Source organism: Aquarana catesbeiana, linkage group LG01 (assembly GCF_042186555.1).
Source record: "Aquarana catesbeiana isolate 2022-GZ linkage group LG01, ASM4218655v1, whole genome shotgun sequence".
Taxonomy (NCBI): domain Eukaryota; kingdom Metazoa; phylum Chordata; class Amphibia; order Anura; family Ranidae; genus Aquarana; species Aquarana catesbeiana.
The window spans coordinates 193,677,460-193,804,525 of record NC_133324.1 but is presented as its reverse complement, the minus strand read 5'-3'; the positions used below and the strand labels follow the sequence as shown (position 1 = coordinate 193,804,525).

Here is a 127,066-nt window from a genome sequence, read left to right as displayed (position 1 = left end):
GCTGCTCCAAAAATAGTTCTGGAGCTTCTCTGGGGCGATTGTTGTGTGTAGGGCAGTCTATTCGAGTGAATGGGCTGCCCTATGCGTGACGAGTGAAAACACTCCAAAACGCACAAAACAAAAGCATGCGGGAATGTGAGTTTTTGTTAGGTGGAGATGTGAATGAGGCCTCATGACTGAGTGTCTCAGTCCACTCCCTCCTATGTATAAAGATGCCATACACTATGCAATCTGATTGTACAACCTCTGTACAATTTCCTTTAGATTTACCAGAACTATGGAGGACACACCTGAATAGTCCATTCAATTTGTAGCAAATCGGGTAGGCCCGTGTACTACATAGCTGATGGGAGATCTAAAGGAGATTGTATAATCAGATTGTATAGGAAGTGAGTGGAAGGTGGTATTGTAATGAGGGAGGTGTGGTCCAGAGTGGTGAACACACCCTATCACGTCCTCTTCTGTGATGCAACAAGGAAGTAATGGCTTCTGGGAGATGACCTAACAGGAAGCGAATGCTGATACAAGCTACAGGAAGTGATGTAATCTGAAAATCCATTCAAAGATACAAGACTGATAAGATTCTAAATACATACCTCCCAACATTTTGAGATGAGAATGAGGGACAACTACTAACAAACGTATGTAGGCATAGGACACGCCCCCCTGCCACACCCTCTTAAAAGGAGAATTAACCAAAAAAAGATTAATTAAATCCACAAGAGCTTTTTTTTACCACTACTATTCCTTTATATTGGCTTTTAAAATGTACAAATGCAGCAATATAGAAATTGGATGAAAGGTTTAGCACTGGAAAACACCTTTTTGAAAGATAAAAAGTGCATTTTATATACAACTATATGGATCAGACCAAAATGATTGGGAAAGAGGGACATTGCTCCAAATCGGGGACAGTCCCTCGAAATCAGGGACAGTTGGGAGGTATGTAAATATCGTGTGAATGAGGTAAGTGAGAGAAAAGCACATTGAGAGGGCTGGGTCAGGAATGGCATTGGAAAACGCTTCTATTTATTATGAAAAGTGATATTCTGCCCAAAAGGTGAACTTATCCTTTAACACTACCCTCCCTCCAGACTAACAGTGCTGCTGTCTGCTGTGCCATGCTCATTCATCCAGAGTGGGGGCACTAATACAGGAGGTGTGTTACTGGCCAGATCAGCAGGAAAAAACAGTGGGAAAAAAGCCTAACAAAATAAAACGAATGCAGCCACCACATCTAATGATTGGGTATAATACCATTTTAAACATGATTTGTTTTGCCATTCTTCTATCCAGCAACATTTGAAAGAGAAAAAAAATAGAATGAAATATGATGTTATGAAAATGTTTTATTTCATCATTTCATTTCTGTATAATGTTTTAATTTCTGGGAATTGTCCTGTGTGGTATATTATTAAGGCCCCTTTCACACTTGTGCGACTTGTCCTGCAACTTGGGGCTGCAAAGTTGCATGACAAGTCGTACTACATGATTTCCAGGGCTGGACTGGGACAAAAATTTGGCCCTGGACTTCATCCAGACCGGCCCACTTTAATTTTTCAAACACACACAAAAACAGTATATAAACTGTTGTATTGCACAGCATTGCAGAGTATTGTGGGGGCATTGCAGAGTATTGCACAGCATTGCAGAGTATTGCACAGCATTGCAGAGTATTGCACAGCATTGCAGAATATTGTGGGGGCATTGCAGAGTATTGCACAGCATTGCAGAGTATTGTGGGGGCATTGCAGAGTATTGCACAGCATTGCAGAGTATTGTGGGGGCATTGCAGAGTATTGCACAGCATTGCAGAGTATTGTGGGGGCATTGCAGAGTATTGCACAGCATTGCAGAGTATTGTGGGGGCATTACAGAGTATTGCACAGCATTGCAGAGTATTGTGGGGGTATTGCAGAGTATTGCACAGCATTGCAGAGTATTGTGGGGGTATTGCAGAGTATTGCACAGCATTGCAGAGTATTGTGGGGGCATTGCAGAGTATTGCACAGCATTGCAGAGTATTGTGGTGGCATTGCAGAGTATTGCAGAGTAGTGTGGGGGTATTGCAGAGTATTGCACAGCATTGCATAGTAGTGAGGGATGGCTGAGCATGGATGGATGGATGTCTCTGTGCAGCGCTGTGGGCACTACACATACAGCCCACAGCGCTGCAGACATCCATCCATCCCCCTCCCCGCTCACTGTGTACCGATCAGTACACAGGAGGGGAGGAGAGGAACCGGCGTCATCAGACGGCGTCATTTGACGGCGAGATCACATGGTAAACGGCCGCGATCAGCGGTCATTTACCAGGATCCGTGATGCGTGGTCACGGATGTGTTCGGGTGTGCGCCCCAGGGGGCGCGCGAGAGGGGAATTCTGGGAGGACGTCATAGTACGTCCTCCCAGAGTTATCCAACCGCCCTGCAGCCGTCATTCGGCTATGGGCTGGTTGGTAAGTGGTTAATATTAATTTAATGCCACTGATCAATTATTAATTTAATGCCACTGGCCATGGTAACTGATGGATGAATAATTTAACCATGTCCAGTGGCAGTACATTTACAGTACAGATTAACCCCTCCCCCCCTCCCCCCATCATGCTGCATATTCAGTTACTTTATAATTTAACCATCACCAATGGCAGTACATTTACAATACAGATTTACCCCCCCCCTCCCCCCGCCATGCTGCATATTCAGTTACTTTTAGTAACTGAATATGCAGCATGGCGGGGGGAGGGGGGGAGGGGGGGAGGGGTAAATCTGTACTGTATAAATGTACTGCCACTGGTCATGGTTAAATTATTCATCAGTTACCATGGCCAGTGGCATTAAATTAATAATTGACCAGTGGCATTAAATTAATATTAATGCCTGGCATTAATATTAATTTAATGCCACTGGTCAATTATTAATTTAATGCCACTGGCCATGGTAACTGATGAATAATTTAACCATGACCAGAGGCAGTACATTTATACAGTACAGATTTACCCCTCCCCCCCTCCATGCTGTATATTCAGTTACTTACTAGTAATTACTATTATTATTAGAAAAGTTATTATTACTATAGTGCTGCACTGCTGCTTACTTGAATGATGACAGACTCAGTGACACTATAGCCTTGGTCTCTCTGTACTTGTTGCTGGTGGTGGTTCAGAACTTCTGATCCGATTCCGAATTCTCCTCCTTGGCTTCGGCTCCTCTAGGTTGCAGACTTGCAGCCAGGCTTGCTTTGCTACGCCCTGGCTCCGCCTCCTCCTATGTCCCCGGGCCGCCTCCCCCCTCCGTCCGTGAGTGACGTCACGGCGCCGGGACAAAGAGGCCGCCCAAATAGCTATATTGATAGCTGTTAGGGGGAGTGCCTGGGGGAGTGTCAATGCCTGCCTGTTCTTTTGTGACGCCGGCGGCCGGCCCGCCCGCCCGCCGAGTGCAGGAGCGGAGCCGCCCGGCGCCAGGCGACGCTCAGACGGAGAGAGACAGTGACACAGTCACTGTCTGACATCTGAGTCATTGTAGTGGCCCGCTGCCAATCGGCCCACCGGGAATCTCCCGGTAGTCCCGATGGCCAGCACAGGCCTGATGATTTCCAATGAGTACCATTCATATCTGTGTGACTTCAAGTCGCACCGACTTTAAAGTAGTCCCTGTACTACTTCGGTCCAACTTTGATGTGAGTTGAGGTCCATAGACCACAAGTTTACACAGGCATTCCCTAAAATTGTGGCAAAATCACACAACTTTCAAATCGCAGCATTGAGAAAGGGGCTTAACATGCAGCAATAGTTGTTAGGAACATTCTTTTTCTACAGTAGCTTAATGCTTTGTGTTTTTTCAGACAAAATGAATTACATTTATTCTCTGTAGCAGAATATTAGTATCACTTGCAGGGAACAAAAGTTCTAAAATGTAAGGAAATGGGGACAAGCTTGTTTCAAGGCCCCCTTCTGCATAAATGCTAGTGGAAGCTTAAGATAGGTCAATAGAGATCATATGACCCCCAGGAATCTTCTAGAATCAAGGTAGGTAATTTAAGGTCATCTGACCTCCATGAATATTCTGGAATTGCTGGGGGTTCCTAGTTAAAGGGTCTGTTTTGCAGGTCTATCACTATTCGCCTGAAGAGGGATCACCAGTGGAGCTTGACCTTTAATACTGACTCTGGAGCTATAAAATGGGAGCCCACTGGTAGTTTCCTCTTCAGTGACACGACACTCCTGCAGAAGCTGTTCGAGCAGGCCGAAGCCAAGAAGGGAGACTCCTGGCTGAAGTGCCTCGGCTTACCGTCAGACCAAGAAGTCCCTGGCATCGCCAAGGAAGAAGCTGGCTCAATGGTCTGCAAGAAATGAAAAGGAGCTGCCAGCAGAAGTCTTCAATCAAGTGGCGGATGCAGGAACTCGCTGAAGAGGATCTGGGTCAGAGCAGCACTGTCACTGAGGAGGGCAGAGCAAAGGCTTCCAGAGGAGCCGCCTTCAGTGCCGAAAACTCAGCCCATCAACTCCCAGAGCTGGACTGACCTCTCCTAGGAGATGGTGACCAGAAAATGTAGAGGCGGTGGGTGGAGAGTGTGTGAAGCAGAGCTCGTGGCAGCTGGCTTCTCAGGTAAGAACTGGCCGAGATTCAAACCATGTATGGGCAGCCTGATTGTACCCAAATCGATCAATCAAATCAACTTTGTTACAACCAACCTGTCTGATTTTTCATGAGATTTGTGACTACAGCCTCTAGCCATACTGGCTATATGTTCTCCTGGCCGAGACGGCTTCTCCTGTCCCCCCGTCGGGAGAACACAATAGCTCAGTGGGAAGGATTCCCCCATCAGCACTGACTATGTTGTGGGAATTAAGCGATTTTCTTTCCTGCAACAAATCGCACCATCTATGGCTGACTTAACAATTTTGGGTTTGGCTTAACCTTTTTATTCCGCAAAACTATCAGCAGCAATTTGGTTACAAAACGAAGAGCCTTTTCTTAAAGGCAGCCTCACCTGTGAGGCTGTCAAAAATGCTCCCATGGTTTAATGGCTTACCCAAAGCAGCAGACATCTCTTCTAATTGACAGGACTGCAGAAGGTTTCTTTCTCCCTGCCTTTCAGGGTTCTGGTTGTGGTGGTATTTAATCACCACTGAGTTTTTTTATTTTTTGCTAAACAAATGAAAAAAGACTGAAAAATAAAGTTATTGTTAGTTTCTGTTACAAAAATGTATAATTATTTAACCTTTTCGCTGCCAGAGCCGTTTTTGCACACGTTTAAAAAATAATTTTAGCCCTAAAGATGATGTAAAACCTCCAAATGTATTTTCTGAAAGCAGACACCCTAGAGAATAAAATAGTGGTAGTTACAACTTTTTATGTCACACGATATTACCACAAAGGTCTAGGAAATGCAAAATTTCAGTTAAAAACACACCAAAGTGAATTTTGGGGCAAACCAATCCAAATTTTTGGTAAAATATAAAAAATGAGATTGCGCCGAGTAAATAGATACCCAACATGCCAAACCTTAAATTTGTATTTGCCCGTGCAATTGCGACAAACTTCAGTACCCTTTCTCTAGGCAACGCTTCAAAAGCCCCATATAGGTATCGGTTTAGTGTTACGGAGGAGGTCTTGTGCTAGACTTATTGCTCTCACTCCAGTGTGCGCGGCAATATGTAATGTGTATTGCAATCAACGTTTTGAAGCATAGGTGCCCCCAACACATGCGTTTAAGTTCGTATATGTGGAGGGGCCTCAACATTTTTTTTTTGGGGGGGGGGGGGATTTTATGTGCTTGGGTGTAACTATTTTTTTGCAAAAATATATGTATTTAATTTTTTTTCAGCACATAGGGGACAAAAAGTGCCCTATGTGATGATTTTTAGGTGACACAAGCCAACAGATTTTGTGTTTAAACCCCCCCCAGCTATCATATCCATACGACATACGGACCTGGCAGCAAAAGGGTTGAAATTAACATTTCTAAGTCATTTTTCAACTTCACTGATGTGCACTGATGAGGCTGTGCTGAGGAGGCTGCACTAACGGGCACCAGTGAGGAGGCACTAATATGCAGCACTGATAGGAGGAATGATAGGCATCAATGATGGTCACTAATTGAAACTACTGGTGAGCATAGGTGGGCATCACTGGGAGGCACTGGCAGGCATCGCTGATAGGCCTGCACTGATAATTAATGCACTGATTATCAGCGCAGACCCTCCCTGTCAGGAGAGCCGCTTATTGGCTCTCCTCTACTCATGCCCTGTCAGCGGGAGTAGAGGAATGCCGATAACCAGCATTCCTATTTACATTGATCAACTGTGGTTGGACACAGCTGATCACGTCGTAGAGAGTCTACGTCATAGGTTCTTTACCTGGGCCCGAGCAACACATCACACCACTGATCGCTGCATGCCCCGGGGGGCACGCACAGTGGCTTGTTCCATAGGACATCATATGACGTCCAGGCAGGACAATGGAGCCCCCGCCCAGCCGTCACTCTGCTATAGGCCGGAAGTGAAGGTGTTACGTTTTGGGATTGGCTGACAGCACACCGGAAGTGATGCAGGAACAAGCTCAGCGCTCGTGGATGATACATTGCGTTTTCACCTTTCTTTGAGTGTTTTAGTGTTAGTGTAGTATGTAATAAAATATTTATTGAATAAAAACTATCTGGGCATTCCCCTTCTTACCTATACATATCCCTCCCCCTCCGGGCGAGAGTGAGATTACACTATAGAGTAATCGCTGTCCACTACCCAGCATTGATTCTTGGGACAACGAGAGGAGGACCCCCAAATGAAATTGAGATTTTTATAAACCACCAGCCACCTATGTAAGGACCCCCAGAGGATATTGGAACCGCTGGTTTTCCTATGCTGTTACCTTACAGCAGTAAGGTGAGAGGCCACTTCACACAGAGGTGTCATTGCATGAAAGAGACACCCGTTTTATATTTATCAGTTTGCACGGTTAAGACTGTAGCACTATACTGTACGGTTTGACAGAGACTTGTTACTTGTCACATCTTCACTACACCGCTCAGTACTATGTTGATCATCTTAATGAGCACTGATTGATTAGTCACCCACTTTTGTTATATATGTCATTTGGATTGTCATGAAAATCATTCGTTATTTACTTTATTGTAAGGAATCTAATTGAAGACTTTATTTGCACGTTTGGTTCACACTGCCACCTTGTGCACATTTCTATTATTGCTTTTATTATTTTCATTATTAGTACTTGCGTCAGTTTGTGACACATTGGTTACACTGTTCAACAACAGTGCAGCATCACTCATTATACACATACACCTATTGGTTATGGATTCATCTATCGGTGCTTGCAGCAGTTGGTGTTGCATAGTTTTTTGGGGTTTCTTTCCACTTCCAGTGATAGCGCGGGAGTATTCCTTTATCAGTCAAGGTGTTAAATCAAACTTCTGGACTCTTACCAATTCACCCTAGTTTTAATTCCCTGAGTTTTCCTTTCAATAGTACAATGTATCTTGAACGCTGCCTACCCATGAGCTGCTCCCTGTCCTGGTTTTATTTTTAAGCTTTCTTTTATTGAGTGGGTTGCTATTCAAGTGTCAGGTTCTTCCTTTTTAATCCATTATCTGGGCATTTTTTTTGTTTATGGGTTCAGCTGACTCTTCTCAATACCTGTCTTTTATTGCACACCTTTTTTAATGTGTGTGACTTTTTGGCATTCCTTTGGCTCTGAAAAAAAAAGTGTGGCCTACCACATGTCTTGACTTCCTAGTCATTGCTATTGACATGGTTCAAATGGAATTTAGACTCCCCATTAAAAAGTTGACCATACTTAAATCGCACCTTTTGTCTTTTATCCGGAGGAAAAAGGTGATATTAAAAGGGATGCGATAGTTGCTTGGCCTTTTAGCATTAGCTATTACATGTTAGACTTACAGCCAATATTTAAGAAGATATGCTAGTCTGGCTTCAATTTTTATAAAATTGTAATGGTAAAACTATTTGGCAAGCCAATCTTATTTTAGATAGAGACTTTTGTCTTTTTACAGAATCAGTGGGCTGTGCCATTATTTGGGGTGCGCATTAGTGTAGAGGCCTCTGTAAAAATATTGTTTTAATGGAATTAAATCCCCTCGTATTGTTGTCTGTTTATAAAAAAACAGACTTGTTTAGTACTAATAACCAAGGTGTTCTATTTGCCATCAACTGCTTGTCTTCTAGATTGCCTCCAGTCATTGTTCTCTTCAGGTACCTGGTCTTTGAGTGGCTTAGTCTAAACATTTATGAAGAGGTTTATTGATACACAAGGTTTCTTCAGTGTTGCATCGTGTATTTTGAAAGGTCATCAAAGAAGGAAAAACTTGAATATTGTTGAGGGTATTCCGCAGTATTTCTAACAGCTTTTGTGAATTTCTCTTTTATATGGAAGAAATTAATGTGGGCTATAGTGTCCCGTGGTGTAGTTTCAGGTAAATGTGACAATTTTGGCAGGCGGTGAATGCGGTCTATGATCACCTCTCCCGGTGGAGCATCAGGGATGAATGTTAGTAACAGATGTGTGAAGTAATCTCTTAGGTCAAATTGTTGAATGGATTCTGGAATGCCTCTAATTTTGACATTGTTCCTTCTGGAACGATCCTCTAAATCTGCTATTTTTGCTTTCATCCAGTCAGTGTCTTCTATCTCTTCTCCCTGGGTATCCACCATGTCATTAAAGGAGGATGTGATTTCCCCCATCTTAGTTTCTATATTGGTCACTCTATTCCCCATATAAGATATATCAGAATGAAAGTGCTGCATCATATTTGCTATCTCAGAGTGAATGGTGCTCTGCACAGTCAGCATCATGTCTCTCAGTGTGGTATCCAGCACTGGTTGATTCATTGTGGGGAATGCTGCTATGGTCCTGTGCTCACAGGAGGGGGCTTACCTCATTGCTATGATCTTCTGCCTGTGACAACTTCAGCTTTGACTTAGCTGGGCTTGTGGACGGTGTAGAGGTGGCTGAGCTGCTCTCCGCCCTATGTGTAGTGCCTGCTGCAGTGTGGTTATACTGCGCCCGTGTCATGGATACTGACAGGCCACCTCGTGATGGAGCCACGGGTCTGATGATGCCATCTTGGAAGAACTGCTTGCCCGGCGGCGGGTACAATTCTGTCAATTTGCGGGGTGTATGGCGGTCCTTCCTTTGTTTGGACATTGTCCTCTGGATGCTGGTGCTGGGAAGCTCTGCGTCGATCCAGTGATCACCCGTGTAGATTAGCCCTGGAAAGCCGCCGAGGATCAGAGTAGCGTTATTGTGCAGCCATCATGCATGGGATCTGGCCATGCCCCCTTAGTCTAAACATTTGGATCAAGGCAAAATACAGTCATGACCAAAAATATTGGCACCCCTGCATTTCTGTCAGATAATGCAGCACTTTGTCCAGAAAATTGTTGCAATTACAAATGTTTAGGCATTCTCTTGTTTATTGCTTTTGTTTGTATTGGTATGACACAAAAGTGGAGAAACAAAAAGCCAAATCTGACACATTCCAGGCAAAACTCCAAAAATGGACTGGACAAAATGATTGGCACCTTCTCAAAATTGTAAGAAAAAATTGCATTCCAAGTTTGTGATGCTCCTGTAATTTGTAATTAAACTCACCTGTATCAATTAACAGGTGCTGACAATATATTAATCACACTGGCACCCTGTTAAAATGGTGAAAAATTGACTCAAGCTTTCTGTTGTGTGTGTGTGTGTGTGTGTCTGTGTGCCACACGGAGCATGAAGAAGAGAGAGAGCAGCAAGGAATTGTCTGAGGATTTGAGAACAACAATTGTGGAAAAGCATGGGCAACATCAAGGTAACAAGTCCATCTACAGAGATTTTAATGTTCCTGTGTCCACTGTTCTCAACATTGTCAAGAAATTTACAGCCCCTGGGACTGTAGCTAATCCCCCTGGATGTGGACGAAAGAGAAAAATTTATCAAAGATTGCAACATAGGATTGTTTGGTGGATAAAGAACCTCGATCAACTTCCAGACAAATTCAAGCTGACTTTCAGGCACAGGGTACAACTGTGTCAGCTCGCACTATGCGTCACCATCTGACTGAAAATGGACACTATGGTAGGAGACCCAGGAGGACCCTACTGCTGACACAGAGACATTAAAAAAAAGCCAGATTGGAGGTTGCCAAAACTTACCTGAGGAAGCCAAAATTATTTTGGGAGAATGTGCTGTGAACAGACCAAACAAAAAAAATCAGCTTTTTGGTAAAGCCCATCATTCTACTGTTTTCAGAAGAGAAATTGGGCATTTAAAGAAAAGAATACAGTCCCTAGTCAAACATTGTGCAGGTTCACTGATGTTTTGGGGTTTCTTTGCTGCTTCAGGCGCTGGATGTCTTGACTGTTTGCATGGCATTATGAAATCCTGAAGACTACCGAAGAATTCTGGGGTGCAATGTAGGGCCCAGTGCCAGAAAGTTGGGTCTCCATCAGAGAACAGGACCCAAAATCGCACGTCCAAAAGCACCCAGAAATTGTATAAGACAACGCACTGGAGAGTACTGAACTGGGCAGCAATGAGTCCAGATCTAAATCCTATAGAGCACCTGTGGAGAGATCTCAAAACAGCAGTTGGGAAAAGGAACCCTTCCAATCTGAGAGACCTGGAGCAGTTGGCGAAAGAAGAGTGGTCCAAAATTCCAGTAGAGAAGTGTAAGAAACTCATTGATGGTTACAGAAAGAGATTGATTTCAGTTATTTTTTCCAAGGGGTGTGCTACTAAATATTAAATTGAGGGTGCCATTTGCGTGGAATGTGTCAGATTTGGCTTTTGTTTCTCCACTTTTTGTGGCATACCAATACAAACAAAAGAAATAAACACAAGAATGCCTAAACATTTGTAATTGCAACAATTTTGTGGGTGAAGTGGTGTACAGAACTGTAGGGGTGCCAATATTTTTGGCCATGGCTACGTCTTGGGTATTGATAATGACTTGGCGGGTGCTTTTTCTTGTTCATAGATGGACCGTTCTTTTTCACTGATGCCCGGAGCATATGCATCAGGGATACCCTGCCCTCCTCATGGGAAGAGCTATTAGCTCCCATAAATATTTGGAAGCTAATAATGTCTGATAGCATTGGGAATCCCTGGCTAACTCTATTTGGGCTGGATATACAGTTTGTGATTGGTGATTGTGGTTGCAAGTTTTAAATTATAATTTAAGTACCAGTATTTTTTCTTTTTCTGAAAATATAGTTTTGCTATTTTTTATCTGATTTCAGAAAAATACTTCTGGTACCATATTAACAGAATTCTCTCCGGTGTCTCCTTTTTTCTTAAACTGTATGGCCTGCCTGCATGTTTAAAAATTTTCTCAGTAAAACCGGTCATTAAAGATTCTAAAAAAGTAATTTTTTCATTGGATACTAGGTGTTAGAAAAGTTTTAAATAGACATATGCCCAAATAACAAACAGAATTAATATGCAGGCAGGCCTCCCTGGGGACAGGGACAGGTGGGCGGCAGATGTGGGGGAGATAACGGACGACCAGTGGAAAAGGATACTGGAACTCGGGCCAGAGGTGTCGGTTTCTCCCTCACAGACAGCCTCCCACCTGCTGCTGTTGCACAGAGCCTACTACACCCCCAAAAAGCTGTTTATGTTTGGCCGTAGAGCCGATGGCGAGTGCCCTAGATGCCGAAGAACAGGCGATCTAATACACATGTTATGGAGGTGCCCAAAATTGGTCAGGTATTGGTCTGAGATCTTAAAAAAAAATTAATACCACGTTCAGAGTTGAATTAGAGCTTGATCCTATAACTTGCGTTCTGGGCCATGTAAACAAAGAGTTGGGCGATAGGAGTACCACCATAGTCGTAGCAAGATGCTTGTATCAAGCAAGAAAACTAATTGCTCAATCTTGGCAATCAAGAACACCCCCGACTCCGGAGGACTGGGTTGGTACTGTCAACTCCTTAGTGTGGAAAGAAAGGACATTTTACACCAGGTCAGGCAATCATAAAAAGTTTGTCAAGCTATGGAACCTATGGGTTCAAGCGATGGCATGCCCCTTACCCGTGCTATATTAGAGCCCGCGAGCAACTGCCATTTTACATACGAAGAGGTGCTACGCTATGCATAGTTTGTAGGTTGGTCTCTGCGAGAGTACATGAGAAGGAAAGTAGTTAGATATTGGGTGTGCTTGGTAATTACTCGGCTCCAAAAAGGGAAGGGGGTGGGGGGGGGAAGGGTATACTAGACAGAAAAGTAACAATAATAGCTAAGAGTATCAATAGCAAGCGATTATGTGGCCGATTGGCCCTGCTGTCTATTAAGTGTGTTTTATTTTTTGTATTGCTGCAAATAATTTAAATAAAGAATATTTAAAAAAGAAGAAAGAGGAAAAAGAAAAGTTTTTTAAATGTTTATTGTGTGACTATTAGAAAAACTATTAGAAAAACAATAACCCTGAGACTGATTTTTAAGATGACTTCTGAGCACGATATTGTATTAACTTGCTATATCGTTTGCTTTAACTAACTCCATAGTAAGTTGTAGGATGATTAGGCTTAACCATATATGGTAGAACAAGACTGTACAGGAAACACTAATTAGCCAAATAAAGTACCATTTTGTACCAGGCACGCTATCTGTGTTTCCTCAGCCAATAGAAGCGTTATAGCTATATTATTGTAGATATTAGGAGGGGGGATGTACATCTTTTGTGTGATTCTTACTGCATCTTTTGGCTTGTAAGCATCATCCTTTTGTGTGACACATCTGAAATAAATTGTCTGCTTTTTAATACATCTGGAGTTCGACTGATCACAAGAGAAGAGTAAACCTAACATTTTTTGGTCCTTCTATAGCCGGAACCAACAAGTGCATTTTGGGTCAGATGGTCCCGACAAAAACTTCGGTGAGTATTGGACTTCAAAGCTCACTGAGAATTAAAAGTCCCCCCAGTCAACGTTAGTGGTGAAATAGCGGCGGGGGCCTGAGACCCAGATCCACTGTCTGGTTTCGAACTTCGTGATCCAGTCCTCCTGGTGTTTGAGAGGTAAGATCATTTAAATTATTCTTAATTCTTTCTAAGAGTCTCTTCTTCTCTTTCTTTTTGATTCTGGTTTAACTACTTCAGGACCGCCGCACGACGATGTACATCCAAACTTTGAACGGGGATATCGTTGATATGGCAGCAGCTAGCTACCATAACCCCGGTATCCCCGTATTCGTGCGGCGGTCAGCTGTCATATAAAAGTGGTCCCTGCGGCAAGTTCGCAGCGAGATCACTTTTATCGGTGGCGGGAGAGGGGCCCCCCCTCCTGCCGCGATCCGTTGCCCTCCGCCGCTTACCGGAGGCGTCGGTAGCGGCGGAGGCGATCGCGTCCTTCTGTGTCTGGAGACGAGTGAGGCTAAGATGGCGCTCACTCGTCTCCAATACACTGCTGGGCGGAAGCGACGTCAATACGTCACTTCCGTCCACGCCTCTTAAAGGCACATTTTTTCAAATGTCATTTTTCTAAATTACTTTTTTTTTTCTTTTTTTATTGCATTTTAGTGTAAATATGAGATCTGAGGTCTTTTTGACCCCAGATCTCATATTTAAGAGGTCCTACCATGCTTTTTTTCTATTACAAGGGATGTTTACATGCCTTGTAATAGGAATAAAAGTGACACCATTTTCTTTTTAAAAACAGTGTAAAAATAAATAAAATATTGTAAAATAAATAATACAAATAAAAAAAAAAATTTTAAAACCCCCCTGTCCCGACGAGCTCGCGCGCATACGCGAGTAGGGCCCGCATATGAAAATGGTGGTCAAACCACACATGTGAGGTATCGCCGCGACCGGTAGAGCGAGAGCAATAATTCTAGCCCTAGACCTCCTCTGTACCGCAAAATATGCAACCTGTAGAATTTTTTAAACGTCGCCTATGGAGATTTTTGAGGGTAAAAGTTTGACGCCATTCCACAAGCAGGCGCAATTTTCAAGGGTGACATGTTGGTTATCAATTTACTTGGCGTAACATTATATTTCACAATATAAAAAAAAAATTGGGCTAACTTTACTGTTGTCTTATTTTTTTATTCAAAAAAGTGAATTTTTTCCAAAAAAGTGCGCTTTTAAGACCGCTGCGCAAATACGGTGCAAAAAAAAGTATTGCAATGACCGCCATTTTATTCTCTAGGGTGTTAGAAGAAAAACCATATATAATGTTTGGGGGTTCTAAGTAATTTTCTAACAGAAAAACCTGTTTTAAACATGTAAACACCTAAAATCCAAAACGAGGCTGGTCCTTAAGTGGTTAATGTGTTGTAATTGCCGACACTGGGATTGATCGTATAATATCTTGATAATCCGGTGTTCGAAGACAGAGACATTTGGGGACATTGTCTAAGGTAAAAAATTACGTCACCTGCTGTCCCAGACAGATAAAAAAAAAAAGATTTGAGGTATACCAAACGTCAGAGATTGATTGCCTGATGTCGTCGGAGGTTGATTGCTTGATGATTTAAGTGCTATTTAGTTAAGTGATCTAGAAAGATCGCAAGGCTAACTTTCTTCTGCATTTAGTTTCTCCTTTCTCATGTTTAACCTTTCTGTTGCTGCTGTAACCTTATTGAAAAAACAACAGTACTGCAGAGACAAGTTGTTATTTTTTTTATTCTCCTTATAGTGTGGGGGGTGATGATATTTTTACTCTTCTTGTATTCCTATTGCTACCGTGGGTCGAGGGTCACTATCCCAGTGTTTGATAGGTAAATGAGAGATCCGACTGGCGCTGACAATGGGGAATAGTCTCTGTAAAAGAATGTTTTGTGCCTGCTTATGAGGCTGCTGTGTTCCTAATGTGCTAAGTGGGAGGGGAAGTTTGGATGCAATAGTAAACTAACTGTAAAAGTGTCAGGATTTGGTGGATAAACTTAAATTGTTAGGACCCAAAGATCAAAAAAGGTATGGGTTGATAATAGGAGTTTAAATAACCAGCAAAAAATCATTCTTCACACCTCATGTTCTGTGTGCCTGGAAAACTTGTGTTGTAGCCTGCTTGCCTATCAGTGACAGATTGGGAGCTGGCAGAGAAGCAGGAAACAGGAAAAGCTTAAAGAGATACTCGGTTTAATTGTCTTATGGCTTCGCTCTGTAAGGCAGCCAACACCCTGCTAGCTGATGTGTTAAGCAGATAAATATGTAAAATACCAGGTGACATTGCACTATATGGCCCATGGGGATTGGACCGGAGCCGGCGTCTTGGATTACTGCACCGTCTCAGGTACCAAACAGGGATTTGAATGGGCTTTGCTAAGAGAAGCGTGCAGCAGTATTGAAGCCCAGAGAGAGGAGAGAAGGGAATACAACAGACTTGATGCTTTTATAGCACAAAAATGATGGTCAAGAAGCTGTTTCTCAGAAACAAGAAAATGCAGATTGCCTGACAGACATAGCAGAAGAGAGAGGGGGATGATGATGGATGACTAGTAGGGCAGCATTAACCCTTTGAGCACACAGAGGTTAATTTGTACATCTGTGAAAATATTAGGACTTTCGGTGGGAAAGAGTCTGAATAATAGTCTTAAAGTAAATATTTCTTGGACATGTTACTTTTAGAATTCCCATTTTTTCAACTGTAAAGTGTTAATGATGCAATGCTGTTTATATTTGGGTACATTTATAAAGTTAAAAGACTAAGTTCTGAATCAGAATATGTGTTTGGGTTAAATAAAAAAAAAAAATGTTTTTTGACCCTGTGGATTTCACTTGGGACCAGAGAATAAGGGGAACAATACAAAAGGGGATTCATGTCTTATTTAATTCTGCTAAAATATCGGGGTCTGAGAAAAAAAATAAAAAAAATAATATATATATATATATATATATATATATATATATATATGTCAAATAATGTAAATGTTGCTAGGAAACATTTTATGTCTGCATACTTGGTGGACTTATGGACTTATATTTGAATAAATAAAAGAAAATTGTTTTTAACAACTCCAAAGTAAGAAAGGCTTTCTTTGGTAGTTTGACCTGTGATCCTGCGCTCATTCATGTTAGATAAAGAGTATCCATTTTTCCCAGCCCCAATTCAAGTGCAGATATGACACCCCCCCTCCTTCTACACAACTGAAGAATGAGGCGAGTTCCTTTTTATGGGGTGGGTGTCTAGTGATTACATGAATGGGTACAAAATTGAACCTTTAGAGGTATTTTAGAGTTTAGAACATTAAATTAAGGTATGAAATAATGTAGACTACGCAGTCCTTAGAGACAAAGAAACAAATTATGGCCCCCCAGGATGCTATAAAATGGAGTGGGGAAACAGACAGCCTTTACTGACCTAAAACAAGTCCTTTCTAGTTCATCAGTGCTAGCCTTACCAAACTATGGCAAACCTTTCGAACAAACAGTAGACTCAAGGGAAGGTCACATGACATCAGTACTTACACAGTCACATGGCGGGCGCCAGAGGCCGATTGCCTATGTCAAACGCTGATACTTAAAGTACCACATGCAGTATCTGTCGTCCTTTTACAACAAAAGATATCACATTTGAGCCCAGCAAGACACATTTCCTGTATGACAATACTCTTGACACAACCTCACTTAACAATACAGAGATGTACTACATTAAACCCATCCACACTAATACCACTTCCTACTGATGGTCATAAACATGACTGTACTGGTGTCATCGCTGAAAAGGTACTGCTACGGAGTGATTTGAAACATGTACCATTATCTAACCCTGACATGACACTTTTTGTTTATGGCTCCAGTAACAAAAATCCAGATGGCACACATACAACTGGATATGCATTAGTGACACAGGATGAAATTTTGGAAGCCAGGCCATTACCAAAACATTATTCAGCACAAGTAGCAGAACTTGTAGCACTGACAAGAGCATGCATACTATCAAAAGGAAATCCATAGCGATAGATCATACGGTCCTTACTGATATGCAGCAGAATGCACCCCACCCCTCCCAGGGAGAAACACAAAAAACAAAAGGTTGCACAAGTATAGATAACATCTACATGTCACCTGACTGAAAACCAGTATTGCCAAAATCCTTATTTAGGTATGCAGCAGTATTGACACACGGAGTAACACATGTGTCAAACAGGGGGATGACTGAGATGTTAAATAAGGTATGTACAGCCTATGGCTTCACTAACTACTAAAAAAAACTTTTTGCTCTCAATGGATTATATGTGCAAGATACAATGCTCAGGGAGGCATAAGACCACGGAAAGGGAAGTTCCCCACGCCGCAAAATCCATTCCAACACATTTGCATGGATTTGTATTGAATTAGACAAATGTGAAAGGAAGAAATATTGTTTGGTAATCATAGACACCCTGACCAAATGGGTGGAGATATTCCCAACAGGAAGTGCAGATGCACAGACAGTGATAATGGACCCCATTTTGTAAATAAAACTATACATTTGACAGAAGTGATGGGAATTCAAGTGAAATACCATTGTGCCTATCATTCCCAATCAGCTGGATTGGTGGAAAGACATAATGGCATTCTAAAAAGCAAACTGAGGAAAGCTATGGAAGAAACAGGTAAAAATTGGATGTACTGCCTACTAGTAGCTGTGACCAGTATGCATATCACAACCACATAAGAAGGTTTAAGCACATTTGAAATGATACATGGAAGGCCATATAAGATACCCTTACAACCAAATGAAACACATACTGAGGAGTCTGAGCTCACACTAGCAGAATACATGTCTAGGCTGTTAAGACAAAGACGTACTAATGATTTTTGTTCTGTCCTAGAAGGTTCAATTCAAGAAGATGAAAAGGTGCATGTGGGAGATTGGGTCTTAACAAAAAGTAATAAGAAAAAGCAGTGGTACTCCCCAAGGTGGGATGGTCCTTTCAAAGTCCTCCTAACTACCTCTACTGCGATAAGGATTGCAGAGAGGTCTACCTGGATTCACCAGTCCCATTGCAAAAAGGTTTTACAGGAAGAATAGGGCCAGTTGGCTGCAAGAGGTTCAGAAAATCTGACTACAAAGGGAGGTCTCACACAAGGTGGGACTTGTCTCAAACCGGTGAAGTCTCCCTCCCCTTCCAACTCCCCTACCCTATCCGCTGGAACTCTGTAGCTGGTTAGGATAAAAGGGACAGTAATTATCCTTGGGTTACTGGTGATTCTAGGAGAGGCATCCATAAGAGGGGGTATACGTTATGGAAAAGCATTGAATCTAACCTTTATAGAGAGAATAACTAGCACTATACTGGTAGACTTCTGTCAGATTGCAAATTGTGGGGATACAACTGGGGCTAGAGGACTTCTATGGGCAGATAAATACATTTGCTGGCTCTGGAATAGGTTAGGATGTCAAGCATGGAATCGGGCCCTGTGGACCAGTGTATTAAGATTGGGGATATAATCTACCAGGGCATAAAAAGAGTGGAATAAAGGAAAGACTCATAATTACAGAAGTGGCCAACTCCCCCTGCACACATAGTAAGAACTGTAAACAATTATTGATAATATCAAAGGATTCGAGAAAGGAAGATCAGCGGTTGTACTTTATGGGAGCATGAGTGTCAGGAACTGACCCCTCAGGCAAATTTTTCCTCAAGGTATTACCACCTAATAAAACCAGACAACAGGAAAAGGTCGACAAGGGAAAGAAGAAGGCCATACTAGAATAGAAGTTCTGAGTAAAACTATAAGATTTACTAACCTAACAGTAGAAGATGCCATAGCTTTGGAGACAGGATACCAAGAAAAAAAATGAGTGGTTAGAATGGTTGAGGTACACAGTTAAAACTTTAAAAAAGGAAAACTGTTTAGTTTGCCTGAGCCAGACTACATTTAGCAACTATTCCTTTTCCTCTAGATCACAATACAGATCCAGAAAGTTTAAAATGTATGTTACGATTGTATAAGAGCTATAAACAAATTCTACCTGTCACACGTTGAGTTTGTTGTTTCCCCTAGTACAGAGACCTCAGATACCTCCAGCGGTTACTGCTTATCCGGGCAACTTTACTTGTTTTTCACTCCCAGGGAACCATAGCAGGGTGGATCTTGGGTCACTACCCGATGACTACTGTGTGGAGAGGATTAACATGGGCAATGGTGACTGGGTTGAAAATGACATTCAGAGAGCTGATGTCTGGTGAATGTGTGGGGATAAGAAACTGTGAGCTAGGATACTGGCCAATGCCTGAGGGAATTGCGCTATGGTCCAGCTGGCTATGCCCCTGAGGATCCTGTCAGAACACCCGTGGACAAAGAGTTACCAACAGTATCGGAGGGACATCTCTCCCATAGGGTCATTTGACTCTGGGATCTACATAGATGAGCGCGGGCTGCTGGATGAGTTTAGGGCCAGGAATCAGGTGACAGCTGGGTTTGAGTCTCTTCTCTGGTGGGTGACTATAGATAAAAATTTTGACTGGATTAACTATATATACTATAACCAACGATTTGTAAACTATACTAGGGATGCTGTGACGGGCCTAGCAGAACAGTTGGCCACCACATCTCTAATGGCATGGCAGAACCGAATGGCCTTAGATCTGGTCCTAGTTGAACGAGGAGGGGTATGCAAAATGTTTGGTAGCATGTGTTGCACCTTTATCTCTAACAATACAGCTCCTGGAGGGACCGCGACCAGAGCCTTGGAAGGACTGACTGCTCTATTGAATTAATTAGCGGAAGACTCAGGTATTAATGATCCATTTACAAACTGGCTTGAAGGATGGTTCGGTAAGTGGACTGGACTTATCACATCATGTTTGATCTCAATTGCTGTGGCTTTGGCCATTTTGGTCACTTGCGGATGCTGCTGCATTCCCTGTATTCGAGTACTTTCACAAAAACTGATTGAAACCGCAGTCTCAAGAACGATGTATCAAGCCCTTCCTACCTCTGAGGAGACCTATGTGGACATTGAAGCTCAACTTAAAGACATACAGACCGAAAGTGCATAAGACAGGGACTATCATCGAAATGTGTTGAGATAAAATAGTCACACAAGAGGAGGGAATGTTAGAAAAGTTTTAAATGTTTATTGTGTGACTATTAGAAAAACAATAACCCTGAGACTGATTTTTAAGATGACTTCTGAGCACATTGTTGTATTAACTTGCTATATTGTTTGCTTTAACTAACTCCATAGTAAGTTGTAGGATGATTAGGCTTAACCATATATGGTAGAACAAGACTGTACAGGAAACACTAATTAGCCAAATAAAGTACCATTTTGTACCAGGCACACTATCTGTGTTTCCTCAGCCAATAGAAGCGTTATAGCTATATTATTGTAGATATTAGGAGGGGGGATGTACATCTCTTTGTGTGATTCTTACTGCATCTTTTGGCTTGTAAGCATCATCCTTTTGTGTGACACATCTGAAATAAATTGTCTGCTTTTCAATACATCTGGAGTTCCACTGATCACAAGAGAAGAGTAATCCTAACACTAGGAGTCCCATAACCCTGGATATTCTTAAATTATGTACTGTTACTGTTCCTTTCTGCTCTTCTACTTGTGAAGTTACACATTTTTAATGCAGTTTTTCTCCTTGGCCTTTTTTGTAACTTTACGTATTTCTGAAATCGTATCAGCCAAGAAACAAAATTGATCTGGCATTAAATTTAGTCAGTTTGAAATAGATCAGATAAGAGTAAAGAAGTTTCTCTTTTCACTCCATTAAAATTGGTGCGGCCAACAAAGCTGCCAGGATTGGTTTTGAAGCTAGTGGTATAAAAAAAAAAAAAATTAGGCAGATGGAAATTTTATACATATAAATTGTATATTGGCCCTAATTTTTCTATCTTAATATTTTAAGTCGTCCTTGTGTGGTCTGGATACTTTTGTTTTCAGTTCCCACAAGAGAGCTTGGCATTCTTTCATTTTCAGCTGTTGGCTGTGTCCCCTGCAGAGCTTCCGCCGCTGGAGATCAGGTCGGATCGGCTTCAGAAAAGGTATATCTATACCGATTTTTTTCTTTACAGGGCTAGATAGGTTAGTGTTAGAATATGCATGTCTGTAGATGCAGGGATTTAGCTCTAGTGGTAGTGGCTGAGCTGCTATTAAGTTGGTTAGATTATTAAGCTTCCTGGCGGTATGAATATGTCTGATTTTTGAAGCTCAAAGCGATACATTGTTGCGCATGGATATTTGCCGTTTTATATTGTAGGCCTGTAACTCTTAGGGATAACTCATGTAAATCTGTCCACACAAGAGTCTAGTAGACATCCTGGGTGTGATAAAGTTTGAAACACGAAATTATAATATAATAAATAACTATAAATAATATTATAATAATACATTTTATTCAATAATGTAATTAAATCAAAAACACAAAAATTTCCTCAGTCGCAGAATCGTCGCTGTCGTCACTTTCAGTGTCTGATGACAAATTTCCCTACAAAACATGATCGCTTCATTCTGCAAGTGATTCTAATTCACTATCGCTGTTTTCTAGCTGGTCTGAAACCACTTTTGACGTAAAGGGACACTTTTTGGATGCCATGGATGTTCTCAAGTTTCCAGGCAGAAAAAATAATATATATAATATAAAACTGCATGCAGGGCACTGGACAAAGCACTGGGGACAAAAGGGAGGTTAAATGATTTGATACAGTAATGTAATCTTACAGATTACAGTGTATTGAGTGTTCTGTATTTTTCACTTTTTTGAATTTGCCGCCGGTCTCCGCCCCCAATGCGTCACGAGGCTCGCAGGGAACGGAGCCCGGCACAGTGATGAATCAGGCGGAGGACACAGTCTGCGTACACAGCGGGAGGACATCGCAGGATCCTGGGGACAAGGTAAATAACTTTACCAGGATACTACGGTAACTGGTACCGATTTTTGTAATCAAAATTCACCCCAAGCCACACTCGGGAATACCGCGTGGGAGGTTAATAAAATGTATTGTTTGTTACATCTAAGAGTGTAAATTGTATTCTGTAAAACCAATTATAAAGGCCCCAATAATTTTTATCCAACAATAGCTATTTTATGCATTTGTTTGGTTTATGTTATGCTGTCTACAATCCCATGAAGAACTACACATCTACACATGAAGAACAATTATTTATCATTTGACAAATAATTCAAATGACAGAAAGACAGGAGAGTGGGATTCAAGTTAGAATAAAAGCAATTTTTTTTATTAACAAAAATATATAGCACGCTTATGCCGGCGTACACACGATCGGAAATTCGTCCAGCAAAAGACCGATGAGAGCTTTTGGTTGGAAAATGCGACCGTGTGTATGCTCCATTGGACTTTTGCTGGTGGAATTCCAGGCAGCAAAAGATTGAGAGCAGGTTCTCAATTTTGCGGTTGGAAAAAGTTTGTATCCGAAAATGCGTTTGTGTGTATGCAATTCCGACGCGCACAAACACACATGCTCAGATTCAAGTATGAGAACGGAAGCGTTCGGTCTGGTAAAACTACCGTTCGTAATGGAGATGGCACATTCATCATGCTGAAATTTTTTAAATAGTTTAATGCAGCGCATTCTCTTCTTCCTTATAATTCTAGAAGAAGGAAGTTGTTTTGCTGCTCATATTCACACAAACTTATTTCTTTATTATTTCTCGTGATCTCATGAATATTCTTTTTTGTTTTTAAAGCCAGATCTCCATAATAAGGTTTGGAATTATTTGTTATTGTCATTTTCTTTTAGTCAAGAACTCCTTTTTGGAATATTTTGAAATTATTTTCTAGTCATCTCCATAATTTTTTTTTTTTTTTTTTGTCAAGTTTCCACAACAACATTATTTTCTTGTATTTTTAAAGCTCAAGGAGGTTTGTTGGTGTCCCTTGTTAATTTGACCTTGTATTTTTGAAATATACCTGCCTACTCACAAACAAACTGTTGTATTTGAAGAAAAACACATAGGCAAGTATTTTCATATAAAAAATCTCCATTTATTCTGGCTCATAACAAAATAAAGAGGAAGGCAACACTGGAGAAGCTGCTGGAATTTGCGACTCCTTTGTACCCCAGGGCACACACAAACTCTTTTGAAATCAAATTTGTTAGCTTGAGAAGTCCATATAATAGTGAGCACAATCTGGTCCAGGACTCCCAGAGATCAGGAACAGCAGCATATATGTCCCCAACATATATATGTCCCCTGGCTGTGGTACTACACAGCCTGCGTCTTCTGTTAGATCAGACTGAACCCAGGCCATCACTTTCTTGTCTTCCCTGCAGCCTTCCTTGGAGGCTGTGGCTCTGGAGGTGAACTTGTGGCAGGAGGAGGAGGAGGATGGGCGAGCGCACATAAGTGCATGTTATCACTCATTTAGCCCCTAAACCCCTTATGACTGGCCTCCACAAAAATGTTCTCACACACGAGGCGTTCTCCCTCCTCCATTTTATGCAAATTAGCAGCTATAGAGCAGCCATAAGCCTCTTCAGCGTCGGGGGGGGTGTTTTCAAGGCTGCATTAGCCTCCTTAATGAGGCTCAGTGCTGCCTCCTCCACGTTACTCCCCCTCCTGGCCCTTTTTGTTGTAAGGCAGAGGGGAGGCAACTGGGATTGGGTGAGGCTACAGGGCCCCGCCAACTCCTGGCTGACACTTACCCCCACCTCCTCCTGTCTGCCACATTCCAGAGCCTCGTCCTGGCTGAGGTCTTCCTGTGTATGAAAAAGGGACATAGTTTTAGTTTTTGGTTCATCAATCACACACAATTTTCAGCTCATGACTGTTGCAAATTGAATGTTAATAAATAGAAAAGACTATCATTCTGAGCCCAGCATTTTTCATTCTTGTCACAATCATATTTGGCCCCTACTGTCTATTGATATGTCAAACACTTTTTGGTAAATCTTTCATTTGTTATCAATAATAACATCTAGTTAACAACAATAATTTTTGGACAAGAAATATGTTAAAAAATACTATACCTGGCTCCAGCTGGGCTCCTCAACTTCTTCCAGGATGGAAAGCCCAGGTTGGTCCGCGGAAGCCTCAGCTTGGGTTGAGGGAAGGGTAGATGGAAGGGGAGCCGGGAGTGTAGAAAGTGATTCCCTGACTTCAATCTGGTCTTCCAGAAACAGCATCCTGTTGTAGTACCACAGACTGGGTACATACACATCCCCTGCTGCTGCTCCTGATCTCATGGAAGCCTGGACCTTATTAAGCTCCTTCCTATACGTGCTTCTCAAGCTACCAATTTTCTTCTCCACAAACTCGATGTCTGCGTCGGGGACCTGTGTCTTCACAAATTGCAGCATTTTCTCCAGCGATGCCTTCCTAGCTGCTTTATTTCGATATAAGCGTTTTTTAACCTCCCACAAATTTCGCATATCCCTGTATCTGTCTATGAACCGGCCCATGAATTCAGGGTCTTTGAATTGTTTCATATTTGCTGCAAGACAAAAACACTAATATCGGGCTAAACTCTCCTAATCTTATCAATCTCGAATCAGTATAGGCCACTGATGTACCAAAGTTAAAATGTTACCTTCATTAGAACGTTCGTCCTCCTTCCTCAGCACACTGAACGTATGTAAGACATGCGCGTGTTAACTTTATATACATTGCGCATATGTGAAACTCCGCCCGTGTCGGCCGCCCCTGACGTTCTTTCTAGAATATTCCCAGCCCCTTCTCTTTCGTCGCAGTGGGAGAGGAATATGGCGGAGACCCAACAGGTGCTTAACAGCAGTAAAGAGGAGGAAAGCCCGGAGCCCGAAACGTCCCGATCCAGGAGGAGATTTAAGGCCTCCAATATGTCCTTTGGTGAGATGATGGAGATGGTCGACATACTGAAGAGGGCCAACTATGATGGGAAGCATGGACCGTACCTAAACCCAAATGTGAGAAAGGCCAAAATCATGACAAAAGTTCTGAAGAGTCTGTGCCGGAATTTTGGGGTACGACGATCCAAGGAGCAATTGAGGAAACGCCGGTCAGACCTAAAATTGAGGGAGCAGGATCAGTACTGAAGGATCAAGAAAGCGCTTCTAAAAAGTATTTGTCGTGTGTTCCTATTATGATTATTACTTGCATGCTGCTCCATGTGCTTTTCTTTACTGTTGTACAGTTTAAAATGGCTACTGTCATGTTCGTGGGCACAGTGATCGTTCATAGGAAACATCGTTTGCCAACTAAATACAATGTTTTTGGCAGATACAGGGTTAACTACATTTGGTCATGCTAATTTGTATTAAACTAAGTTTAGGACATTGTTGTCTAGATGTCTTTTGAAACTAGAATGAATTGCAAACTTGATTCAGTGTAATGTAAGGAGAGGAAACTCAGCAGCTGTTTACACATCTGGACTCAGGAGCACTAGTGTGGGACACCAGAGCACATTTTTTAGGGTGTCCCACACAGGTGCTCCAGTGGATACTTGGGGTGTCTCCATGTGTGAAACTTGTCCAAAAAAGGTAAGTATTCCAGCTTGGTTAAGGGAATTGATCATGTCTTCAACTTGGAACTCTGCCCAGACAATTGTACCCCACTTCCAAGCATTGTTTCACATACATATTTCTGGCTACAAATATCTGTGTGCTAAGTATACCTTTTTGTTTCATTCTCATAGGGGAGAAAAGACTTGGTCCATCTAAGGACACCAGCAACACCACACCTCAGGAAGATGGGGAGCAGAGGACACCAAACCTCAGGTTGTGGAGGGAGGAGAGGTGGAAGAAGTGGTTGAAATTGGCACCACAACAGGTCAGTGTCTGACACCACACATTCAGGTAATAGATGTATGCCTGCATATTTATAATACATGGTGTGTATTTTTATTTTAGGTGATGTGCAGATTGTGGAAGTACAATCTACTCATTTCACCAGTGACAGTGCACAACGGCTTATCCAGGACATAATGTGGTGTTGTCGGGATTTAGACCTTATCAAAGAAAAAACCAAGGAGATTGAACAAAGACTGAAGAACATGATTGATGTACTAGGGAGAATCTAAATCCAAAAAAGATTACAGCTTTTTTTTTTTTTTATTTATCTAAAGTTTTAATACAGTTTAAAAGCCAAATTTGGAAGATGCACACAGTGTGTCAACATGTGCTATCTGCCATCAGGGGATTTCAATGTACGCGTTTTGTGGGTGCAACCCCTTCCTCCCAACTCTAGTAGGTGAGAGGAAGTGGTTGCACCCCCAAAACACGTCCATTGATCGCCCATGATGGGAGATAGCACATGTTGACATTAGGTATGGGATCAGAAAGGAAATCCCCATTTTGACTCACAATTTGTGTGCATCTTCTAAATTTGGCTTTTACAGGGCTTCACCCCATCTGAAGGCAAGATCAAGACATTTTTCACACTATAATGTCTGATATTGCCTTAATTTTTGCAATGTTGAACTTTGTAAGTTCCAGAGTTGTGTATGTTATGTTTGGAAACATGGCTGTTTCTGTACTTTTTAAAAAATTTCAATGTAAAACTTTTACACAAAAGATGTTTTTTTTTAACCACAAAATGTTTTATAATGCACATGTGAATGTGCACGGAGTAAAAGGCTTTATACTCAACAATGTGTGGCTTCTTCTTTCAATACTCAATAACACTTTTTGTGTTAAGTTGGTGTTTACAGTGACAATGGGTGTTATTTAAATAATGTTAAAACCACTTGGCACTATAAGTGCACTAGGAGAACCTAGGAGACAGATAAAAGAAACACAACAGTAAATCCAAATCAAGATTGTATCATATCAATATTTTTGTTATTTAGAAAATATTTAAAAATTTAGCTGACATAGCAATGGCCCCCCTACCCGTAGGATATTCCACATATTTTTCACGCACTTCACAGGTGCTATGGGGGGGTAAGCCAGGACGGACAGCTTCCAGGGCCGTCATTGGATTCTCATGAAGTCCGGCCTCAGGCCTAACTGTGGCAGCATAACCAGGTGCATTTCGCTTTAAAAAGTTGTGCAGTATGCAGCAGGATAAAACGATGTGGTTAATTTTGTACTCCGCCATGTTAATTGCTGTTAGAAATAAGTGGTAATTAAAAACCCTCTTCTCTGGGGTGAGGGTCCTCTGGGGGAATGGACTCATCATGTGATCACCCAGACCAAATGCTTCATCAGCGATAAAAACAAATGGGAGTCCTCCGACATTCTCTTCCGCAGGTAGCAATCCCAAGCCACCACATTTGGCTGGGCTTCTCCTATGGATCACAGGAGTGATGTGACGTCACAGAAATCAGTCAAGGCACCGCGTCATCCCGACAATGAAAGTCTGGATCCACCAGGTGCCTGGACTGATGCCCGTCTCAGTGAGCCGCTGAGAGCCTGAGATGGCCGCGCCACTCCCCACCCTTCCACAGCTCAGCACTCCAGTGAGCGTGGAGGAGCAGAGCGGAGAGCTGCTGACTGACAGTCAGCAGCTCTCTGCTCGGGGAGCTGTGAGAATCAAGCCATCGGGCGATGTTCGATCACTCGGTTCTCAGTGTAGAGGCGCCGGGGAACAGATGCAGCATGGGACCGATGCTGCATTCACCTAGGTAAGTATGATGGGGGAAAAAAAACAAACAAACCCATACTTCCCTTTTAATACTTTGTGGGTTCACTCAATACTGTTACATAGTGTAACCTGCCTCAGTATGTCTAGTGACTTTTTGTGTTAAGAGCTAGGACTGGTTTGGAGCTTTCTGCTCAGATCTTTGCATAGATCAGAAGTATTACCCAGCAAAGCAAAGTATGCATTTGAATAAGTTACTTAACCACTTGGCCTCCGGAAGATTTACTCCCCTTCATGACCAGGCCATTTTTTGTGAAACAGCACTGCTTTACTTTACCCAAATAAAATGTGTGTAATTTTTTTCCCACAAATAGAGCTTTTTTTTTTTGTGGTATTTGATCACTACTGCATTTTTTTATTTTTCATGCTATTAAAAAAAAAATTAAATTATATATATATATAAAATAATTTTTGTTCTTTCTGCCATAAAACATATCCAATTAAAAAATGTAAACAACCAAATGTCTTCATAAATTTAGGCCAATATGTATTCTACTACATATTTTTGGTACAATAAATACCCAATACGTGTGTATTGATTGGTTTGCACAAAAGTTATAGCGTCTACAAACTATGGTGTATATATACTGGAATATTTACTTATTTTTTTTATATACTAGTAATGGAGGTGATCAGCGACTTATAGTGGGACTGCAATATTGCGGCTGACATTCTGACACTGACACTTTGTGGAAACCAGCGACACTAATACAGTGATCAGTGCTAAAAACTTGCACTGTCACTGTACTGTGATTCTGCACAGCGCGGCCGCTCTGTAGCAGTAAATATGCTATAGGGTAGTCGGCAAGTGGTTAAAAGTTAGGGGCTAGTTTATTGTTATGTTTTAGGGGTTTATGATTGAGGGGTCCATTTATAAAGCAGCAATATGCCATATTGCTACATTAGAAATACAGTATATTGTTTTTTTTTTTTTTTTTACAGCACAGCAGTGTGTATTAAAAAAATAAAAAAAAAATAAAAAACAACCACTGGAGAGGAGAGATGCAGGCCACAGTGTGGAATATCAGTGCTGAGTATTGTGGATAACAATATCTGCTCTCTATTATATATGTGGTCCCAAGTGTTAACTTTAACTACTGTTAAAGCCCAACTCCAGGCAAATAAAATTTAATTCCTTGCAGTGGGGCTTTGCCCGCACTACAGGGGTTCATTGCTCATTTTTGGTAAGGGAAATAACAAAAAAAATGTACTTACCTGATACTCCACTGGTCCCTGCATTGTCTGCACTCCCACACTCCACCAGTCTAGGGTCATGACAGCATCAAGACCAGAGCAGGGTCCATAACCCTACTGTGGACATGATGACGCCGAGGGGATAGTCCACTGCCAGATCGAGGGGTAGTGCCTCCTGCCAGGAAAGCGGAAGATCAGGCAAGTAAAACTGTTTCTCCTCTCCCCTAGACAAAGTGAGCTATTAACCTTTGCCCACACTGCAAGGGTTAAAATAGAAGTATGTTTTGTATTTTTTTTAACCATCATACTTACCTAGGTGGATGCAGCATCCGTCCCACGCCGCCTCTGCACTGAAAACCAAGCCAGCGAACACTGCCGGTCGCTTGGTTCTCACAGCTCCATGAGCAGAGAGCTGCTGCCTGTCAGTCAGCAGCTCTCCTCTCTGCCCCCTCCCCACTCACTGGAGCGCTGAACTGTGGAGGGGCGGGGAACGGCCGACTTGCCGAGAGGCTGAAACAGGCATCAGTCCAGGCACCTGGCGGAGACTTTATTGTCATGATAACGCGGTGCCTGGACTGATTCCAGTGACATCAGCAGAGAGCGGACTTCAGACGGGGTCACAACAGTGCAAAACGAATTGCACTCCTGTGACCCGTAGGAGAAGCCCAGCCAAATGAGCTCAGGCTGGACTTCTCCTTTTAATAGCTGGTTTTGTCCCCATTAGAAGATTTCCCCTCTCTTCCCATTCTGATGTGAACCCAGAATTAGGGATTTCCTTTCTCTTTCAATGATAAAACAGAGAGGGTGAATCTCCTTAATGGGGGCAGAGACAGCAATAAAACCTGACGGGTGTTCTAATGCTTCCCCCCTCCATCCCAAAAAATGCCTTTGATGACACTTGAAGGCAAGGGACTGGGGTGTGCAAGATGGGGAACACTAGTGTATTTTATTTTTCGCTTGCTTTTGGTGCAGAAAGCACTGCAACATGTACTACCAGCCCCAGGTTCTTCAAAGTAAAGATACTTGATTCCAGTGACTGACTGTAGCTACACAGCATTGTAGCTTTCAAACGTAAGGCCTGTGATATTCTTTGATCTGTAAGCTCTAAAACTGTATGTAGGGATATCAACCCTATTACACACCTTTGTATCATCAGCAAAAAGACTTACCCTGCCCAACAAACCTTTAATCATATCACTTGCATAGAGATTAAATAGGTACAGAGCCTTGTGGGGCAACACTAGTGACTGCTCTCTGTTCTGAGAGAACCCCATTTGCAACCACACTCTGCCATCTATCCTTTATCTAACTACATATCCACTGAACCACCCAAGGGTTAAGTTCTAGTGTGTACAACTTTTGTATTAGATCATTATGTGGAACTGTATCAAATTATTTGCTGAAATCAAGATATGCTATGTCCACAGCACCACCCTGGTACAAAACATATACCATTGTACTATTGTGAAAAAATTCAGCCAGATTAGTCCGACATGACCTGCCCTCATTAAAGCTATGCTACTTTGGGTCCAGCAAGTTGTGTGTTACTTTTCAGGAGAGATTCCATTAACTTGACAACAACTGATGCTAAACTCACTGGCCTGTAATTGCCGGCTTCTATCTTGCTGCCCTTTTGTGAATAGGTACAATATTAGCTGTCCGCAAGTCATGGGGAACTTCTACTGTTAGAAGAGATTGATTTAAAATATCTGTTAATGGTCCAACAATTATGTCTTGAAGTTCTCTTAGAACTCTGGGATGAATACCATCAGGGCCCATTGCTTTATTTAGCTTTAACCAAGCCAGTTCCTCTGCTACCTCTATCTCCAGAAATCCTAAAAATGAACCCTCATTACTAGAAACAATATGATCCCCCAACTTATTATTGTTAGTGCAATTTATTTCTGAGAAGACTGAATAGAAGTAACTGTTTAAATGGTTTGCTACTTTCAGGTCTCCCTCAACATAAGTAAGTATTGTGCCCAGTTTTCATTTTAGTGAGCCCATTGTATTTTTTCCTTCTATCACTAATGTACCTAAAAAGGTTTTATCTCCTTTCTTAATAGGTTTAGCAATTCCCTCCTCTTTCTGTGCTTTGGCAGCACTCATAATGTGTTTGGCCTCCTTTTGTCTATTTTTATACTCTTTTCTCTCACCTCCTATTGGCTGTTTTTTTTCTCCTTTACTATCCTACTTACATATTGTTTTTTTTTTCTTCTGTTTACTTCTTATAAATCTGCCTGACATACAATCTAGTTGCCTCCAGGATGGTAGACTTTAACAGTGCCCACTGATTACTTACTCCTGTTGTTTCATGCCAACCTTTCAATTCATTTTTTTAGAAATTGTCCCATTTCATGTCTAATGGGGACAATAAATGGGGTTTTCTCTGAAACCGCTGGTAAAAAGCCCAACCTGATGTGATCATATTCTAGGCCTAGTACTGACAAATGGGGATTGATTGTCGTTAATAGAGGTCGACCGATATGGGTTTTTCTCTGGCCGATGCCGATATTTAGAAATCGCGGTGGCCGATGGCCGATATGTGATGCCGATTTTTTTGGGCCGATATATTTGGCCGATTTTTTTTTTTTTTTTTTCCCCTTCATCTCATAAAATCTAACAGTTAGACCCCTTTCACACTGGGGCATTTTTCAGGCGCTTTTGGGCTAAAAATAGCGCCTGTAAAACGGCTCCCCTGCAGTCTCAGTGTGATATCCCGAGTGCTTTCACACTGAGGCGATGCACTGGCAGGATGTAAAAAAAGTCCTGCAAACGGCATCTTTGGAGCGGTGTATACCACTCCTCCACCACTCCTGCCCATTGAAATTAATGCGCACCGCTGCCGAAGCGCCTGCAAAGCGTTTTGGCAGCGGCGCTTCAGGGGCGCATTTAACCCCTTCCTCGGCCGCTAGCTGGGTTATAAGCGCCCCGCTAGCAGCCGAATAGCGCCTCTAAAATGACGGTAAAGCGCCGCTAAAACTAGCAGCGTTTTACCATCAACGCATGCCCGCTCCAGTGTGAAAGCAGCCTTAAGTAATACAGAATTTTTTTTCATTTAAACATTAAACAAAACAAACCTCCAATCAGTTCACTTGTATGTATAATTTAGAAAAAAAAAAAAAAAAAAAAAAAAACTATCTTAAATATTAAATACACAAAAACAGGTAATCAAAACTTTTGGATGAAAAAAAATGGGCTAACTTTACTGCTTAGGTTTTTTTTTAATTCATTACTGTATTTTTTTTTTTTTAAATTGCGTTTGAAAGACCGCTGCGCAAATACCGTGTGACATAAAATATTGCAACAACCACCATTTTATTCCCTAGGGTCTCTGCTAAAAAAATATATATAATGTTTGGGGGTTCTAAAGGATTTTCTAGCAGAAAATACAGGATTTTTACTTGTAAGCAACAAGTGTCAGAAAAGATTTAGTCTTTAAATGGTTAAACTGAGAGCTTCTACACGCGGAGTTCAGTCTATTGATAAAAAGAACCTGAAAGATACAATGTATCTTCTTATCAGACTTGGTAGGCTGCCCAGAGGAGGAGAGAATCCTCTCCACAGATAACCTCAGGAAACTTGCATTAACTTCTATTACAGAAGTCATTTGCAAGTCACGGCTGAAGTTACAATCGGCCTTTTTTATCAGCACAATCGGCCGATGCCGATTAAGTAAAAAACGCCAAATATCGGCCGATATATCGGCCGACCTCTAGTCGTTAATATAGGAGAAAATTTGGGTTCTAGTGATCACCAGTGTCTTTGGTTTGATATTAAAACAAGAACTGAAAAGAAACAAAAGTTTTAGACTTCAAAAGGACACATTTTTGCTAAAATGAGGCGATTGTGCAGTCCATTTAGTTCCGAATCGAAATTTCGGACATATTTTTCATTATTCAGATGTATCTGAATTTCCAAATTACAACAGTAATGAATTTTAAAAAAATTAAATCTTGTCCGAAATTCGAATCAAATTCGAAAACAAGAATAGAATAGAATAAAATAGAAAATAAGGGAATAGAAAAAACAATAGAATAGAATAAAATAGAATATAACCATCTTCAGAAATTCGAATAGAATAAATAATAGCATAAAATGGAATATAACCGCGTTCCGAAATTCAAATTTCAAATAGAATAAGTTTGAATTCCAATTGAATAGATTGGATTAGAATAGAATAGAACCATTCTTCGTATTTTAAATAGAAAAAAAACAATATAATAGAACAGGGCTTGACAAACCCCAGGCGGCAGGTCGCCATGGTGACAAGTTTTGTCCTGGCGCCTGGGCTGCCACCTAGTGGTCCATCATTTTGGGTAAGGGGCCCGGTGTGTTGGTGTTCGGATCTATTATTCATCTGTAGTCTATCTAGTTATACATCTTTGGTGTACTCTAGACTTATGGATTCTTTATGAACTCATGTGCTGCTTTATACACAAGTGTTTGTGAACACTTAGGCTCAGTTCACACTGCAGAGATGTGGGAACCCTGCAAATCCACTTCAGGTTTCCGCATTGCATGTCTCCCGGCTGCAGTTCACACTGCCCTATGCGAACTGCTGAGAGTGTCAATTGAATGCTTATGACACCCCCAAATCAGTTCGCATATCGCAGTGCGAACTGCAAATTCAGGCAGGAATCGGACTGCATGGGTGTGAACACCCATGCGATCCGATTCTGCTGTGGACCAAAAAAATGGTCCTGTGCAAGTTTGGTCCGAATGCGATGCAGCTCCCTCACTTGGTGGCGCTAACTGTCATTTTTGGCTTTTTAATGTAAGTGATGACATTTTTTTTCCTTGGTTTGGAGGTTTTGGAGCTGTCATTTGGGGGGGGCAGCAGTGTGTGCAAGGAGAGGGGCAAGAGAGGAGAAGAACAGTATACAAAGTGAGGGGGCAGTCTAGACCTCATCTTCCAACAGAATGTGGACATCAACATATTCGACAACACACCACTACCATGGACGGACCACCACGCTATCAAATTTAAAATCACCTTTAACACCACCCTCCAAAAACAGAAACACGCAACAACAACACACTGGAACAGATCTCAGAAGAGGCTGCACTCTGAACTCTTCAAAACCACATTATCAAACAAAATACAATCACTAAACTCAAACCTCTCAACGGAACAAACACTCAACTCCCTAAACAAGGTACTACTACAAACAGCAGACTCAGTAGCGCCAAAACGCAGAACACTCATCCGCAAAAAAAACTCAAGATGCTTTAATGGCACCCTCACCCTACTCAAGCAGGAACGTAGAAGAGCTGAAAGAGCGTGGAGAAGGAATCCTACCAAGGAAAACCACACAAACTATAAAGTACTCACGGTGAAATACCACAAAGCAATCTTCATAGCCAAAAAAGAACATTTTTCGAATATCATCTCAACTGCCATAAACCGGCTGCGGGAACTCTTCAAAATAGTCGCCCAGTCAATGAACCCGTCCTGCTTAGAGCCCCCAGCAAACGATACTCAAGAATTCTGCAACGAGTTATCAAATTTCTTCATCGACAAAATCGACAACATCAGAAAATCTATCCAACAGAAAAAAACAACAAACCTCACCCAACCAAAGCAAAAAGAAGACATCAACACGAACATCACACAACCGCCGGACTTCTTCTTGACCCCGATCACCACTAAAACCATTATGAGAAGCCTTCGAGACAGCACATCACCAAATGACATAATTCCCACGAAACTCCTGAAAGAATGCTCCGACATCCTGGCTCCCACCATAACACACCTCATAAATCAGTCGTTCAAAGAAGGGATTGTGCCAACCTCCCTCAAGCAAGGCACTGTCAAACCCCTGCTAAAGAAACCCAATCTCGACCCCAAGGACCCTAACCACCGCAGACCGATAACAAGCCTTAGACACCATCTCCAAGATCATGGAGAAAGCGGTAGTACAACAGTTACAACACCACCTGGACACACATCAACTTCTGGACACTCTACAATCAGGCTTCCGCCCAGGCCATGGCACAGAAACGGTACTTCTAAAAATATGGGATGATGCCCTCGAAGCTGCAGATGTCATAGAATCATGTCTCCTGATACTGCTAGACCTTAGTGCAGCATTTGATACAGTGGACCACAATACTCTACTTGTCCGCCTCATAGAAGTTGCAGGAGCCACAGATTTAAGTCTAAAATGGTTTGCATCCTTCCTAGAGAATCGCTCTCAGACAGTGAAACTTGGAGCATTCACCTCCGACACCCAGACATTTTCCTGTGGAGTCCCCCAGGGTTCACCTTTGTCGCCATTGCTATTCAACATCTACATCCGCCCACTCCTCAAAATCATCAAAAAATCAGACCTCTGCTTCCACTCATACGCTGACGATACCCAAATCTACTTTCGCATCACCGGACAAAAAGACCACCATCATCAACTAGAGCAATGTCTCACTTTGATAGATGACTGGATGACCATCAGTTCCCTCAAACCCAACGGGTCAAAACCAGAACTTCTCCTCATAAACGCTAACCAAAATCCCAAAACCAAGTCGCCATGGATACCTCCCACCATCTTTGGACAGACCATCTCCCCGAGCACCAAAGCCAAGCGTCTTGGAGTTATCTTTGACTCAGAAATGACAATGGATGCACAAATAGGATCAGCAGTCAGCGGATCTCACCATCTCCTCCGCCTGCTACGCAGACTCATTCCCTTTATCCCAGAAAAGGACAAAGCAGAGTAGTTGGAACAATCATCAATTCCCGTCTTGACTACGCAAACTCACTCTACATAGGCTTACCCCAATATCAGCTTGCGCGCCTACAGGCCATTCAAAACGTGGCGGCAAGACTGCTAACAGGAAAAAAACCCTGGGATTCCATCTCCCCATCACTGAGGAGCTTACACTGGCTAACGATAAAGAATCGGATCACATTCAAGACCCTCTGCCTCACCCACAAATGCATACAAGGAAACGCCCCTCAATACCTCCGAGAGAAAATAAAACACTACACACCCAATCGCAATCTGCGATCATCCAACCAAAACCTCCTCCTCATTCCCAAATACTGCTACAAAGCAAGGGGAGAACGCAGATTCGCAGTCCAGGGACCTCGGCTATGGAATACTCTTCCGACTCACATCCGCATGGAAGAAAACCATCTGGCCTTTAGGAAAAAACTAAAAACCTTCCTCTTCTAACAAGCTGCTCAGACACAAAACGCATTAGCGCCTTGAGGCGATTCAGTTCGCATTTGCAGCGCTTTACAAATCATTCATTCATTCATTCAGTCTGTACAGACAGGTTCCCTCACTTGCTGACACTATCACCTTTTAAATGTAATTGTCAGCTTTTACGGACTTCTGTTTGTAAATGAGGACAGTTTAACCACTTGCTGACCGGCTCACGCAAATATACATCAGCAAAGTGGCACGGGTGCGCAAAACTACGTAACCGTACGTCACTCCGTCATCGGCAGGCTAGCGGGCGTGCGGACTCTATGTCCGCCGGTGGCCCGTGGTGGTGACACGGGAGCAGTGATCTCTGTCATGTTCTAGTGAGCCCATCCCCCCTACAGTTAGAACACGATGAGGGGACACACTTAACCCTTTGATCGCCCCCTAGTGTTTAGCCCCTTCCCTGCCAGTGACAGTTACACAGTAATCAGTGCATTTTTATAGCACTGATCACTATATAAATGGCAATGGTCCCAAAATAGTGTCCGATCTGTCCGCCGCAAGGTTGCAGTCACGATAAAAATCGCAGATCGCCACCATTGCTGATAAAAAAGAATGAATAATAAAAATGCCATAAATCTATCCCTTATTTTGTAGACGCGATAACTTTTGCGCAAACCAATCAATATACGCTTATTGCGATTTTTGTTTTCCAAAAATATGTAGAAGAATACATATTTGCCTAAACTGAGGAAGAAATTCTTTTTTTGTATTTTTGGGGGGATATTTATTATAGCAAAAAGTAAAGAAATTGCTTTTTTTAAAATAAATTGTGTCTCTTTTTTTGTTTAGAACTTAAAAAATAAAAACTGCAGATGTGATCAAATACCACCAAAAGAAAGCTCTATTTGTGGGAAAAAAGGACGCCAATTTTGTTTGGGTACAACGCCGAATGACTGAGCAACTGTCAGTTAAAGCGACGCAATGCCCTTTCGCAAAAAAGGGCTTGGTCAGGGAGGGGGTAAATCCTTCTGGGCTGCTGTGGTTAACCACTTAAAGACTAAACCTTTTTCTGACACTTGTTGGTTACAAGTTAAAATCAGTATTTTTTGCTAGAAAATTACTTAGAACCCCCGAACATTATATATATATATATATATATATATATATATATATATTAGCAGAGACCCTAGAGAATAAAAGGGCAGTTGTTGCAATATTTTATGACATTGTATTTGCGCAGCGGTCTTTCAAACACAATTTTTTGGGAAAAAATACACTTCCATGAATTAAAAAAAGGAAACAGTAAAGTTAGCCAAATTTTTTTGTATAATGTGAAAGATGATGTTACGCTGCGAGAATCGTGATCTTTATTCTAAGCAAAAAAAATTGTGATTCTCATTTTATCCAAAATCGTGCAGCTCTAATGTAAACCGAAAACTTGACTCAAGTGGTTAACCTCTTCCCGCCCGCCGGCCGTCAAATGACGGCTGCGCGGCTCTCGTTCTGGATGGACGTTATGTGTGACTGCTCTCGCGTGGCAAGACCCCAATCTGTGTAAAGAGCCGCGGCTCTTTAACCATGTGATCAGCTGTGTCCGAACACAGCCGGTCACATGTAAACACGGAGATGCCGGTAATCGGCGCTCCTCGCCTCACACTGACAGAGTGTGAGGAGAGGAGAGCCAATCAGCGGCATCTCCTCACAGAGGACATCTAGGGATGTAATCAGGGCACTGATCATCAGTGCCCTGATTACAATTAAGTGCCAAACAGTGCCAGAAATGCCACTGCCAGCAATCAGTACCCACAATTGGTACCAATCTGTGCCCAAAAGTTGCCTGCAATAATCGGCCATCAGTGATGCCAGTCAATGCTATCAGTGCTGCCCATCAATGCCCATCACTGCTGCCCATCAATGCCACCTATCTGTGCCCACCAGTACTGCCTATCTGTGCCCAGTGCCCACCACTGCCACACATCAGAGCCACATAAGTGCGGCATATTCGTGCCTCCTCATCAGTACCACCTCATCAGTGCCCATCAGTACTGCCTTTTTTTTTTTTCAAAATTTTTGGCCTTTTTTTTTTTTTTTTTTTAGGGAAAAAATAAAAAACCCAGGAATGATTAAATATCCAAAAGAAATCTCTATTTGTGTGAAGAAAATGATAAAAATTTCACATGGTTACAGTATAGCATGACCGCGCAATTGTCATTCAAAGTGTGACAGCGCTGAAAGCTGAAAAATGGCCTGGGCAGGAAGCAGGTGAAAGTGCCCAGTATTGAGGTGGTTAAATAGATGTAAAGAACTGATGTTAACTGATCTGTTTTTTCAAAGAAAAAACATCACTGAACTGATGAAACAAACTGAAGGCATGTGTGAAAAGGGGCCTCTTGTGTACTTTCAGTACAGCAGAAATTTTCTTGTAGCCTTCCCCAGATCTGTGCCTTGCAATAATCCTGTCTCTGAGCTCTGCAGGCAGTTCCTTTAGCCTCATGGCTTTTGCTCTGATACAGTATGCACGGTCATCTGTGAGGCCTTTTAGAGAGGTGTGTGCCTTTCCAAATCATGTCCAATCAGTTTAATTCACCTCAGGTGGACTCCAATCAGGATGTAGAAACATTTCAGCATCGGTCAAGTAAAATAGGCAGCTGAGATAAATTTCAAGTGTTGTTGCAAAGGGTCTGAATATGTATGCCTATGAGTCCTTTCACACGGGCTTGTCCGTGTACGGACTCAGCTTTGCTCAGCAGAGATTGATCCGCTTAGGAGGTGGATGACAGGTCCGTCTCTGCTCACTGTGCTGAGATGGACCCGTCAAAGCCCCGCTGTCCTCTACGGAGATTGGATGAATAGACCGCCTGTCCTTTTTCATCCGATCCTATCCGATTCTCCAGACAGATGGATAATAGGGTCTCCATCCATCTGGATTTCACAGACAGGATCTGATATCGGCAGATGTCACTGCTGACATCCGCCGCTCCATAGGGCTGAATGGAGAAAAAACTGACAGGTGGACCTGAACGGAGTGCCCATGTGAAAGGGGCCTTATGAATGTGTATATATTTTTTTTTTAGCGCTGCGCATATATAATTTTTTTTTTTTTTTGTGCATGCAGTCATGCAACTGTTCTGTGAGGAATGAAATAACATAAAATAACCCCCCACTAAGCTGCTATGTGGTATACAAGACTCAGCTAGTGAGTGGCCAGCGAAGCCATGACACAGGAATAAAAAGGAGGAACCATCAGCAGTCTTCATAGACCAGCACACAGCTCCTGCTCTGTATATACAGCATCCCCTCATGCTGTATCCCAGTGTCAGGCATAGTAACCCGCTTCCATTGGCACACCGAGCGGAGAGGAGTATAGAAGAGACAGGCTTCGCTGGGATCACACAGACTTCCTCCTCCTTAGTTACTGCTCGTCATGTGACAGACGCCGGCCGGATGGTTTCTATGGCGCTGAGTGTGATTTCCGCCTGTCCCGGAAGTGCTGAGGGACAAGGCAGGAGGGGAGATGGCGGAGGAGGAAGATGAGTTGCTCGGGGAGCGGTTACTTTTCCTGCCGGATCGACATGTGCGCTATTTCAAGCGGAGCCTGCAGGCTCTCCCCGAGCAGTGTGCCTCCCTGGAGACCAGCAGGTAATGGGGAGCATTGTAGCTGCCAGGCTGGTTTGTATACAGTGCTGTCTGTACAGGGCCGACTGGTGGGGCTTATTTGTGTGAGAAGACTCGGAATATCTATCCGTAATGTGATAGTACAGCTTTTTATTGATGAAGTGGAGGGCAGCCCCACTCTCCTGTCTCAGGGTGGCTCCTCTCCTTCAGGGTTCTATGGGGTCACCCTCCAGGATCAGGCTACAGGCAGGGCTGGTGCTACCACTAGGCAGCTACCTAGGGCGCCCGGCCACTGGTGTTCCTACTCTCTTCTCTCTGCAGCAAGCAACTAAGTTTCAGCATCAGCAGGCAGCCGCTGCTCCGTTCGCACATAGTGTCAGAGGCGGCGAATGACTGTGTCTGTGTCTCAAATGAATGGAAGCAAGCAAACATTCATTAATGGGCGCTGGTGAGGCTGCATTTGATGGGCGCTGGTGAGGCTGCATTTGATGGGCGCTGGTGAGGCTGCATTTGATGGGCGCTGGTGAGGCTGCAGTTGATGGGCGCTTTATTAAAAAGGTGGGGTATACATGGACAGGGCAAAGTGGGTGGAGCCAAGGGTTGTGGCAAAATGAGGTTTTTCCTAGGGTATCAAAAATCCTTGCACCAGCCCTGGCTACAGGGCAGTCTGAAGGGACACTGAGACCCTGCTCACATATAGTGTGATGACCTGCCTTGTACTGCAATGGATGAACGTAGGTCGTCGCTAGGATGCACATTAAACCATTGTTTTCTGTATGTCCTATTCACACAGCAGTACCCCTCAGAGGTGCGGTCCAGTGATCTGCAATAAAACACACACATGCGTCATACAGGACAGGATCGCATGTAATTGTACAGCAGCACAATGCATCACACAGGGGAGCTGTGTTATGTGGTGAAACCTATTTCAGGTTACAACCTGCTGCATCAAGAACAGACACTAAACTGCTGCAGTTTTGTGTGGAGCAGCTGCCCAGGGCAGGGTGAGCATCCAGCTCCCCACTGCACAAGTTCCTGGAACATGTGACTTATCCCAGGAGGCTGAGCAAAGGACACCATCCTAGCATAGGGGGAAGGAATCAAATCAGCTTGACTTCGCTTTTTGCCTGACATTCTGCTTTAAAACTGCGCTCTACCCAAAAGGCCCCCTTGCAGGCGGCCCATTCACAGAGTGCAGCGTGTTAGAAAACCGGCTGCCAGTTTCCCTCACACATGGGAGTAAGTCACATATGGGCAAGTCACAAGTAAGTCCCAAGTTACTGTGGCGAAAAGCAAGCAAGTCAAGTCGAGTCCCTGCTAGAAGTCAAGCAAGTCAAGTCATTTATTTTGGTCAAGTCACAAATTAAGTTAAAATACTGATCTACCCCATTTCCACCTTTTAAATGAGTTAAAAGTCAGTTTTCAGGAAAGGTTTTGTTTTATTTTCAACATTAACAAAACTGCTTAGTGCTTTTTTTTCTTGGCATATTAAAGAATCACTTTGAATGCCCAAACAGCAGACAAGGAGCAGAACACTCAGCAATTAAATGGCCAACAATCCTGAAAAAATGTAGTCCTTGCTGAGGGGGAAACTAACTAAGCTCAAAGTTTGAACTTGACACAATGCCAACATCTGGGCACTTGAATGGTGATGAGAATAGCCACTTCAAATGCATTGCATTTGCAAAAAATTAAATTGGAAAGTACTTTCTCGCTCAGTTGTGAGCGATGGGGTCGCATTATCACCCCACCATGGCTGAACACACGTTCAACAGGTGCGCTTGATGCAGGGACTGACATAACTCTTACCGCTACCCTGAACAGCTCCAATGGCATTTGGCAAATGCTGATTGACTCAGAGGCGGTGGTGGGCGGAGTGTGTGGGTAATATTTTCGGGGGGGGGGGGGGGGGGGGGTGCCAAGTCATTGCAAGTCAAATAGTCAAAGTCAAAAAGTCAAGTTGCAAGCTATTAGTGACAAGTCAAAGTCAGGTTGAGTCATTTTTTTAATGTTGTCAAGCAAGTCGCAAGTCCTCAAACAGGTGACTCAAGTCTGACTTGAGTCAAGTCATGTGATTCAAGTCCCCCACCTCTGGTTTCCCTTAGTCAAGATAGGGGCGCCAGCACCTGTGAGCCGATTCAAGAATTGGCTCGAGTGAAGACGCCGCTGAATGCCTCGACAGGTAAGTTGCCTAATAGTAAAAGTCAGCAGCTGCAATATTTGTAGCTGCTGACTTTTAATTTTTAGAGGTGGGGGATGAAACTCCTCTTTGACCACTTCCAGAGCAGGCCTTTTCTGGAACTTTTTTGTTTACATGTAACTATTATTATTATTATTATACAGGATTTATATAGCACCGACAGTTTACACAGCTCTTTACAACATTAGGGCAGACAAGTACAATACAATACAGGAGTCAATACAAGAATCAGAGGGTCCTGCTCGTTAGAGCTTACAATCTGTAAAAATCAATATTTCTTGCTAGAAAATTGCTTAGACCCCCAAACATATATTTTTTAAAGCTGAGGCCCTAGAGAATAAATTGGTGGGGTTTTTTTTATGTCACATGGTATTTGCGCAGCAGTTTTTCAAATGCAATTTTTTTTGGGGGGGAAAAATACTTTTTTTGAATGTTAATGTAAAAAAACCACAATACTTAACCTGTTTGTTTGTAAAATATAAAAAATTATTACTTTATTTTTTTAAATTATTTTTTAATTGTTTTACACTGTTGCTTTTTTAAAAAAAAAAAAATTGTATTGCTTTTAATGCTGTCACCAGGAATGTAAACATCCTTGTGACAGCAATAGGCATGTGACAGGTCCTCTTCATGGAGAGATCTGGGTCTATAAAACTCCAAATTCCTCCTCTGCCCTTAACCCTTTCATGACTAAGCCTATTTTTGAAATTTGGTGTTTACAAGTTAAAATCCGTATTTTTTGCTAGAAAATTACTTAGAACCCCCAAACATTATATATATATTTTTTAGCAGAGAATCTAGAGAATAAAATGGCGATTGTTGCAATATTTTTTATCACACGGTATTTGTGCAGCGGTGTTTTAAACACAAATTTTTGGAAAAGTGACACTTTCATGAATTTTAAAAAATCCAAACAGTAAAGTTACCCCAATTTTTTTGTATAATGTGAAAGATGATGTTACGCCGAGTAAATAGATACCAAACATGTCACCCTTTATAATTGCACGCACTCGTGGAATGGCGACGAACTACGGTACCTTTGAATTTCCATAGGCGACGCTTTAAAAATTTTTTACGGTTACCAGGTTTGAGCTACAGAGGAGGTCTAGGGCTAGAATTATTGCTCTCGCTCTGACGATCGCGGCAATACCTCACATGTGTGGTTTGAACACCGTTTACATATGCGGGCGCGACTTCCGTATGCGTTTTCTTCGCTGCGCGAGCTCACGGGGCCAGGGGCACTTTAAAAAAAATTTTTTTTTTTTTTTATTTATTTTTGTACTTTATAAATTGTGTTTAAAATTTTTTTTTTTTTTTTTTTTTTTTTACTTTTATTGCTGTCACAAGCAATGTAAACATCCCTTGTGACAGTAATATGTGGTGACAGGTACTCTTTATGGAGGTATGGGGGGTCTAAAAGACCCCCCATCCCTCCTTTACACTTCAAAGTATTCAGATCGCCGAAAACGGCGATTCTGAATACTGTGTACTTTTTTAAATTCGGCGCCATTGGCAGCCGAGTAAACGGGAAGTGACGTCATGACGTCGCTTCCGCGTTTACAACAAGAAGGCTGGAACGAAGCCGCTCGCAGCTTCGTTCCAGTCCGCCCCCAGCCGCCGAAGGCAGCCGAACGGACACCGGGCCTCCCGATCGCACGGGAGGCCCGGTAACAGCGGCGGGAGGGGGGGGGATGTCCCCTCCCGCTCCTCCGGTATAACAGCCGAGCGGCTTTTAGCCGCATCGGTTGTTATACGCGGGTAGCCGATCGCCTGCTGTAAACAACGGTACCGGGATGATGCCCGCAGCTGCGGGCATCATCCCGGTATAACCCCGGAAAGCCGAGTACGCATATCTGCGTACGGTCGGCGGGAAGGGGTTAAAAACATTTGATCACACCAAGATCAGTGTTTTCAAATACTTTTGACTTTTAAAAATGCTGCCATTGACATCCGTGTAAACCGAAAGTGACGTCAGGTCATCACCTCCGGGTTACCACAGCGGAGAGCCAATGAAAGCCAATCTTGGGTTGTTTGGCTTTCCTACCAGCCGGCGGACGCTCAGGTTTCCCGGTAGAATGGATGAGCCTGAGCAAGCCACCAAAGGTGGTGGGAGGGGGCCGGGGGACGTCTCCTCCCACTGCTTGTAAAAGCAGTCCAGTGGCTAGTTAGCCGCTGGGATTGCTTTTACAATAGAGCTGACCGCTGGCTCTAAAATATTATACTTTTGGTAATGCCTGTAGCTGTAGGCATCTTCCCGTTATATACAAAAATCAGAAAAAATGGGAATCCCACCTAATAACTGTGTGTAGTATTTGCCCTATACAAATAGGGGGGTGGGGGGTCATCACAATGTAATAGACAAGGATAAAAAAAACAAAGGATTCTGCACACCCTATAGAGTTAACTACATAATTTATTGCATCAAAAGCTATACAAAACATCTCTAGCACAAACCCCATGACCCCCACATATCCAAATTCTATTCCTTCCCTCTAAAACAACCCTTAAGTGCCAAACCCTGTATGGGAAAATGATGCACCACCCCTCGTAGAACAAACCAAGGGGTGGGGGACACAATCCCCACAGGGGGCTATACCCACCCTACCCAGTACAAACACCCCCTTCCTTATTTAAAGATGGCTCTAAGCCAACCTATCAAGGACCCCCAGAACTTGTTCCTAAAACGGGGCAGTGATCAACTTTGTAAATACAAAGGGCATATAACACACTAGCCCCTAGTGGAACCTAGATACACTAGCCGATATATGTCCACACTCAACTAAACCCACAGGGAAATCTGCACAGAATGTACAGTGGGGCCAAAAAGTATTTAGTCAACCACCAATTGTGCAGGTTCTCCCACTTAAAAAGATGAGAGAGGCCTGTAATTGTCATCATAGGTATACCTCAACTGTGAAAGACAAAATCTGGAAACCAATCCAGACAATCACATTGTCTGTCTGATTTTTGAAAGAGTTTGTTTGCAAATTATGGTGGAAAATTAAGTATTGGGTCAATATCAAAAGTTCATCTCATAACTTTGTTATATATCCTTTGTTGGCAATGACAGAGGTCAAACGTTTTCTGTAAGTCTTCACAAGGTTGTCACACACTGTTGCTGGTTTATTGGCCCATTCCTAGATGCAGATCTCCTCTAGAGCAGTGATGTTTTGGGGCTGTCGCTGGGCAACACGGACTTTCAACTCCCTCCCAAAGGTTTTCTATGGGGTTTAGATCTGGAGAAGCCACTCCTTCGTTGCCCGGGTGGTGTGTTTGGGATCATTGTCATGCTGAAAGACCCACGTTTCATCTTCAATGCCCTTGCTGATAGGAGGAGGTTTGCACTCAAAATCTCACGATACATGGCCCCATTCTTTCTTTCATGTACACGGATCAGTCGTCCTGTTCCCTTTGCAGAGAAACAGCCCCAAAACATGTTGCCACCCCCATGCTTCACAGTAGGTATGGTGTTCTTTGGTTGCAACTCAGCATTCTCTCTCCTCCAAACACGATGAGTTGTGTTTCTACCAAACAGTTCTACTTTGGTTTCATCTGACCATATGACATTCTCCCAATCCTCTTCTGGATCGTCCAAATGCTCTCTAGCAAACCTCAGACGGGCCCAGACATGTACTGGCTTAAGCAGGGGGACACGTCTGGCACTGCAGGATCTGAGTCCCTGGCGGCGTAGTGTGTTACTGATGGTAGCCTTTGTTACGTTGGTCCCAGCTCTCTGCAGGTCATTTAGTAGGCCCCCCCGTGTGGTTCTGGGATTTTTGCTCACCGTTCTTGTGATCATTTTGACCCCACAGGGTGAGATCTTGTGTGGAGCCCCAGATCGAGGGAGATTATCAGTGGTCTTGTATGTCTTCCATTTTCTAATTATTGCTCCCACAGTTGATTTCTTCACACCAAGCTGCTTGCCTATTGCAGATTCAGTCTTCCCAGCCTGGTACAGGTCTACAATTTTGTTTCTGGTGTCCTTCAACAGCTCTTTGGTCTTCACCATAGTGGAGTTTGGAGTGTGACTGTTTGAGGCTGTGGACAGGTGTCTTTTATACTGAACAAGTTCAAACAGGTGCCATGAATACAGGTAATGAGTGGAGGACAGAGGAGCCTCTTAAAGAAGAAGATACAGGTCTGTGAGATCCAGAAATCTTGCTTGTTTGTAGGTGACCAAATACTTATTTTCCACCATAATTTGCAAATAAATTCTTTCAAAAATCAGACAATATGATTGTCTGGATTTGTTTCCACATTTTGTCTCTCATAGTTGAGGTATACCTATGATGACAATTACAGGCATCTCATCTTTTTAAGTGGGAGAACTTGCACAATTGGTGGCTGACTAAATACTTTTTTGCCCCACTGTACATTCTGAATGTTGGCCCCATAGTGTATTGGTTAGCTGGATGTGCTGTATGTTTTTCAAGTGAGTATATTTTTTATGTCATGGAAAAAACAGCTAGAGCGCTAGCGCAGTCAGGGTTATAGCAGAAATGTATGCATACTTGTAAAATGTGCCTTGTTTGTCTCTAGGTTAACTATTGCATTTTTTGCACTGTCTGGGCTGGACATGTTGGATTCGTTACATGTGTTGGACAAGGATGAGATCATTGAATGGATATATTCCCTCCAAGTCCTTCCCACTGAAGAAAGTGAGTATCCTTTTAAATGTGAATTGGTAGCATATTTGTAAAATGACCCCTCCTCTGTTCTGCATCTGTAGTCCCCAGGATTTCCTTTGGCTTTTTTTGTGTCATCAGCAATGATTAGGCCGTCCATACACAGAGCAAATTTCTTTTCTGCAACCACAGACAGACAGGGGGAATCTCTCTCGCAGAACCATTGTGTTTTCTTGGCAGGTGGTGGTGGGGAGGTTGGGTACATTTAGCCTGCCAATACATTGTTCGAATCTCGGCTAGTTCCCGCTGAACCGGACAAAATTTGAACAGTCTGTGGCCAGCTTAAAGAGGAACTGCAGTCTGCTCACATAATTTACAATAAAAACATCTTTGCCATTCTGAAGCTTCCCACCAACCAGTTTGCATATTATTTTATAGATACTGTGATCCTGTACTTGCCAAATATGCTGCAGAAATCTCCCTCCACTGAGTCTGGCTGCATCCATTTTGACTGTGGGCAGCTGAAGCTGCTGCCTGTTCACTTCCTGGATTTTCACAGACACACAGAGGCACACCTCTAGCTCTGCAGCTCTTATTGGCCCTCTTATGACTCATCCCCTCTCCCTTCCTGGCAAACTCTCAGGAGATTGAGAGAGAGAGCGAGCTGTGCATGATGTCATAAGTCTAGGTTTTTTACCAGACAAGAAACAGGAAGTGGGCTGTATAAGGTATTTACTGGCAGAAAAAAAAATGTTTTACTATCCAAAGTTAAAACAACAAAGGCAGAGGATTTAATAGATGAAAAAATGACTGAAGTTCAGCTTTAAGACCGACATTAAAAAAAAAAACAAAAAAAAAACGTTTTTTTGAGTTGAGTGGGTCAGGGTTTAAAGGTTTCTGTTTTTTTTTTTTTTTTAAATCAAAAACAACGTTTATTGAGCATAAAACAAAAATATACAGATATACGGGTAATTGGTGCAACTGGCACCACAGTTTCGAATCAATCCAATTGACAAATTTATGTAAGCATGTCATAAGCATTTGGGTACTCTATAGATCAGGAAAAGCATAGGGATCAAGGGGCTTTTATATGGAGAGGGAGAGAGTTACAGATAGGACACATGTAGTTAACCCTTGTGTGTATACTTAGGTCTCTGCATCACAAGTGGAGTCATCTGCCAACCATCTGTCCCAAATTTTGTGATATTTATCAGGGCATCCCCTGTGAGTATAAAGTCGTTTTTTATAAGGAAGGGAAATGTTGACAGCCCTAATCCACTGTTGTAACGTTGGTGGGGGTCCCCTCATCCATGTTCTGGCAATCTGCAGTCTAGCAAGGAATAAAGTTTCCTGCAAGAGGATATTCAAATATTTCTCACTTTTAGGGAGTGAGAGGAGTCCTAGCAGGCACTGTCGGGGGCAGAGGGATAGCGGAGAGCCCATTCGGTCATGAAGAAATCGGACCACCTGGGTCCAAAACCCCTGTACGGATGGACAGGCCCAAATTGGATGGAAGAATGATGCATTTGGATGATTACAGCTGGGGCAATTAGGATTGTGGCCAGGTCTGTACTTAGAGATGCGGTGAGGCGTCAAGTAGGATCTATGAAGGATATAGAGGTTGGTAAGGCGATCAGACAATTTGGGAGACACGGTTTTACAGTTGGCAAGAGCCTCTTTCCAGTCTTCATCTGATAATGTGCCCAGGTCGGGCTCCCAGCGGGATCTCAACTGCTGAGCGGTGGAGATCGCTGCGGGCATCATGAGGTATGTGTATGAGAGGGATATTAGTTTTTGAGGGTCTTCACCCAGAGCAAGGTCCACCAACAATGGGACTTCGAGACTCGGGAAAGAGCCCCCAAACTGTGTGCAGAGTGCGTGTCTGAGTTGAAGAAAACGGAATAGCATGTGATCAGGTAGGGCAAAATTATCTTTGAGGGCCTGAAAGGTTTTTACCGACCCGCCCGACACCACCTGTGACAGGTATATAATTCCCTTATCAACCCATAGTTTATGATCAGGAACAGATTGTAGTTCGGGCATGTGTGGGTTGAACCAGAGGGGCATGTGAGAATGAGGGGAGGGTGCCTCTCCAATACGCATTGCGAGCTGCCAAATCTTGCAGTGGTGATATAGCATTTGTGTCTTGTCATCATTTCGAATTGAGTTGCGGGGGCCGCAAAATAAAATCTGGAAGGGGTGAAACAAAGGGTCTGGGACTTGGGAGCAAACTAATGTGGAGTATCTTTCTCTGTCAGAGTGGTTGAAGTGAAAAAGGTGGGAGATTTGAGATGCTACGTAATAGAGGAAGAAATCGGGGAGTGCGGTGCCGCCCGGTTCGGTCGGGCATTTCAGAACTTGCCAGGACAATTTATGGCGAGAGGATCCCCAAACAAATGTATTGATAATGGATTCCATGGATTTGAATATACGTGGGGGGAGGTATAGCGGGGCCTGCCAGAAAATGTATAGGAGTTTTGGGAGGAGGATCATTTTAACTAAATTTTATGCGACCCATTACACCTAGGGGTAGACTGGACCATGTTTGTGTTTTAGACTTTAGGAAAGGGAATAAGGGTTCAACATTAGGGGTGATGTAATCCCGAAGGGATCTGGAAACAAGCACCCCCAGATATTTGATGTTATTGGTCCTAACTAGTGGGAGTGCTTCTTGAGCAGCCGTTGGGGCGCCCAGATCTAGTGGGAGGATATGGGACTTGGTCCAGTTGATTTGGAGCCCAGAGAATGCTCCAAAGGCTGTAATAGTTTGCAGGGCTGTTTGGAGTGAAGGGCCGGCATCTGCAAGGTAGAGGAGCATGTCATCTGCGTAGAGGCTGATAACCTCTGTCAGTTGGATGCGTCTAAGGCCCTTAATGCCAGGGTGGTTTCTAAGGGCTATAGCCAGAGGCTCAACAGCCAGGGCGATACGGGGCATCCCTGGCGCGTACCACGGGAAAGTTGAAATGGGAGGGAGATTCTACCATTGACCTGTGTGCGGGCTGTGGGGGCCTGATATAGAAGTTGAAGCCACTTTATAAATTTTGGGCCGAAGCCAAATCTGTGTAGGCATTCCCAGAGATGACTTCATTCCACGGAGTCGAACGCCTTAGCGGCATCTAGGCTGACTACTACTCTGGAGCCAATTTCTGTGTGTTGGGATTGAAGGTTCATATGGAGCCGCCTAAGGTTAAAGGCAGTATTTTTGTTGGGCATAAATCCTGTCTGGTCGGGGTGTATTAGACTGAGGATAACTTTGTTTAGGCGGAGAGCAAGAATTTTGGCCAGTATTTTAACGTCTAATTGGAGTAGGGATATGGGTCTATATGATTCGGGGAGCAGTGGGTCCTTACCTGGCTTAGGTATGAGAACAATGAGGGCTTCACCCATGGATGTCGGGAGTGTGTTGGAGTCAAATATGTGCATATACAGCTTGCTTAGTTTGGGAAGTAGAATTTCACTGAATTGACTATAGAATTCGAGGGGGAGGCCGTCTGAGCCGGGCGTTTTGGAAGCAGGGAGGTGTGCCAAGGCTTCTGCTATACAGTCGGTGGTGATAGGTGCTTCAAGCTGGGCGACCTGGGGAGAGGTAAGTATTGGAAAGTCGATGTCTCGTAGAAAAGCTGAAAGCTCATCGTGAGTATGGTGTGCGGTAGAGGAGTACAGGTTTGAGTAAAAAGTCCTGAACTCCTCAGCCACCTGGTCAGGATCTGTCACTATGTCCCCCGTCTTCGATTGGAGAGAAACCACCACTGGGGGTTTGTGGTCCAGGTGTGCCATAAAGGCTAGGAGCTTGCCAGCTCGTTCGCCAAATTCATAAATATGTTGTTTACTGAAGAAGATACCCTGTTTGGCTTTCTGGAGGTGTAATTGATCTGTGAGCCTCACCTGTAAACGCAGGAGGGAGGCGTTGGTTGGTGTTGGGTCATTTTGGAAGGCCTGTTCTAAGGTGTCTAGATGTTCCTCCGCTTGGCCCAACAAGTGTCTAGAGGTTGCTTTGTGTCTATTGATGCGTGTGGATAGTATCATACGGGCGTGCATTTTAAATGCCTCCCAGACGGACCTGAATGAGGCGGAATCCTCATTTGTGCGGAAGAAATGGTCCAGCTCGAATTGGACGGAGTCCAAATCTGTTAGGACATTAAGCCAAAATGGGTTTAGTCTCCAGACACAAGCCGCAGGTGGGTTTGGTAAACGTAGTCTGATCCAATATGGGGAGTGATCCGATAGTACTCTAGTGTCAAATCCCACGTCTACAAGATGGGGAAGGAGGGAGGGAGCGAGGAAAATATAGTCTAACCGGGACATGACTGAGCGTGAGGGGGTGTAGCAAGAAAAGCGTATTAGTTGTGGGTGTTTGTGCCTCCATGTATCTGTAAGAGCGAACTCCGTTAGAAATCTCCTAAATCTAGTAATGCTGGGTGTAGGGGCTGATGTGGTGGTTGAGCTCATTCGGTCTAGGTTAGGGGCGATGACCATATTAAAGTCCCCAGCCCAGATAGCTGGTACTGATGGATGAACTTAAATTGGATCAATAGATCAGCAGTGCTGATTATATCCTGAAAGCATATCTCGGTTGCCTCTTCCCAGGCCCCTTCAGAAAGCTCAGGCATTGACAAGCAGCCATTTGCAATGAGAGTTCTGGAAAGGATCCGCCCCCACCAACTGGAGGTGACCATAGAAGGTCGTCACCAACTTTGCAATCTCTGGAAATGTATAGGAGGTCTTCTATAGAGGATTCCATGAGCTCAATGGTCAACGACCCAAATTGTGTCCGAAGGGCATGTCATAGTAAAAGATATTTAAAAAAGAATTTATTGTCAAGACCGTATTTATGTTTGAGTTTGTCAAAGGGTAGTAAGGTAAGGGATTGTAGAGGCTTCAACCTATCAAATTTAGTCTGCAACAGAGTTAAAATCCCAAAGAATGAGCATAGGACAGCTAGGCAATAAGGCAAAATGTACATTAAGTTAAAAAAACACTGCAGCCGTGACCGGAGGGGGCAGGTATACCATAACTAACAGGAGGGGAATTCCATATATAGTCACATGTAAGATAATCTACTGCCCCTTAGGGTCCAGAATAACTTGATGACATGAAAATGGTAACCCTTTACAAATTAGAATCACAACCCCATGGGCGTAGTTAGAATAGGTAGAGTGGTAGTTATGAGCCACCCAATGTTTTTTCAGAGCCAAAATCTCGAGATGAGTCCCCTGGAGACGTAGGACATGCGGTTTATGTTGCTTCAGGTCCTCGAAAACAGATGCTCTTTTAAATTTAGAATACAGTCCACAGACATTCCACGAACAAATATTTACTGTGGACATAGGGTAGACATTAAAACCTCCACGGCAGGAGGTTAGGGGGACTCGCATAGGGCTCCCCATCTCCGGTCACAGCTACAGAAGGTCGAGAGGGTCGCAGTGGTGCACAATCATACCTCCACACATTCAACATACACACAACAGCAAAACTATGTACAATAGCATAATCATTACCCAATAAGGGTAGCATTACCCCTGCCCAGCTCCAAAAAAGGGGAGTGGGCTTATATCCCTAACTTGTACCATGCGTGGGGTGCATGGCCAGCAACAGAAATCAAAGAGTTTCAGAAAAACAAAATAGTGTTTAACAAAAAATCAGACATCCATCAGGCAGGTGGCTTAGGGGTGTGAGGTAGTGATTCCCACCAAGATAGGGCATCTTGCGGGGATTGGAAGAATTGAACCCTACCTTGGTGGGTAACCCGGTGGGTAGCAGGGAACAGCATGGAGTATTGAATATCTTGCTCCCGGAGTTTCTGCTTGACACGCTGATAACTGGCTGTTCGGTTGCAGACTGTCGCCGAGTTGTCAGGAAACAGGGACACCACAGCGTTGTTGATCCTGAGACTTCCCTTCTTCCTGGCTGCTCCCAAAATGGAGTCATGATCCCTGTAATTAAGGAGGCGAACCGCCATCGTACGTGGAGGGTGTGCCTCAGGGAGGGAACGCCCAGGCACTCGGTGGGCCCTCTCAATCACAAAACAGGGGGAGAGTTGTTGGGGCCAAATTCTTGTTCAAGCCAGCTTTCCAGGAAGACTACAGGGTCAGATCCCTCCACCCGCTCTGGGAGACCAACCAGACGCAGGTTATTCCTGCAGAGACGGTGCTCGAGGTCGTCCACCTTTTATCTTCTAGAGTTGCAATCATCCCCCCATAGGTACTAAGTTTGGGCAGGATGGGGTTAATGGTGTCCTTTAGGTCACTAATACGTTGCTCAGTCTCAGTAATCCGTCCACAAAGAGATCATGAGTGGAGGCTGGTGATGCGCTAGGCCCATGGACGGTGTTGCGGCAGCCATCTTGGCAGGAGCAGGTGGTCATGTTCATAGTGGCCGGAGGTTGCTTGTTCCCCCGCTGTTTTCCCATCCACTAAAACGCCTCCCTAGAATGCAGAAAACATTCCTATGAGATCAAAGAGAGGTCAGAAGTAGCAGCTTTTTTGAATGCGCTCAGCATAAGCTGGCCATACATTATACCAATTTCTTATTCAATTTCCTTTAGATTTACTTTCAACTATATAGTACAAGAGCCTGCCTGATTGCATACAAATTGAAAATGTTTAGGTTTGACCTCAAATTATATGGTTTGGTAAATCTAAAAGAAAATTGTGTAATGTAGGCCAGCCATAGGTTTGTTTTATCTTCACTATATAACCCAGTATGTCAGCCCAAATACCACCTCTTTCTTTCTCTCTTTCTCTCTCCAAGGCTAAATTTGCACCTATGCGATTTTTTTTTTTTTGTGTTTTTGAACACGTGGTTTTGATGCATTTTTCATGCTTTTTGCGTTTGCATTTTTTTTTTTCTGATAGGAAAGGCTCCTTAACAATCTGAATAGCTGGTTAAGGAGTGGGTAGGCGCCGCAAATGATAGCTCCTCAGTTGTCAGTGGAATTCCCTGCTAACAGCTGAATGTAAACAGAAAAATGCCTGGTCTAGTGTGGATCTTGCTGGAAACCCCACGCCGAAAAAAAAAAAAAAAAAAAGGCGTGAGGGCCCTCTTTCCAAAATCCATACCAGACCCTTATTGAGCAAGCTTCCCCCACCCCCAAAGCAACTTGTCCCCATGTTGATGAAGACAAGAGCCTTTTCCCCACAACCCTGGCCTGTTGGTGGCGGGGCCGAATGACTTATCTGAATCTGGCAGCCAGTTTTTTGGATAAAGTCCTTTTATCCATAAACTAAATAAAAAACAATAAAATGTCCTCCGAAGTAGATCAACCGTCAATCATGCTGAACGCTGGCCGCTGACCTGAAACAAAAAACCTTTTGATCCCCGCCCACTGGCAGCTCCGCCGCTAAAAAAAACGAAGAGACAGGGCTGCCTGATGTCACTGGGTAACCCTGCCCCCTTATGACATTCTCTACCAGGGGATAACGTCCTAAGAGGGCTGTGTTCAGCGTGATTAATGTTGGATCTAGTTCAGGGGACTTTTTTTTGGTTTATGAATAAAGGACTTTTCAAACTTGTGTGTGTTTTATTTACTTGGAACTTTCTTTAAATGAACCAGACCCCCCCCCCCCCCCCAATGTAAATGAGTATGGTATGTACACCATACTCATTTACATAGGAAGGGGCCCCCTTTGTTAAAGCGGGCTTCCAGATTCTGATAAGTTGCACCCCCACAACCACCAAGCTTGGGTTGTGGGGAAGAGGCTCTTGTCCCCATCAACATGGGGACACGTTGCTTGGGAGGCACCCCCTTTGTAGAGGACATGTGGCCTTGTATGGTCCCCCCCCCATTCCTGTCCAAAGGGTCTGGTATGGATTTGGGGGGGGAGGGGGCCCATGCGTGTGTCTTTTTTTTTTTTTTTCTACCTCAATTTTGGCATGGGGTTCCCCTTAACATCTGTACCAGACCTGAAGGACCTGGTATAGATTGGGGGGGGGGGGGGTGCCCACACAGTTGTTTTTTTTTTTTTATTTTTTAGTCCTGATATTCTATGTTTTTATGTTTGCCTGTCAGCTGTCTAGTCCCTAAAATTTAACCCTAAGTGTTAAAGTTAAGGGCTAGGATGAGGGTTGAAGTGATACTAAAAGTTAGATTTTTTTTTTTTTTTTTTAAATAACAAACATATCATACTTGCCTCCACTGTGCAGCTCGTTTTGCACAGAGTGGCCCTGAACCTGGTCTTCTGGTGTCCCTTGGCAGCTCTCTCGGCTCCTCCCCACATCTGATAACCCCCTGAGAGAAGCGATCTCCCAGGGGGTTACCTTGAGGGTGCACTCCCGAGTCCACCATTCGGCATCCATAGAGGCTGAATGCAGGACTCGGCCCCGCCCCCCCATCGCCTGCGTCATTAGATTTGATTGACAGCAGCGGGAGCCAATGGCTGTGCTGCTATCAATCTATCCATTCAAGAACCGAGAACCCCGGGCAGAGAGAGAGCCCGTCCCCGTGGGACAAGTTTGAGGGTTCAGGTAAGTAAAACGGGGGGGCTGGGGCGCCGGTCACTGACAGGTGTTTTTTCACTTAAAGTGGATGTAAACCCGAAAAAAAAATTTTTTTTTATATATATATATATATATATATCATACTGTAGAGTATAAGATTTCCTATCATTTGAGCCCAGTCTTGCCACACAGAGTTAATCCATCTCTGAGCAATCCCCTTTTATTGTTCAGTGAGATAAATCTTGACAAACTGAGAAAAACTTTGTCAAATCCTCCCCCTTGCTGTGAGTGACAGGTGATTTACATCTCGTGCATTAGCCTAAGAGACATGCAGTATTTTTAAATTCCCTCCCCCACTCCTTTCTTCAGCAGCTCTGCAAGGATTGGCTGTTCCACACCTCACCATGATTTGGCATGCTGAAGTCATGTGGTTACTTTCCTGTCTTTTCACTGGATGTTAGAGATCATAGCAGAAGTTCAGTGTTAGAAATACACAGGAGAAAATGCATATTGACAAGGGGAGTGTAGAGGTGGGCGGGGAGTCTACTGACATCACGACTCCACCCACTGAGCTCCAGACAACAGACCCACCCACAGAATATGCAGTTTTTCGGGTCTAATAACAAACAGAGGGGGGACATTTGACAGGTAAAGATACATGCAGGAGGCATGTATATCCTTATAGATAACCCTTATGGCAGTAGTTTAGAAAGGATGACATTGGGTTTACATCCACTTTAAGGACCAGCCCCGCTTTGGATTTTAGGTGTTTACATGTTCAAAACAGGTTTTTTTGCTAGAAAATTACTTAGAACCCCCAAACATTATATTTTTTTTTCTAACACCCTAGAGAATAAAATGGTGGTCATTGCAATACTTTTTTTTTTTGCACCGTATTTGCGCAGCGGTCTTATAAGCGCACTTTTTTAGGAAAAAATTAACTTTTTTGAATAAAAAAATTAGACAACAGTAAAGTTAGTCCAAATTTTTTTTTATATTGTGAAATGTTACGCCAAGTAAATTGATACCCAACATGTCACGCTTCAAAATTGCTCCCGCTCGTGGAATGGCGTCAAACTTTTACCCTTAAAAATCTCCATAGGCGACATTTAAAAAATTCTACAGGTTGCGTGTTTTGTGTTACAGAGGAGGTCTAGGGCTAGAATTTTTGCTCGCTCTACCGATCACGGCGACACCTCACATGTGTGGTTTGACCACCGTTTTCATATGGGGGCGCTACTCACGTATGCGTTCACTTCTGCGCGCGAGCTCGTCGGGACAGGGCGCTTTTAAAAACACTTTTTTTTTTATTTATTTATTTTACTTTATTTCTTTTTTCACTGTTTTTAAAAAAAAAAAAAATTGGATCACTTTTATTACACTTATAATGTAAACATCCCTTGTGATAGAAAAATGCATGACAGGTCTTCTTAAATATGAGATCTGGGGTCAAAAAGTCCTCAGATCTCATATTTGGACTGTAATGCAAAAAAAAAAAAAAAAAAAAAAAAGTCGTTTAAAAAAAAATGACAAAAAAAAAGTGCCTTTAAGACAAATGGGTGGAGCTGATGTCATGATGTCGCTTCCGCCCTCCTATGGTATGGAGACGGGTGGGGGCCATCTTAGCCTCACTCGTCTCCATACCTAGGAAGTGAGAGGACCCGATCGCCTCCGCCGCTACCGACGGCTCTGGTAGGCGGCGGAGGGCGCGGGAGGTCGGTGGTCACCTCTCCCGCCGCCGATAAAGGTGATCTCGCAGCGAACCCGCTGCAGAGACCACAATTATCGTGTACAGAACCGCCGGCCCTAAAGATAGATACCTCGGTTGTGCCAGCAGCTGCTGCCGTTACTGAGATATCCATCTTCAAAGTAATGACGTATATATACAGTGGCCGGTCGGTAAGTGTTAATAGGATAGGATGCATTAAGGTGAAAAAATACAAACCTTTACAACCCCTTTAAATGTTAGGTTTAAAGTTAAGGGTTAGGGTTAAATAGTAGTAGGGTTAGGGTTAACCCTAACATTTTATCGCCAAAACTAGTCTGCTGCTGACTGTTCTTTTAACCCTAACATTTAGCCCTAGTCTTTAACCCTAACACCTTGTCATACTTTTTAATTGGCCAAAAAACCTCCCCAAAGCAAAAACGCATCAAAAATGCAACACTTGCGTTTTTGGTGCGAGTCCATTAAAGTCTATTACACAAACTGCAATCTGCTGCGGGAAGAAAAGCCCCTGACCTTTTCCAAAGAGGCACGGACTTAAAATGCACAGATGTGAACTAGATCCATAGGAAACCATGTTAAATGGACTGTAGTGTGTTTCTGCAAAACACACTTAAAAACACATGGTGTAAACCAAGGGTTACAAAGTCTACTCCATTGATGAACAGCTGTTTTCTTTTCTTGATCATCGTCATCTTCGCATCTGTTCACTTGATTCTATGCCTTCCTTTTTTCATTTCTCAATTCTCCTTATCTTTCTTTTCTCCCATCAAATGTATTCATTCATTACCTCCTTTGGTCTCTTCGTTTAAAGTAGTATTTAACTGGTGTGTTGTGGTGTTTTTTTTTTTTTTTTTTTTTTTTGTTAATGTTCTTGGTAATGGGAAGCAGTGAAACATTACCTATTCCTTTTTATATATATCTATATAGATGTATAGATCTATATATAGATATATATCTATATAGATCTATATATCTATCTCCATATATCCATATTACATGGGTATAGAAAGTACTCTTCCTGCTCATCACTGCCAGACCCAGGCTATCAAAGCTGCTTCCCCTGAACTTCAGCAATTTCCCTGTGCCCTTCCAGAGCAGGCTTCGGGTGCTGTCAGCCACTGAAGGGAGGAGTAGGGACATAGCTTGCCCCTAGTGCTTTGAGCTTCTGTGAATGTAAGGAGACTAGTCCACAGAGCGATCTGGGAGCGTGCATGCAAAGATAACTCCATGGGTTCCTGTAAGGGGATGAAGCTACCTGAAAGTAGGAATCCGGGGCGGGATTTTCTACAGAGGATTGGAAAGCAGCCACGGCATTTAAAGAAAAATAGTCCTGCAAACTAGGTAAATGCTTGGGTCTCCATCACCTTGGTCTGTGTGTGGTGTTTTTTTTTTTTTTTAATTTAGTATTTTTTTATTACTTTGAAAATGTATCCTTCATCCGCCCCTTGGTGCATGACACCACTAGTTCACTCCAGTCTATCCTTATTTCTGTCCTTATTCCTGCTGCACTATTCACCCATCTGTCTTTCAGCCCTTTGTTTACATGTAAGATGCTATAGCAGCGAAAGCGTAAAACCCCAATTCCAAAAAGGTTGGGGCACTGTGTAAAATCTACAAAAAAAAATAATGTAATGATTTGCAAATTTCATAAACCCATATGTACCATTTTAAGAAGGGGAAAAAAAAGGTCACTTTGAGATTTCATTGCAGCAACACATCTCAAAAGAGTTGGGACAGGGCCATGTTTACCGTGATGTAGCATCCCCTCTTCTTTTACCACTGGAATTTTCGTCTAGTTACAGGAGACCAGTTGCTGGAGTTTTGGGAGAGGAATGTTGTCTCATTCTTGCCTGATATAGGATTCTAACTGCTCAGCAGTACTGGGTCACCTTTTGTTGTAATTTTCATTTAAAGATGCACCAAATATTTTCAGTTGGTGAAAGGTCTGGGCTGCAAGCAGGCCATTTAAGCACCTGCACTCTTCTACTATGAAGCCATGCTGTGGTCTTAGATGCAGTATGCGGTTTAGCATTGTCCTGCTGAAATGTACAAGGCCTTCCCTGCAAAAGACGTCTGAATAGAGCATATGCTGCTCTAAGACCTGGATATATCTTTCATCATTGATGGTGCCTTTCCAGATGTGCAAGCTGCCTATTCCATACGCACTAATGCACCCCCATATCATCAGAGATGCAGGCTTTTAAACTGAGCACTGATAAGCTGGAAGGTCCCTCTGCTCTTCAGTCTGGAAGATATGGCACCTATGGTTGCCAAAAAGCATGACAAATTTTGATTTGTCTGACCACAGAACAGTATTCCGCTTTTTTCCATTTTAGCCAATTGCAACCCAAGCCAATTCTGGCATTTCTCTCCTACATGTAAAAACCATAATTTATTTGCTAGAAATTTACTCAGAACCCTCAAACATCATATATATTTTGTAGCAGAGACCCTAGGGAATAAAATAGCGGTTGTTGCAATTTTTTTCTGTCATAAGGTATTTGCGCAGCAATTTTTCAAACGTGATTTTTTTTTTTTTTTTTTTTTTTTTTTTTTTGGGGGGGGAGGGGGGGAACTTTTGTGAATTAAAAAAAATATATATTTACCACAATTTTTGTATAATGTGAAAGATGATGTTATTCCATGTTAATTGATACCAAACATGTCATCCCCAGCCAGCTCTATGGTAAACTTCTGGTGGATTCATTCATTTCTTCCTTTGCATGATATAGTTTTACCTTTTTGTTTTTGGATGGCACAGCGAACAATGTTCACAGACAGTGATTTTTGGAAGTATTTCTGAACCCATGTAGTGATGTCAATCAGATTAATTCCTGTCTTCAATGTAGTGCCATTTGAGGGTTAGGAGATCATGGGTATACAAAATTGTATTTCTGCCTTGTCCCTTGCACACAGGTTCTCTGAAACTTTTTATGATATTATGTACTGTAGGCCCTCCTGTCCCTTCCGTATTGTACTGTAATTGTGCTGTGCCCCCTGTGCGTAAACTGTTGGCGCTATATTAGAGCTGCACGATTCTGGGAAAAATGAGAATCGCAATTCTTTTGCTTAGAATAAAGATCACGATTCTTTAAAATGGTTAATTTAAAAAAGAAAAATAAGCTGTAGACGGCACATATGCGATCAACACGCCGCTCACTCCCGATGCTCGGGGCTGGTTATTCATTTAATACATCTACATCATTTAATAGATCTGGAAAATCGAGCTAATCCAGCCTGGAGATCACGGGGGGGGTTTGAAACGAGATCGCGATCTTTATACGATTAATCATGCAGCTCTACACTATATAAATCGTTAATGTAAATTTGAAAAGACTTTAAATATTATTGAGTAACATTAGTCTGAAATAGTTCGAAAATTTTTAGACACAGCTTGTCAGATTGGTGAACCTCTGCCCATCTTTACTTCTGAGACAATCTCTCTCAGATGCTCTTGCCCTGGCCTGACTTATTTTTAAATGTGTTGCTGTCATTAATTTCAAAATGACGTTTTTGTTTTTTTTCATAACATGGTAAATTTTCTCAGTTTAAATATTTGGTATATTTGCTATTGTGAATAAAATATGGAATTATGAGATTTGCAAATCGGGGCGTGCTGTTTTTTATGTAGCTGTAGTTTTGCTTCTGACATCAGTTTTTGTATATCATTCATGACTGATGTGGAGTGCGATGATTGAATTTTGAATTGGCTCTTGTGGGATAGTGTGTACTCGCACATCTTAACCACTTGCCGACCAGCCGCTGCAGTTATACTGATCAAATCGCCGTAGATGTCCGCCAGCTGCCTGCGATCATTCCCCGGAGTGAAAGAATGGTGATCTGCCATAGTAAACAAGGCAGTCTCTGTTCTGACAGGGAATGACATACAGATCCTATCTTTCTGCTATGCAGGAAGACTGATCTGTGTGTTGTTCCAGGCAGCCCATCTACCATACAGTTATAACACACAGTGAGGGAACACATTTAACCCTTTGATCACCTTGATGTTAACCCCTTCCCGGCCAGTGCCATTAGTACAATGTCAGTGCATATTTTTAGCACTGATCACTAACAATGTCATTTGCTCCCAAAAAAGTGTCAAATGTCAGTTAGGTGTCCGATCTGTCTGCTGCAATGTCACAGTCCCGTTAAAAATCCCAGATCGCCGCCATTACTAGTAAAGAAAAAAAATGCCCTAAATCTATCCCCCTATTTTTTTTTTTTGTTACCAAAAATATGTAGCAGAATACATATTGGCTTAAATTAATGAAGAAATTTGACTTTATTTATTTTTTATTGCGTGTGTTTTAGCAGAAAATAAACATTGTTTTTTTTCAAAATTGTTGGCCTTTTTTGTTTATAGTGCAAAAAATAAAAACCACAGAGGTGATCAAATACCAGAAAAAGAAAGCTCTATTTGTGGGGAAAAAAAGGCCATCTATTTTATTCGGGTACAGCATTGCACAACTGCGCACTTGTCAGTTAAAGTGAAGCAGTACCATATCGCAATTAATGGTCTGGTCAGGAAGTGGGCAAATCCTTCCAGGGCTGAAGTGGTTGCCTGTATACACGAACCCTAACAAATATATAAAAGAAAAAAATATATTTTTCTTTTTTAAGCTCCTCACGTCCCAAATATTCATCTTGGTAGTATGTTTTGATTGTACATACAATTTAGGACATATAGTTTGTATATAAAATTATGTTTGGCTGTGTTCATTATTTGCACTAGGTGGCAGTATCTGGTAAAATGAAGCCGTTCACGTATTTCTTGTTCTTTAATTCCATCTGTCTGCCTGCTGCCTCAGGCTGTTTTTTCTCTGCATATATGTATTAAAGAGAAAAAGCAATTCTGCTAAGAATTTTTTTTTTTTTTTTTCATAGGACTAAAAAGTGACCATATGGCAACTTTCAGGCATTAGAACTGAAAACATATTAGATGGATTTTTAGATATCCTTGCATGTAATCAAGAAAATTTTCAATAATTCTGTATTACAGTGGTCTTCCTATACAATCCATTTCATTTACAGTGGGACGGAAAGTATTCAGACCCCCTTTAAATTTTTCACTCTTTGTTATATTGCAGCCATTTGCTAAAATCATTTAAGTTCATTTTTTTCCTCATTAATGTACACACAGCACCCCATATTGACAGAAAAACACAGAATTGTTGACATTTTTGCAGATTAAAAAAAAAAGAAACTGAAATATCACATGGTCCTAAGTATTCAGACCCTTTGCTATGACACTCATATTTAACTCAGGTGCTGTCCATTTCTTCTGATCATCCTTGAGATGGTTCTACACCTTCATTTGAGTCCAGCTGTGTTTTGATTATACTGATTGGACTTGATTAGTAAAGCCACACACCTGTCTATATAAGACCTTACAGCTCACAGTGCATGTCAGAGCAAATGAGAATCATGAGGTCAATGGAACTGCCTGAAGAGCTCAGAGACAGAACTGTGGCAAGGCACAGATCTGGCCAAGGTTACAAAAAAATTTCTGCTGCACTTAAGGTTCCTAAGAGCACAGTGGCCTCCATAATCCTTAAATGGAAGACGTTTTGGATGACCAGAACCTTTCCTAGAGCTGTCCGTCTGGCCAAACTGAGCTATCGGGGCAGAAGAGCCTTGGTGAGAGAGGTAAAGAAGAACCCAAAGATCACTGTGGCTGAGCTCCAGAGATGCAGTTGGGAGATGGGAGAAAGTTGTAGAAAGTCAACCATCGCTGCAGCCCTCCACCAGTCCGGGGCTTTATGGCAGAGTGACCCGACGGAAGCCTCTCCTCAGTGCAAGACACATGAAGCCCGCATGGAGTTTGTTAAAAAAAACACCTCCAAGATGGTGAGAAATAAGATTCTTTGGTCTGATGAGACCAAGATAGAACTTTTTGGCCTTAATTCTATGCGGTATGTGTGGAGAAAACAAGGCACTGCTCATCACCTGTCCATACAGTCCCAACAGTGAAGCGTGGTGGTGGCAGCATCATGCTGTGGGGGTGTTTTTCAGCTGCAGGGACAGGACGATTGGTTGCAATTGAGGGAAAGATGAATGCGGCCAAGAACAGGGATATCCTGGACGAAAATCTTCTCCAGAGTGCTCAGGACCTCAGACTGGGCTGAAGGTTTACCTTCCAACAAGACAATGACCCTCACCCTAAGCACACAGCTAAAATAACGAAGGAGTGGCTTCAGAACAACTCCATGACTGTTCTTGAATGGCCCAGCCAGAGCCCTGACTTAAACCCAATTGAGCATCTCTGGAGAGACCTAAAAATGGCTGTCCACCAACATTTGCCATCCAACCTGACAGAACTGGAGAGGATCTGCAAAGAGGAATGGCAGCGGATCCCCAAATCTAGGTGTGAAAAACTTGTTGCATCTTTCCCAAAAAGACTCATGGCTGTATTAGATCAAAAGGGGTGCTTCTACTAAATACTGAGCAAAGGGTCTGAATACTTAGGACCATGTGATATTTCAGTTTTTCTTTTTTAATAAATCTGCAAAAATGTCAACAATTCTGTGTTTTTCTGTCAATATGGGGTGCTGTGTGTACATTAATGAGGAAAAAAAATGAACTTAAATGATTTTAGCAAATTGCTGCAATATAACAAAGAGTAAAAAATTTAAGGGGGTCTGAATACTTTCCGTCCCCACTGTATATCCAGGCAGGCAGGCCTTTGTACTACATAGTTATTTTTTACTATTTGCTGGTCTCGCTGGTGTATGGCCAGCTTACCTAAGAGATGCTCTAGGTTCACATCAGATGCAGTGATAATTGCATTGGGCAGCTGTACCAGAGCAGTCCCACTGCATTACCAGGCAAAATGCCTCATCTCCCTATCTGCCCACTTCACCCCACTTTGTTGTGGTGTGCGGGCGGTGTACAATTAAAAAAATTACTTTTTATACAGTTGTGTTTTTATTTTTTTCAGCGTAGAGTGAGGCAGTCTGTGTGACATCTCAATAAAAGGTTGTTTTAAAAGAAAACCGCATCATCACTGCTCTGACCTCAGATGGATTGCACTGCACACCAGCCGCTGCATTGGTGTGAACGCGCCCTTACTTTGTAGATTATTCTTTGACTTGCCTATAAAGCTGAGGAGTCCTGTAGGAGGAGAAGTGCAGTAATGAAAGGCATCACATTTGACTTTGGTCTCTGAGATATAATTAATTCACTGTGTGCACAATTATTAGACAAGTGAGTATTTTGACCAAATCATCATTTTTATGCATATTGTCTAACGCCAAGCTGTATAAACTTGAATGCTTAGATCTAATAAGTAGGTGATGTGTGTTTGTTTAATGAGGGAGGGTGTGACTTAAGATCTACACCTTATATCAAGGTGTGCATAATTATTAGGCAGCTTCTTTTCCTCAGGCAAAATGGACCACAAAAAAAGAGATTTAACCACTTAAAGACCAGCCTCGTTTTGGATTTTAGGTGTTTACATGTTTAAAACAGGTTTTTTTTTTTGCTAGAAAATTACGAACCCGGACGGGGGGCTTTTAAAAAAAAAAACATTTTTATTATTTATTACAATTTTTTTTTTTTTTTTTAAACAATGTAAAAATAATAAAGTGTCACTTTTATTCCTATTACAAGGAATGTAAACATCCCTTGTAATAGAAAAAAGCATGACAGGACCTCCTAAATATGAGATTTGGGGTCAAAAAGACCTCAGATCTCATATTTACACTAAAATGCAATTAAAAAAAAAAAAATTTTGAAAAAATGTGCCTTTTTAAGAGGTGTGGACGGAAGTGACGTTTTGACGTTGCTTCCGCCCAGCAGTGTCATGGAGACGAGTGGGCGCCATCTTAGCCTCACTCGTCTCCAGACACAGGAGGGAGACGGATGCGATCGCCCCCGCTGCTACCGACGGCTCCGGTAAGCGGCGGAGGGCACCAGATCGTGGCGGGAGGGGGGGCCCCTCTCCCGCCACCGATAAAAGTGATCTTGCGGCGAATCCGCCGCAGGGACCACTTTTATCTGAAAGCTGGCCGCCGCACGTAAATGGGGATACCGGGGTTATGGCAGCTAGCTGCTGTCATAACAACGATATCGCCGTTCAAAGTTTGGACGTACATCGTCGTGCGGCGGTCGGTAAGTAGTTAACTGACTCAAAGTCAAAAATTGTAAAAAGTCTTTCAGAGGGATGCAGCACTCTTGAAATTGTTAAGCTATTGGGGCATGATCACGGAACCATCAAACATTTGGTTGCAAATAGTCAATAGGGTCCCAAGAAACGTGTTGAGAGAAAAAAACAGACGCAATTTAACTGCCAAACATTTGAGAAGAATCAACCGTGAAGCTACCAGGAACCCATTATCCTCCAGTGCTGTTATATTCCAGAAATGCAACCTACCTGGAGTGCCCAGAAGTACAAGGTGTTCAATGCTCAGAAACATGGTCAAGTCTGAAACCCAAGCACCACTGAACAAGACACACATGCTAAAATGTCAAGACTGGGCCAAGCAATATCTGAAGACAGATTTTTCAAATGTTTGAGATGAGAGTGACTCTTGTTGGTCCTGATGGTCGAGCCTGTGGCTGGATTAGTAACGGGCACAGAGCTCCACTTCCACTCAGATGCCAGCAAGGTGGAGGTGGGGTACTGGTATGGGCTTGTATTCTTAAAGATGAGCTAGTTGGACCTTGTTGGGTTAAAGATGGACTCAAAATCAACTCCCAAACCTGCTGCTAGTTTTTAGAAGACACTGGGGGTTATTTACGAAAAGCAAATCCACTTTGCACTAGAAGTGCAACATGCACTTGAAATTACACTGAAATTGCACTGAAAGTGCACTTGGAAGTGCAGTCGCTGTAAATCTGAGGGGTAGATCTGAAATGAGGGGAAGCTCTGCTGATTTTATTATCCAATCATATGCAAGCTAAAATGCTGTTTTTTATTTACCTTGAATGTCTCCCACTTCCAAGTGCAATTTCAAGTGCACTTTACACTTGTAGTGCAAAGTGGATTTGCCTTTAGTAAATAACCCCCAACTTTCTTCAAAAAGTAAAAAGTCTGTATCTTTCAAGAAGACCATGATATTTAGGCAGGACAATGCTCCATCACATGCATCAAAGTACTCCACTGCTTGGCTAGCCAGTATAGGCTATATAAGAGTGTGTGTGTGTGTGTGTGTGTGTGTGTGTGTATTTGCATCAGCTGATTGTGCTGATAAAAAAGGCAGATATCAGCAGACTTGCAATACAAGTTGCCTGAAAACTTCTGTGAAGAGACTTCTCTCCTCCTCTGGGCAGCCTGCCAAATCTGATAAAAAGAACCTGAAGGATACAATGTTTACACTTATGAATGAACTGAGCTCCATGTGTAGAAGCTCTCAGTTTAACCATTTTAAAGACTAAATCTATTCTGACATTTGTTGCTTACAAGTAAAAATCCTGTATTTTCTGCTAGAAAATCACTTAGAACCCCCAAATATTATATATAATTTTTTTTAGCAGAGACCTTACGGAATAAAATAGCGGTTGTTGCAATATTTTATGTCACACGGTATTTGCGCAGCGGTCTTTCAAACGCAATATTTTTTTGAAAAAATAAACTAATAAATTTTACAAAAAAACTAAGCAGTAAAGTTAGCCCATTTTTTTTTTTTTTTCATCCAAAAGTTTTGATTACCTATTTTTGTGTATTTAATATTTAAGATATAGTTTTTAAAATTTTTTTTTTAATCTAAATTCTACATACAAGTGAACTGATTGGAGGTTTGTTTTGTTTAATAAATGTTTAAATTTAAAAAACTTTCTGTATCATTTAAGGTTGCTTTCCCACTGGAGCAGGCATGCGTTGACGGTAAAACTCTGCTAGTTTTAGCGGCGCTTTACCGTCATTTTAGCTGCGCTATTCGGCTGCTAGCAGGGCGCTTATAACCCAGCTAGCAGCCGAGGAAGGGGTTAAATGCGCCACTGCCGAAACGCTTTGCAGGCGCTTCGGCAGCGCATTCATTTCAATGGGCAGGAGTGGTGGAGGAGCGGTATACACCGCTCCAAAGATGCCGCTTGCAGGACTTTTTTTTTTAACATCCTGCCAGCGCATCGCCTCAGTGTGAAAGCACTCGGTTAGATAGCACTCTGTTAGAATTTATGAGATGAAGGGAAAAAAAAAAAAAAAAATTGGCCTAATATATCGGCCCAAAAAAATCGGCATCACATATCGGCCACCGCGATTTCTAAATATCAGCATCGGCCAGAGAAAAACCCATATCGGTTGAATATATATATATATATATATATATATATATATATATATATATATATATATATATATATATATATATATATATATATATATATATATATATATATATAATATTTTACTGTTAGATCGAAGCTGTTGCAGCTGTCCCTGTACACCGATGTGACCGGCGACATGTCTCCCGGAGTTATTTTCGGGTTCACTGGCTTCGGCGCTGTGATTGGCCGGAGCCGTGATGACGTCGCTCCCGTGCATGCGCGCGGGAGCTTCCGGTCACAGCACAAGCCCTTTAGAAACGCCCCCTTCATCAACTGACCTAAACCATATTGAGAACTTGTGGGCCCTTCTTAAATGGGAGATATATGGTGAAGGGAAACAGTACACATCTCTGAACAGTGTCTAACAGGCTGTGGTTACTGCTTCAAAATAAAAAAAAAAAAAAACTTGATAATCAAGAAACTGACAGACTCCATAATTGGAAGGCTTGTGACTGTTATTGAAGAAGAGTGGCTATAGTAGTGTGGTTTTTTTTTTTTTTTTTTTTTTTTTTTTTATTATCAGAAATGTTTATTTGTAAATTTTCATTTAGTTGCATAAGAATTCTGCACACTAATAGTTACCCAATAATTGAGCACACATCTATATTCTCCTAAGAAAGCCAAAACCTCACCTTTACTTTCTTAAATATTCAGGTTTGAGGTTTATTAACATTTTGGGTTGACCAAGAGCACTGTAGTTGTTCAATAATTAAATGAATCCTCAAAAATACAACTTTCCTAATGTGCACACAGTGTAGATACTAAACCGTAGTAAAACAAACTAAGCATGCATCTGAGCAAAACCATGTTAAGTCTAGGTTCATATCTATGCAGCTGCGCTTGATGCGTTTTGCAGTGCATTTTACGTTTTTAAACCTCCTGGTTTTTTTATGCATTTTGCAAGCAGTTTTCATGCATTTTGCGTTTTTACGTTTTTTTTTTTTTTTTTTTTTTTCTCTTTAAACACACTGTATATAGGTGGTTGCTAAGCAGAGGTCCGGGAAGCCAGCAGCTGCGTCCTTAACAATGGATGAGTCATCAGCTGTCAGCGGTGTTCCCCGCTGATGGCTAAAAGTAAAAAAAATTGCCAGCAAAAAAATAATTGCGACCAAAAAACGGCGTGGGGTCCCCCCCCAGGTCCATACCGGGCCCCTTCGGGTCTAGTATGGATTTGAAGGGGACCCCCTACGTCAAATTTTTTTTTTTGGCATGGTTTCCTCCCCAAAATCCATACCAAACCCTTATCCGAGCATGCAGGTCAGGAAAGGGAGGGGATGAGCAAGCGCCATATCAGGCCGCATACCCTCAACATGGCAAAGCACCTTGCCCCCATGTTGTTGGGGACAAGGGCCTCTTCCCGACAACTCTGGCCGGTGTTTGTTGGGTCTGCGGGGGGGGGGGTTTATCGGAATCTGGAAGCCCCCCCCCCATATGAATTGTAACCGGGTAAATCATACCCCTACCTATTCACCTCAAAAAGCAGCGAAATGTAAAATAAAAACAAGAGCTGTTTTTTGACATGTCCTTTATTAAACAAATAGCTCTGAGCCATCTTCTCCCGCTGCCGCCAGTTACCCGCTATTAAAAAAAAAAAAAAAAAAAAAAGCTGCTCTCCTGTGGCTGACTTTCTCTGTTGTGGTGTTGCCCACTGTCTTGCATCTCTTATATAGCCATGGGGCATGGCCATCTATCACCATGAGAGCCCGCCCCTTGTGACGGAGAGTCCGCCCCTTTATAGCAGGTAACTGGCAGCGAGAAAGAAGACAGCACAAGAAGACGGCAGCGGGAGAAAACGGCTCAGAGCTGTTTTTTTTAATAGCTCTGAGCCGTTTTTTTTAACATTTCACAGCTTTTTGAGGTGAACGATTCCCATTCACATAGGGGGGCTGGGATCTGGGGGCCCCCTTCTTATTCCGATAAGCCCACCGCCCGCAGACCATGACAACTACCGGCCAGGGTTGAGGGCATGCAGCCAGGTATGGCTCAGGAGTGGAGGGTGCTTGCTCTTCCCCTCCCTTTCCTGACCTGCATGCTCTGGTAAGGGTTTAGTATGGATTTTGGGGCGGCCCACGCCATTTTTTGACTCATTGGTTGTTAAGGACGCGGCGGCCAGCTTCCTGACCCCCTCCCCTCCCGCTTAGCAACCAGCTATATACAGTGTTAGCTGCAAAACGCATCAAATCGCATCACAAACACAACACTTGTGTTTCTGGTGCGATTCCATTGAAGTCTATTACCCGCATATCATGGGAGAAAAGTCCCCGACCCTTTACAAAAAAGCACCGGCTACAAAACGCATAGATGTGAACTTATACCATAGGAAACCATGTTAAATGGACTGTAGTGGATTTCTGCAAACTGCAAAACATACTAAAAAATGCATAGGTGTGAACCTAGGGTCAATGGATGTACAGTATTATGCAGTGACCTTGCTGTCAGCCGGTGAGGCTAGAAGGAGTCAGGAGTCTAGTCAGCCTATGATGTCACAGGCTGACTAGATGACTCTACACGTTGTGTCTTGCTTCATGCTGAGTTCCCTGCAGTCCCAGTGCAGGAATGAGCTAGTTTGGTCTGACAACACTTCCACAGCTATAGAAGCCTTTATTCAGCGTTGTCACCGGTGTGCAAAACGAGGCAGATTCTTGCAGTATTTTGCAGTACCCATCAAACAGCTACAAAACAGTTGCTATACGAAAACAAGCCAACAAGAGACCATATAAAGGGATTTTAATTTCTTGGTTTAGAAACACTGTAGGTATTTTCCAAGGACAAGTGTTATACATTTTAACCTTTTAAAGTCTAAGTTTTTTATATACTTTTAACTAAATTGGAAAACCCTAAAGTGATACTAAAGTCTTAGTTTTGTTTTTTTATTTGTTTTTGTTAAAAATATAACGTTATACTTGCCTGTTCTGTGCAGTTGGTTTTCACAGAGCAGCCCAGATTCTCCTCTTCTCGGGTCCCTCACCGCCACTCCTTGCTCCTCCCCTCCTGTTAAGTGCCCCCGCAGCAAGCACCTTCCTATGGGGGCACCCGAGCCAAGCCACAGCTCCCTGTGTTCATTCAGACACAGAGCCATGACCCGGCCCCGCCCCCCCTTTCTTTTCTCTTTGGCTGGCTGACTGACTTTGACAGCAGTGGGAGCCAATGGCGCTGCTGTCTCTGCCAATGAGGAGCAGAGTCCCGGGCAGCCAAGACACTCCTGCAACATCGCTGGATCTAAATGGACCTCAGGTAAGTATTACAGGGGGCTGAGGGGGGCTGCTGCATACAGAAGGCTTTTTATCTTCATGCATAGAATGCATGAAGATAAACCTTCTGCCTTTACGACCACTTTAAAACTGAATTCCAGATTTGGCAATTTTTACATAGCAACATATTTACATTGGTCCTTCTTGGACCAATGTAAGAATGTATGTAGCACACCTGTGGGCAGTAGAGATGCATCGACATTTCGGCCACTGAAACATTTCGGCCAAAAATGATGTTATGGGCAGAATGCCAAAAGGTGCTGATAATTGCACCAAAACTGAGCACGATTTTGCTGCGAATTTGTGGCGATTTTACCGCAAACTTGCTGTGATTTTCCCGCAATTATTTTTCAGATTTTACAGTGCTTTATGGGGTGTTTTTTGTAGGTTATGTGACTAAAAAAAAAACGCATCAAAAAACTTAACACGGGTGCATTAATGATGCGATCTTGCTGCATTTGAACTGGGAGGTGCTATTTTTGTGCAAGCCGGATTTTTAACACCACAGGGGAAGCCCAACAGACCGGTGTGCAGACATAGAATTTAAAGGGATACATTTTTCTTGCCCTAAAGGTGGCAATAATGGCCGACGGTAAATTCATATTAATTTTAAATTGATATTAATTTAAGAGTTGAATACAATTTTTATATATATATATATATATATATATATATATATATATATATATATATATATATATATATATATATATATATATATAAAATTATACACAGTGGAGAGAGAAAGTATTCAGACCCCCTTAAATTTTTCACTCTTTGTTATATTACAGCCATTTGCTAAAATCATTTAAGTTCATTTTTTTTCCTCATTAATGTACACACAGCACCCCATATTGACAGAAAAACACAGAATTTTTGCAGATTTATTAAAAAAGAAAAACTGAAATATCACATGGTCCTAAGAATTTAGACCCTTTGCTCAGTATTTAGTAGAAGCACCCTTTTGATCTAATACAGCCATGAGTCTTTTTTGGGAAAGATGCAACAAGTTTTTCACACCTGGATTTGGGGATCCTCTGCCATTCCTCCTTGCAGATCCTCTCCAGTTCTGTCAGGTTGGATGGTAAACGTTGGTGGACGGCCATTTTTAGGTCTCTCCAGAGATGCTCAATTGGGTTTAAGTCAGGGCTCTGGCTGAGCCATTCAAGAACAGTCATGGAGTTGTTCTGAAGCCACTCCTTCGTTATTTTAGCTGTGTGCTTAGGGTCATTGTCTTGTTGAAGGTAAACCTTCGGCCCAGTCTGAGGTCCTGAGTACTCTGGAGAAGGTTTTTGTCCAGGATATCCCTGTACTTGGCCGCATTCATCTTTCCCTCGATTGCAACCAGTCGTCCTGTCCCTGCAGCTGAAAAACACCCCCACAGCATGATGCTGCCACCACCATGCTTTACTCTTGGGACTGTATTGGACAGGTGATGAGCAGTGCCTGGTTTTCTCCACACATACCGCTTAGAATTAAGACCAAAAAGTTCTATCTTGGTCTCATCAGACCAGAGAATCTTATTTCTCACCATCTTGGAGTCCTTCAGGTGTTTTTTTTTAGCAAACTCCATGCGGGCTTGTATGTGTCCTGCACTGAGGAGAGGCTTCCGTCGGGCCACTCTGCCATAAAGCCCCGACTGGTGGAGGGCTGCAGTGAAGGTTGAATTTCTACAACTTTCTCCCATCTCCCGACTGCATCTCTGGAGCTCAGTCACAGTGATCTTTGGGTTCTTCTTTACCTCTCTCACCAAGGCTCTTCTCCCCCGATAGCTCAGTTTGGCCGGACGGCCAGCTCTAGGAAGGGTTCTGGTCATCCCAAACGTCTTCCATTTAAGGATTATGGAGGCCACTGTGCTCTTAGGAACCTTAAGTGCAGCAGAATTTTTCTTTTTTTGTAACCTTGGCCAGATCTGTGCCTTCCACAATTCTGTCTCTGAGCTCTTCAGGCAGTTCCTTTGACCTCATGATTCTCATTTGCTCTGACATGCACTGTGAGCTGTAAGGTCTTATATAGACAGGTGTGTGGCTTTCCTAATCAAGTCCAATCAGTATAATCAAACACAGCTGGACTCAAATGAAGGTGTAGAACCATCTCAAGGATGATCAGAAGAAATGGACAGCACCTGAGTTAAATATATGAGTGTCACAGCAAAGGGTCTGAATTCTTAGGACCATGTGATATTTCAGTTTTTCTTTTTTAATAAATCGGCAAAAATGTCAACAATTCTGTGTTTTTCTGTCAATATGGGGTGCTGTGTGTACATTAATGAGGAACAAAAATGAACTTAAATAATTTTAGCAAATGGCTGCAATATAACAAAGAGTGAAAAATTTAAGGGGGTCTGAATACTTTCCATCCCCACTGTATATTTATATATTTTTTGTCAGCGAAATTTTTCCAGTGATGTAAACAAAAATTACTCTGAATTTTCTTCAATTGGCGAAAACTATAACGAAAATCAATACCAATTTTAGCCAATGAACTAAAATGGAACGTAATTGTGAGGGAAGGACATTTTACTGTTATATGCCAACTAAATCTGTGTAGTTTGTTCAAACCTTAACCACTTGCTGACTGCCCTATAGCAGTTTTACTGCTACAGGGTGGCAGCTTTGCGCAGGATCACGCATAATGTGTGTATATGTATATGTGTGTGTATATATGTGTATGTGTGTGTGTGTATATATATATATATATATATATATATATATATATATATATATATATATATATATATATATATATATAATTATACCGTATTCATCGGCGTATAACACCCACCCCAAGTTTAGGAGGGAATTTTAAGGAAAAAAAACTTACATTAAATGCCCATCAATGCAGCCTTATCAGTGTCCATCTGCAGCCTTGCACAGCGTCCATCTGCATGTTTGTCCAGTGTGATTTGCAGCCTTGGTGTCATTTGCAGCCTTGTCAGTGTCCATTTGCAGCCCTGCCCAGGCTGCAGTTAAACTGCAGTGACATGTCAGTGTTGCTGCAGTTTGAAAATGGCGGTGCCGAGTACACAGAGCCGGTCTTGTGTATCTCGGCAGCTTTCGGCTCCTCTCGTAGTCCCGCCCGGGATGGGCGTGACTGAGCGGAGCCGAGCGCCGCCCATATACATAGATAGCCTTGGCTAGGTTCGGCTAGCTTCGCTCACAGTCACGCCCAGTCCCTGTGTCCATCATAGGGCGGGACTGGGCGTGACTGTGAGCGGAGCTAGCCGAACCTAGCCATCTATGTATATCGGCGGCCGTCGCTCACTCCGCTCACAGTCAGCGGGGGATCGGCGGAGATTGGCGTATAACACGCACGCACGATTTTCCCCGGATTTTAAGGGGGAAAAAAGGGCGTGTTATACGCCGATAAATACGGTGTGTAATAAATTTTATATATATATATATATATATATATATATATATATATATATATATATATATATATATATATATATATATATATATATATATATATATATATATATATATATATATTATTTATTTAATTTTTTTTTTACCTACCGATCGTCGCTACGCTACACAAAACAGGGATCTGCCTGTGTAAACAAGGGACATCTCCATTCTGACAGGGGGGGAAGGGATGTATTCTGTGTTCCTGCAAAGCAGGGACCATAATCCATCTCTTCCCCTAGTAAAAGCAGCACACATGGTAAACACAAAGCACTGGCTAGGCACAGAGTTAACCCTTTGGTCACCCTGGCTGTTTAACCCCTTCGCAGCCAGTGTCAGTACAGTGACCGTGCATATTTATAGCACAGATTTGTGTCACTGGTTCATGCAAAGTGTCAATCGGTATCCGATTGTCCACCGCAATATCACAGTTCTGCTATAAGTCGCTGATCGCTGTCATTACTAGTTTAAAAAAATAAATATAAATTCCATAAATATATCCCATGGTTTATAGACGCTATAACTTTAGCATAAAGCTAATTAATGTACACTTATTTCTTTTACCAAAAACATGTAGCAGAATACATATCGACCTAAATTTCAGAAGACATTTTTTTTTTTAATTTTTTTATTGGACATGTTTTATAGCAGAAAGTAAAAAATATATATATTTTTTTGTTTTATAGCAAAAAAAATAAAAATGCAGAGGTGATCAAATGCCACTAAAAGAAAGCTCTATTTGTGGGTAAAAAATGATATAAGTTTTATTTGGGTACAGTGTCTCACGACCGCACAATTGTCAGTTTAAGTAACGCAGTGCCGTCTCCCAAACAATGGCCTGGTCATGAAGGGGGTGGGGGGGTAAATCTTCTGGAGATCGAGTGGTTAATACCATAAATAACATGTTAGATTTTTTTAAATTAATTAATTTATTTTTTTTACTCCCGGAGTATATAATGAGTTTGGAAAATCTAGAGAAATGCTTAAAATGTATTATTTAACTAAACTGGATTAGATTGTAGGCGACTAAAATGATTTTAGGCGACTAAAATGTACTGGAGATTTTAGTTGACTAAAATACATCTAAAACAATACCAATGAAAAACTAAAATGGTATTTTAGTCAAAAGACCCTGACTAAAATGAAATTGAAATTTGACGTCAGAATTAACCCTGCCTGTGGGATCCCTGTGAAAGCTGGAAACTGCTGTAGTAGGCAGCACTACTACAGTGATCTCCACTAGCTTCCTGCTCTATTGTCCATTGGCTACCTGCTTATTGAGCACAGAAAGTCACTCACTTGGCAAAGCCACCATTCAGTGAACACTTTATATTTCCCAAGGAAAGCAAAATGTCTTCTGATTTGGATTTCACCAACCCTACCTCTCCACCTTCCACCTCTACCTCCAATCATTCATTGAGAAAATGCAAAGTGTCAAGTGAGTTGCACCCATGCCGAGCGAGCACCTTCCCGCATTCACAATGCAGTAGGGAAGTCTATCAGCATTGGACCTGGAAGCATGTGAAGATTACTTTAGTATCAGTGCCTACTACAGCGATTTTGCAGCTCCCAGGGAGATCCCACGGGTAGGGAACATTCATACTACTTGTCCCATTCATCTTCAACTCTTACAAGCTCTTCCTTCCTTCTGTCTCTGAAAACAAGCCCCAAATTCCCAACTTTGCACATCTGAAAACATCCTAATGGAGACTTTAATGAAAAGAAAATGTGACGGCCTAGAATGCTAAAATGCTTGGCTCGTTCTGGGTTCAGACCTGGAAGAAGCATGCAGATTATAATGTGCAAATGAATTCTAAACTCCTGATGTGATCCTGCTAAAAGGTTTCTGAAAGTCCATTTCAATCTAGCTGAAGGGAATCTTTAGAGTAGACATTTGACTTAAGTCACAAAGGACTGCATTAGCAGTTTGTTGAATTAATTCTACTTGTTACCTGAAATTGCTCTTGAAAGCAATATGTGTCAGGGCTGAATTTAGAGATTAGAGGTTTAAATGTGGATCTGTAGTTCTTTTGATAACCTAAATATAATTACATCTTGTACTGCTGCTGGCATAATGTACTGAGGTGAATTCTGATGAGGTTGCAGAATGTAGCCGCTCTGACAAAATGAATAGGTGGGCACAGAAAAAGAGCTGACTCGACACTTAAACCCATGTCTGTAGATGACCAATATCTGGAAGAGTGGAAGGCATATTGTGCTCTGAGCACACAGCACAGACTGCAGATTGTGACTCGGCACAAAGAGATGACCGGACTCCCCTCCTGTGTCAGGTTCTCTTCGTTTTGCAGAGTAATAGAACAATCAAAAGACATGCTTCAGAGTGGGTTTTACTGACCCTTCACAAATGGTGGGGTGTGTGTGTTTTGTTTTTTTCAAGTAGATTGGTTGGCTACAATGCTGATTTATATGGTGATTATACAACCCCAATTCAAAAACGTTGGAGTGCTGTGTAAAATCAAAATGCAATGATTTGCAAATCCCAGATTTTATTTACAATAGAAAACATATCAAATGTTTAACTGCTTGCTGACTGTAATACGTATGTGTACGTTGTGGTTTGCAAGTAGATTACTGGAGTTATGGCTGAATGCACACACCGAACTGCGGCTCGGGTGCCCCCATAACGTGCTGCTTGCTGTGGGGGCACTCATCAGGAGGGAGGGGCCAGGAGCGCCAAAGAGGGACGTGAGGATCCCTGCTGCTCTGTGCAAAACCATTACACAAAGCAGATAAGTATAACATGTTTGTTATTTTTAAACACAAAAAAAGAGACTTTAGTACCTTTAACCAGTTAAATATATTTGGTGCATCTTGAAATGGAAAATACGACGAAGACCCAGGACTGTTGAGCAGTTAGAATCCTATATCAGACAAAAATGGGACAACATTTCTCTTCCAAAACTAGACCATGGTAAACATGACCCTGTCCCAACTTCTTTGAGACTTGTTCCTGCCATCAATTTCAAAATTACTTTTTCCTTATAATGGTAGATTTTCTCAGTTTAAACATTTGATGGTTTTGTGATTTTATGGTTTATATTTTATATTGTAAACAAAATATGAGTTTATGAGATTTGCAAATCCATTGTATTCTGTTTTTATGCAGATTTTAAACAGGGTCTCAACTTTTTGGAATTGGGGCGGTGCTGTGACTATGCATCCTATTTTATAAGGATAGTTTTGAGGTTTTTCACAGCGCTGGAGCCACGATACCTGGAAGAAGATGGACGCGCCGTACCAGAGGGGACAGCGGTGACGTCGCAGGCTCCTGCGATGCATAGTAGCCCATTATGCTTTACCTTTGCAGGGAAACAAAGAGGACATAAACCCATCAGGGTTTACTTCCTCTTTAAGTGGTTAAAGGATCAAAACAAGCTTTGGGAGCAATAGTCAGTGAAATGTGCAACTTAATACATTAACACTTGTAGTTTCTTTCTTGTGTCTCCTCATGTGTACGAGTCTAATCGTGTAGACCTAAAGGTGTGAATCCTTGGCTAACAGCCAGCATGTTTGGGTGACCATAGATGAACAGCTGTACCGCCTGAACTGTGGATACTGATAGAATGTACTTGTCTATCCATTGTGCAATATGGCTTTCATTTTCTCTGTGAGAACCTGAAGATTGCCCAGGTGTCTCATTAGGACTAGGTTCACATTTGTTCTTTCTGCCTTCTCATGCGGCTTACTCGCATGCTTTCATGCGTTATACATTTTTACTGTCGCCAATAAAAACCTGTTTATACTGTGACATCATCACTTGATGACCTTGTGAGATCTACTTCCAGGATTCTTTGTGATGTGTATTGGTGCACAAAGAGCAGAGATGCTTGTTTTTGCTGAAATCTTGTCAGCAAATTTCTTTTTCCATTACTCTGTAGTCCAGTTCTAATGCGGACATGCCCATTGTAGGTGCTTTTTGGCTGTGGACACGGGTCAGCATGGGCACACTGACCAGTCTGCTGCTACACAGCCCCATAAACCACAAACTGAGATGCCCAATTTTTCTGCTTTCATTACATAAGCTTCAGGAATAACAAGTTTACTTACTGCTTAAAATATATTCCACTGGCATTTCAATGGCCCCTGTTCACAGCAAAGAACAGAGAGAAGCACAGCGCTCCAGGCAAACTCAGGTGCAGGATGATTCACAGGTGCAGACCTCGGCTCACCACCGTGGAAGACGAACAAGACAAGGAATTGGAACTCCACTGGAACTCCAAATTATCTCGATGTCATCTTTATTGTCAAAAAAGGCTCAGACAGATACTGGCAATGGTAGACGTTTCACAAGCGATAGCTTGCTTGTTCACAACAATAAAGATGACACCGAGATAATTTGGAGTTCCAGTGTGCTACCAATTCCTTGTCTTGTTCGACCCCTGTTCACATATGAGCATTTTGTCATCTGAAGCAAAATGCCTGAACCTCAAAAAAGTACATGAGCTGGCAGATTACAAGCATGTTTGGCCCCATAGAATTCAATTAAAATGCCTGACTTGAGCAGAAAAAAAATGCTCGTAAAATGCTCTAATAGCAGCTCTCACTCCCCTAATTTCCCCCCCCCCCCCCCTAGTACTTTCTATTGGCTAAACAAAAATGCCTGAAATTGTAAAACCCTTAGACCAGCTTCACGCTCTTACCAAGACTCTTCTTCCAAGATTGCTCAGTTTGGCAAGGTGACCAGCTCTTCCATCCTGGTTGTGCCAAACTTCTTCCATTTGAGAACTATGGAGGCCACTGTGCTCTTGGGAACTTTCAGTGCAGCAGAAATTATTTTTGTAGCCTTCCCCAGATTTGTGCCTTGCACTAATCCTGTCCCTGATTTCTGCAAGCAGTTCCTTTTGACCTCATGGCTTTTGCTCTGATACATTATGCATTGTCATCTGTGAGGCCTTCTATAGAGAGGTTTGTGCCTTTCCAGATCATGTCCAATCAATTTAATCGAATACAGGTGGACTCCAATCAAGGTGTAGAAACATTTTAGCATCGGTCAAGTGAAATAGGCAGCTGAGCTAAATTTCAAGTGTTGTTGCAAAGGGTCTGAATATTTATGCAGGTGTGATATTTCAGTTTTTTCTTTTTAATAAATTCAGACCTTTCTAAAAATTCTATTTTCACTTATGGGGCACTGAGTGTAAATTTATGAGAAAAATATGAATTTAAACAACTGTAGTAACAGGCTGCAACATAACAAAATTGAAAAAAATGAAGGAAGTCTGAAAAAAAAAAACAAAAAAAACATATATATATATATATATATATATATATATACACTACCGTTCAAAAGTTTGGGGTCACCCAAACAATTTTGTGTTTTCCATGAAAAGTCACACTTATTCACCACCATACGTTGTGAAATGAATAGAAAATAGAGTCAAGACATTGACAAGGTTAGAAATAATGATTTGTATTTGAAATAACATTGTTTTTACATCAAACTTTGCTTTCATCAAAGAATCCTCCTTTTGCAGCAATTACAGCATTGCACACCTTTGGCATTCTAGCTGTTAATTTATTGAGGTAAGCTGGAGAAATTGCACCCCACGCTTCTAGAAGCAGCTCCCACAAGTTGGATTGGTTGGATGGGCACTTCTGGCGTACCATACGGTCAAGCTGCTCCCACAACAGCTCAATGGGGTTCAGATCTGGTGACTGTGCTGGCCACTCCATTACCGATAGAATACCAGCTGCCTGCTTCTGCTGTAAATAGTTCTTGCACAATTTGGAGGTGTGTTTAGGGTCATTGTCCTGTTGTAGGATGAAATTGGCTCCAATCAAGCGCTGTCCACTGGGTATGGCATGGCGTTGCAAAATGGAGTGATAGCCTTCCTTATTCAGAATCCCTTTTACCCTGTACAAAGCTCCCACCTTACCAGCACCAAAGCAACCCCAGACCATCACATTACCTCCACCATGCTTAACAGATAGCGTCAGGCATTCTTCCAGCATCTTCATTTGTTCTGCGTCTCACAAACGTTCTTCTTTGTGATCCAAACACCTCAAACTTGGATTCATCCCTCCACAACACTTTTTCCCAGTCTTCCTCTGTCCAATGTCTGTGTTCTTTTGCCCATCTTAATCTTTTTCTTTTATTGGCCAGTCTCAGATATGGCTTTTTCTTTGCCACTCTGCCCTGAAGCCCAAAATCCCGCAGCCGCCTCTTCACTGTAGATGTTGACACTGGTGTTTTGCGGGTACTATTTAATGAAGATGCCAGTTGGGGACCTGTGAGGCGTCTGTTTCTCAAACTAGAGACTCTAATGTGCTTATCTTCTTGCTTAGTTGTGCAACGCGGCCTCCCACTTCTTTTTCTACTCTGGTTAGAGCCTGTTTGTGCTGTCCTCTGAAGGGAGTAGTACACACCGTTGTAGGAAATCTTCAATTTCTTTGCAATTTCTCGCATGGAATAGCCTTCATTTCTAAGAACAAGAATAGACTGTCGAGTTTCAGATGAAAGTTCTCTTTTTCTGGCCATTTTGAGCGTTTAATTGACCCCACAAATGTGATGCTCCAGAAACTCAATCTGCTCACAGGAAGGTCAGTTTTGTAGCTTCTGGAAGGAGCTAGACTGTTTTTAGATGTGTGAACATGATTGCACAAGGGTTTGCTAATCATCAATTAGCCTTCTGAGCCAATGAGCAAACACATTGTACCATTAGAACACTGGAGTGATAGTTGCTGGAAATGGGCCTCTATACACCTATGTAGATATTGCACCAAAAACTAGACATTTGCAGTTAGAATAGTCATTTACCACATTAGCAATGTATAGAGTATATTTGTTTAAAGTTAGGACTAGTTTAAAGTTAGCTTCATTTAAAAGTACAGTGCTTTTCCTTCAAAAATAAGGACATTTCAATGTGACCCCAAACTTTTGAACGGTAGTGTGTGTGTGTGTATATATATATATAGATATAGATATAGATATAGATATAGATATATAGATATATAGATATATAGATATAGATATAGATATAGATATCTATATCTATATCTATATCTATATCTATATATATCTATATCTATCTATCTATCTATCTATCTATCTATCGATATATATATATCGGCGTATAACCTATAACACACACCCCAAGTTTAGGAGGGAATTTTAAGGAAAAAACCTTACATTTAAATGCCCATCAGTGTCCATCTGCATTCTTCCCCAGTGTCTTTGCAGCCCTGTATCATTTTTGCAGCCTGTGTCTTTGCACCTTGTGTCATTAGTGCAGCCTTCCCAGTGTCTTTGCAGTCTTGTGTCATTGGTTTGTAGCAAGAGAGGTAAAAATAAGCCGCCCTTGGTTCTCTCTAACTCCACTGCGCCAAAGACCAGTGACAAAACTATATGATTGTTGTATAAATGAATACAAGATGTGTACATACACAGTGTACAGTGAAAAGCTGCCACTTAAATAAATGTGTAAATTGTTCTGAATCCCAAAACTATACCTCTCACATGTGTACAGATAGAGATAGTGGCGCTAATAAATATTTGTAAAGATATGAGTCAAAACAGAATGAGACCGGCGACACTCTGATTTTATACAAAAAACAGTAATAAAGATAGAAATATAACACCCCTTGAAAAGTGTCAGTATAACAATAAAAACATTACAAAAATCATAAACTGTGAAAAGTCCATGGAAAAAGTTCACATAAAAAAATCCAGCACAACAGTAGTTTTTCAGTCCTCCCATGTGATAGATCTTCTACTCTTCCACTACACCACTGTAATAGTGACACCACTCCCTCTGAAGAGCGCACTCACCAGAATGTATAGCCTCCCACTCTCGTGTTTGGCAAAACAGCAATTGAACCACACCTGGGTTGCATGTGATGAACCGTGACTGCAATCAAGCCGGCTCCATATGTGAAAGACAAATGAATAAAGTGCTCCACATAGCGTGATACCGTTTTAACAAATTAAAATCACTCCAAGCATACTTCAATGGTTGCAATCACTTTTAAACTGAAACAAATAAGCCTTTGAACAAATCCACAGCAAACAGGATCGATGATCCAACGGTGCACCACGGTCACAGTGGACCTGAAGTGTAAACTGGTGTGTCTCTCACCCAACCTTTTAAGGCTCAGCAGTCCGATCGGCGTAGTCCTCTCCAGACAGCAGTGTCTAATGTCAGTGCGATGGAATGCCGTGTAACCATGCCCCAGACATGTTTCCTCGAAAAGACTTCTTCAAATGGGATTCGACGAAAACATGTCTGGGGCATGGTTGCACGGCATTCCATCGCACTGACATTAGACACTGCTGTCTGGAGAGGACTACGCCAATCGGACTGCTGAGCCTTAAAAGGTTGGGTGAGAGACACACCAGTTTACATTTCAGGTCCGCTGTGACCGTGGTGCACCGTTGGATCATCGATCCTGTTTGCTGTGGATTTGTTCAAAGGCTTATTTGTTTCAGTTTAAAAGTGATTGCAACCATTGAAGTATGCTTGGAGTGATTTTAATAAATTTGTTAAAATGGTATTGCGCTTTGTGGAGCCTTTTATTCATTTGTCTTTCACATATGGAGCCGGCTTGATTGCAGTCACGGTTCATCACATGCAACTCAGGTGTGGTTCAATTGCCGTTTTGCCAAACACGAGAGTGGGAGGCTATACATTCTGGTGAGTGCGCTCTTCAGAGGGAGTGATGTCACTATCACAGTGGTGTGGTGGAAGAGTAGAGGATCTATCACATAGGAAGATTGAAAAACTACTGTTGTGCTGGATTTTTTTCATGTGAACTTTTTCCATGGACTTTTCATAGTTTGATTTTTGTAATGTTTTTATTTTTATACTGACACTTTTCACGGGGTGTTATATTTCTATCTTTATTACTGTTTTTTGTATAGAATCAGAGTGTCACCAGTATCATGCTGTTTTGACTCATATCTTTACAAATATTTATTAGCGCCACTATCTCTATCTGTACACATGTGAGAGGTATAGGTTTTGGGATTGAGAACAGTCTTGTGTCATTATTGCAGCCTTCCCTGTGTCATTGCAGCCTGTGTCTTTTAAAATTGGCGCCGATCGGAGGAGAGGAACGAGCCCCCCTGAGATATACAAAGCAGAGTGTACTTCAGCTAGACTCGGCTCTGCTCACAGTCAGGGGCGGGACTGCGAAAGGAGCCGAGTCCAGCCAAAGTACACTCGGCTTTGTGTATGTCGGCTCCGCTCGCTCCTCTCCTCACAATCTGCGGAGATCGGCATATAACACGCACCCTCGATTTTCCCCTGATTTTACAGGGCACTTATACACCTTCCTGCCCAGACCAATTTTCAGCGCTGTCGCACTTTAAATGACAATTGTGCAGTCGTGCTACACTGTACCCAAACTAAATTTTTATCATTTTGTTCCCACAAATAGAGCTTTCTTTTAGTGGTATTTGATCACCTCTGGGATTTTTATTTTCTGCTAAACAAATAAAAAAAAGATCGAAAATTTTTTTTTTGTTTCTGTTACAAAACTTTGTAAATAAATTTTCTCCTTCACTGATGGGCACTGATAAGGCGGCATCGATGAGGTGGCACTGAAAGGTGGCACAGATGGGCACTGATAGGTGGCACTGATGTATACTAATAGATGGTACTGATGGGCATCACTGATTGGCAGCCATTGTGGGCACTGATTGTTATCCCTGGTGGCCATGGGTGGCATACCTGGTTGTGACTAGTGGTCGGCATCCCTGCCTGGTGGTCCAGTGTGGGCATCCTCGGGGGGGGGGGGGCGAAGGCTGCCCTGATAATCAGCACAAACCCCCCCCCCCCCTGTCAGAGGAGAAGCTCTACTCGCTTCTGACAGACACAAGTGAGGAAAAGCCGATCAACTGCTCTTCCAGTTTACACTGTGATCAGCCGTGATTGGGCACGGCTGATCACGTGGTAAAGAGTCTCCGTCAGAATCTCTTTACCTAGATCGGTATTGCGGTGTGTCAGACTGACACACCGCAACATCGATCGTCGTGATGCATGCCCCCAAGGGCACGCAGCTGCTTGTTATCCTGAAAGATGTCATATGACGTCCAGTCAGGATAACATAACCACTTTGCCGCCATCATTTTGCTATATGGCGGGTGACAAGTGGTTAAAAATATTATATTATTATATTCATTTTTTTTAATGTTTGTTTTTTTAATTCTGTTTAGATTTTATTGCAAAAATCTGCTGAATGTATTGCATATGAGTGTTTGTATATTCATTAGACCACTGTTCCAATTAGTCCCGCCTAGCCCCATTCCCGTCCTGTCCAGCCCTTCCAGAAATTGGAATATGTGTATAAATGCTTGTGTTGGTACAGCAATCTCTGTGGGTTGTTGTTTGTTTTTTTTTTTTTTTTTTTTTTTTACGTATGCGTGTGTACCCCACTTGAGACCTATGCTGACTAACCTGTGTAAGAAAGATGTTTATACTTGCCGATTTCAGGCTGCTCTGGTCTCATCATGTGATGCCCCAGGGGAGAAGAGACGGTCAAAAAAGACTGGTAAAGTCTGGAGCTGTGAATTCACTTTTCACTCTATGGCAGCAACCGGTGACTGACACAGGGGAGCTGGAACACATGACCAGACCCGAGCAGTCTAAAAATAGATAAATATATACATCTTTATTGCACAGGTTAGTCAGCATAGGTGTTAGGAGATGGGAAGGAGCAGTTTTAGTTAGACTAGTTAGGTTTAACTTTGAATTCTACTTTATTAAATTGTATTTTTTTAATTTGCTTCTAGCTTGACTTGTGTTTGTTTCCTGTACACATTACAAATGAACAATTCCTGTTTTTCTGCAGAATCAAATTTAAGTCGATGTGGATTTCGGGGCTCATCATGTTTGGGATTACCTTTCAACCCATCAAAGGTATGTTTAATTGCACATTTTGTATGTTTGATGCAAGGCAAGCAGAAAGCTAAGATTCATAACAAAAATGGTGTAACCCAAAAAAATTATTTTACCCCTGAACTCTTGGAACACGATATCGGTGTGGATGGGTAGTAGAAACCCTGAAATGTCCACCTCCTGAAAAATGACAACGTAGGTCTTAAGCTGCTGTATCAGTTACATGATCTCTGGTTTATTTATGTATAATTTTTAGGTACCTCCAGAGTAGGTAGAGATAGCTAACTTTATAGATGTCACATGCAGCACCAACTCCCAGTAAAGTATGGTATCACTTTACTGTCATAATATACATGGGGGTGTCCCCTGTGTTTTAGTAGTTTGACTACAGTCGCCTAAGTAACTAACAACATGAAGGCCATCCCACCATTTTTTAAAATACATTTTTACAGTAAATGGGGCCCCCTGCTTGTTGCTTCACTGCCGGGCCCCATTCAAATTTTTTTTTTTTTTTTTTTTACATTAGACCAGGGAATGCTTCTTTCACATTGTAAAAGTGTGCATGTTCCAGAACGATGCATGAAAAAGGAATTTTACTGTTTTTGTATAGCAAGTGGAGACATTTGTGTCTTGTTCATGACCATATCCTATCCACTCCACCTCTTCTTCATCATGTCTATGCTGATAAAGTCTGAATCGAGGAAAATGTTGCTTTTACAGTGTGAAAGGAGCATTCCCTGGTCTAATCTTTAATGAACTCTCCTATTGGAATAATGTACAGTGGGGAAAATAATTATTTGATCCCTTGCAGATTTTGTAAGTTTCCCCACTTACAAAGTAATAAAGGGTCTATAATTTTTTATGTTAGGTGTATTTTAACTGATAGAGACAGAATACTAACCAAAAATCCTGAAAAAACGCATGATACAAATGTTATAAATTGAGCTGCAGTTCAGTGAGTAAAAGAAGTATTTGATCCCCTACCAACCAACAATAATTCTGCCGCCCTTAGACTGGCTACAGTATGTGCTCATGTGGTACACAGATTAGTTCTGTCAATTTTAAGAAGGTGCTCCTAATGGCAACTTAATATGTGTATAAAAGACACCTGTCCACAGAATCTTTCTTCCATTCAAACCTCACCATCATTGGCAAGACCAAAGAGCTGTCAAAGGATGCAAGGGACAAGATTGTAGACCTGCACAAGGCTGGAATGGGCTACAAAACTATCAGCAAGAAGTTTGGTAAGAAGGAGACAATTGTTGGAGCGATTATTCGCAAAGGGAATAAATACAAAATAACCATCGATTGCCCTTGGTCTGGAGCTCCGTGCAAGATTTTGTCTCATGTGGAAGGATGATCATGAGAAAAGTGAGGGATCAGCCCAGAACTACACAGTAGGATCTTGTGAATGATCTCTAGACAGTTGGGACCACAGTCACCAAACAAACCATTGGTAACACAATATGCCGCCATGGATTGAAATCCTGTAGCGACCACAAGGTCCCCCTCCTCAAGAAGGCACATGTGTATGCCTGTCTGAAGTTTTCCAGTGAACGTCTAAATGAATCAAAGAAGGATTGGGAGAATGTGCTGTGGTCAAATGAGACAAAAAGTAAGCTCTTTTGCATTAACTCGACTCAGTTTTTTTTTTTCTGGATTTTTTGGTTGACTCTTTCATTTAAAATACACCCATGATAAAAAATTATAGACCCTTACTTTCTTTGTAAGTGGGCAAGCTTACAAAATTTGCAGGAGATCAAATAATAATTTTCCCTACTGTAGTACCTGGGAATTCTTGTTCACTCTTCTTATGATGTTCATGGATACCATGTAACACTTTTTTCCCATTCTAGAGCATATTATGATGTGTGTGGTGTTTTATTACCATAAGGCCCTTTGCACACTGGTGTCTATATGCTGTGCAGCATCCAGTCCTACTGTGTGTAGCGTGATATGGCTGTACTGGGCTGATTGCTGTACTGCGTCGTAGTACTCACATTTAGGGCCCTATTAATCCTTGAACACACAGGGCCCCAAACACGAGTACAACTTGGTACAGCGTTCAGCCGCATGCAGTCACAGCCTGCCATAGACTTTGACAGGCTTCGGGCAGCTGGGCTGGATGCTGGACCCCCTGTCCCTCCTGGATGCACTAAATGCCAGGAAGAATGCACAGCAGATAGACACTCTCTTGTGCATGGGACCTTACAGTTTACAGTTTGGTTTTGTATTTGTTTTCTCAGGGCCATGGAATCTATCACCCTTATGATAGCGGACACATAGCAATGACATACACAGCTCTATGTAGCTTGCTGATACTAGGAGATGACTTGAGCCTGGTGACTAAAGAAGCATGTCTTGCAGGGCTGAGGGCCCTTCAGCTTCCAGATGGAAGGTACGCTATTTTTATTTCTTGGTCATCTCTTGGTCCCTAAAATGGACCTAGAGTCAATTGTTGGCATAAAGCTGATTCTTAGTTTCCCTGAGATGGATGCATATTATCTATAAACTCAAATACAGGAATAAGACCAAATACTTTTTTGCATTAGGACCTCCTGCATTGCTAGGGTTAGCTGCTCATTATGTCCAAGGGTACAGAAAGAAGAAGTAACAGTTCATTCCTTGATATGAGGGATTGGTTCAGCACTATAGCCTTTTCTAAGGAGCTTCCAACTGAGGTTGCACTCCAGTCTCCTGATGATGCTGTGATATTGCCTTCAGACCAGAGTGTCAAAGTTGAGGAGAGTGCTGGGGCATGCTGGAGTGGGGGCTAACTAATATAGCCTGTTCAAATCCTCTTAAACCTAATGAACATGTACCCCTAGCAATCCAGGGAGGTTGGAGGTGGTAGATTGCAGGGCTGCAGTAACGTATGTTACCGCAGTGCATAGGTGTGAGGCCAGCCTACCCTGCCTAGTATTTGGCCTCTGCTGCAGGGGAGAATCAGTTCTGCAAGACTATTAACACTTGAATATCATAATCTATGTGCTCCCCAGGGTCTAGTTTTAGGACATCTCTTAACATATGATATTTTGTAATCCTGTGTACTGTACCTGTAGCTGCTGTAGCAGTATAGACCGGAAGGTGATAAGTTAAAACTAAGCTATAAGAGCTTTTCTTCACCGGACATGCATATCCTACGCCCATGAGCCTGTACAATGGAGAGAATGTGTTCATCCTTCATTCTCCACACACAGATTATTACACATTTTCAGTAATATTTTCCCACTAAACATGATTTTTTCATCATTCAGCTTACATAATAGAAAACTCATGCAGCTAAACTGGAAGTTTTATGGCTTTCAGATTACTTAGATGTAGAATCTGATTGTAAGGTTAGGTTACTGTACTTTTCATGTAACTTCACTTCAGATGGCTTACACCATTGTCATCTTGTATAAAAATGTACATTTTTCCCCCCCCAACAGTTTCTGTGCAGTACCTGAGGGCAGTGAGAATGACATGAGGTTTGTGTACTGTGCTTCCTGCATTTGCTACATACTTAATGACTGGTCAGGAATGGATATTGAGAAATCAATTGAGTACATTAGAAGAAGCATGGTATGTATCATTTATTTTTGGGGTGTGTGTATGTGTTTTTTAGCATACAGCATAGCTGTTTTATACATCATTTTAAAACCTAAGCTAAAACGTTTTTGTATAGAAAGCAAAGTACATGGTGAGACTGCAGCAGTCAGGTGGGGTTGTCTATGGTTTTCTTTTATTTACCTACAGTGATGCACTCTATATTTTTTTTTTTTTATGAATGCCATGTTAAATAGTGACTTTGGCAACACTCTTTAGAAGGTGGAAGGAAGATAATTGTGAGAGGAAAAACTAAAGGAAGAGGCAAAAATCTGTAATCAAATGCTCACATGACATTGTCCTTCCAGTTTTCTTTGCTGCTCCTTTTTTTTCTTCTTTTTACCCCTGTGACTTTCTGTCTAAATATTTTGGCATGAGTAAATCATTAGAGTGACTAATCTTATATATAGAGATATATACATATTTTATTATAAACATTTTTTCTTTTTCTTCGCAAAGACTCTGGAGAATAAAATGGTGGCCGTTGCAATATTTTATGTCACGCGGTATTCGCGCAGCGGTCTTTCAAACACAATTTTGTTTGGAAAAATGCACTTCACTGACATTAAAAAAAAAAAAGGTAAAGTTAGCCCGATTTGTATATTGTGAAAGGATGTTATGCCGAGTAAATAGATACCAAACATGCTACGGTTGAAAATTGCACACACGCGTGGAATGGCGAGAAATGACAGTACTTAAAAATCTTCAAGGCGAAGCTTTACATTTTTTTTTTTAACAGTTACCAGGTTAGATTTACAGAGGAGGTCTTTTGCTAGAATTATTGCTCACACTCTGACGATCGCGGCGATACCTTACATGTGTGATTTGAACACCGTTTACATTTGCGGGCGCAACTTACTTATGTGTTTTTGTTGCGCGGGGATGGGGGCACTTTAAAAAAAAATATATTTTTTTTCTTTGTTTACTTTTTTAACATGGTTCCTTTTTCAAAAAATAAATTTGATTGCTTTTATTGCTGTCACAAGGTATGTAAACCTCCCTTGAGACAGTAATAGGCAGTGACAGGTACTCTTTATGGAAGGATCGGCGGTCTAAAAGACCCAAAATCCCTCCTTTGCACTTAAAAGTATTCAGATCGCCGAAATCTGCATTTCTGAATACTGTCATTTAAAAAAAAAATCTGTGCCATTTGCAGCCGTGTAAACCAGAAGTGAAGTCGTGACGTCGCTTCCAGGATTTTACATCGGAGACCCGGTCAAAGCCGATTCCAGCTTCGTTCGGGTCTCCGCCTAGTCAGCGGATGCGTGGAATGGTGGCTCGGGTCTCCCGGTGGGTCGAAAGGCCTGGAAAGTGCAGCAGAAGGCGGTGGGAGGGGGGGAAGGTTGCCGAGCCGGATCGGCCGTTAACACTAGATAGCCGACCACCAGCTCTAAAAAATGGTACCGGGTTATAGCCTGCAGCTGCAGGCTGTACCCTGATATATCCACCTCCTCCTACTGATGTACAGCTATGGCTCTTTGGGGGGAGTGGTTATGGAAGACATGGACATCCAGCAGCAAATCAATCCACCTTCCATTTGCCAGCTTGCCATTCAAGCAAGAAGAGTGTGTCCATGCACACATAGGCTGTTATCAACTGTTTTTGGCTGTAAACCCCCCCCCCCCCCAAACCAGTGGGTTCTGAGAGGAGTTTTTGAACTGTTTTCAGTTGTAACACGCTCTAACGTCAAATGCAGATAAACGCTCAAACGCGGCTCACAAGCATTTTCTAATGTTTTTGATACATTGGAAGAAGAAAATAAAAAACCGCTAAAGCTGAAAAACGCTATTGCAAATAGTTGAAAAACGCACTGCAAAGCTACTGGCATTTTTATAACGTTATTGTAACGTCCAGTGCGCATGAGGTGCTGCAGTCATCAGCCTGTGTGAGTTTTGTTCAGCCAGCGACTGCTGCCGCCGCACTTTCACTCAGCCGGCAGCATGGTGCCCCCTCCCACCGGCAGCTCCCTCCTCCTGTGGTTCTCGGACTGTTCTGACCGGAGCCCAGGTACACATTTGCCAGCTGGGGGAGAGAGATTGCAGTGAGACCTAGGTAAATCCATGCCTTGATCTCACTTGCAAACAGTGAAACCTGGGAGTGATGTTGGTTTCAGATGCACCGTTTCCTGGCCAGCACAACCAGGGGAGACCTCTAACCAAGCTGATCTGTGCTTGGTTAGATGGTGTGAAGGGAAGGGGAGACACTGGGGTTTATTAGACCTCTAATGTTTTCATAACAACAGTACCTGTCGCCTGCCCAATGCTATCACATATGACTTTATTAAAGTGATGGTAAAGCTTGTTTTTTTTTTTTTTTTTTTTTTTCTTTTAAACAACAAACATGTCATACTTGCCTTCTCGGTGCAAGGGCTTTGCACAGAGTGGCCCCGATCCTCCTCCTTTTCTGGGGTCCATAAGCGGCGCTCCTCCTCTTCTCAAGTTCCCACACGTAGAGCTGATTTCCATAGTGGCACTCGTGCGGGCGCGCTCCCGAGTCCTGCTGCTGCATCCATTGACACAGACAGCAGCACTTGGCCCCACCCCCTGGCACCCGTGTCAATCTATCCAATGAGGACCCGAAACAGTGGCTGGAGCTGCCGTGCTTGTCCCTGTCGATGGAACGAACGGGCTCAGGTAAGCAAAAAGGGGGTGTCTGGGGCGGGGGAATGCTTCAGCATAAAAGGTTTTTCACCTTCATGCATAAAATGCATGAAGATGAAAAACTGTGAGGGTTTACAACCCTTTAACCCCTTGTGATAGCAATTAAGTAAAAATAAATATATAAAAAAGTAAAAAGAAAAAATATTAAAATACAATAAAAATTTGCAGAAAACCCCTGTAACCCCACACACCTGCGCAAACGCAAGCCCACGGTGTGCACGTGCATGTTAACCGCGGGTCGCATACGTGTGACAAATGGCCACGAACATCAGATTGAGAACAATATTTCTAGCACAAGAGCTACTATCTAACTTTAAACTGATGAGTTATAAACCCTTTTAACCACTTCAGCCCCGGACGATTTGGCTGCTCAATGACCAGGCCATTTTTTGCGATACGGCACTGCATCGCTTTAACTGACAATTGCGCAGTCGTGCGACGTTGTACCCAAACAAAATTGACGTCCTTTTTTTCCCACAAATAGAGCTTTCTTTTGATGGTATTTGATCATCTCTGCAGTTTTTATTTTTTGCGCTATAAATAAAAAAAAAGCTCCAATTTTGAAAAGAACACAATATTTTGTACTTTTTGCTATAATATCCACAATTTTTTTTAAAAAAAGCTAATTTTTTTCCTCAGTTTAGGCTGATATGTATTCTTTCTACATATTTTTGGTAATAAAAATCGCAATAAGCGTATATTGATTGGTTTGTACAAAAGTTATAGCAGCTACAAAATGGGGGAAAGATTTATGGCATTTTTATTATACTTTTTTTTTTTTTTTTTTACTAGTAATGGCGGTGATCAGCAATTTTTATCAGGACTGCGACATGGCGGACAGATCAGACACTTTTGACACATTTTTGGGACCATTTGCATTTATACAGCGATTAGTGCTATAAAAATGCACTGATTACTGTGTAAATGTCACTGGCAGGAAGGGGTTAACACTAGGGGGCGATCAAGGGGTTAACTGTGTTCCCTAGGGAGTGATTCTAACTGTGGGGGGAGGGGACTGACTGGGTGAGGAGAGCGATCGTTGTTAATACTTAGTATGAACAACAGATTGCTCTCTTCACCCCTGACAGCATGGAGGTATGTCTGTTTACATTGACGGATCTCCGTTCTGTCTCTGTGTGGAGCGATCACGGGTGACCGGCCGGTCATCACGACCGCCGGGTACACGCATCGGCTCCGGTGTCGCGGGCACCGGCGGCTGGCCAGGAAGGGGTTAAAGCATCACCTATGGGGATTTTTCGGCACTATCGTTTTTGGCGATATTGCGGGCGCACACAGTTTTAAGACATGTAATGTTTTGGTATCTAATTTGCGTTTTAATAAACAGCTGTGCAAATATATGAAACTAAAATTTACAATGATCACCTTTTTATTCTTCAGGGCCTTCTGAAAAATATATAATGTTCTGGGGGTTTATGTAATTTTATTGCCAAAAATTAAGGTTTTTACATGTATGTGAAAAAGTAAAAAAAAATTGCTCTGGACCCGAACTGGATATATAAGGTGCAAAAAGGTGCTCATTTTTTCTAAACTTCAATAGTCCCTCTTTCTTTGCCGTGAAGGAATAACGTGCACCGCTGAAGAAAGAGTGCTCCCAAAAGCAATCGCCACAAGCGATTAAATGAGCTCCTTACCAGCTGCTCTGATCCCACAAGGAGACCATCAGAAGCCTTGCTGCGTAGCAGACATATATACCACGATCTTGCATGCAAAGGTTCCACCATCTCCTAAGCCACGATAGACTCCATGGAGGAAGTTAAAGTACAGAGAAAAACCCACATAGCGGTTATTCACCAAAATTATAAAATCACACTTACAATTTTGAAGGAATTACTCATCATGTGTTACAAACAACCAGTAGGTCCAAGCGGTCAGGCCCACTTACGGAATAATGACACGTGTGAGGCCCCTCCCAACGCGTGCGTTTCTCTGTAACCAGCATCGTTGGGGATGTGAGCCTCAGTCAGGTTTTGAATTTTGGTGAAATACTACACTATGTGGATCTTTCTCTGTACTTTAACTTCCTCCATTTAGTCTAATTTGGCTTCTTGGCTTGGGAGATTCTGGAACCTTTTCATGCAAGATCATGGTATATATGGCTGCTATGCAGCAAGGTTTCTGATGGTCTCTTTGTGGGATCAGAGCAGCTGGTAAGGCGCTCATTTAATTTCTTGTGGTGATTCCTTTTGGGAGCACTCTTTCCTCTGTGGTGCATGTTATCATCATTTCTTCATGGCAAAGAAAGAGGGACTACTGAAGTTTAGAAAATCTGATCTCCTTTTTGCACTATATATTTTTTTGCTCAGTGTTTGCACATTTCATATGGATTTTATTTGCACAGATATGTCAATTTAGGATGAGTTCATCATATGCTTAATGCACTTTTATTGTCTCTTATATAATTTATTAACTTATACCTAGCACTAGGATAGCGCATTTCCCCTTTTTTTTTTTTTTTTTTGTGATATTAACTTAGGCTAAGTATAAGGCTTAGATTTAGGGCTTACATTTAGGGTAGGTTAAAGTGATTCCAAAGGAAAGATTTTTTTTTTTTTTTAATAACATGTTATACTTACCTGCTATGTGCAATGATTTTGCACAGAGCAGTCCTGATCCTCTTCTTTTTGGGTCCTCCGCCGGTTGTTCTGGCTTCTCCCCCCCCTGCTGAGTGTCTATGAGGGCATTTGAGCAGTCCATTACACACAGAGAATGGCTCGGCCCTGCCCCAGCTGTCTGCACATTGTCTCACTGGCTGTGATTAACAGCAGCAGGAGCCAATGGCAACCACTGCTGTGTAAGCCAATGAGGAGAGAGAGAGACCCGTTGCTCTTGTGCACATCGCTGGGTTGAGTTTGCGCTCGGGTAAGTATGAGGAGGGGAGTTAGAATGCATTAAGGTAGAAAAAAAAACCTTGAGTCCTAAGAGCCATTTTAATATTGAGCATTAAATGAGAAGTATGGGCAAAGCTTTTTTAGCTGTACTTCTCTTGTGAGTCACAGAGCGGTGACTGACAGTCTTGGAGCAGAGCTTAAGCTGAGCAATCTGCAGTCATGTGATCACTCGCTTCTTGGTCTTGAAGTCGACGAGGGCTGCAGCATGGAGGTGAGTATGCAAGTCTGTCTTTTTTGTTTGTTTTGTTTGTTTTTTTTTTTGGGGGGGGGGGAAGGTTGGAGTAAGGATATCTTTGTAAATGTTACACTTTTGGGGGAAAAGTTTGTTTGGGTGTGATCTACTTTTTTAGGTTCCTGAATGTGCTGAAAACACAGGAAACTTTGGGTCTTCATAGTGGACCCTCCAGTGACCATATGGAATCAGTGCACTCTGATCTTTTCCTCTCTGCAAGATTGAGATGAAGGCCATTTTAGTATTTTAGTGATTCTCAACACACCTAATTGGCTTAGGACAGTGATGGCGAACCTTGGCACCCCAGATGTTTTAGAACTACATTTCCCATAATGCTCAAGTACACTGCAGAGTGCATGAGCATCATGGGAAATGTAGTTTCAAAACATCTGGGGTGCCAAAGTTCGCCATCACTGGCTTAGGAGAACAAGGTACTCTAACAGACTCATGAAAGACTCTCAGTGGGCCCTCTTGAATCATCGGGAGCTACTGCAGCAAGGGCTACTACACCGTCATGTTTATTGGTCATTGCTTTTCATGGCACGACAATGGCTTATGAAGCCCAAGTCCTAAGGGATGGGGCCTGTCAAATTTTGGTCAACCCTACCCACTTAAGGATTAGGAAGTCAGCTGCTTGGAAAGCCTACCATTGAACACGGAAGGCATATTTTGCTTGGGGCGAGAGGAGGAAATTTCATCCAAGGAATTTCTCCCTGGGGTGCATAATGTTCTAATCTGGTCTAGATCAGCATCTGGCTTTAAATTTCTCTCGAGGGGCAAATCTCAACCTTAGCCATTCGTTTTCAGAGACTGCTGACCTATCATCCCTTAGTTAATGTGCACATATCTCCCTGTTTCTCTGTGAGATCTTAACCTGGTTCTTGCAGCTTTTTAAAGACAATTTTTGAACCTATTAGTGGTATTTCCTTAAATGACCTTGCAAGGTTGCTTTTTTTTTTTTTGCCATCAAATCTGTGTGGTGGTCTCTGAGTCAGCGGCCTCATCCTGTAAGGAGCCTTTTCTAGGGTTTCACAGGGACACAGTTCGCCTGAAGCCTAAAGCCTCTTTCCTCCCTAAGGTGGTCTCTTCATTCCACCCTAAACAGAAAATTGTTCATCACTCCCTGCATCCTGCTCCTAACATCCAAAAGGATGTTTCTCTCCACTGTCTTGATGTGGTGCGCGCTGTTTAGAGTATATCTCTCTTTCAGCCTATCAGGTTTCCTCTTAGTTTTTTCCAGAGTTCCGGGTGCTCCCCACTTTTTTCACTGCAACATGAATTAGACAAGTCATCATTCAAGCTTATAACCTGAAGGACCGGGTTTCTCCCTTCCTTGTTAAAGCACACTCTACCATATCTGTTAGTTTCAGGAGCTTTTCAGCATTGGTTATCTTTCTCAGATTTGCAAGACTGCTATTTCTGTTTGCATATTTAAGTTCTACAAGGTGGATGCTTGGATATATAGACTTCTTCTAATGCCACTTTGGGCATAAGATGCTACAGGCTGCTGTCTTGATTTGTTGAGCCCTTCTTGACGTGGGCCGTTTGGCATTGTTGCTGTTTTGCCCACCCTCATGGTAAAGAACAAAGATCTTGTGTCCACTTTTGTGCTCCAAGAAACTAATTTTATTTTGTCAAAAATCCTATTTGCTAGATTACTGCTAAATCATCCTTTTTATTTTTCCCCAAACTAAACAAGTCATTTAAATTTTTTTTTTTTTTTTATAATTACCGATACATTGCCTTAAAACATAGCTTTGTGTGTCAATATAACAGATGTGCACTTGTATGGGATCTATACAGGGTACTGCAATACTTGCTTCACATGGTTTTCCCCTCATATTTTATAATTTTTTCAAGATTTTATTTGCTTTTGCAAGCACCCCTTGGCATTGGATTTTATCATCTTTGGCCAATCAATGTTTACTAAAGTTGCCATATTGCCTGTGTTCTGTGGCCTATATGCAACAAAGCCTGGAGCAATGCGATCAGCTAAGCGCTGTAGGCGTCTTTTATATGGATTTTATATTATTAGGCCTGTAAAAACTTAAAAAAAAAAAAAACTGCAAACACCAGGAAGCAACTGTTATTGGTTAGTTAAAAATGTGTTATGCTTCCAGAATACAACAATTTTGAAGGTCAGTAATCAGTATTCATGTGATACGCAAAAATATTTTTAGTAGTGTATTGAAGTTCTGCTTATTAAACTCAAGTATGCAAATAGAAGATTGTTCCCTTTTTGCGTATGTTGCTGGTTCTTTGTATTTTGCATTGTATTTTCAAAATTAATGGTTAAAATGACACATCTTTTAAATGCTTGCAGTGTTGCATTGTTTCATTTCATGTATACAGAGGCTAGAGTGTGGTTGTTTTAGTATTTTCATGGATTACATTTTTGTTACATGGTTCTGTGTTTGCCAAGTTGTAATTTGCAAGCTGCTGTAAAGAAGTAATTTGCAAACCACTCTGTACTGTATGGAAATACTTCCACAGTACAATGAGTATTGTTTTCTTTAGCATTGTATTTAGCCTGGTGGAAGGGGAACCTGATGGTTTCTTAAAGGTTAAGTTCACCTTTCATAACATGTTACATGTTACACCCATATTTATGGTAAGATGTATAACATGTTATGAATGCCCAAGCACCCCCCCCCCCCCATCCTCACTGTGACAGGATCTTCTCGCTGTGGCTGTGCAGGTCTACCCACTCGGCTGTGTCACTCGTTCACAGTCTTCTGTGAATGGAAGATGACAAGATCCAGCAGCCTTTGCTGCTGTCATTGTAGTTTTCAATGAACTATCACAGTGCTGGGGAGTGCTGTGGTAGTTCATTCTCTCTTCCTGTCAGATTGTATCTGTTCGATTTCTACGGGATGCAGGAGACTTGCATGGCATCAGTGATCTGCTGATCGCTGGTGCAATGCTTTATAGGCTCTGAAAACAAAAAATAAATGCACATTTTTTTTTTACCTGCCAAAAAATGTGCATGTATTATTTTTTTGCAAAAGGTGAACTTATCCTATGCACCAAACACACCAAAAATGCAGTAAGTAGGACTTTTAAAAATGCAACTGAACAGTGTGAATACTTCCATAGGATTTAAAGGGATGCTTTTTTCATGCCTTTTTTCTTCAGTTTTTTTTTTTTTTTTTACTGAAAAACTGATCAAATGCTGATCAGTGTGAAAGGGCCCTTAGGGCCCTTTCACACATTTTGATCCGTTTTTTATCAGTTTTTCAGTTTAAAAAGAAAACGAACAAAAATTTTTGTGCCGTTTTGCAACAGAGCAGTGTGAAAGCAGCTTAAAATGCAACTGACAAGTGTGACGAGTTCCATAGGATTTAAATGGATACATTTTTCTTCTGCTTTTTTTTTTTTTTTTTTTTTTTTTTTAAAGTGTGAAAGGATTAGAGTTTACAAATATTATTTATTAAAATGCTTAACCTACACAGTCTTACCTGAAGGCCTCGATGCACAAAACAAAAGACATTGACATTAAAAGACCTTAGGAGAATCAACATACCAGCATGACAACATACAGGATAAAAGCCTGGGGGTCTGTCCATCACACCCCATTAAAATTTAAGTGACTCCAAAAGCTTGTACAAAAAGTACGGTTTTCAATTTCTTTCGGAATTTCAGAAAGTCATTCTCAAGTCTCAGTTTGAGGCAAGGAGTTCCAAAATTCAGCTCCTTGTACTTCACTCGTTCTCCCTCCGCATATTTTCTTTTTGAATTTTGGAATCTTAAATATGGCCAAGTTCGCCGATCTTAAGGATCGGGTAGGCACATACTTGATGAATTTTTCCTTCAGGTACCCTGGGCCACATCCATGCAATGCCTTATGGACAAGACATCCAGTTTTGAACAGAACCCGTTCTTTCACGGGTAGCCAATGCAGGGCTCTAAGAGATGATGGAGTGATGTGATTACGACGACCCGCACCCGTCAGTAACCTTCCTGCGGCATTCTGAATCAACTGGAGCTTGGAGAAAATACGGCAAACCCAGGTACAGGGCATTGCAGTAGTCCAGTTGACTGCTGTTAATGGCATTGACCATGGCGATCTTATCAGAGTCTGCGATATAGTGAAAAGTCGACCTTAGGAGTCTCAGGTAGAAATGGCACGAACACACCACCTGATTTACCTGAGGTCGCAGGTTCAACCTAGAGTCAAAGATGACACCCCGGTCCCTGAGTGGCCGGAATCAGAAAAGGTTTAAAAGATTCCAGCCAGGATGGAAACAAGTTGGAATACACCTGGTTACTGAAGATGATGCATTCAGTTTTGGTGCCATTTAGTTTTAGATAATTGGCACCCATCCAGGATTGGATTTCCTCCAAGCAGGAAGCCAGCATTGCCTGATCCTCCCCTTTCTTGGATAGTTTGAAGTAGATCTGGGTGTCATCAGCATAGACATGGAACGGGAGGTTGTGACGGAGAATGATGTACAGCAGCGGCCTCATATAGATGTTAAAAAGGATCGGAGATAAAGCCGATCCTTGTGGGACCCCGCAAGTCAGGAAACTATCAGAGGAATAAAATGATCCCATCTTTACCCTCTGAACCCTGTCTCCCAGGAACGAGGCTACCCATGCCAGAGCTATGCCATCCATTCCTGCCACCATCTTCAACCTATCCAAAAGTATAGAGTGGTCGATGGTATCAAAAGCTGCTGACAAATCCAGGAGTACCAAGGCCGAAGCTTCATTCTCATCCAAGGCCCAGAGTAGATCATCCTGGACTTTTACCAGGGCTGTTTATGGACCTCTCCCAGGTCGGAATCCTGACTGGAAGTCTTCAAAAATTTTATTAGACTCCAGGTGAGGTTGAAATTGCCATATTGCAGCTCGCTCCATGATTTTTGCCAAAAACGGCAGGGTGGAAATAGGGCGATTGTTGCCCAACACGGTTAGCTTTCTTTAGCAGGGTTATAACCGCCGCCTGCTTCAGAATACATGGAACGACACCGGTAGAAAATTACATACTAACAATGTCTGCAATAAAAGGTGCCAGAGCATCTGAGGAGTCCTTCACCAACTGCGCAATGCAGGGATCAAGTGATGAGGACAAGTCTCTGAGAGACTTGAGGATGACTTTAATATCTTCTGGAGTCACGGGATAAAAGAAGCGTGTCCCTGTATATTTCTTCCACCTCCACTGATGAAATGTTTTTTCTGATAATTTCTATTTTCTCTTTAAAATAACGGGATAAAATTTTGCATAATTCAACAGAGTTTTTCTCTTCAGGTTGACCACACATGGGATTAGCCAATCGCCTGGCCACCCTGAAGAGCTCTGCCAATTAGTTTTTTATTTTGCTTGTGAAAAAAAATTTCTTGGCATTTCTGATCACTTCCTTGTAATTTTTTTAATTAATCATATAGTTTCATTTTGATAATTCATTTGGAGGTTTACTCCAGGCTCTTTCAGCAGCCCTGCATTGCCATTTTAATTTTTGTCTCTTGAGAGAACCAGAGCTGATTTTTCTCAGGTTCCTGCTCCTGTTCTTGGGACAGTTCACAAGTGCTGTAATAGCCAGAGATAAGCAGTGCTTGACCCCGCTTAAAGTGTTAGTTGATCCTTGTGACATCTGCCTTTGCCTTTTTGCCATGCTTGAACTAGCACAGCTGTAGACATACATGCATTTAAGTGTGATCAGCGATCCATATTTCTTTTCCAGAGTAGCTGCTTACTTTTGGAACATATGCCTCTGGTAATTTGCTCTCTAGTGTCATGGCACCCCTATTTTTTAGTATCCTTTTTTTTTTTTTTTTAAGTGTTTTTAAGTTTTTTTTTTTTTTTTTTTTTCTAACATACAAAACAATTTCTGATACAGTGATGGTGCTGCGCTGTCAAGTGCCAATAATGATATATAGAGTAAAATAGGGAGGGATTGAGCGACAAGCATATTGGAATTGACGCAGGAGTACAAACTCGCCGCTCGTGGAGCATGTTTGCAATTGTTTGCATTGTAAAAAGTGAGTAAAACTAGCCGCTTTTAATAATAAAACTTGGAAAAACGATATTGCACTATCTGGGATTTCTTCCTTACACACCACCACCACGGAGGATATGGGGCAGGACCACCATAGAGGAGGACCTATCTACCATTTGAGTTCCACAAGCCGGGCTAACCATAGAAGGACCCCTAGAGGCATGTGAAAATACATGGACCCCCAGAGAGAGCCATCAACTCAATGCTGTTACCTTACAGTAGTAAGGTGAGAGGCTTGAGCGCACTGAGGTGTCACAGCAATTGAAAGAAAAGATTCCAGTCACCTAATTCACTGTTTGGAACGGGGATAGATCACCCAGTTGAACATATCACATCAGACTAGTATTGTTTGTATATGGACTTATACATTTTATTTATTTTTTAATCAGAAGAGAAAGTTTATTGTACAAAAATGTAAAAAAGTACAAACGACACTGCAATAGTGGGAGGCTGCGTATGGGGGCGTGACCGAATGCTCTAGAGTGTGGGCGTGTGTGATCTAGCTCCACCGCAGCTCCAGAAGAAATCCTGCAAGCTGGAGCCGATGCAATAGTGTGGGAACAGCTTGCCCTGGATCCAGCCGCTCTGCTGTTTTGCTGCCTCGCCGTGCCGCCCCTTCAGGGGAGCCCGGTTCTCTACAGGGGGACTGGAGAGAGAGAGAAAAGCCGCTGGTGTGTTTGCAGTGTCCGCCGCCGACATCCTTTTGATGTCTCCGTGTGTGTGGATGGCCTGACGCAAGGGGAGAGATTGCACAGCTGGGATGCCAACCATGGAGGGGAGAAACCTCAATGCTGAAACCAAGTGAGTCCAGCATTTGTAATACAGCTATTCGAGGAGACTAGGCTTTGTCTCTAGTGACACTCGGTGGACATTTAGTACCTTGCACCCTGTATTTGGGACACCTAGTTTTCTGCAACTGAGGGGAAGAGAAAATTAAGGAGATCCCCTTTGGACTTTTGTGGCCCTACTTCTCCGGCCTCATTATCCTGCCTCCCCTTTCTCTCCCTCTCTCCCTGGAGTAAGCATCACCCTGCCCCAAGGTGGGGAGTTGGTGCTGGGTTACTATAAAATACAGTTATGACGAGGAAGAGAGGGGAAGACCCAGCGCAACAGGACAGTGCCAGCTCCAGTACCGAGGGCCATACCGGGGCCGCAGCTGCGAGGAAAAGCCAAGGTCAAGGGCAAGCCATAGCAGCACCGGAGGTAAATCACGCAGGACTGAAACCCGCAGGTGAGGTTATCCAGGACACCCAAGATGCCCCAGAACCCTCGACTGGAGCCAGAGCCTCAGCAGAGGGAGAACCAACACTAAAATAGGTCCTGCAAGTAATTAATTCCTGCAGGCCATCTTTGGGTGAATTGTCTGACCAGCTTAAAACCATCAGGGAAGAACTATGCTTTGTTAGGCACGACCTACAAAAAGTACGAGAGAGGACTACCGCCCTTGAAGGGGAGAGTAAGTCTAGTGGAGGATGACCTGAACCCCCTTAAGCAGGAGATAAGAACTGTAAGAGAACAAATGGCTAACTATGGGATAAAAATGGACGACCTGGAAAACGGGATGCAAAGGAAAAATGTGGAGCGCAGTGAGGGCCCCGACCCTGTGGTATTTCTTGAAAAATGCTTTCAGGAACTATTTGGAAAGGACACTTTTTCACCCTTTTTTGCAATGGAGAGAGCTCATAGGGTGCCCTCTAGACCTCCTCCACCAGGGTTTCACCCAAGATCACTCATGGAAAAAATGCTCTTTTATAAGGACAGAGTAACCATACTACAGAAGGCCAGGGAAATGGGTAATATTTTCTATGAAGGTGCAAGGGTATCTATTTACCCAGATTTCTCACCGGAACTGCAAAAACGGAGGGCTAAGTTTCTGGAAATGAAGCTTAAACTACAACAACTGAAAGTATCCTATGCCCTGTTATATCCAGCGAGACTGCGGGTGACCGCCTTGGGGGAGACTTTGTTTTTTGATTCCCCAGAGGGGGTTGCGGGGTGGTTGGCATCCCATAAGGGAAAATTATAGAGGAACCGGAAAATAAGTATAACTCCTGTATGGGTGATTTAAGGGCACAGCTGATCACTTATTTGGCACATTAAGGAGTTGGAGTGGGGGGTTGCATTTAGGTTGGGGCCCCCTTTCTCAAAGGGATTTGAGAGAACTTGGGGTGGGAGTAACATGGGACACTTTGAAGGCCTTCCTTCGTGGTATAATGATACAGCAATTGTCAAAAATAAAAAAAACGGACCAAGGACTGGGAAAGGGTGGCTGGAGAGAGGGTGACAACAACGTAAGAACAATATGTGAGCAACCCAACCCCTGATACTCTCAGGGCTTGGTCAGATGAACAACAGACTTATAGGACACTAATGGTTAGGAAAGCAGAGAATAAACAACTTTTCCAAAGCCAGAATATCTTTGGGGAGGGGCGGATGCTGGCCCACCTGGTTAAGGCAAACTCACCCCCATCTATGGTTCCCGCGATTAGTATGGGGGTGGGGGCAGTGTTTCTTCACATATTTCGGAAATCGTAGATACGTTTAAAGAATATTATGAGCATCTGTATAGCTCCCAGCAGGGGGAGATGGAAGAAGTGGATGCTTTCTTTAGGGGTCTGGCAATCCCGGCCCTATCTGAAACTGAAAGGGAGGAGTTGAACTCCTCTATACCATTAGAGGAATTACAGCGGTCCACAAGGGAGATGGCAGGCCAGAAATCTCCAAGACCTGACGGCTTTCCGGCGGAGACGTACAGACGATATGGGAAGGTGTTGCTGCCCGAGCTGCTGGGGGTCTTAAACTGGTCGGTGACAGAGGGGGAGCTTCCTACATCTGTGATGGAATCTAACATAGTTGTGATACACAAGGAGAGCAAGGATCCACTTAATACATCCAGATATAGACCCATTTCCTTACTGAAAACAGATATAAAAATCCTGGCAAAGGTCTTGGCGGCTAGGTTAAACAGGGTCATTCAGAAACTTGTCCACCCCGATCAGTCGGGATTTATTCCTGGAAGATCTACTAGTATAAATATAAGACGCATGTATTTGAATTTACAGATCCCGGCTGATGGGGATGGATCAAGGGCTATTTAGCCTTTGGATGCCGCCAAGGCCTTCAACAGCCTTGAATGGTGATATTTCTGGAGGGTCCTGGCTGAGTTTCAATTTGGCCCGGGCTTTATTGGATAAAATTGCTATATAAAGTGCCAGAAGTGAGAGTGAATACTCAGACAAATTTTGATTGCTGAGGGGGACGAGACAAGGGTGCCCTATGTCCCCTGCTCTTCGCCCTCGCAATCAAACCTCTGGCAGTGGCTCTCAGGTCCTCCCCGGGGTAAGAGGATTTAGCAGGGGAATAGTGGAAGAAAAAGTGGCACTATATGCGGATGACCTTCTATTATTTCTAGGGGATACGCAGACCTCCCTGTTGAGGGCAATGGAAATAATTACAAATTTTGGTCAATTCTCTGGTCTTGCCAGAGAATTGACCAAAAACTGCCATAAACGGAAAAATCTGCATTGTTACCAGTAGACTCCCTGGAAGGTCCCTTGCCTGAGGAGGTTGCTTAGATTTAAATAGTGGACAAAATGAATTATTTGGGAATTAATATTACAAGAGACCCCAAACAGTATATCATAAATAATATCTCTTTTGGAAAAATTCAGGGGAAAAATTAAAATATGGAAACTTCTCCCATTATCAGTAGCAGGACGATGTAACTTGATTAAAATACTATGGATGCCACAGCTTTTGTATGCATTACAAATTCTCCAGTGTGGGTATACAAAAAGTGGTTCCAAAAGTTAGATGTTATCTTTAGAGAATTAAACTGGAAGGGTGGTCAGGCAAGAATCTGATTGCGCACCATACAATTACAAAGACAGGAAGAATTCCTCTGCATATAACAGCTGTACCCAGGAGATAAAGGAACTCTAAATTTGTGTAGCACTGCCCAAAGGTATCTCGACTCAACACTATCAAAAGCCTTGGCAGCTTCGAGGGAGAATACCGCTCTGTTACCTGGATTATCCACTGGAAGATGGATATTCAGGAACAGCCTGCGAATATTTAAGGCCATGGATCTAGCAGGTATAAAGCCTGACTGGTCTTAATGGACCAGACACTATGCTCGCCAGGCTGGTTGCAAGTACCTTAGCCAGCAGCTTGACATTGGTATTGAGAAGAGAAATGGGTCTATAAGAATAGCGGGTCCTTTCCCGGTTTTTGGAATCACTACTATGACTGCCTCATTCATTGAATGGGGGAGACGTCCACTTTTTAGAGCTGCATTAAAAGTATCCGAAAAGAAAGGGAAGAAGGGGCTCACTATATCTCTTATATAACTCCGCAGGGAGACCATCAGTGCCCGGTGATTTACTATTTGCCATAGCCATCACCGCCTCAGCCAGTTCCTCTATTGTTATGGGGGCATTTAGTGTATTACAAGCCTTGGGGGATAGGGTAGGAAGAGGGCATTGGTCCAAGAATTGCACCAACTCCTCCTCCGTAGGAACAACTGTGGATGAATATACATCCTTAAAGTGGATGTAAACCCGAATTTTTTTTTTTTTAATATCATACTGTAGAGTATAGGATTTCCTATCATTTGAGCCCAGTCTTGCCACACAGAGTTAATCCATCCCTGAGCAATCATCTTTTATTGTTCAGTGAGATAAATCTTGACAAACTGAGAAAAACTTTGTCAAATCCTTCCCCTTGCTGTGAGTGACAGGTGATTTACATCTTGTGCACTAGCCTAAGAGACATGCAGTGTTTTTTAATTCCCTCCCACTCCTTTCTTCAGCAGCTTTGCAAGGATTAGCTGTATCACCCCTCAGCATGATTTGGCATGCTGAAGTCATGTGGTTACTTTCCTGTCTTTTCACTGGAGAGTGACCCATGCTCTCCCCCTCTTCAAAATATCGCTGCTGCAGGAAAAAAAAACGCTTTTTCTCTGCCGCAGTGAGCACAACTTGTTGGTATAAATTCTGGGCTTCCAGCCAGCTACGTTCAGAATCCTGTGAGGGATTGGTAATATGAAACTCCTCAGCTTTCGTGACCGTTGATGAGCTCCGGCGTGTTCGTACAGCCCACGTGCAGAGCCCGCCATGAAGTCAGCACTGCGCTGTGCTAATCACAGGCAGTGAGACATGTCCCGATCTCAGCAGCCGAGCATCGGGACAATGTCTCACTGTCTGTGATTAGCGCATTGCCGACTTCAGGCTCTGCACGTGGGCTGTGCGAACACACCGGAGCTCACCCTTAGTGACCGTATCCAACACCGGGGACTCCCATTCTTTAGTGCTAGTTTTGACAGAGGAGATTTGCCGGATAAGAAGACCCCTAAAATGCGCTTTGAAAGCATCCCAGACAACTCCTATTGCTCCCGAACCCTTATTACAGTGCAGAAAGTCAACAATCGCTTTAGGTATAGGGTCAGCGGGGGAGAATAATTGAAACCACAAGGGATTTCGTTTCCAGAGTCTCTCCCCAGTAGTACCCAGACCAGAGATCAGTGCTCTAAGAACGGAGTGGTCAGAGATACTATGTGGGATATACTCAATCAGAGAAACTCTACTCCTAGCCTGCGGATTACATTAGCATAGATCAATGTGGGATAGTGCTTTATGCGTGGAGGAGTAACATGAGTAACATTTCTTGTCGGGGTGCCTGGATCTCCACACATCCCCCAGGCCTAGCTCCATAATCAGCCTAGCAAATGGGGTGTGACCTCTAGAATCAGCAGGTCGTCCACTGTGTGTGGTTGACCTTCTATCCAAAGTTTTATCTAAGAGGTTATTAAAGTCACCCAAAATCCAAATGGGCACATTAGTATAAGGGGCTATAAACTTAGCTAAATAGTTCAGACTCTCAGAAAAGAATGAGGAGGGACAAAGACATTTGCTATAATGCATAGCATACCAGCCAGTTTACATAATAGGAAAATATATTTGCCTTGGTTATCAATATGAGAGCGGACCAGAATAAACGATATATCGTTAGAAATCAAAATACTGCCTCCTCTGGAGTAGGACGAGTGGTTGGAGTGAAACTGCACCTGATAGCCACGATTTTTTAATAAAGATTTTGAAGTTTGAAGATGTGTTTCTTGCAGGCATATCACTGCGGATTGATACAGTTTAAGGGCTGAAAAAGGTGCCTGTCGTTTCACTCTATCCCCCAGTCCCCTCCCATTCCATTAAATCAAGTTATATTCAACCGCCATAGAACCAGCGCATTAAGAGAAAAAGGCATAGAGAACCAAATCGGCAATACAGTCAGGTCCATAAATTTTGAAACATCGACACAATTCTGATCTAAAGTGGGAGGCACATATACAAACTGTTGTAATTCCTACACCGTTCACCTGATTTGGATGTAAATACGCTCCAATTAAAGCTGAAAGTCTGCAGTTAAAGCATATCTTGTTCCAGCACCATCACTGTTATCAGAAATGTTTTTTTATGTTACAGAAAAAACTTAAAACGTCTTCTAAAAAAAAATTACAAAAAAAAGGTGTGACATGACACTGGAGAGCAGATTACCAGGAGCATATGTTCCAAAAGAAATATGGATCACTAATCACACTTAAATGGATGTGTGTGTGTCTACAGCTGTGCTAGTTCAAGCATGGCAAAAAGACAAAGACAGATATCATAAGGATCAACTAATACCTTAAGCCGCTTTATCTATGGTTATTACAGCACTTGTGAACTGTCCCAAGAACAGAAGCAGACGTATTTGTAAACTTCAATCCTTTCACACTTTTTCTGTTAAAAAAAAAAAAAAAAAAAAACAGAAGAAAAATGCATCCCTTTAAATCCTATGGAACTCTTAACACTGGTCAGTTGTGACTTGGGCTGCTTTTACACTGCTCTGTTGCAAAAAATGCATAATAGTTTTTTGTTTGTTTTTTTTAAACTGAAAAACTGACCAAAAACGGATCAAAATGTGTGAAAGGGCCCAAACATGCACCAATATATTACAGATATTGCACTCCATTAGCCATGAATTTGCTAACCGGTGCCTGCAGCAGTTTGTTATACTACACTTAAAGTGATAGTGCGGGAGTACCATTTTATTAAAATACAAAACAATTGCCCTCTAAACCAGGACGATGGCATTCAAGTCAGCTATGCATAGCCCAACACCAATAAGCAGCAGAATAGTACAAATTAAACCATCCAGAAATTATCATAACCGTTGAAGCCGGAATTATCGGAATCGGCTGTACAGTAAACATGGATGATGCGAGTCAGCCAATAAACAAAAAAATAAGCCAGAGCTGCCATTTGAAAAGCCAAAATATCCACCCAAGGTTGCTATACTATACATTTTTTTTTTTAGAACAAGCACTTCCTTTGTATTAGTTTTTACAGAGGCAATTCCTGGTTTATCAGTTGATAAATGTATGGCAGTGTGGGCGGAGCCAGATCCTTCCAATACAGCAAAAGTGCTTTTTTTTTTGCATAGAAAAATATCAAACGAACCATAATACAATTGCAATTAAAGGGTTTGTTAACCCATATATATAAAACTATGCCAGCCCCTCTGTTAGAGGCTGGCATAACATACTGTGTCAGTAGTTTTACAAAACGAGCAGTGTAAATACCTAATTAGAGCTGTCATCAGGCCGGTGACATCACTCACAGCCGCTTTCCAGCTCTGGTGGATTGCTTCTGAGGGAGGGGCCATGATCTCCCTCTGATGTCAGCCGGGGAGATCACGTGGCCGCTCGTCTCCTCCGCAGAAGCAGCCCATCGGAGCTGGAAAGCGGCCGCAGGTCACGTGACCGTCCGGAAGACAGCTCAAATTAGGTATTCATAACACTTGTTTTGTAAAACTAATGACATAGTGTGCTATGCCAGCCTCTAATTGAGAGGCTGACCGTGAAAATTTTATGATTTTAATTTACAAGCAATAGCGGCGGGGGGCGGGCCGGAGACGCACAGATTCAGATGACGGGAAGGAAGGAAGGAGGGGGGGGAGGAGAGCAGAGGGGATAGCGTATGACGGAGGGCTGCAATTAGACCACGGTGATCAGGGTGGAGCAGCCCTGGTTATCATGGTCTATTTTGGGAGGGCATACAGGAAGTGCAATGTTCAGGGTTTTTTTTTTTTTTTTTACAGTTTAGAGGGGGGCAGATTACATAGCACAAGCACTGTGCTGTGTAATCTGCTTTAAGGGACCAAAATCGACATATTTTTTTTTTGGGTTAACAAACACTTTAAGTTATCAAGTACACCAAGTAGGCAAACCTCCAGAGTCTTCGCAGCTTGTAGACTAAGATGAGTTGTTAGCATATCAAACAATTCAGTCCAAAAATAGGTTAGTCTTGGACAAGACCAAAACATTAGCAGAAACTTCCCCACATCGAGGATGGCAGGCTTGTTCCATCAACTCCATGCGTTTCAGCTTAGCAGACGTATAATGAAGTTGGTGAATAAATTTGAAATGTATAAACTTGTCAGCCATACTGATAACATCCTGTAAGAAGGTTTTCGGTAACCTCCTCCCAATCCTCATCTGTAAAGACAGGAAGGTAAGCATGCCATTTCCAGTAGGAGGAAGCAAAGGGGTGTGAACCTGCAAATTGCAATGCATTATAAAAGGTTGTCACCAATTTGGCAATATCGGTGTCTGCCATGAGATGTTCCAAAGGGGGAGTAGACAGGTCTTCCCCCAGCAACCCAAGTTGGACTTGCACAGCATGGTGCATTAAAAGGTATTTCAAAAATAATTTATTAGACACACCAGCCTGTTCCTTTTAAGTGATTGTAAAGTCTTTATTTTTTTCTGTAAAAATAACAAACCTGTTATACTTACCTGCTCTGTGCAGTGGATTTGCACAGAGCAGACCGAATCCTCTTCTCGGGTCCTTCTTCTGTGATCCCTGTACCTGTATCCCTCCCTCCTGTTCAGTGCCCCCACAGCAAGCAGCTTGCTATGGGGGCACCCAAGCTGAATCACAGCTCCCTGTGTCCATTCAGACTAAGTCTCTCTCTCTCTCCTGATTGGCTGGCTGGCTGGCTAGCTGACTGACTTTGACAGCAGCGGGAGCCAATGACTGCTCAGCCAATCAGAGAAGAATTCAAGAATGCATTAAGATAAAAAAAACTTCTGATTTTACTACCCATTTTAAGAACCTCAAAGGAAATTAGGGTACCTTCCACATACACCTGAGAAATGTAAATAACCCCCTTAGCTATCCACCAGGACCTATCTGGGTGATTATAGAGTTCTTTGAGGTTAGGATTTCACCACAGTGGCACCTTTTTTAGTATAACCGAATTTTTATTATACTTCTGCAAAATGTGTTCTTTCAGTATGATCATGTGTTTTAAAGCATACTTTCTATGGGGTTATTTAAAGCAAAGTGACCCTTTGCCTGCATCGCAGCTTCAATGTGCTTTTCAAGACCTCAATCCACTAATGTAACCCTGCAAAACCTGAACTAGTGGTTATGGAAACCACACAGTCTTTTCTCCATAGCACAATGAAGTGCTCTGTGCCTGAGCAGCCTATTGTTGAGCCCTGCACTTTGAGCTGTGCCAAGCTATATGCAAACACTGGGTTTCAGAAAAGTCAGTATTTGCATATCACCTTCAGGGTTGACGTGGCAGATTGGGGTAGCAGTCAGACATGGTAAAAGGTATTTTGTGGAACCAGAGGTTTCGTGCCATGCAAATTTGGGATCATTTTGCATTCTGTAACAGCACAACGGGTGTGCTTTAGGAAAATGCAAATGGAATGTTAGTACATAGTTACATTTTACAGAATATGCGTTAAAGTGACACGGAACAATATCCATAGTCTCCAAATATAATTCATACACATCCACTACTCAATGGTCCCATAATCCTATTTTTTCATTCAATTGTTTGTGTTTTTCTGCCTCCTTGTAACAACCTCTGTGAGCTTCCAAGGCCCCTTTTCTCCCATCATGTCCCTCTTGTTTGATTGGCTTGAACAGTATGTGTTAGTTGTGGCCATGTGCACTGCTCTGTGTGCACTACAAATCCCATAGTCCCTAGTCCAACCTGGATCTAAAATCATTTTGACCTTTTGCTAAACGTGTTTTTTTTTTTTTCTAGTCATATGAAAATGCACTGGGTCAAGGAGCTGGTCTGGAAGCTCATGGTAAGATGTCTGTACTGATTATTCCATGTTTTATTTGTGATCTCATTTTACGCTCTCTGTCTCATGTGGCCTGTTCATTTGGAACTACCATAGAGACCTTTATAAACTAGGTTTGTTTGTTTTTTAACTCTGATGCCAGAATTCTAGTGATCTTTATTGCCTGTGGTCTCCATGGTGCTGATCTTTGCCCATTACTGGCTTACCATGCCTTGTTTTGCATTTTGTCTCTGTATGGAGGCAGCCATCTTGGTACAGGCAAGGTTTTTGTTGAAGCTTTGTGTAGTAGTCTTTGCTCATTACAGCTCTGTTCACCTATGCTTAGGCATGATTCATTTCTAGCCTTGGTCCATCTATTTCTGCCCTGCCACAGCCCAGAATTTTCCTGTGACTCTCTTCTTATAGTTCAGTCCTGGTATTCCAAGGTGCACAGCACACCCCATCGATGGTGAAAGTGGTCTGGAGGGTATTTTAAAACCTTATTAAACCCAAAATAAAAAATGTTATATATTGCAGCTTACCAATTATTAGATGTGACTACATTTTGTTTTCTTTTCCCTCTTTTTGCACCTGCTGGTCTGGCCAGTAATGCCTCCTGTTAGTGTTCTTCCACTCTGGATGAATAAGCGCAAGGGGCACATTTGTGCAGCAGCAGGATGATTCTGAGGGCCGTGACTTGGTAGCAGAATGCAGTGAAAACGCATCCCCACTATTAGGAGCTCATGTGAAACCTGGCGGAAGCTTAGACTCTGCATCTCAGATGAGACCTCCTGACCCACCAGGGCGTGTAGTCATAACCTTTTTGCTGCTTCGTGTCAGAGCCTCCAGCAAGAACAGTAATGACTATCTACAGTAGTATCATCACCAAATCTCCTTAAACTAGCAGAGACAACCGTGCCTTAAATCTTACAGTACAGATAAATAGGAGAGAGACTGGAGCCACAGGTATGCTTAGGTACCTCACATAGTGCACTGCTAGTTTTCAGGAGGTATTCAGAACCAAAGGTAAATCTTTCAGGGTGCAGCTTAGGCACGATTTCTAGGTGTTATGTATAACAGTTTGAAAAAAATAGTCAAACCTTCCAAATATTTATAATAATGTGTATGTGCCCATTGTTTAGCTCTAAACACTATTTGTAACTTTCTTTTGCAGCTAGCAGTCACCGGCAGTGTGGTAGCAAAAATCTGCAAGCTCATAGAGCCTCTGCATCATTGCAGCCACACTGCCCATGCTCTTTTTCTTTTGTGCCCGTAAGTTGTCTACACACGGCTTACTGTGAGGAATATTCTCTAACTTACTATGGCTGGGGTTAAACCAGAGCGGGTCACATGCCTTTATGACATTGCCACAGCTTTTTCAGGCCCTCCTCATAGACCCTGCAAAGTGGATTGAAGTTGTCAGTCAAGAATCTGGTCCACCCAAAGTGTTGGTGGGTGGATCAAATTCTTGACTGACAGCTCCACTCTCCATTTTCACAGCCTGGGGGGAGGGTCTAAAAAAAAAAAAAAAAAAGGCTGGGGCAACTTTACAGGTCATGTGACCTGCTCTGGATTAACAATGTCTCCCAGCCCGGCTGTGCTACAGGGGAGAGCAACAACAAAGACGTGACCTCGATTGTAGAGTGAGATGAAGTTATTGAAATAAGTTCACTTTTAGTAACATGTTCCATATTACACCCATATCCAGGCTGTAACATGTTACTAATGCAGTAGCCCCACTCACACCCCCTCCCCCCAATCCCCCACTGTGACAACGGGCGGGGGATCCTCTTCCTGCACCGCTTTCACATTTTAAAAACAGTGTAGCTGTCCGGGTCTCCTACCACACAGCCGCCTCATTCATTCACAGTGATCTGTGATTGAACGAACTACAAGTCACTCGGGGTACAGGGCTTGTAGCTCTCGGCGAACTAGACGGGCGCTCATCAGCATCCTCGTAGTTCACTGGCGCTTCCTGTAGCTGAGTAAACGTCTCCAAATATGGGGGTATAAGAAGACCGCTGTCAGAAGTGTCTTCAAGAGCCTGACATCGCACCCGAAATCTACTGATCACGGGTGCAAAGAAATAATGCATGCACATTTTTTTTTTTTTACTTGCAACATCATGTGCATTTATTTTTTAACAAAAGGTAAACTTGGCCTTTTAACAGTAAATTCAAAAAGCATTTTTTAATTGTAATCATTGGGGTCTAGTGTACCACTGATTTAGGGGTTTAAAACCACTTTAAGTCCAACTCCACCTTTTGAAGGTAAACTAATGGTTTTGGACCAGTTTCATTTTAATATTTTTAATTTAATAAAGTATTGCTAGAGCTAGAACTTCCAATGCAGTATGTTCTATCTGATTTCAGTTGAGCGGTCTGATGAGGGATGAGTCTCTTCTATGACTCATTCAGTTCTTTTGTATAGATTTTGGCTTGGAGTCTTGGACTGTTGATCTCTGGAAATAACAGGCTTTTTACAAAACTATGATAATGCCCGGTACACACATACAGAGAGACTTAGAAATGTTAGTTCTGTGATCTTTCTTGCTGAGCCCCCCCGCGAGCTGTGATCACGGATTGGATGCTTGTTTTCTTGCATGTCTCCCAACAAAAGCCGGTCCTTAGAACGGCTTCTGTCAGTAGAATAAGGGGGCTAGAGTTTCACGTTTTTACCAAGAAATGTATTTAAACCAGTAATACATCCCTTATGGTTTGCCAGTATTGGTGTGTAAGCTTTTGGTCTATGCCGGGGGTCAGCAACCAGTAGATCGCGGACAGGTGACTGGTAGACCACAGCCTGGGCTATGTCTAAGTCTATGGCAAAACCCTAATCCAGGAAAGTTGCAGATACATTGCGCTGCACCCACTGTGTAGGTAAATCACAGCACATCCGTGTGAAAGCAGCCTTAAAGGGGCCTCAGAACAGTAAGTGTTCATTCACAAGTGCAGCAGGCAGTGCTGCTCCCCTGAAAAGCGATCCGAGTGTGTTTGACAGGTGCTAAGCAGGCAATCTGTTGCCTCCTCACCCCCTGATTTAAACCCAAGATTGCTACATGGTAGTACGCCAATTAGAGGTTTAATTCAGGTATGAGGAGGCAACATTGTGCCTGGTAATCTTTGACTTCTCCCATGTTGTTACGGTAGATCTCCACCTCTTTAAGGTTGCCTACCCCTGTTCTACGCTGAAATCTTTTACTTCTGCAAAGAGGGAAAAAAAACACCAATTCCCTTCTTTCCAATTCCTCTCTTGTATTGTGAAATGTTAGATTCAGTAACGAGCAAACGAAATGCGGCTAAACGCAAGTTACCGCGTTTAGCCATGTTTAGAAGCGTTTGGCGCTTGAAATGCCTCTAAACTCAGCTTCTGAATCCATTTTTTTGCGTTCCAAAAAAAGCCTTTAAAATCAACTGCCTAGAAACGACTGTAAACGACCCTGTGTACATATACTGATAAGATGACATAGAGGAGAGTTCAGGAGCAGTTTAAAAAATGCCAGACTGCTCCTAAACATCAGTTTAGCAGCAGCAGTGTACATGAGGCCTTAAAGAGGCGCTTCAGTTGGGTATGTGAAAATTCAAAGTCAGCAGCAGCTGTAGCTGCTGACTTTTAATAAACAGATACTCCCCTGCTCAGGGATCCAGCACCGCGCTCACCCAAGCCAGTTTCTTTACAGGTCTTCAGTCTGGCATCTTAACTGTGGTCAGTGACTCCTTGCGGCTTCACAGCCAGCTGCTTACTACGCATGCACAAGCCCTGCTGCACTTTGTAAATGGTCCTGCAGCGTTCTGGGACTTGTGATGTGTCATAGAAGGCTGTGGGCAGGGGAGGGCTCTATCTCACTCAATTAATGTGGCCCAGTACTGACAGAGAGGGGCAGGGAGGGACAAACAAGGATGCTGTGCAGACGCTCAATGTTCATGTTGGAACCTAGGCCAAACTGTCTCATTGTTAGGATGCTGGCGGCTAGAAGGTTGTAATGGTGCACAGTGAAAACCTGTTACTACATGTAACTAAAATGCAGGCTTGATCTACGTGCTGGCTTGCATACAGTTTATGGGCAATTTTTAGGCATTTTGCCAAGACACCCCTAAAGACACCTGAAGGTACACCAGGGTGTCTGGGCACCCTGATTGAAAGAGGGAGGTCAAACACATGAGTGGAACAAATGAACTATTCAACTTCATGCTGTCGGATCTCTTCCTCTCCTCTGAGCCTAGTCGTCTGCTGTTCCCAGTCTTCTGATCCTCTTCCTCCTTGGGGCCCAGCCTGCTGATCCTCCTCTTCCTTGGGGCCCAGCCTGCTGATCCTCCTCTTCCTTGGGGCCCAGCCTGCTGATCCTCCTCTTCCTTGGGGCCCAGCCTGCTGATCCTCCTCTTCCTTGGGGCCCAGCCTGCTGATCCTCCTCTTCCTTGGGGCCCAGCCTGCTGATCCTCCTCTTCCTTGGGGCCCAGCCTGCTGATCCTCCTCTTCCTTGGGGCCCAGCCTGCTGATCCTCCTCTTCCTTGGGGCCCAGCCTGCTGATCCTCCTCTTCCTTGGGGCCCAGCCTGCTGATCCTCCTCTTCCTTGGGGCCCAGCCTTCTGATCCTATTTCTTGGGGCCCAACCTTCTGATCCTATTTCTTGGGGCCCAGCCTTCTGATCCTATTTCTTGGGGCCCAGCCTTCTGATCCTATTTCTTGGGGCCCAGCCTTCTGATCCTATTTCTTGGGGCCCAGCCTTCTGATCCTATTTCTTGGGGCCCAGCCTTCTGATCCTATTTCTTGGGGCCCAGCCTTCTGATCCTATTTCTTGGGGCCCAGCCTTCTGATCCTATTTCTTGGGGTCCAGCCTTCTGATCCTATTTTTTTGGGGCCCAGCCTGCTGATCCTATTTTTTGGGGCCCAGCCTGCTGATCCTCTTCCTCCTCGGGGCCCAGCCTGCTGATCCTCTTCCTCCTCGGGGCCCAGCCTGCTGATCCTCTTCCTCCTCGGGGCCCAGCCTGCTGATCCTCTTCCTCCTCGGGGCCCAGCCTGCTGATCCTCTTCCTCCTCGGGGCCCAGCCTGCTGATCCTCTTCCTCCTCGGGGCCCAGCCTGCTGATCCTCTTCCTCCTCGGGGCCCAGCCTGCTGATCCTCTTCCTCCTCGGGGCCCAGCCTGCTGATCCTCTTCCTCCTCGGGGCCCAGCCTGCTGATCCTCTTCCTCCTCGGGGCCCAGCCTGCTGATCCTCTTCCTCCTCGGGGCCCAGCCTGCTGATCCTCTTCCTCCTCGGGGCCCAGCCTGCTGATCCTCTTCCTCCTCGGGGCCCAGCCTGCTGATCCTCTTCCTCCTCGGGGCCCAGCCTGCTGATCCTCTTCCTCCTCGGGGCCCAGCCTGCTGATCCTCTTCCTCCTCGGGGCCCAGCCTGCTGATCCTCTTCCTCCTCGGGGCCCAGCCTGCTGATCCTCTTCCTCCTCGGGGCCCAGCCTGCTGATCCTCTTCCTCCTCGGGGCCCAGCCTGCTGATCCTCTTCCTCCTCGGGGCCCAGCCTGCTGATCCTCTTCCTCCTCGGGGCCCAGCCTGCTGATCCTCTTCCTCCTCGGGGCCCAGCCTGCTGATCCTCTTCCTCCTCGGGGCTCAGCCTGCTGATCCTCTTCCTCCTCGGGGCCCAGCCTGCTGATCCTCTTCCTCCTCGGGGCCCAGCCTGCTGATCCTCTTCCTCCTCGGGGCCCAGCCTGCTGATCCTCTTCCTCCTCGGGGCCCAGCCTGCTGATCCTCTTCCTCCTCGGGGCCCAGCCTGCTGATCCTCTTCCTCCTCGGGGCCCAGCCTGCTGATCCTCTTCCTCCTCGGGGCCCAGCCTGCTGATCCTCTTCCTCCTCGGGGCCCAGCCTGCTGATCCTCTTCCTCCTCGGGGCCCAGCCTGCTGATCCTCTTCCTCCTCGGGGCCCAGCCTGCTGATCCTCTTCCTCCTCGGGGCCCAGCCTGCTGTTCGTTCCTCTTCCTCCCCGGGGCCCAGCCTGCTGATTCTGCTCTTTACAGCCCTTGTGGCCTCATGACCTGGCCTCTGGATCCTCCTCTTTCTTCTCACAGTAAAGCTTTCCGAGGAGGAGGATCAGAGGCCAAGGAAGTCGCATGATTTTTAACAAACTGTAACTTTAAAGCGGAGCTCCACCTTAAAAAAAAAAAAATATTAAAAGCCAGCAGCTACAAATACTGCAGCTGCTGACTTTTAATAAATGGACACTTACCTGTCTCAGGGTTCAGCAATGTCGGCAGCTGAAGCCGATCGATCGTCTCTCGGCTGCCCCTGCCGCCACCATCCTCAGTCAGGGAATCAGGAAGTGAAGTGTTGCGGCTTCACTGCCCGGTTCCCTACTGCACATGTGCGAGTCGCGCTGCGCGTCTTCACTGGTCCCCGTTGTGTTCTGGGAACTGTGTGTTTCCCAGAACACAATGGGGGGCGGGTATCTGCGGCTATCTATGCCCAGTAGTGGGTGCAGATACCTGTATTGGACAGGTATCTGCACCCCCCTGAAAGGTGCCAATTGTGGCACCGGAGGGGGGGGGGGGGGGGATCCGATGAGCGGAAGTTCCACTTTAGGGTGGAGCTCCGCTTTAACCCATAAATATGAGCAGAAAGTTTGCCAGTTTGAATATTTTTGTTGTCAGTGACTTGGCAGACTTGTTAATTTATCAAAGACGACCTTGTACCCATTTAGGCTAGACCTATACAAGTTATTTTAGTAGCTTAGTCATGCTACTAAAATATCAGTTTTTTGCATCACTTAATGGAGAACCTATTTCAAAAACCACAAACGGGGTATGCAGTAGTGATTAATCCAATGCTCTAAAAGTGTTACTGGCTGCTGCTTTTGTATCTTATACCATGAGGAGCCCTTTGTTCTACAATTAATCATTAGCCTTTTTAGTAGTGTATATGTTATCTTAAATTTCCTGTTGTGAGGTAAGTTTGCAAGTTTGATCGCCCTCTAATATCTATGCTGATTCTGAACATAGTGCGATCTGTGCAAAAATTTGAGCTACCCATGTAATAGTAATAACTATAGCGTCTGGGAACTGGAGTTGCTGGAGGTTCAAACTTCTAAAGAGGAACAATTTATAACACACACAAAAAAATAAAATCTAGGTACAGCTGGATATTTTTTTAAGAATGCATTTGTAACTTGTGTTGAATGATTGTGTTTTTCATTCTCATTTGATCAGGTGGTTCCACATTTTGCGGAATTGCTTCTCTTTGTCTCATGGGAAAGCTTGAAGATGTATTTTCTGAGAGAGAATTAAACAGAATACGAAGATGGTGTATTTTGAGGCAACAAAATGGTTTCCATGGGAGACCCAATAAACCAGTTGACACCTGTTACTCCTTTTGGGTGGGAGCAACTTTAAGGGTAAATTTTTGTACAACTGAAACCGTATTGATTGTAAAACTTTAAACCATCTTTGAAGGTAGTTTATCTATTTAAGTTGCTGACATTCTTTCCTATTTTCATTTATTTCAGCTGTTGAATATCTTCAACTACACAAATTTTGAGAAAAACAGAAATTTTATCCTTTCTACCCAGGACCGCCTTGTTGGAGGTTTTGCTAAATGGCCAGATAGTCACCCAGGTATTTCTTGCCATTAATCGTAATTTTATGCATAATGGGGGGGAATTACAAAGTGTGGTGCAAGCACAAACTTGAACCACTCTTCTAAACCTAAAAAATGGAGCAGATTCAACCTCTAATTAAAGGGGCACACAAATGTCAACTGATAGTAAACTCCCCTCTGTGATTTTTACCTATAGGTAAGCTTATAATAAAGCTTACCTGTAGGTAAAATGAATATCTCCTAAACGTACACCGCTTTGGAGATATCCGCATGTTTGGCAGCCGGTGACGTCTCCAGCGCATGCGCTCTGAAGGAATGGCATACCTGTGCTGTGGCTGTGACTCTCGTGCTCCTGCGCTGTAGTGACGTCATTGTGACTTGGCCATTCTAGTGTCAAGAGCCCACGGATCCAGAAGCAAGACCGAGTGAAGATGGAAGCCCTCTTAACGGTGACTGTGTGCGCTGGAGGGCTTAGTTTCAAGGTAAGTTCTTCATAATGTGTTAGTATGCAATGCATACTAGCACACTGTTATTACCTTACCTTGCAGGAGGAAATTTATTTTTTTAGTTTTACTACCGTAAAGAAATCTGTATATTATTTTCTATACATAGTTACTGCATATTATTCTTACCCCTTTTACACGGACTTTCCCCTTGCCTATTTCTTATCCATTTATTTTTAGATGAGAAACAGACTAGGGATGCACCAAAATTTCGGATACCGAAACATATCGGCCGAAAATGGCCCTTTTGGCAAAAAGGCGAAAGAGAATTTTTGCCGATACTGGCGCTGAAAAAAGGGGTGGGGCCATCCTGCCAGGTGCCGCACATGTTTCATCCCATGCGCCCCTCAGAGTCTCCCCTCCCTCCTCCTCCTCCTCCTCTCATTTCTGTCCTGCACAGCCTCCCTAGTGCCTGGTAATGAATGTCACGCTCACACGCTGTGTGTCAGAGATCTGAATCGCCATGCAGCCGATGTCCCGCCTCCTAGACCGCCTCTTGTGATAGACGGCACTCTGATCCAATGCCAGGGATCATTGTGCTGTGTGTCATAGGAGGCGGGACATTGGCTGCATGGCGATTCAGATCTCTGACACACAGCGTGTGAGCGTGACATTAATTACCAGGCACTGGGGATGCTATGTAGGACAGAAGTGAGAGGAGGAGGGAGGGGAGACTCTGAGGGGTGTACCAGGATGAAACTGGCTGCACGGCGATTCCGATCTGACACACAGCATGACATAGCATTACCAGGCACAGGGGAGGCAGTACATGATGGGCACTGGCAGGCTGCATAACATGGGCACTGGCAGGCTGTACATGATGGGCACTGGCAGGCTGTACATGATGGGCACTGGCGGGCTGCATGCCATGGGCACTGGCGGGCTGCTGCATTTGATGGGCACGGGCATTGGTGAGGCTGCATGGCATGGGCACTGGCGGGCTGCTACATATGAACACAGGCACTGGTGAGGCTGCATGACGGGCACAGACAGGCTACTACAACTGACTGGTAGGCTGCATCTGACAGGCACTTGTGAAGCTGCATTTGATGGACACTGGTGAGGCTGCATTGATCTCCTGTACCATGTCTGCAGTCTCTGACCATCTCCTGTACCATGTCTGCAGTCTCTGACCATCTCCTGTACCATGTCTGCAGTCTCTGACCATCTCCTGTAATGTGCCTGCAGTCTCTGGCCATCTCCTGTACCATGCCCCCAGTCTCTGGCCATCTCCTGTACCATGCCCCCAGTCTCTGGCCATCTCCTGTACCATGCCCCCAGTCTCTGGCCATCTCCTGTACCATGCCCCCAGTCTCTGACCATCTCCTGTAATGTGTCTGCAGTCTCTGACAATCTCCCGTACCATGTCCCCAGTCTCTGACCATCTCCCGTACCATGTCCCCAGTCTCTGACCATCTCCCGTACCATGTCCCCAGTCTCTGACCATCTCCCGTACCATGTCCCCAGTCTCTGACCATCTCCCGTACCATGTCCCCAGTCTGTGACCATCTCCTGTACCATGTCCCCAGTCTGTGACCATCTCCTGTACCATGTCCCCAGTCTGTGACCATCTCCTGTACCATGTCCCCAGTCTGTGACCATCTCCTGTACCATGTCCCCAGTCTGTGACCATCTCCTGTACCATGTCCCCAGTCTGTGACCATCTCCTGTACCATGTCCCCAGTCTCTGGCAATCTCTTGTACCATGTCCCTAGTCTCTGATCATCTCCTGTATAAAAATATTTTTTTAAAACAGTCACTTTCGGCTTTGGTGTTGTTTCGGTATCGGTTTCGGTTTTCAGGATCAAGGAAGATTTGTATTCGGTATCGGTTTCGGCCCCAAAAAACCCATTCGGTGCATCCCTAAAACGGACAACAGGGCATTTCTGTGGACTAATGGATGTAAATGGATGAGCATCTGTTTCCATTTTTGTTCATGTTTTCAAACCGAACAAGTCATCAGTGCCCAATCTACTTAAACAGACCTGTAAATGGTTGTAAATGGACGACGTCCGTTTTTTATTCTGTCCACCGGCGAACAACCATGACTCATCCCTGCGATGGTCATTTGGTTGGTAGGATGACGGTGAGTGCCAGCTCCTTAACAACCAATGACTCATCCTTGTCAGCCAGGAGATTCATGGCTGACCACAGAATGTAAACAAAGGAGCTATCCATGAGAAAAAACACCCCCCAGCAAAGCACCTTGTCCCCATGTTAAGGGCCTCTTCCCCACAACCCTGGCCCAGAGTCATGGTGGTTTGTCGGTGGGCAGAAGCAAAAACAAACATCATCCATTTACAGTCGTTTAGCTTTTTTGTTTTCATTCTGCTGTCAGCAGGGAACTCCCACTGACAGCAGGGATGAATCTTGGTCGATAAGGACAACAGTGGCCGGATGTAAAAACAAAGTGTAAACTGATATTTTCTTTGAAAAAACATGACTGAATGGATGATGCTTGTATGAAAGGAGCCATTGAGTGTATGTAGCATGGAAACAATGTAATAGTATGCATCATTGGTTGATGGCTTTTAACCACTTCAGCCCCGGAAGAATTTACCCCCTTCCTGACCAGTGCGTTTTTTGCGATTCGGCACTGCGTCCCTTTAACTGACAATTGCGCGGTCGTGCGACGTGGCTTCCAAACAAAATTGACGTCCTTTTTTTCCCCACAAATAGAGCTTTCTTTTGGTAGTATTTGATCACCTCTGCTGTTTTTATTTTTTGCGCTATAAACAAAAAACATAGCGACAGTTTTGAAAAAAAAAAAACGCTTTTTTTTTTTTTAAACTTTTTGCTATAATATCCCAAAAAAATATCTAAAAAAACCCCTTTTTTTCCCTCAGTTTAGGCCAATACGTATTCTTCTACATATTTTTGGTAAAAAAAAAAAAAATCACAATAAGCGTTTGGTTTGCGCAAAAGTTATAGCGTTTACAAAATAGGGGATAGTTTTATAGCATTTTTATTATTAATTTTTTTTTTTTTTTTTTTTTACTAGTAATACGGTGATCAGCATTTTTTATCATGACTGCGACATTATGGCGGACACATCGGACATTTTTGACACATTTTTGGGACCATAGTATAGCACTGATTGCTGTATAAATGACAGATTCCTGTGTAAATTACACTGGCAGTGAAGGGGTTAACCACTAGGGGGCTAGGGAGGGGTTAAGTATGTCCTAGGGATGTGTTACTAACTGTGGGGGGGGTGTGGCTACATGTGACACGTCACTGATCTTTGCTCCCAATCGCAGGGAGCAGAGATCAGGGACACTGTCACTAGGCAGAACGGGGAGATGCTTGTTTACTTTAGCATCTCCCCGTTCGTCCTCTCCGTGAGGCGATCGCAGGTATCCCTGCGCCGATCGAGTCTGCGGGACCCATGACCCGACTCACGGAGCTCCCGGCTGACGGTGCGCGCAATGGCACGGCGGCAAATTCAAAGGGACGTACGGGTACACCCATTTGCCCAGCCGTGCCATTCTGCTGACGTAAATCGGCGTGCACCGGTCGGGAACAGGTTAAAGAATAAGTACACCATATTCAGGGTATAACATGTTACTAATGCAGTGGCCTTGCACCCTTGAAATATCTATACATGGCAGCCCAAACTGAACAAATTATAGTAGATGTACCCACCAATGTATTGGATTACCTTGTTGAAAAAAAAAATAACCTGTATACTTTACATCATTCTAGATGCCTTGCATGCATATTTTGGGATCTGTGGCCTTTCGCTGATGGGAGAGTCTGGCATTAATGAAATCCACCCAGCACTGAATGTAAGCTTAAAAACTTATAAACATCTCCAGCAGCTCCATGAAGCCTGGAAAGCCAAGAAATGTGAAATGAGTTCAAACCATCTTCATCATCTCAGCAGTGACTGATATACAGCTACATCATGTTAAGTTGGAGAATCATAGCTCTTATTCTAAGCCATGTATTAACCAAGTGATCTTCTTTTGTACTGGAGTAATTGGATCAAAATGTTTTTGGTTAGTAACACTGTATTATAAAAGAACATTCAACCACTTTTCCTGTACGCTGATGAAAAAAATGTTGGCCCTTGTAACTATTAAGTACTAATTATGCAGTAACCAATAGCAGACAATCGGAAACTTGTACCAGTCTGACTTTGAATTCTGATTGGTTGCTGTGCTTAACTATTTGCAAATAAGAAAATTAATTGAATAAGACATGAGTTATTTTAAAGTAATTACTTTCATTAGAAAAATAGCATAAGCTTGGTAAAGTACTTGGTACTTATTAAGAAATTGGGTTTTTTTGACTACAACATTTGTCCTTTGTGATGCACATTGAATTCAGTTATCTATTTGTACCGTCAGTATTACTAGTTTATTCAGTCGGAGAATACACAATGACCTGGAGTCTGCAGAGAAACTGTAATGATGGGCGAGTGATGTGAAAGCTATAAAAGAACGCATCTAAGCTCTATTGCCACTAATCTTCCTATATGGCACAATCTTGATACAATTTAAAAATAGTTGCCCAGGAAAATCAAGATTGATAGAAGCGTGGTCTATAGTCATGTGAAAATGTAAGCAATTCAGACTTTTTGAACCTATTTGAAAAGGCAAATATTAGATCTTGATTCAAACAGTGCTTATATGATGATATGCTTACATATCAAGGGAACTTGCTTTTTAATTATTCAACAATCATATCAATATATTATTGGTGTACTATGGAAAAAAGCAAGTGCACCCTTGGCCTCAGAAGCTTGACCACTTCTCCATACGAAATGTTTGTGGGTTTTTTTTGAATGAACTGCCCCTTTCAAATCCCGCACAACATTTGAATGGGATTCAAATCAGGGCTTTGACTAGACAATCCACAATTTCTTCTTGTTTGAGCCATTTTTTGTTGGATTTGGTAGTGTTTTAGATAATTATTGTGTTGAAAGATCCATTTCTGGTTCGACTTCAGCCCTTCTCATCAAACACATTTTATTATGATGCAGAATTCATAGTGGCTAGAAGCTCTTATCTTTTATTCATGCATCCATGAGTCCACAGCACGTCTATCCAGTACATCTGATCTTTGCCTATATGTTCAACATTACAATCTGTAGTCTTGCTCTAATGTTCTTTTTGAGCAGCAAAAACTCTTTCCTGATACACCTCCCATGCAGGTTGAATTGGTTCAATCTCTTTCTGATTGTAGTTGCGTGCACTTTGACAACAGCTATTGCAAGAGTTACCCGCACATCCCACAATGACATTTTGGCATTCTTGGAGACTTTTTAGACTCCCAGACTCCGCTTTTGAACAAAATTTGCTGATCAGCCTGTGCCGGACGAATTACCAGTCATTTGAAATCTGCACAATTTGTAGAATAAAGTCTTTACAGTGGAATTATTGATTTAAAAGAAATTGGCAAATTATTAAATCCTTGGCCAGACCTGGGCATCAATTATCTTTTGAGGGCTTCAGAGAGCTCTTTTGAACTTGGCAAAACGACACCACACAACAAAGAGTAAATCGGATGGCTTCCACCTAAATACTGTTTCCCTAAGGAGGTTCTAAATATTGGCGTCTAATCTAGAACATGGAATTTTAAGGGTTGATAAATGTAGGCGTATACCCAATTTTTTTTTCCATGTACCAAATCAAGTTTTCATTATTTCAATTAGATTATGAGAATTTATTCAGCATGTCAGTTTTTTTTGCAAAATATCATCTGTATCTGCATCCACTGTGATGAAGATCTAATATTTGCTTGTTCAAATTATGAAAAATTAAAAAATTCCCAAGTGGTGTACTTTTTAACACAACTGTATGCATTTTAAGAGGGATAGGCACAAACCATTTTGGTCTGCTGTGGTCCTAGACTATACTGTAAGGTGCTCTCCTGTTTAAAAAAAAAAAGTGATTATTATTTATGTTTAATTTCAGCAGCTTTTCCTTTTTTTTTTTTAAAGGTTTTATCATCATGTCGGGGTCCTTGAAATGTAGAATCTGACAATGAAGTATTCTATAACTTTGGGACCTTGAGACATTTTATTGAATAGCTGCTTGTCTCAGATGTTTAGGACACAGAGATTGCCTTAGGAAATAGAGGGGTTCCAGCGGGAACCACTCAAGTGCTTGCTTTTTGTAACCTGTCTGCATCAGAATATTTCATTTAGAATTGAATTGACAACTTGAAGGCATATCCCTCACCTTTCCTTCCATATAGTGTGTGTGTAATGTAATATATACACACACTGCCCAAAAGCCTCAGTAGAAAGAACTGTTGCAGCATATATCATGGATTCACCATACATCATGAATTCATCATACATCATGTCCTGAATCCCCCAAATGTCTCAGTGTAGAACCTCCACTGTCTGGTGAAAGCAGTTTTGCATGTTTGACATAGGAATACCATATTATGATGTGGATCTACACAACAATTTATGTCCATGTTTCTCGCACAGTATTGCCAAGTACTGACCACAGAATGTGCTTTTTGCTGCAGTACAAAATATTATTTAACCAAATAAATTAGTCTATCATGATTTATATGATTATTTTTTTTTACAATAAAATATAGCTGTACAGCAAAATTTCTGTGGAGCCTTGTTTTTATTTATGGAAATTTACGGTTTTATACATTTTTTTTTTTTCTGATGGAATGTAAAGTAGTAGCAAACTTATGGCTAAGCTGTAGATATATAAAGCTGTCCAACTCCCATAAAAATACCCCAGTGCCTCATACTGGCCAGTTTAAATTTCCAGTGCTAACCACTTCTACATGGTATGTACTAAAGGTTCTGGGTAGCCAAAACTTAGTGGAGCCAGTAATAGGCAAAATGTCTCACAAGGATTGTACATGGTTTGTGTCTCTCAATTGAAATTTGCTTTTTTTTTAATTTGATTTAGAAGACAGTAGACCACACACACACACACACACACACACACACACACACAAAAGGGGGGGATAAAATGGATTATTATTATTCAGGATTTATATAGCGCCAATAGTTTGCGCAGCACTTTACAACATGGGGGCAGACAGTACAGTTACAATACAATTCACTACAGGAGGGATCAGAGGGCCCTGCTCATTAGAGCTTACAATCTAGAAGGGAGAGTCAAGTGGAACAAAAGGTAACAGCTGTGGGGGATGATCAGATGGAGAAAATAAAAATACAGTTGTTAGGTGTGGGTAGGGTAGGCTTCTCTGAAGAGGAGGGCTTTTAGGGATTGTCTAAAAGCTAATGGAGTAGGAGCTAATCTGACAGATTGGGGTAAGGAGTTCCATAGGATTGGAGAGTCTCTGGAAAAGTCCTGGAGGCGAGCATGGGAGGAGGTGATGAGGGAGCTAGAGAGCCGGTGGTCTTGAGAAGAACGAAGAGAACGATTAGGTTGGTATTTTGAGACTAGGTCAGTAATGTAGCTGGGGGCAGAGTTGTGGATGGCTTTGTAAGTAGTTGTTAGTATTTTGAATTTAATTCGTTGGGTGAGCGGAAGCCAGTGGAGGGATTGATAGAGAGGACAGGGTATTATCGGCAAGGTGGTCGCTCAGTCAGTTGTAGACCAGACGTTCAAGGAGTTTGGATAAGAAGGGGAGCAAGGAGATGGGGCGTAGGTTAAGATTTGATGGGTCCAGTGAGGGCTTTTTAAGTATGGGGCTGACAAACGCATGTTTTAGAGAGTTGGGGAAGATGCCAATCTCCTACAAAGCGAGAGGGACACTTGTGTCTAACAGCCAGCGTGACTCACAGTTAAGAGATTCCTTCTGAGATGTTCCATAGTGTCCACAGTTTAGTGTAAGAAATTCCCTATAACCACTTCAGCCCCGGAATGTTTTAACCCCTTAATGACCTGGCCATTTTTTGCAATACAGCACTGCGTTACTTTAAATGACAGTTCCGTAGTCGTGCCACACTGTACCCAAATAAAATTGATGTCCTTTTTTCCCACAAATAGAGCTTTCTTTTGGTGGTATTTGATCACCTCTGCAGTTTCTATTTTTTGCGCTATAAACAACAAAAGAGTGACAATTTTGAAAAAAAATAAAAATATATATTTTTTACTTTCTGTTATAAAAACACATCCAATAAAATGTAAAAAAAAATCTAGTTTCTTCATCAGTTTAGGCCAATATGTATTCTGCTACATATTTTGGTAAAAAAAAATTCCCAATAAGTGTATATTGATTGGTTTGCGCAAAAGTTTTTGCGTCTACAAACTATGGGATACATTTATGGATTTATTTATTTTTTTTACTAGTAATAGCGGCGATCAGCGTTTTTTAGCCGGACTGCGACATTGCAGCGGACAAATCTGACACTAAGTGGCATTTTTTGGGGACCAGTGATCAGTGCTAAAAAAAAAAATGCACTGTCACTGCACTGACACTGGCAGGGAAGGGGTTAACGGGCGATCAAAGGGCTAAATGTGTTCCCTGGGAGTGCTTGCTAACTGTGTGGGGGATGCTCTAACTGGGTAAAGACAGGGATCCGTGTTCCTGCTTAGCAGAAACACAAGAGCTCCATCTTATCCCCTGTCAGAATGATAACAAACACATTTCCTTCACTCGTGATTAGTGTTTGGCTGAAGCCATTTATTATCAATCAACCGTGTTTACCCTTTTTAAATCATAATCACAACAGAAACTACCCAAATGACCCTGATCAAAAGTTTACATACCCTAGTGATTTTGGCCTGATAACATGCACACAAGTTGCCACAAAGGGGTTTGAATAGCTATTACAGGTAACCATTGTGATCTGTTTGCTTGTAATTAGTGTGTGTGTGTGTGTAAAAGGTCAATGAGTTTCTGGACTCTTGACAGGTCCTTACATTTTTCATCCAGTGCTGCACTGACGTTTCTGGATTCTGAGGCATGGGTAAAGCAAAAGAATTGTCAAAGGATCTGTTGGAAAAGGTAGTTGAACTGTATAAAACATGAAAGGGATATAAAAAGATATCCAAGGAATTGAGATTGGCAATCAGCAGTGTTCAAACTCTAATCAAGAAGTGGAAAAAGAGGGGTTCTGTTGAAACCAAACCACAGTCAGGTAGACCAACTAAAATTTCAGCCACAACTGCCAGGAAAATTATTTGGGATGCAAAGAAAAACCCACAAATAACTTCAGGTGAAATACAGGACTCTGAAAACATGTGGTGTGGCTGTTTCAAGATGCTCAATAAGGAGGCACTTGAAGAAAGATGGGCTGCATGGTCGAGTCGCCAGAAGAAAGCCATTACTACCTGCCTACAATATGCCAAACAGCACAGAGACAAGT

The 127,066-nt window shown here is 42.7% G+C and overlaps 1 protein-coding gene across 1 annotated transcript; it reads left to right on the top strand.

The window, feature by feature from the left end:
* The first annotated feature begins 39,291 nt into the window (after positions 1-39,291).
* PGGT1B (protein geranylgeranyltransferase type I subunit beta) lies at positions 39,292-124,378 on the top strand. Its single transcript, XM_073624639.1, has 9 exons — positions 39,292-39,475; positions 46,191-46,309; positions 84,169-84,236; positions 86,462-86,613; positions 87,647-87,779; positions 109,705-109,750; positions 116,914-117,098; positions 117,210-117,318; positions 121,510-124,378. The coding sequence occupies exons 1-9, from the start codon at positions 39,351-39,353 to the stop codon at positions 121,695-121,697; spliced, it is 1,125 nt and encodes a 374-aa protein (XP_073480740.1). The 5' UTR covers positions 39,292-39,350; the 3' UTR covers positions 121,698-124,378.
* Positions 124,379-127,066: the final 2,688 nt, after the last annotated feature.

Coding starts and splice junctions, on each gene's coding strand:
- PGGT1B (XM_073624639.1), top strand. CDS start 39,351: ATGGCGGAGGAGGAAGATGAGTTGCTCGGGGAGCGGTTACTTTTCCTG. Junction 109,751..116,913: donor AGCTGGTCTGGAAGCTCATG/GTAAGATGTCTG, acceptor TCATTTGATCAG/GTGGTTCCACATTTTGCGGA. Junction 117,319..121,509: donor ATGGCCAGATAGTCACCCAG/GTATTTCTTGCC, acceptor ACATCATTCTAG/ATGCCTTGCATGCATATTTT.